The sequence below is a fragment of the Phoenix dactylifera genome, chromosome 13 (assembly GCF_009389715.1).
Source record: "Phoenix dactylifera cultivar Barhee BC4 chromosome 13, palm_55x_up_171113_PBpolish2nd_filt_p, whole genome shotgun sequence".
NCBI lineage: Eukaryota > Viridiplantae > Streptophyta > Magnoliopsida > Arecales > Arecaceae > Phoenix > Phoenix dactylifera.
Window position 1 is genome coordinate 8,846,007 of NC_052404.1, and position 141,641 is coordinate 8,987,647.

At 39.1% G+C, this 141,641-nt stretch overlaps 11 protein-coding genes across 21 annotated transcripts; 6 read left to right on the forward strand and 5 right to left on the reverse strand.

Annotated features, from left to right (window-relative positions):
- The first annotated feature begins 449 nt into the window (after window positions 1–449).
- On the forward strand, window positions 450–17,057 carry LOC103720400 (B3 domain-containing protein Os07g0679700). The gene is made up of 14 exons (XM_039132980.1): window positions 450–860; window positions 1,000–1,141; window positions 2,334–2,415; window positions 2,509–2,610; window positions 3,291–3,913; window positions 4,061–4,157; window positions 4,826–5,000; window positions 6,764–6,840; window positions 7,128–7,208; window positions 7,315–7,530; window positions 10,081–10,130; window positions 14,097–14,213; window positions 15,172–15,239; window positions 15,998–17,057. Exons 2-14 carry the CDS (start codon window positions 1,026–1,028, stop codon window positions 16,774–16,776), a joined length of 2,583 nt encoding a protein of 860 aa, XP_038988908.1. The 5' UTR covers window positions 450–860; window positions 1,000–1,025; the 3' UTR covers window positions 16,777–17,057.
- An 8,223-nt stretch (window positions 17,058–25,280) lies between these two features.
- On the reverse strand, window positions 25,281–31,259 carry LOC103720401 (probable serine/threonine-protein kinase PBL1). 5 transcript variants are annotated; one of them, XM_026809735.2, is made up of 6 exons: window positions 31,074–31,259; window positions 30,740–30,818; window positions 29,468–30,138; window positions 27,927–28,184; window positions 27,146–27,274; window positions 25,281–26,151 (listed from the first exon to the last, which is right to left on the reverse strand). In XM_026809735.2, the coding sequence occupies exons 3-6, from the start codon at window positions 30,092–30,094 to the stop codon at window positions 25,531–25,533; spliced, it is 1,635 nt and encodes a 544-aa protein (XP_026665536.1). In that variant the 5' UTR covers window positions 30,095–30,138; window positions 30,740–30,818; window positions 31,074–31,259; the 3' UTR covers window positions 25,281–25,530. The 5 variants fall into 5 exon arrangements, with proteins under 5 accessions (XP_026665536.1, XP_008808302.1, XP_008808307.1 ...); XM_008810080.4 differs by lacking the exon at window positions 30,740–30,818; XM_008810085.4 differs by lacking the exons at window positions 30,740–30,818; window positions 31,074–31,259 and adding an exon at window positions 30,552–30,731.
- Window positions 31,260–37,928: 6,669 nt separating this feature from the next.
- Window positions 37,929–44,107, forward strand: LOC103720402 (transcription factor RF2b-like). Its single transcript, XM_008810086.3, has 4 exons — window positions 37,929–38,602; window positions 41,838–41,970; window positions 42,621–42,705; window positions 43,435–44,107. Exons 1-4 carry the CDS (start codon window positions 37,989–37,991, stop codon window positions 43,788–43,790), a joined length of 1,188 nt encoding a protein of 395 aa, XP_008808308.3. The 5' UTR covers window positions 37,929–37,988; the 3' UTR covers window positions 43,791–44,107.
- An 8,137-nt stretch (window positions 44,108–52,244) lies between these two features.
- Window positions 52,245–53,685, forward strand: LOC103720403 (expansin-A2-like). Its single transcript, XM_008810087.4, has 3 exons — window positions 52,245–52,476; window positions 52,582–52,894; window positions 53,006–53,685. The coding sequence occupies exons 1-3, from the start codon at window positions 52,317–52,319 to the stop codon at window positions 53,307–53,309; spliced, it is 777 nt and encodes a 258-aa protein (XP_008808309.2). The 5' UTR covers window positions 52,245–52,316; the 3' UTR covers window positions 53,310–53,685.
- Window positions 53,686–55,748: 2,063 nt separating this feature from the next.
- LOC103720404 (macro domain-containing protein VPA0103-like) lies at window positions 55,749–61,950 on the forward strand. Its single transcript, XM_008810088.3, has 7 exons — window positions 55,749–56,174; window positions 57,506–57,554; window positions 57,627–57,729; window positions 57,837–57,932; window positions 58,082–58,156; window positions 58,275–58,344; window positions 61,585–61,950. The coding sequence occupies exons 1-7, from the start codon at window positions 55,824–55,826 to the stop codon at window positions 61,651–61,653; spliced, it is 813 nt and encodes a 270-aa protein (XP_008808310.1). The 5' UTR covers window positions 55,749–55,823; the 3' UTR covers window positions 61,654–61,950.
- Window positions 61,951–63,178: 1,228 nt separating this feature from the next.
- Window positions 63,179–69,801, forward strand: LOC103720405 (UDP-xylose transporter 3). Of its 3 annotated transcripts, none has more exons than XM_008810090.4 (8): window positions 63,179–63,447; window positions 63,555–63,710; window positions 66,090–66,274; window positions 66,843–66,910; window positions 67,526–67,658; window positions 67,808–67,969; window positions 68,059–68,331; window positions 69,394–69,801. In XM_008810090.4, exons 2-8 carry the CDS (start codon window positions 63,590–63,592, stop codon window positions 69,508–69,510), a joined length of 1,059 nt encoding a protein of 352 aa, XP_008808312.1. In that variant the 5' UTR covers window positions 63,179–63,447; window positions 63,555–63,589; the 3' UTR covers window positions 69,511–69,801. The 3 variants fall into 3 exon arrangements, with proteins under 3 accessions (XP_008808312.1, XP_008808311.1, XP_038988909.1); XM_008810089.4 differs by having other exon boundaries at window positions 63,180–63,461; XM_039132981.1 differs by lacking the exon at window positions 63,179–63,447 and having other exon boundaries at window positions 63,537–63,710.
- Window positions 69,802–71,770: 1,969 nt separating this feature from the next.
- Window positions 71,771–77,391, forward strand: LOC103720416 (superoxide dismutase [Mn], mitochondrial). The gene is made up of 6 exons (XM_039132982.1): window positions 71,771–72,239; window positions 72,871–72,917; window positions 73,019–73,144; window positions 73,258–73,314; window positions 74,266–74,343; window positions 77,074–77,391. Exons 1-6 carry the CDS (start codon window positions 71,906–71,908, stop codon window positions 77,164–77,166), a joined length of 735 nt encoding a protein of 244 aa, XP_038988910.1. The 5' UTR covers window positions 71,771–71,905; the 3' UTR covers window positions 77,167–77,391.
- A 651-nt stretch (window positions 77,392–78,042) lies between these two features.
- Window positions 78,043–82,847, reverse strand: LOC103720406 (tRNA (guanine(26)-N(2))-dimethyltransferase). Of its 2 annotated transcripts, none has more exons than XM_008810092.3 (6): window positions 81,843–82,847; window positions 80,224–80,424; window positions 79,921–80,137; window positions 79,084–79,287; window positions 78,903–78,965; window positions 78,043–78,582 (listed from the first exon to the last, which is right to left on the reverse strand). In XM_008810092.3, exons 1-6 carry the CDS (start codon window positions 82,451–82,453, stop codon window positions 78,475–78,477), a joined length of 1,404 nt encoding a protein of 467 aa, XP_008808314.1. In that variant the 5' UTR covers window positions 82,454–82,847; the 3' UTR covers window positions 78,043–78,474. The 2 variants fall into 2 exon arrangements, with proteins under 2 accessions (XP_008808314.1, XP_008808315.1); XM_008810093.3 differs by having other exon boundaries at window positions 80,038–80,137; window positions 81,843–82,844.
- Window positions 82,848–83,636: 789 nt separating this feature from the next.
- Window positions 83,637–94,790, reverse strand: LOC103720417. 2 transcript variants are annotated; one of them, XM_039132983.1, is made up of 10 exons: window positions 94,547–94,790; window positions 94,398–94,460; window positions 94,256–94,311; window positions 91,767–91,860; window positions 91,521–91,581; window positions 89,021–89,102; window positions 85,630–85,685; window positions 84,287–84,350; window positions 84,023–84,074; window positions 83,637–83,918 (listed from the first exon to the last, which is right to left on the reverse strand). In XM_039132983.1, exons 1-10 carry the CDS (start codon window positions 94,676–94,678, stop codon window positions 83,754–83,756), a joined length of 825 nt encoding a protein of 274 aa, XP_038988911.1. In that variant the 5' UTR covers window positions 94,679–94,790; the 3' UTR covers window positions 83,637–83,753. The 2 variants fall into 2 exon arrangements, with proteins under 2 accessions (XP_038988911.1, XP_038988912.1); XM_039132984.1 differs by having other exon boundaries at window positions 83,639–84,074; window positions 94,547–94,782.
- Window positions 94,791–98,283: 3,493 nt separating this feature from the next.
- LOC103720407 (alpha-galactosidase 3) lies at window positions 98,284–111,406 on the reverse strand. Of its 3 annotated transcripts, none has more exons than XM_039132985.1 (15): window positions 111,055–111,405; window positions 110,603–110,661; window positions 109,450–109,506; window positions 109,316–109,350; window positions 108,395–108,498; window positions 108,143–108,215; window positions 107,897–107,955; window positions 107,749–107,814; window positions 107,567–107,650; window positions 107,416–107,480; window positions 107,199–107,281; window positions 105,601–105,691; window positions 104,487–104,545; window positions 99,326–99,489; window positions 98,284–98,545 (listed from the first exon to the last, which is right to left on the reverse strand). In XM_039132985.1, exons 1-14 carry the CDS (start codon window positions 111,237–111,239, stop codon window positions 99,370–99,372), a joined length of 1,140 nt encoding a protein of 379 aa, XP_038988913.1. In that variant the 5' UTR covers window positions 111,240–111,405; the 3' UTR covers window positions 98,284–98,545; window positions 99,326–99,369. The 3 variants fall into 3 exon arrangements, with proteins under 3 accessions (XP_038988913.1, XP_008808316.1, XP_038988914.1); XM_008810094.4 differs by having other exon boundaries at window positions 99,326–99,466; window positions 111,055–111,403; XM_039132986.1 differs by lacking the exon at window positions 99,326–99,489 and having other exon boundaries at window positions 111,055–111,406.
- An 11,794-nt stretch (window positions 111,407–123,200) lies between these two features.
- LOC103720408 (transcription repressor OFP2-like) lies at window positions 123,201–124,754 on the reverse strand. The gene has a single exon (XM_008810095.3). It carries the CDS (start codon window positions 124,419–124,421, stop codon window positions 123,315–123,317), a length of 1,107 nt encoding a protein of 368 aa, XP_008808317.2. The 5' UTR covers window positions 124,422–124,754; the 3' UTR covers window positions 123,201–123,314.
- Window positions 124,755–141,641: the final 16,887 nt, after the last annotated feature.

Genomic DNA, 141,641 nt, shown 5'->3' on the forward strand with positions numbered 1-141,641 from the left:
GCTCGCGATGGTGCGACGTCCCATCACCAGCCGTCCATCACGGGTCCCTGCTCATACGCTGTGCCGCTGGCACACCCACCTCGCAAAACACCCAATGGACCCCAAACACCTCGATCGTCGAATCGATGGCTCGGATCGGGCCGAGCTCCCCCGTCCCGTTACCACCTGGTGACGTTACACCGCGGAGGGTGGGGCGCGTGAGGCCGCAGCTGTCGCCTGGCTTGCGCAGTTGCGCTGCTTTATGCTTGCAGGCGGTTTGACGTCAGTTTACCGAGCGCATTGATACACTCCCCGATGGCCCACCCCCCACCACTGGGGGTGACCTCACCGGGGAGCCGTATCAACGCGGGTCCATCGATCGCACGGCTGAGGGCAGCGGGGTCCAAAGAATTCCACCGAACCAAAATTAATTGAAGTATTAATTGTTGTTTCATTTGTTTTCAGGACAGCAGGTGGAGAGAGAGAGAGAGAGAGAGTGGCAGCGGGGCTGTCGTGAAGCGTCGTGGTGCATGAATTAAAAGTTTCGCCTTTTTTTTTTTTAATCCTCACCCCGTTCTGATATCATTTGGAGGCGTATTTCTCCTCCTCGGAGGTGTATCTCCTATTCACTGCATGCAGTGTCTCCTTTCCTCCTCTTGGTCTCCTTTTAGTCCTCTCTCCGTCCATCTCCAGCAAATCTCTACCCGTGGAGCCCGTAAATCTACTCTCTCGTCGCCGGATCGATCTGTCTCTCGAGTTCTCGCTGCCTTTTCGAGCTCGCCGGAGAGGTTGATTTCTGTGGAGGAGTTCGGTTGTGAGATCGGAACGAGCTGCTGACGTGATCCCGCTTGTCGGCAAAAGAAGCAAGGAAAAGGAGAAAGGTGAGAAAAAGATGAAGTTTGTTTTTTCCCCTCTGATTCCATCTTAACGTGTACGCGTCAGTAGTTTTGCGGGTTTTCTTGGGTTGATTGTTACGTAATAGTGGGTATAGTGGTGAAGGAGGGGTTTGTGGATCAGCAGGTTGGTGGAATTAGACGGGATTCGGGATGGAGACGAAGCGGTGCATAAACGTTGCTTGTGGAGCCACCACACTGGAGGGCGAGTGGAAGAAGGGATGGAGGCTGAAATCGGGCGGATTCGCGAACCTCTGCAGCAAGTGCGGGTATAAAGTTATCTCTTTTCTCTTCTCGCTGTTTGTGATTTGAATCTACATCACTATGCTTTGTTTGATTTTTTTTTTTTCTTTTCAGTATTGGGGATTTTGGACAATTTGGTATTTCCTTGAAGTAGTTTTTGGAGGTTTTTTTGTTTTTTGTTTAATTTTCTTTTTTTGGATTTGATGAAAAGTTTGGATTTGGGATGTGTGGGGCCTTGGGTTTCTGGTTTTGTGGTTCTGAGGTACATGATCTTGTGGTCTGCGCTTGTTCTGTTGTTACGTTTACTGGCCCTGAGATTACGTGGAGATAGTGATAGTGTTATTGGTTTCTTGGTGTACTGGACTATCTCAATTTCTGACTTTTGTAGTTGGGTATGCTTTATTTTATTATAAATTTCTAATCTTTTTTTTAACCTGGTTACTCTTTTTTCGTTGGGTTTAGGGCCATTATCTAGGCTTAAATGATTATTTTTTGCCTCTTCCAAACTTTCAAATGCGCGAGCATTTTCTGAAATTATCATCACATCGGTGTTTGATTTTGTGAGTTGGAAGGTTCTATTTCCGTGTGTGCTCTCTGTTTGGTTATTTTTTGAGCAGAGCATCCAGTTCTTGCTTAAATGGGATTTACTCTTTTCTTTTCATTTGCTTTTTTAGGATATTTTCAAAGACAAGGGTTCTATGTTACTATAGGTTACTGCAGTATTTGTCAAGGAAAACTAAAAACCAACTAGTTTGGAATCAAGAATTGTGGTTATGTGTTGCAGTTGCAAACCAACATGAATTATGTGATGCTTCTTGTTTGAACCATACAATTTGCATGAAACTTGTTGTTTACTTCATATCTTTATTACAGATCATGGGTAAACTCTAATTTTGAGTCCTACTCTCTGAATTTGCAGCGAATATTTTATTAAATTTAATCTTCAGCATAATACAAAAAAGCAGCAAAAATATATCAGTTACACTCAGGTTTAGGAAATCAATTTATGAATTTGGCACTTTCTATTTCCACATATGTATATGGTATATTGGCCTTAATTTTATAGATATTCTAGCATTTGTTGTGTGCCAATAATCCTAATCCTCTTCCTTTTAAAGCAGGTCAATTAACAATTGATCCAATTTACTTATTTTCCAAATAATATAATGACATGCAACATGCTAACTATATTCTTGTCATGTCTGTCCTTGGATCTAGGATGGCATTTGAGCAGTTAATTTTTTGTGACATATTTCACCAAAATGAATCTGGGTGGAGGGAGTGTCTTTTTTGTGGCAAGGTAAGTGAATTTTTTGAAGACATTTTATAATTTTAATTTCCATCTATCCTTGCTCTGAAATATAGTATATCTTACTGAATCTGATTTTTTCAGCGCCTACATTGTGGATGTATTGCTTCAAAGTTTTCATTTGATCTGCTTGACAATGGAGGAGTTCAGTGTATTAGCTGCATGAGGAATTCAGAAATTGCCTTCGTAAGATTTTATCCAATTTCATCCATCTGCTTACAAAATGTATGTATGCATACGTTTATGTCCGCTTAAGTACTTAAACGTTTGAGTATCTATGCATGTATAATCTCTGCTATTGTCTTCTCATGCACAAACAATAAATCGTACCTCTGCCTTGTCAATACATTGTAAGATAGATACCTTCCAGCATATCAAATGCACCACAGTTTATATAACCATAGAAAGATGCAACGAATATTAACTTCCAGCGAAAAAATCGACCATTTTACCTAGCTAATCTATCCACCATGTCCATTATAATTTGTGACTGTGAGATGGTTGAAAATGGTCAGTTATTAACCTGATGTGCTCTAAGACTCAGCTAATATAATTATTTGAATCTGAAATCCAATTGAGTGGTCCTTCAGTCCAATTCCTGATTTAAGATTGCCTATCAAACAACTCATATGAGCCCTTGAATTGTTGCAGGAGTGTCCCAAGTCTAAATTCTGTCGAGTTAATTTTGACCCCCACTTACCATAAGAAAATGCACCTTATTCTCAAGTTTAGTGCCCTTTTGACACTGACCTGGTTACTGGTTAAATAGTTGATTATGCTCATCGACTACTGATGTTCGTTATAAGAAACAAGAGTTTTTTTGAACATCATGTCAGTCTGAGTCATCTGAAACTTCTCTTTTTCAGGTTTCAAGGGAAGTCATGCAAACTTTTTTGCCTCAACACAATCAAAGGCTTTTTGCTCTCTCAGCTAGAACCGTAAAAGATGAGAAGGTGAATAATGTTGATCAAACAATTGCAGGTAGTGCCTCTGGGTTGCCAACCATTTCTGCTGATGGTAGAATGGATGTTAGTGCTGTTGGTAAGGGAAAGGTGGTTATGCGGTTGGGCAAAAATATTGACTCTAATCAACAGAGAATTGTAGATATAGAGCAGAGAAAGAGTGTAAATGGATCATTTCGGCATATCAGGTGGAACCACTTGGCCCCTAATGCAGGGGAGGTAGGGAGGTTGACCTTGGGGACTTCAAGTGCAGAAAGGCCTCTTGTCATGCTGCCCCCGCCTAATGCACTTACTGAAGGAGGGGACCAAAATATAGCTTCCTCTGCATTTCAGCAAATACAAAGGTCTCACCAGTTTCTGCCACAGCTTCCAAAGGAAGCTAGTGGAGCTACTCCAGATGCATCAAAAGATGGAGTTTCACATATACGTGTGGCAAGGCCACCTGCTGAGGGAAGGGGCCGGAATCAACTACTTCCACGCTATTGGCCAAGGATCACAGATGAAGAACTACAACAAATATCGGGAGAGTATCCTCATAACTCTGTCTCAGGATAATAACAGCATGTCTTTACATCAATTGGGTGCTGTAGTTCGTTCTTGAGCTTATATTGTTACTTGTTGCCTTTTCATATTTCCTTGTTATTTCAGTTTCCTTAATTCTTCTTCTATAAAAGCTCAAATTCTACAATTGTGCCATTATTTGAGAAGGTCTTGAGTGCAAGTGATGCAGGTCGTATTGGACGTTTAGTTCTTCCCAAAGCTTGCGCGGAGGTAATGCCATATTTGCTCAATTTTTTTTCTTTTGTTTTCTCTTCTAACGCCTTCAATTCCTTTCTAGAAAATTCATTTTGTATATTTTGATGAAACAATTATTATTATCAGCTTAGATCCCATAACCGATGCAGGGACTGGAATCAGGTTTTTGATTGTGGTATGTGATGTCTTACTATGCTACATCATATTAATATGCTTTGAAGGCATTTCTATGAACCACCATGAAGGTGGTCAAAGCGACTTTGATTGCCTAGAGAGCCAGACATCTAGAGTTTTGATCACCTAGTAATTCATTTATCGTCTACTATAAGAATTTATCTTTCATGGTGGGTGAGTACTGAGTACATATGTAATTAGAAAAAGCTTATGCAAAATATGAAAATATGCATATAGAATTATGGATGAGCTTATATAAATTTTTCCTTTCATAAATTCTTCACAATTAGCTTATTTATGACCATGAAATTTGATTGACCCAAATCAAAATTGAGTTTCATAAATTCTTCATGCATGCATACATACATGAGTACATACATATACATAAAACTATCAGCTATTTTGATTTCTCACTATCAGGGAATCCAGTTTGATCTTTCCCCTTCTTCATGACTCTTGATTGTTCTCATATCTTGAATATCTCTCATTTCAACATGATTCTTCTACAGGCTTATTTTCCTCCAATTTCTCAACCAGAAGGCCTTCCACTAACTGTTCAAGATGCAAAGGGTAAAGAATGGCATTTCCAGTTCAGGTTTTGGCCAAATAACAACAGCAGAATGTATGTCTTAGAGGGTGTTACTCCATGCATACAGTCACTTCAATTGCAAGCTGGTGATACAGGTAATTTCTAAGGTTCCATTGATGGATATGAAATTAGAAAGCTACCCAGTGCATGCATATGCTGTAGACCATCTTTTACTATTGCTACCAGCATTAGCAAGCAATCCAGACTGGAATATTTGAAGGAACCTTGCTTATCATCCCATGAAAGTATGCATGACACATCTAAACATCTCAACTACTTTGCTAGAAATTACACCTTTGATATAATAACAATCTGTCCTTTTTAAAAATCTGAGATTGTTAGGAAGGAGTACCCGAGTTTGTTAATTATTTCCAACAATTGATCTCTTCTTGCCAAGTCATTGGAAAGTGTCTAGTTTTCACAAGTCTGTGGGTTGTAGAGTGCTTTTCTACTGAGCTTGAAAAATGCTTTGAATCTAATGGCATTTATTAAAGACTGCTTGCTCCTACACTTAGAAGCAACATGATGTTGCTGCGAACTATTGATTCATTGTTTGTATTTAGTTAGATAACTAGGTTTATCATATTCTTGTTTGCACGTGTTCTTTTGATATAGTTATGGTAGGTTTCTCTATCTTGATTTTTTGTTATTTTTAAATGCATTATTTTTTTGTTTTCTAGTGAATGCTATTTTGTGCCACTATATTACCTTGAACAATACATTTCTAACTGTCATTTGCCCATGCAACAAAACCAAACATATAAACATGATCCTAAAATCCTGCGACCTTAGAATTTGTCTTACAATTTTACTAGCATTTGCTTAACTAATTATTCTGTTGCTCCAGACACTCCTTTGGGAACCCAAGGCATTATTTCCACCAGGTGAGAATTAGTGGAAAACATAGTGAATATATGCAAGGATCGTTGAATCAGTATTGTTACCCATGCTGGTCGGCTACCAATATGGTACAGTATAGGCCCATACCATACCATGCTGGAATGTACTGACATAGGGAGGGGGAGAGGGAGAAGGAGAGGGAGGGAGAGAGATAGGGAGGGAGGGGGAGAAAGAAAGAGAGGGAGGGAGGGAAAGAGAGAGAGGAAAGGTGGAGGCAGAGCTACCACGGCATTGCCGCCGTTGGCGGAGGTGAAGTGGGGTTAGTGAGAGAGGGGGAGGGAGAGAGAGAAGAAGAGGAAGAGATGGAGTGAGGGAATCCTGCAAGGTTCAGTTGCCACCTGACTCTCGCGAGCAAAGAGAGTGTTGGGTTCTAGTAGTCTAGGCGGTGGTAGAGAGAGATGAGAGATAAGGGGGAGAGAGGGATAAGGGAAGGGAAGCTTTACCATGAGACTTGTGAGCAGAGAGAGTGGGTGAGAGAAAGTAGGTGAGAGATGGATTGATCGAGTGCTTGCAAGCCAAACTGACTCGTACGGCCGAAATGTCTTGGGTCGACATCGGTTCAGTTTGGTCTTGGCTGACCCATCCTATTTGGATCGGTTCAGCAAACCATGAATATATGAGACATTTTGTGCTATAAGTGGAATGATTGTCTATCAAAAACTGGGCAGTATATAAAGGCTATTCTCCAGGTTTAGGTGTTGAGATATAATTGGAAGATCTTTTTTGTTTCTATAATATGCTTTTATCTTAATTAGTTTAGGTGTTTGTGCTTATTTATCTAATGATGCTGCATGTCCTTCATATTGTGTCCTTTTCATGAGTCCTCAATTTATTCTTTTTTGCTATCACTTCCTGGACTAGTTTTCTCCACTTATTTATATAGTTTAACTTAATAGTGTAATTTAATTGATAACATTGCTGCTTCATGGCCCTCTTCTTCTTCCTTTCTTCTTCTCAGTGACTTTCAGCCGGATAGATCCTGAAGGAAAACTCGTGATGGGCTTTAGAAAGGCAACAAATACTGCACCTTTGCAGGTAAGAAGCCTCTAGGCATCTTTTTTCTCCTGACAAGTTATAGTCTACACAGAATGTGTTTTTCTTTAGCTATTGGACAAACCGATGTTTTATATTTGTAATCTAGCTTCTGCCCCCTTCATCTTTAGAGTCTAACATAGTTCATATGATTTGCTATATGTATTCTTGGGGATTGTTATATGATTTGCTATAATCTGCATAATGCTTTTTTTTTTTTTTTTTGCCGGGGGGGGGGGGGGGGTGGTGTTGAACTTTGATTTTTGTGCTTACTCCAAAACTTGAAGCAGGATTCTCAGATTTCTGCCATTGCCAATGGTGCCCTTGGCAATGAAACATTCTTCCCTGGTGTAAATGAGAACCTACCTACAGTAAGTGGTTATTCTGAACTTCTTTGGTCGCTAAAGAGAGCTGCAAATATACACTCGATCTCTCAATCTGAATATCTAAGCTCACGGGGATATTAGTTATCATCAGACAGATAAGCATGAAGATAGGCCAAATGAGGGACTGCAATTCATTCAAAGCCAAAGTCGCAATATTGGTGCCAAATGTAGGAGGCTGCATATGGACGCTGAAGATGCTTTGGAGCTTTTGCTGACCTGGGAGGAGTTTCAAGACTTGCTGCGTCCAGCTCCAAATGCCAGACCAAGCATTGTCATGATTGAAGATCATGAAATTGAAGAATATGATGTAAGTCAAACCTGTTAAAATTCTGGGGTAACCTTTGCTCTATGTTTCTTTTAGTTTTACTTATTTTAACATGCCAAGTTCTCTATTACCTGCTTGCTTTATCCTTTGTATTACTTTTTTTTTTGCCTCAGTTCTTGATTTCCATTTTGCTTAATGGCATATTACCTGTAACAATTTCATGTTTCCAGGGATTCATATTGTTGAAATCACCACTTGTCCTAAAAGCTTAGGCTGATAGGATGAGGTAGATTTATTTATATATTTTATATTTTCTAACACTCCCTTACATGTGTGGGCTAGACTTTTCTTTAATGGGTGAGACCAACATGTGAAATTTTTTGATAATGGGGTTTAAAGAGTGCAGAGACAAGGTTCGAACTCAGGATCTCTGCTCTGATACCATGTTGAAATCACCTCTTGTCTTAAAAGCTTAAACTGATTTGAAACCTTGTGGCTCACACAAAAAGAGGACAATGATAAAAGTGTGTATCTGGAAGAAAACAGTGGTAAGTTTTTGGTTTGAACACACCGGCCTTTCTCCGAGTAACCATGGGATGTGTATTAAGTGGCATGGAACTAGTAGGAGCATGCTCTAACCCAAGGCTGGAAGGTTCCAACTCGGGATGTGGAGGCATAACATGATTGTCTTCATTGTAGGTTGGCTCAGGATTGAATGAAGGAACTTGCTCAATGGCACATGGAACACATACCGATGACTTGGTGACTGAAGGCTTTGGAGCATTGGTTTGAGAAGATGGAGATGGTAGAGAGAGGACCATAGAAGGTTTGAAGAATGTGACAATGTTGTCAAGCTTTGAAGGAGCTGATGGTGAATTCCCAGCATAAGGAAAAAAAGATTCATCAAATGCCACATGGTGAGAGATGAATACACGATGGAATGCGTGATCAAGACAATGAAAACCTTTATGGAGTGAGCTATAGCCAAGACGAAGAAGAAAGGCACTAAAGCGATGAAACCAAGTGCGAGGAGCTTGCTTCAGACCATAGAGTGCCTTTTGAAGCCGACACACATGATGAGGATAGACATCATTAACATAATCGGGTGGTTGTTCCATATAGACTTCCTCTAGAAGATGTCCATGGAGAAAAGCATTCTTGACATCGAGTTGACGAAGAGACCATCCATTAGTCACACCAATAGTGAGAACAATGCGAACGGTGGTGGTCTTAACAACAGGACTGAAGGTCTCTTTAAAGTCAATCCCATGAAGTGGTGATTTATATATCTACCTCATCCTATCAGCTTAAGCTTTTGGGACAAGTGGTGATTTCAACACATATATTAATAAAAAGTATGTAGTTAAGCAAAATATACCATCTTTTTTGTTTTAAGCTTTTACATCTTGGTATCGGGTCTCATACTGATATTGGTACCTCACCAATATGGTATAGCATGGCACAGTACGCCCCCATACTGACACATGGTAAAGTGCCAAATCAGAAAAGCACATATGATATGTGACTGCGTGATATCATACCAGTTCCCTTCCAATTTGGCATGGAACACGAACACCCATATGGATCGATATAGTCTCGTACATAAGAACTTGGTTTTGATTTATCTACCTGACTTTTACTCAATCTATTCAGGTACCATTAATTTTATGAGATCGGCAGCAATTTCCTTCACGTTAACTCATAAATGTCTTAGCTGTAATCCTGGCCTTTTATATTGGAATCGTCAAATTTTGGGCAATCAATTTAAAATTAACATCACATCAATGTGTTTTTCTTGATTACATCATACTTCCTATATCCATCTGCCTTCGAATATTTTTCAGCTCTACTGTCCGCAATGATTTTTTGCCTAGTCATATCAATTGGTCCACTGCATGAGCCTACTATCATTCATCTTCCAAAGCATCCATGTGGTGACCTCGTTGAACCATTTGCTCTCAGTTGTCTTTTCTGCTGTTGTTATTTCTTGCAAAGTACTAATACACTCTGCAATGGTCCAACCAAGAGGACCAGTTGCATGTAACAAGGTTATATATTATGCTACTTCATAATAGAAGTGATTGTGGCAATTGGACTTCCTTTATTTGTTGTTTACTGGTCAATTCCACTTCATGTATATGAATCTAACAAATTTAATCAGTTGAATACTTTAACATTGTAAAACAAATGGTCATACTTGAACTATTTAAATTAATGAGCAAAAATTGATAAGTAGCAATTTTCTGATGGCATTTGCTCCAAGGAGTCTCATCTAGCTGACTTTGTTACTAGCACGGTGTCCTCTTCTCAGATTTTTTTTTGGACTTTTCCACACTTTTCGCTGCCACTAACTTTCTAATATCTCGAAGCAACCATTTGTTGGACATTTACGGCCACTGATCTTCTGCTTTCAATTTTCACTTTGTGAAATGCACTTTTTTTTTTCCTTTTTTTTGGTAATGCATTTATATTCACATCAGGGAACTTTTGGCTGAGAGAGAATTTTGCATTTGCCTTCAGTTTTAGTTTAAGAATCCACTTCGGTATGCAAATGGGTTTCTGCAACTGATCCATTTTACTGCTTTGGTGCAGGAACCCCCAGTTCTTGGGAAGAAAACCATTTACACAGCACGACTTACGGGGTAAGGATGATTATGCTATACAATTGTTTGTTTTATTTCAGAAAAGTTTTCCTAAGAAGTAACTGAGGAGCACAAATATTGATGCATATGTATATTGGCAGGGTCGCATGCTTGTAAACAGCATATAAGCATGTGCAGTTTTGATGAAGTTTATACTTAGATATCAGTAGCATAGAGTAGTTTTTATATTTGTACTCTTTATTTAATTGGCGTTGTGAACTTGTTTTTGGAAAGATCAATCCAGTTATTTATCTAGATAAAATTTCAGCGACCTGTGCATAGGTTTGACATAAGACAATCTGGACTTTCTAAGGATTGAGCCTTTGAGGTGCAAAATAGGCATTTATTCTAATATGATTGTTACTTGACCATCTTTAGTCATGTCAGCTTGTTTAGTAAAAAGTGTGATCACTTACAACAAGATTGCTCTGGTTATATGCATGACTTATGGTAAATAACCCCATGTTCAGTATTCTTCTAATTTAAAATCTTACATGAAACATGCGCAACCCCAAGACCTCATGGACACTCATATCTATCAAGAAAATTCTCCCGGGGGGTGGGGGGAGGTCTGCCTGTATTCATTAATTGTGCATCTCTTGGAAGAGCTAACTCAGACCCCTTTCAATTAGTTTGTTAGCTCAAACACTTTAATACTATCTATCTGGCACTAGAGATATTAAGTGCAGAGCCACTACCCATCGCTTGTTGAAATGACATAGTTTACTCGGATACCCAAAGGTTTTCGTCCAGCTGATCAAATTTCATTTGCAGGCTCATTAGACCAGTTTTTGGTAATTATTTTCTAAAAATTCTCTCTTGTATTATTTAAACAACGTGCTAGAAAAGTTATCATTGGCCAAACAGTTTCAGGTTATACTCAACAAGGTTAACTTATTGGACGTGAGTTTGTAGTTGTGATTCTCCATTTTCTGATTTGAAATTATTCATAGTTTATACTGCCACAGGCTGTCAGGCAACAGAGAATTTGTAAGCCATGTGATGGATTTTGAATTTGTTCTTAGCAAGTATGGAAAAGCATTTCTCCAACAACTCGTGGCTCCTTAAGTCAAAAGTTTAAAATTTGCTTGATCAGGACTCCTAGATGTTTATTCTATAAGGTCATTGTTTCTACCAAGATTCATTGTACTAGTCGGTACCATACCATACCGGGAATACTATACCAATATTGAACTAATATGCAGTCTCGTACCATACTGACAGTCTGTACATCTTACCATCTTGTACCGTATCATATTCTGACATTATAATTGGATGGTACCGGTATGGGGTCCAGTACTGAGACAGCAATTTTCTACCTTATTCGACACAGAAGTGCATAATAAGTTTTGGTTTAATTCATATTACAATCCTTTGTCTCACAGCTGCTGTAACCTGTGGGTAAGAATAAAGCATGCTAATGCATGTGAGCTTTTCAATGTCAATCTAATTTTGAGTCACGTTTTTTAATTAGCGTAGTAATTCTGAATTTGGAACTTTCTGCTTGAAGGATACAACCCAGTTTCCCTAATCTCAACCTGAAACTTGGATGAGAAAGAAATACCGGAACCTGTTCGTGTCCGTAGCCAATAGATTAAAGCTTTAGACAGGCTGCCTTCTTTTCATTTGGAAGAGTCGGTTTTGCAGGACTACTTGGGGAACAGCCTGCCATGCATGAGCAAACCAAAGACAAAATTACTGTTGTAAGTGATTTTGCTGCTTCCTCTCCATGAGTACTTGACAGCCAATAACAGAACTGAAAACTGGGGCAATACATGATATGGAAAAAATTGTTTAGCGTTTCCTAAGTGTAGGATGGCAGTATAAACTAGAATCAAACTTCATTAGGTTTTTAGCAATGAGCTAGTTCTTTATTCAAAATCCGGCCAAAGTTGATGTAGGATTATCAAATTAACTGTAGGATAAGATGATGGCAAGCAAATATTTAGGACTCAAGATGAAAAAATGCAGCTATCGAACACAAAAGATTGTAACAAGAATCAAATTTAATAAACTTATGTAACATGTAATATAATATCCTTAGATAATTAAAAAAGATGATCAAGCCGCTGTTGGATTCAGTCGATAGCAGCATAGATTGATAGAATAGGAAGATAGGTAACGATACTTAGAGGAGAAGAAAAGAAGGGAAATGAGAGAAGAACCAAAGAGAATTTTTGGATCGGATAGTAAAGGAAATGGAAAAAACTCTTGAAACAGAGGAAAGAAGAGAAGAGAAGGGGAGTTTCTCTTCTCTCCGAATACTCCACTTTCAGTTAGATTTAAGAAAGGAGTTTGGATAGAAACAAATTTTCTCCAATTCTCCTCTCTTCACTCCCTGTTCGTCCGTCCGAATGGAAGATTTTAACTTTCTTCCTACTAATTTCCTAAACAAATGAGAGGAACTCATCTCTCCTAACCAAAGGGAAAACTAGAGAAACCAACTTTATTTTCTCTCCTAACGAAAATAGGGTCTTTTACTTTCTCTCATCTTTTTCTCTCTTCTCCAATTCTCTCGATCCAAATAGGCCGTAGAGGAGAAAAGGAAAGAGAAGGGAAAGGATTGTGTTTTGGGGGGGGGGGGGGGGGGGGGAAGAGAGAGAGATCATTTAGGGCTTATTTGGATATTCTTACAAGATTAAGCTGAAAATCCTGTAGGATGTTAATGGGACCATCTATTTAAGCGTGACCTTGTATCAACCAAATACCACCTAGCCCAAATCCTCTTTCTTCCTGCAGCCCAAAAGCTAGAACTTAGGTTGGGTATGGACAGGCTTTCAGAAAATGCAGCTCAATGGGCCAATCGGCTCGATTTCTATTGGATTTTCAGCCCATTCCTATAGAAATATCCTAACCGTCCTTTATACCCTTTTTTTCCCTGGTTGGCCAACTAGATCCCTTTTCTATGAGTCTAGCCGAACCAGATTATTTCCTAATTGCAATCCTTAAAATGCTCCTGCAAAGTTGGTCTGAACCCGTGGAAACTAGGACTCAAGGGGAGAAAAAAACTATTTGAGATATCAAACTACATTTCATGTACTGTAGCTTGAAGAGTGCCAGCTGTGCTGCACCGTAATGTTGCCCAAGTATACCTCTATTACTCGATGGCAAAGGCATTACAACTCAAAGCTTATTAGAATCAAAACCTTCTTTATTGCTCTGCAATGATCAGCTAGATGAAATCATGTGTTTGAGTGGGGCACAACATACCTGCCCTCATCCCAATCAAGCAGTTGTAATCCTTCATCATGTAAAAATTTGATCTACATGCATCTTGAGTTGATTATTTGAACTGTTGTTAAGACGCCTAGATGGTTCTAAAGGGTGACCCCTCGAATTGCCCCTACAGTTTAAAAAATCTCCAGAATTAATAAAAATTATATTACGATCTTGTATAGTCAAATTATTTTAGGTACATATATTTGGTTCCCAAAGATCACATGAAAAACATCATATTCATTAAATATACCACAATTTACTAGGTAGTAAATAAATTTCATAGCACATATCAAAAAACATGGATAGAATATAAAGTGATAAATAATATCATAAATAGACACCCATCTCAAAAAAAAATGGTCAAAAAGCAATGAGGCGCCTGGCTTGGTCCAACTTGGGCGCTTGAGTGGCCACCCTGCTTGGTAGCCAGGAAAGTGCGAGGTGCCTATGACAACATTGAGCTGCATATTGCTGCTGCATCACAAAACCGTAAACTAAAATAAAAGAGAAATACAAGACTATAAACTAAAACAAAGAATTTAATTTGGCCATGTTTGCCTGCTCAATTTTACATAAAATGAAGTTTGTTTAGAAAGCATGTGCTGAACCATTAAATACTTAGCTGGTTTATTATTTTTAGCAAGTCTTTTATCTGCTTTCTGTTTTCCTCATCAGCTTCACATTGTTGGGAAAAGATCTATTCTAAAGTATACATTCATATATGGATTATTGCCTTGATACTTTTAGGGAACGAGATCAATGGATTCAATGTGATGATTGCTCTAAATGGCGTCGGTTGCCTGACAATGATGTTCTTCTTCCTTCAATGTGGACATGCGCTGACAACACATTAGACCCAAAGAGGTTGGTAGTAATGTTTGCAAAATGTTCTAAATAAATTGTGAACACCATGTTAAAACTTCTGATGATCGGTTGTCAATGCTTAATTGCATAATACTAGATCACAAACATGTTTCATTGTCCTTTCTGTAGTTAGGCATTGGATTTCCTGGGGATGGATGGGTTGTTCATTCTATGTAAGCCAGTTCTCTCTTTATAAGATCATAATATTACATTAAATACCCTGGTTTAAATTATGTTTGCTAATTTGACGGTCAAACATAAGAAATCTTCTTATAATATTTATATGTCATTATTCAACAGTTGGAAGTTTCAATGGTAGGGTATTTTGAAAATCTGCTTATATAGATGCATGAAAATCAAGCACCAGAGTGAATATATCTGAATCAAGGAAGCAGTGTGTCTTAAGAATTATGGGAGGTGCAAGTATGCAATGTGTTTACATAAACTTAATTGTACCAAATGCATTACAGGTTTTCCCGAAATTGTACTAGTTCTGCATTCACTTGAGCTGTAACATAAAGTAGCATTGCATGAAGAGAAGCAAGTTCAAAAAGGATATCGTAGAGATCAAGATGGCGACGGTTTCCATTATCACTAAATTTTAGGGATAAAGTAGATCACTTCTTTTAATGGAAACAATTATTGGAGACCTTTAGTGTGTCCATATTGAAGGTGATCAATTTTCTGATGTTTCAGTGACATAACCTTGGCCTCACCATAAGGGCTGATTTTGGAAGGATTGCCATCATGAAGAGAGATCACATCTTTTGTTTTCTTTGATTTGTTGCTCGTTTTTTCCATAATGGAAGCTGTCGTGATGTAGCTTTTGATTTTGTCTGATTACATGCGTCTCACTTTTGTGATAGCATTGTGCCCTAGATGCCTCTTCAACATTAGTGATTACTCAATATCTTGTTGTTGTCAGCTTCTTTTTTACTCATTTATGACGTTTCTGCAGATCTTCATGCTCTGCGGCAGAAGAATTGAGCCAGAAAGACCTGCAAAGTCTTCTCCGACAGTATGCAGGTATGTGAATTGGGGGTAATGCAAACGAGTACTAAGTAGAAGGATTTAATATGCCACAGATCATGGTGTTGGTGCTAGGAAAGTTCTTGTGATGTTTAAGCACTTAAAAGAGAGACCTGGTTAGATTCTTGTATTTGCCAGTCTTAGGGAAGCACCTGAGCAGCTCTAAGGGGCTGCCCTTGCATCAGCCACCACATGGGATGATCCTTGGCTCCAGTGATGCAGTTTTCTTTAATATCGATATGTGCTTTGCAAAAAGACTCGGTTTAATTTGAGGACAAGAATAGGTTTCTTATATATCGGGATGTTAAGGCTGTAACTTTTGGTGATATTCAAAATTCAACTTTTCTTTTGCACTATATAAAGTCAATATACATATGGTTAACCTTGCTACTGTAAACATATTTTTTTTCTTAACAAGTACTTTGATGGCATGATACTTACTCCATTATCAACCTTACAGTAGTTTTTTTTTTTTTTTTCTGTTTCGTATTTGGCACACATTCTGTTGTTTATTGCAATATCATTTTTTTTTCATTCATTTTTAATTTGCTACACTTTCATGGCCCTGGGCTAGGTTTGTGGGATTTGTCCATGTCGACATGTTCTACTTTTCTTTTTTGTTGTGGTTTATTGCCAACATTTCACAAAATTTAGACTATGTATATCCATGCACATCTTTGCTATAGAGTACAAGTTTTTGCTAGTTGTCCATCTCTAGAGCGTAGGGCTTCTCATATATCATATTCTTTATGCAGATCACAAGAGGCAGCAAAATAATGCTACTTGCAAACAGCACTTCGCAGTGTTGGATGCATCATCTGGTCTGGATGCCTTGGCCAATGCTGCAGCTCTGGGGGATGTTTGTAATCAAACCACATCCTCAGTTGCAACGACAACCAAACATCCACGGCATCGCCCTGGGTGCACATGCATTGTGTGCATCCAGCCTCCAAGCGGAAAGGGCCCAAAGCATAGCCCTACATGCACCTGCAACGTTTGTCTGACGGTCAAAAGGCGTTTCAAAACACTAATGATGAGGAAAAAGAAACGCCAGTCCGAGCGTGAGGAGGCCGAGGCTCAGAAGAGGGACGCTTGGGGCAGCAAGAAAGAACCTGAGGGAGGTAGCTTGTCAAGAAGTGTGCAGCATCTTGATGTCCATCAGGAGAGTGATCAGTTGAGTCCGGGATACAGTCGAACCGTCATTGAGAAGCTGGACATGAGCAAGAGGCAGATAAACTTGAATTGCCATCCTGGGAGTGATGAGGTTCCACAGGCAGGGCCACCCAGGCTGAGCATGATGAGCCTTCTCCAGGAGGCAAACCTCCCCTTGGAGACGTATCTGAAACAGAATGGGCTCACCAGCTTGGTGGGTGAGCAAGGGAGCTCAAGCTCACCTACAGTTCCACAAGGGCCTGAGGAGAGTGAGGGAAGAACGCCCGATGAGAGTTATTTTGCTTCTGTGGTGCAGGAGAAGGATGGTGGCGCCGAAGAAGGGCATGGTGGTCCAGACAAGGCAAGAGGTGATGCTGCTTGAAAAAAATTTTCTTCCTGCAAAAGCTGTATCAAATTTTGATGAGAATCAGATGGTGCGATGTGTGCATGTCTGTTGGCAGTTTGCAGACATGTCCTTTTTTCTTTCTTTTACAGTGTTCTCTTCATTCATTTGAGTTGGTGAGAGGTACTTACATCAGGAGATGAAACTGGTGAGCATTTTGCTATAGGTAATGCCATGTTTATAATTGAGGGTTGTTCTTTCCAAAATGAATGAATCTAGTATATAACCTTTACATTTCTTAAGACTTGAGCTTTGGTTTATCCTTATGTTGCAAGAATGATTACTGGCAATTTAGATTGTAGAGCTTGAGAAGCTTTGCAGTCCTTGAGGGCCTTAAACATTGCACCCACTGGAATGCTGTGATTCCTTGTTTGTTTTAGCCCTCATAACTTATGAGATGTTATTGCATATGTTTATGTGATGTGGGTGACATTCAAATCTTGACAGGTAAGAAAAACCTTTATATCGTTTTCCTTTTCCTCTGCATCAAGGGATCCTGAGCTAATAAATGGTGCGCTTTTTTTTTTAAAAGAAAACTATGATTAATTTCAAATGAATTAATTGTCTTAGAGGACTCCTAAAGAAATTTTGAAGTGTTAAAAACTAAAAAGAATGTGTCTCTCTGCTTAATTAGCTTATACATATTCTCTCTCACCAAACTATCTTTTTTCCAAACTCCATCCCATCTAATTGTTGATCAATTTGAAATGTTTTTTTGCTCTAAATATGCATTTGTACATGGCCGGGTAAAGATTTTATAAAAATTTTAGTAATGATGTACACAACTTTTTATAAAAAATGCAAGACCAGAAAATCCTTCGAAACAGATATTGCGGGGAAGGATTTCTTCTGACGGACTTCAAGATCTAGAGGCAAGTCTCGCACAAGTTTATGTTGCGTCCTCTTTAACATATGATGAGCACAGGACTCAACATCCATCATTTGTGAGGTAGGCCTGAAGCAAAAACTAAGCTTCAACCTATTGGAGGTCATAAACCGCATCTGAAGAACGTCAGTTCATATAGCTTGAACTCTTCCATGGTCATCACATAAGCAAGAGTCAAAAAAAAAAAAAAAAAGCAGCAGCAAAGAAGCTCGAAAAAGAGGCGAAAATATTATTATATTATGGATTACATGGTTTAGGTTGCATAAACTGGTTCCTCAAGTAGTTTCCTATGCCTAGAAGGTGAGAGAGGATGAGTCTTCCCAACCACTGCAGCAAAGGGGCCACATAAAGCAGCTGAAAAGCTTTGATGGTTGCAAGGTTCTGAGGGGAATCTAAATCTAAAGCTACATAATCCCATAATCCCATTGTATTGGATGAGTTTGGTGGATTCCATGGCCGGAAAGCCAGGTGTCAACTCCTTGCTTCTTCTTGCACTGAGACATTGTCGAAATCGACAAGCAGATTAGATATCAGGTATCTCTAGTTTATTCATGCATTGTTATCTCCTCCACCATCCATGGATGGCCTTTTCGCTGCTGTTATATTTATCATCGCCTGCTCCTGTTGGCTTTCCTTTGGTTTGACGAGAACAAACGCGTGAAGTTGTCATGTTATATTAGCTATATTATCGCTCTCTTCTTTTCCTATCTATTGATGACAACAGCTAAATCGTAGAACTTATAAGATCAGAAGTCGTTCCCTTATGTAAAAAAATAATAATATGATGTAGCCGTGTCTCCCTCCTTGTAATGTGATAGGTTGGTGCAGTATGAAAGCGATAAGAAGGCGTATATACGTGATACATTTAATGCAGACTTGAAAACTTGCTTAAGCCGTCCAAAACTTCTCGACCACTCCATCAAATGTCTCGGGAACCGCATGGTGTTCGGTGATGTATTTATGATACCTCATCATTGGATGATCTCTGCTTAAACTGAGAAAAATGTTAAGAATTTGCCTTCAAAACAGAAAAAGCCATATTAGTCCAAAATATAAATATTTCTAAATACTCTACAAGTATATCGACGAAGCAATTATGAAAAAACAAAAATAAAATATATTACTGAAAAATTCATGATCAGGTCTTGCAGATATTGTCGCAATTTAAGCAAATGTATGGGGAATGAGTACTTTGTGAATAAATAGAGAAATTTCACTAATTCAGAGAATATTATGGCTGTAACATCAAATTTACAATCTACTCATCCCATAAAATCGATTGCTTAAATTGCCAAATTGAGGATTGTGTGAACCCTAGTGTTGGCTCAGGTCAGAATTGCTTTTAACTTTCAAATTATGTTTTAGGAATATAGCTCGCATGAGTACTGTTTTTTTTGAAGGCAAAACAACATCAAAGTACTCTTCTTTTTTTTTTTTTGGATACATAACACCGAAGTACTTTCAAACTACTGCTACGTACGTATTTGATAAGATTAAAAGAAATTTTAGCCTCTATAATAATGCTCTATATACTACATTTGTATATATTCGTATTGAATAATTGCTGTTTCATATTTGTCTCAATTGATTCTGTAGGACAAGACTATATGATTAAGAGCCAACTGCATGGAGGCATATATACGTTAGAGTCCGGCCTTTCATTTGTCTTGAGCAAGGCCGGTGGAGACTGGAGACTCCAAGTGGACGGCCTCTTGAATGCTACGCCGCAGAACTGCAGAAGTCAAAAAAAACTCATCCAACGCGTCCTGAAACAGCAATGTCAAGTGTTAAGGCCTGCTACTCGCTTGAATAACTAATATGCCCTTTCCATACTCAAAACTTAAAAAATATTTACTATACTTCTTTGGAGAAAAAAAAAACAGAGGACGTCATCAATTCAGCTCATATATTCATTCTGAAAAAGAAAGGAAAAAAAAAAAACATCCAGTAAGCTAGGTGAGGTCTACATGGTTGAGTCTAAAATTTCGCGCTAACAGAGTTAATGGAATGGGTTGGACGGTGCTAGGCCTTGTGGAGATCTTTAATCAAGAAATGTTTGTGCCCTATAAGCCTACTTGTAGGAATCAACATTTCACAAGTTAGAATGGAAATTGTTGTTTAGCGGATCTAATCAATTTGTACTATGTTAAATTAAAAGTCTTCTCTCTTTTTACGCGAAAAGAATGCTTTCAGGATTAGTTTAAGTTAGAAACTCAAACCATCTCGAGCCTAAAATTCGAGTAGTATAGCCCAAACAGGATTTATGGTAATGCTATTCAAACCGGAAGGATTGATTCTTTCTATTAAATTGGGTTATAACCTAGTGGTGGCACACATTATCTGTGTAGGAATAGGTTCTGAATTCAAATCTTGGTCTCATTGTTTTTCAAATATTTCACTTGGATATTTAGTAGGTGTTGCTTCCACAATTATTTACCAAAAAAAAATTTACTCTGCTTAATAATGTCCAAGGGCATGATGATGGATCTCATAGAACTAGAGGGGCTATAACTGTATTTCTCTAAGTTTCTATTTTCAGATTATTTTTTGAAGAAGTCTATGTCCATTTTATCATGGTAATCCCTCCCACTTTATGTTTCCTTCATGCCAGACCGAACTTCTTGTTTTGGAACCTCGTAGCTCCTCGTACTTCAGAGCCCTCTCTCTCTTTCTGTCTCTCTCTCTCACACACACATAGAATGGGGGACAAGGCAACCCTTACGAAGGCAAGGCAAGAGCTCGAAGATCTTTACCTCGGAGTCCCAGATGATTCCGTCGACCTTACCTTCAAGGACCTCGCGAGCTTTCAACAGAATGAAGCAGCAGAAAGAAAGACAAGCAACATGGAGCCTGTCCATGTGAAATTCAAGGAGGATGCAAAGGTAGACGCAGCCTTGAGTAAATCATCGAGCCAATCCTTTGGTAAATCACCGAGCCTAGATTTTTCCAAGGCCCTGCAAGGAGCAAAAGACCGGCACCACCGCATGGAAGCTGAGCTATATCGAGAGCATGTGGTGAGGAACAGCTTCAGAAGGAATTCTCAGGGCTTGAATTCAACTAGCCAACTTCACGATGATGACAATGTAAGCGCCTTGAGCATGGCCAGTCCGTTTGAGGAGCGAGGGGGCAGAAGGCGGCCAGGGATCCCTCACTCGAACATCTGTGCCCTCTGCAGCGTCTATATCTACTTTTTCCGGCATCGGTGCCTGGTGAGATATCAATAGAATCCTCTGTGTTCTGTTCCTTTGTAGGTATTCGTAGCATCAACACAATCACTTTCTATTATAAAAGTTGCATCTTTGATCAATCATTGTAATGATATTTTGTCGTCGCATTTGACTTTGGTGAAAATTTTGTGTAGCTGTGTGCATGAATTTAATGCCTGTGCATGGGTAATATATGCATATATCAGTCATACATGTTGGGATTCCATGTCATAATTCAACTAATGAAATCCCATGTCATAGGAATACTAGTATATGCGTATAAATATGTTTATGTGCTAATAATCCATTTTATAGTTGGTCTATTCAAATTTTGAACTATTTTGCCCTCTATTCAACTCTCCATGTAAAGAATTTTCAAATCTTTAAGGAATATGAGCAATATGGTGCTAAGACATAAAATTTATATTAGCTTGCTGTGTTCGGAATGCATTTGTTGTACATACATGATGGACTAAATTAGTACTCTTTATGCATAAAAAAATGAGCTAAGTTATAAAAAAAAAGTTCATGAAGACTGAATTATTTCTTATATAATGTAAAATGACATGCATGAGTCGTTTGTTTATACTTTTATATTGATTGCAGGTGTGTGGAAGAGTATATTGCAGGAATTGTGTAGGCAAGGGCATGGGTGAAATGACTGAAGGAAGGAAATGCATAGAATGTTTAGGGAGAAGATTCAGCCAAAGGTGACTGAACCCAGCTTTTGATTTTGAAACTATCTAATATTGGACTTAAATCCAGTTTTATTGCATAGAATGTTTAGGAAATCCACTTTCGCATAAAGAAATCAATAACATAGATTCCAAGTATTTCACTTCGTTTTTCTGTTAGCGTTAATACTTTTCTAATTAGCTAGATATTTCTTTTTTTTCTTTCTGATTACAAGGTGGCTATGTTTTATCCTAGACGCATATTGCATCATCTTAGCTTTGGCTTCTGAACTTGATTGGAGAGATCCTATAATCCAAGGCTTGCATCCATATAACTTGTGACTGAGGTTGGTGGCGTTGAGTTGTTTTAGGTATATACAGAGGGCAGGGCATACAGGTTGCTGCTGGAGATATCCAAGCATGGTGAAGCAGCAAGAGCTCATATGGGCAGAGAAGGGACCAAGAAGGAGCGGAGAGAGGCGATATAGGAGCGGAGTTGCATCAAGATCCCGAAGTCCAGTGATGCCGGCGACGCACACTAGATCCCATGCATCGAGATCGAGAAGCCCGGTGATGCCAAGAACCCCAACCAGATCCCATTTTAGCAACAGCACTGCATCTTTTGTTGCAAGCTCGATATTCTCTCCCAGTCCCCATGCATATCCTTTGTAATAGCAGAAGAGTATATGCTGGTGGTTATATTATTTTAGATGCATGAACTCTTCTAGTCTCCATGGATTTCCTTTATGAAGTCAAAAGCATAGAAATCAGTTGTCTTAATTATTTTTTTTCCTTCGTTTTTCCCGATTTATTTCATTGTTAGAATGGTTGATATGAGTGTTTCTGTTTAACCTGTTTCATTGGTCATATAAAATGAGACATTATTGTCTGATCACGTATCACTGCAGCAAACCTTCTACCATTTGAAAACATCTGCAGAGACTGGGGAACCAAAATACTTTCTGTTTTCTTCCCCCACTCCCCCCACCCAGATAGAGGACAAAGAAAAGGGAATACTTTGTTGTTTGTAATCTTGCCTTGTGGTGGTGTTCTACTTCGGAAGAAGATGACTTTGTATAACATGTGTACTTACTTACCTTGTTAATGTAGATGCCTCTTGGGAATCTTACTAATCCTTGACTTTACTCTTGTTAGATGAGGTCAGATTCCTTACTGAAATTAGCAGCTATGCTGCCATAGGCTTCATCAGCTCGACTTGTAAATGTTCAAAAAATTGCCATGGGCTTCTCTGACTGCTTGTATCTTTTTAATCCTTGTCCTGGACAAGCTAAGAACCTCAAAAGATTTGGCTAATTCTATTTCAGTTGCCAAACATTCTGTAAAAATAACTGAAACCGAATCAGATAAAAAGGGGTGGATACGAGAAACAGGCACCTAGAAATTTCTAAAGAAAAAAAAACAGTTTCATGTCCTAATAGTTTGGATGTCAAAACCAGGTCATATTGCTGGAAACTCCTTATTTGCCAAAGTAATCATTCCACGCATCTTGCCAGAAGTTTGTTAGTTAAATTGGATTAACGTAGCTGTCCATGAATAGTAATCAGAGCATGCAAAATTATTTATACCTTTATTTCATGGCAATAGAGCTAGGGAGTCTAGCTGGTCCCAAAATCCCTTGAGCTTGAAAGTACTTGTCACGCCCCGGACCCAACACCCAAGTTTCTCTAGGGCTTTGTCCTAGGGCATGTGCGGCTGTGTCACGTAACCGACCTTGGTTCCGGGTGTAACCAATATAGCGGGCCCAACTTATTCATGACCTGCAGTTATGATATAACATCAAATATAGGAGCTTAACGGGTAAGACATGAAAAATCCCTTGCCCCATTTTGTTGTTTATGATAGTTATCTAATATCGCTTGCATGCTCTTGGCTTTTCCAAAGAACTCTTCTCTGTTTGTCTTCCTGCCAGTTTCCATGCTGCTGTCAGACGTCACTGAATCAGTTCCCCGGATGGCAGATGAGAAGATATCTCCAATGCATTGGACCTAATTTAGTTCCACAGGGAACAGGACTCATCACTTCTAATGAAACCCACGGTTCCTGTGGTTTTTAGATTTAAATATCTATTTTTCTGTTCTTAATGTTGACAGAAGAAACTTGAATTGAAACGATGCAAGGCATAAAAATGTTCTGCAAATAAGGAAATAAATTCTAGCACATCTTTAAAATCCACTTAAACTTTCAGCTTACAACCCAGCATAGTATTATTAGAACACCTGCAAATCTAAATCAATGATAATGATATTATTTAGTGTCCCTCGCGTAAAAAAGATGATATAATTTAATTTATTCTAAAATAAGATTATATTACATGATTACATCTATCCTAGTAGTATTTAACTGCATCTCTTAATTAAATAGAAAGATCGCTGTGGCCTGTTTCAATCATCTGTCCACAAATATTTTGTCCTTTCGGACATGATCACAAGCTAATCAGAAGTGCCATGCATGGCCAGCTTCCTGAAGCCAGAGAGCCTCCAGAGGTACGTCGGGGATATGGACTCTCTTCTAAAGCAGGAGATATTCCAGGTATCATCTCCAACTCCCAATCAACTTCCCCAACATAGTTCTTTTTCCAGTTTTCATTGAATTCTACACTTTTTATACATGAGTTCGATGTAGGTGTTCGACGGCAAGGTGTCTGTGAGGGCTGTACCATTTATGAAGAGGATCGCCTTCACCATGACGAACGCTCTGCTATTTAGACCACCGTCTGGGAAGGAGCAGAAGACTTCACAACAGCTCTAGAAAGGATGTGGTCTTTAACTCCGAACTTTCACACCACCTCCTTCCATCGAGCCATGGCAGCTCGTAGACGAATCTTCGAACACCTTTCAACGCTAATTGAGGAAACGAGAAAGGAGTTGTCGGAAGGAGATGGCAGCTCTGAGAGTGATGTGATCTCCTCGTTTATTACCTTGAGAGATGAAAGAATGAAACTTTCAAAAGATATGATAGTGGACAACGTTATGGCTTGTTATTGACAACCATGTACGACTAACACCCTTCTGACTCAAAACTTGTGAGGCAGCTTGCCAGGGACAAAATGGTTTATAAATGCATATTGGAAGATAAGTAAAGTTCCTAAATGAAATTTTGAAGACACCAGCTTTATATACTCTTTGGGCCAAAGACTTTATACTTCTTTTTTCTTCTAGAAAAAAGACGTAGACTTGATACTGACCGATACTATAACTTCTAGCTCGTCCTTAAATTTGATGTCAAGGAAAATCGATTTTTAAGATTCTCGATTGTTTATATGGCAAAGTTTTTAGGTTTTTGTGTAACTTGGATTGGATTGCCTTCAGTATATTAATGTGAAAGTTCTAAACAGTACTGAAGGGGCACGATGAAATTAATATACCAAAGATTTGGCATGAGTTTGATGATTGATCCTAACAAGCTTGTGAAATTTGACCGAGGAAAAGAAAAATTCTTCGAGAGAAGGCAGGCAGTGATGGAAAATTCGCGTGGGACGACATATAGAAGATGATGCATATATACATGGAGAGTAGCCTGAGAGCTGAAAAGATTTACTCCTCCAATCTTTGCAATTTCAAGAGAGCAAAGACTAATGCAACTTATTGGAAGCTTTCGAGACATATACAAGTGTACTTCATGGTTCATACTAGGAATGGTTGGTTGTAGAGGAACTACTTGAGTGCAGGGAATCAAGCAAGCATGGAATCTTTAAAATGGAGCAGCTGAACAACGACCAACTAAAATTTCATTTTCACAGTCAGAAAACTGATGATTCCAAAATACAAGACTTGCACTCTAATCTACAAATTTTCAACCAACAGCTTCCTGATACCGGGAGGTCCCTGCATGGTGGATCGCAGACTGATAAATCACAGCTTAAACTCTATATTACACCAAACTATGATACAGAGGCACAAAAGCATGGAGTAAAATAATAATAAACAATATAAAGAAGTATCATCAACTAAAACCCTTCCAACCCAGGTCTCCGCAATGATGGCAATTTCTTGAGAGTGTGTAAGCTAGCATCTTCTACTGAGAGGCTGGAAGAACAACTTCGAGGAAGAGGTAAGGTGACCGACGGCCTAGATGGTGAATCTGATGATCGGGTCCTTGAAGGTGGTGAAGGTGAAAAGCTCAACCAGGGTGATGGAGTAATTATACCATTAAGACTTGGGGATCTCAACATCTGTTTTCCTGCAACAGCTGCTGGTTCTTGAAGAGGGAAGCGACAAGGGTACTTCATCTCTTGTACATTTTTGAGGCATTCCACAATGGTCCTCATAGTAGGCCTTTCTGAAGGATCTTTCTGGAGACATTTTAAAGCAATATCAGCAACAGCTCGGGCAGCCTTGGGAGGGAACCGTCCTTTGAGGCGAGGATCCATGATCAGGGATAGACGGCAATCATCAGCAAGATAAGGCCTGCTCCATTTGACGATGTTGCGCTCTTCCTTCATATGGCGGGAATCATTGTTCTTCCTACCAGTGAGCAGTTCAAGAAGAACGATACCGAAACTCCATACATTGCTCTTAGGAGTGAGCAACCCTCTCTCCAGTGTTTCGTCAGGAAGATTCGCAACAGCCTGCATGGAACAAGTGACTCTTAGCACACATCAGGGACCAATTAATGCTCAAGGAATACTAATGTCATCAATAATTTTACATTTCACCCAAAAAAAAAACCAATTCTCCTGCAGATATAGAACCACATGTTTATGATTTCTTAATCTCTGTTAAGTTGCCATAACTCATTAACCTCACATCTCACTATATTTTTTAATGGAGATTTTGGAAGCAGTAACTTCTCCGAGGTAATATTTTTATTTCAAGAGTGGTCAACCAGGAAGCCATGTGTGACCAAGAAAACAGGACTAAGTTCCAGGATTCACATATCTAGATGACATTATTTTCCCAGGAGGGAAAATCTTTCTGAAGTCACCAAGGAATACAACTAGACTGGAAATCATAAGGTACATATGGAGTTGCATTTGGTAAAACTGTAAGAGTGCAGCAAGAGATCCATTATTTTTCAAGATTAGGTGTTTGTGTAGGCTGATTACCACTAAAGTGGAATTTTTGGATGGAATCATTCAATTTCTTATGTTATTCTACTGTATGTGCAGCATTAGTATGTAACTCTCTCAGTTTTACAATGAAACCATGACAATGATAGTAGCAAATGAGGAAGAGTCTACATACTTAACTGGCAAATCATACTGTTTTAATTTCATTAGATGAGTCATCAAATGACAAAGGAAAGAATATTCATCATAGTAAGAGATACAATTGCTGATTTGCAGAGTCAAAAGCAAGGATTCAAATCCTGTGCAACAAGGTCCTCCTAGTTTTTTCATGGAACGGGATGTGCCACATCCAGGACGGTGGATGTTCTGTCCGGTCCCGGTCCTCATCCCGAATCAATCCTGTCTCAACACTCGGGATAGTGGGACCCCGCCGTCCCACCAGAACATAAATCCTCGATCTTAAGGATGAAATAGTATGGCATTTGCACATGCAGAGTCCCACCAATATGCAACATGTTAGATGAGATTACTTTGTTTAAGAATGTTAACTTACAGCTTTTCCTGCAGAGATATTTGAGATCTCTGTTTCTGGATTGTAGCTCGCACAGCCATAACCTGATAACTTCGCACTAAAATCTTTGTCGATTTGTATATTTGCAGTTGAGAACTCGTTGTACATGGCCTACAAAAGTAGAAGAAAGACAACATCAGAATTCTCAGATGAGTAAAATGCTAGTGAAACATAATTATTGGCACAGCTGCTACTCATAGCATCCTCACCTACAACAGACATGAAAAAGACTGTTGGTTCTCAGTTTTCTTTGAAAAGTCACAAGTCTTTTAGGTGCTCAAAGAGACGACAACTTATTATGAGAAAATAGATGACGACTCTGGACTATATCACCAAAGCTATCAACAACGTAAACAGAGATTTATAATTCGATTAAGCTTATGGACAAGAAAATATTTACCAAAGATTATTTACTGAAAAGAACCTGATATTATTCAAGCAACATAGAGAATTTATTTTCAGCATTTTGTTTTTAAGAGGAGATTAATAAACAAACTACCCGACAGCCACATTTTATATAGAGTTTCTCCAAGAGTACCAATAAATCATAGACAAAAAAACCAGTGCAACAAAGTGTTGATCTTCTAACATGTAAGACATCTTCACAAAAATATAAATTGAAATGGACCACATTTTTTCAAAAAAATTAAGACCTATGCAAAAAATAGCCATGACCCAGCATAGTTAAGCTCTATGTCTAGAAGCATTATAATCAGGCTGGTTAATTAAATGATAAATTATAACCAGGATGAAGTCCAAACACCTGGAAAGGCCCTTCTTCATGCAGAAATGCAAGACCTTGTGCAGCACAGAGAGCCACTTTCATCCTTGCACACCAGTCAATCAAAGGCCCATCAAATCTCGCATAAAGTAGTTGATCCAAGCTTCCATGATAGAGCCTCTCATAAACTAACATGCGCTCATCAGAGCCCTCACGTGCATAGAAACCAAGGATTCTACACAGTTGAGCATGTTGTAGTGATGCTAATCTGTTAGCTTCAGTCATGAATTCTTTTAACCCCTGCAAGTTATGAAAACATGTCAAACAACAAAAAAGAGCAAGAAAATACAGCTACCTTATTACATATCATCACGGAATTCATCGATGAAGGCAATAAAGCTGCTAAATCACATATGCTTACAATAGTTAAAACTTGTTCTCATGTACTTTCTAATCTTTTCCAAACTTATGAAATTTATAACATGTCAGAAAACAAGTAGATCATCACATGGGTGTCCAAATCTAGATAGCACTTCCATCTTGCAAAAACATGAATATTGTGTTTGAATGCAAGCAAAATACATAGATAATTTATTAAACTGGACATCGTGCAAATCAGTAATTTATTGGCAAGATAGATGCAGACATATCTGAACATGTAAGTGTATTAGAAATATAATTAATTCTTATTTGGGAGAAATGCAAATAAAAGGATAACAAGGAAAAACCAGGGTAAGGATGGGGTTGCCTAGGATTAATTGTGCAAGGCGTATGGGTCTCCCGCAGAAGCCTTTGTCAAGGGAAGAGACTGTATCTGCTCGGTACCGACTTAAGTCAGGAATAAGCTGCATCACACAGATGCAGCAATTGGACTGTTTACAGGTGGTTACATGGGCATCAAACGTGTGGCACGAAAAATGTTTCAATTTTCAAAAAGGTGAGAAACTATCAGAAAAAAGAAAAAGGGCTGATTGTTAAATTTAGCTCCTGGTGGTCAATTGTTTTCACGGTTAATTCTGCAATTCAATTTTCAAAAAGCGACAAACTGATTATCAGAAAAAAAGGCTGATTGTTGTATTTAGATCCTGGTGGTCAATGGTTTTGACAGTTAAGTCTGCAATTCAATTTTCAAAAAGCGAGAAACTGATTATCAGAAAAAAAGGGCTGATTGTTATATTTAGATCCTGGTGGTCAATGGTTTTCACCGTTAATTCTGCAACGATTTTCGGAAGCTAGATTCTATTTTGGTGGACTATATAAAGGCTTGACTTCATCCTGTTGGGGCAGAAATCAGTTCATGAATAGGTTTGACATACAGAGACATACTTATGACCATAATTTTTTTTTTCTTTGATCAAAGTCTCCATATATATTGTCCAAAAGAAAAGGAAGATTCAATCTCCAAAGAAGATATATTTCTTGCTTTTTTCCTAAAAATATCCTGTGGGCAACCACTGGTAGATTTCAGTATTGATTTTAAAAACAGCGAGATACAAACATTTGGTGTAGCAATCAAAAGTTAAATTGAATAAAGAGGAAAAAACACCTAAATGCCTAAACATGCGCAAGAACCAACAGCACACCTGACTGGAAGGAAGGAGGCGACTGACTGTGGCTTCAAGTTTCCTGGAACTCGATGTATCATCTCCAAAGGTTGCTGTGTAGACTGTCGAGGAGATGCCTTCTGAAACACATCGATCGACCGAGAAATGAAGGCAAGCAGCTGAAATCTCTTCAAGCGAGAAGTTCCTCAGTCCCATTGCTAGTGGTGGCAGAGGCAGAGGGCCAGAAGTTAAGGTAAGGTTGCCGGCATTGCTTGACTTGCAACTTCCCAGGCTTTTCAGAACAGAAGAACCTTCTGCTGAAGGAAGAGGGAGAGGCAGGGGATTTGCAGACCGCTGTTCCTTCGCCAGACAGCCATTGATCTTAGATTCTCCATGATCATCAAATTCCACTGCAACTCCTTCAGCCACATCTAGTCTAGAAGGCGCAGACAAAGCTCGGTGTCTACTACCGGTAACCCTGTTGACTGGATATATGGGTTTCGACCTCGTTCTGAAACTTGGAGGAGCAGACTGGAGAGAGAGTCCATGGGTTTCTGGCTCGGGAAGTGCGGTAGAAGTATACTCTTTGATAGTGTTAGGTCTCCGGTTGACAAATTGCTCGTGTTTCTTTCCCTTCTTACATCTCAAGACAGGGAAGCAGCCCATCTTTCCTAGCACAGGCTTCTTCCGCCAACTACGTCATTCAGGTCCTGAAAGAAGAAAGAGAAAAAAAACTTCACCATTAGAAGATAAAGCATATGAATAAGAGAAAAGCGAGAAGACATCAAAACAAACATAAAGAAATTTCGGATATTCTGAAGAACCAATTCAATCAAGTGGCTAATTTCCGGCTGTTAGATTATTGTTCATTTTCAGTATAAAGTTTCTACAAACTACAGCTACAACTGAGCAACAACCTTTTTATTTTTTTCCAAGCAAAAGAATCTATACATAGATTTTTCCTCTCATTTCAGCACCCTAAGTCCTACTATCTCCGATCAAAAAGAAAATTTAACTACGCGACCGAAATAGCAAGATGCTTGCTGTTTCAAAAAGTGGTTTTGGAATTCAAAGTTGAAGATTTTGCGAAGAATTGTAATTTTACCAGATAAACTACACCTACAAATGAACAGGAAATTTCTTCTCATATGATAAGCTTCCAAAATTCCATAAAAGAAAACCAAGATGGTCATAAGAAAACGATTCAGAGTGAATAACAAATGATTCAAGACAACTACGACGAAGCCAAGCGAGTTATCGTCAGAAATTCCAGCTAAGATCCCGCATAAAGATCAAGATAGACTTCCATACCGGACGAAATCATTCAAAGGAGGAGACGGACCCACCAGCTCAGGTACTCTGTGAAAAACGCCAAAGCCCAGAGATTTACCTGTCGGTGAATTTGAACTGAGCTATTTTCAAAATTCGCCAAAATTCTAGAACTAAATTTCCACCTCACAGTTGCAAGCAAGCCAATAAAACCTAAAAAATCTACCAAAAGAAACTAGGCGTTCTATTAAAAGCTATGGCCTCTCCCGTTTAAAATCAAAAGTGACAAACCCAACTTCCACAATGACCCAAAATCTACAAATTTCCATCAAAATTTCATGAAAAATCCCACCCCCAAGAGAGAGAGGGGTCCCACCTCGACGCTCGAGTTCGATCGATGAAAAAAAGTAGAACCGGAGAGAGAAAGGGATCGCAGAGCAAAGAAGAGAGGCGGAGAAGATTACAATTTAAAGGAAACGAAGGAATCAAATACGGGGTGAGGAGAGAAGGGAAAAGAAGGGAGAAGAAAAGTAGATGACGACGACAGAAGTATTAGTCAGAAAAAAAAAAAATGATGCGAAACCGACGACGGAGAAGAGGTTTTAATATTCCGGCCCACCTTTTCATCTAAAATGCCCCTGCATCTGCCCTTAAACATCCAATTCACCATTTCCTCATTCTAATTTATGTTTTTAATGTGGAATTATCTTGTCCAAGTTTTATATTTCAACTTAAATATTTTTGAAATTTTTGGAGAAAATTATAAGACTGTTCCCAACTTATCAATCTTCTAGATTTGATATTAATAAGCTTTATACTTTTATTATTATCTTAATTACAACTAATTTCACCAAGCTAATGTCATATTGACCTATCCAAATCTGCTTGAATTAAAATTATATTTTAATCAAACTTGGACAGAGAAAAAAAAGAAGAATAGCAGGTATCTTTCGCTCCTCCCAAGTATTTTAGAATCAGATTTCGATTTTAATAATTTTTACTTAATTATTTTACTTTAGTTAATTTTTAGAAATTGCTTTTATAACTTAAAAAGATTGTTCATAATTACAATTTAATTCTCTACTAATTGATCAATTTTCTAAATTTTACTTTAGCAAAATTTTAACATTATTTTAATTAAAAAAATTATCTTAAGTCTTTTAACAGGTCAATGTCAAACTGATAGCCAAACGTTTGAAATCAGTCAAAATCTGTAATTTTTTTTGAAAAAAAAAACATTCTACAGGATAAGCACGGACACGAGGATAATTCTGTAAATAACTGATAATGCATGGGCTATGAGTATTTTGGCATAGAAACTGCCCGAGGGCATCTGATGTGACAATCCAGTCAAAGACGGGGAAAGGCTTTTCTTTTGACAATATATCAGCCGTTCGATGGACCTTTTCCAACGACATCAACGGTCTATGCCTCTTGAAGCTTCGTGGTGGGGCCCAGACACTTACACACCTTCGTCAGCCGGAGGAAAACCTTTATGGCTCGCACAAACTAAATGCGTGATGATTAAACTCTACCAGTTTGCTATTAATGGATCACCACGCTGACGATCCATCAATGGTGATGAGGATCGATCATGGCCGTCGATTCCGTCAGCCGGTGTTATAACAGTCGCCTGCTGGCGATAAGCATAGAAAGATTTGGCGGTTTAGAAAATATCTTTGATTCTTTACCGTTCTAGAAGATCTTTCGTAACATGACGATTCTTCTAATAATTTCTTCAATGCTCTGCAAAACGGTCTATAAGCATGAGGTTTTAGCAAATACCTGGGACGCTACCTTTCAAACAACTGCTAATGTCGTAACGCCCGTTTGACAGAGTTTTTGATAGACCAAAAAATATTTTTGATGGATCAAAAATCCAACATCCCATGCCATAATGCCCGACTATATCTACATGCTCGTTGTAATGTTCGGCTTCATCCGCTTCTTTATTTATCCATGTCCAAAAAAATTATACACACATTTTGGTATACAATAAAGTTTTTAGCGGAAGGCATACTTTTTATTTTTTAATATTATTTTTAGATAAAATAAAAATATTTGATAAAAAAAGTGAAAGTAATTTTAAACTTTGGCAGAAAGTTAAAAACATTTACTTGGAAGAAGCTCTAAACTTTAAAAAAGTACTTAGAGCATGGGTCAAAAAGCTGTTTTAGATTTATAGATTTTTTTTAGACCAAAATACCAATGAGAAAATCATATAAATATAATAATTATATAACGTGTCCCTTTATATCATAATGAACGAAAAAAAAAATCTGCAGGAGCCCTAACAAAACAAAAAACCTCAATTAACCTTGGCTTTCTCCCTTGCCACGTGATCAAGGCATCATTTCTTTTCTCTATTTATTTATTCATAGTTTTGATTTTTGTTTGAAGGAAGATTTTTTTGGCTTCGTTCTTCATTTTTCCAAAAATTAGTTCCTAAAAATATTATATTTAATAAAATATTAATATATAATGTTAATAATTATAATATTTTATATCAAATATATTGTATTATACTGTAAAGATAATATAATATTATATTATAATATTATATTATATTATGCTATAGTATACAATATTTTATTATTATATAAAATTATGTTATATTATTATATAAAATTATATGTTATATTATTATATAAAATTATGTTATATTATTATACTATAGTATACAATATTTTATTAACTATATTAAAATAATATTATATTATATTATGGTAATATTATACTATATTATATATTTATTTATTAATATATATTATATTTTATTATATTCTACTGTATAATACTATGCAATATCTTTTATGGTCATTTTATCGTACAAAAAGTACTTTCTTTATTTGTTTGCTAAACATATATTAAAATTCTACATCATTTTAAAAATATAGTTACCAAACATTAAATAGTTTTTTATAAAAACTTTACTTTAAAAAGCTCTATTTCAAAAAGTTCTACTTCTTAAAGCTTTACTAGCAACAGCTCTACCAAACGGGATCTTAGACTCTTAGTAGATAAAGCTTTCAAAACTTTTATTTTAACAGTAAGCCTACATAACATTGTAATGCTAAATACCGGTTTTATGCCATGAAGAAATGCAACCAGAGCTCCATTCAAAGTATGGAAGGTCCACCGTTTTCATCACATTGAAGAAAATCCATGCACATCGAGAACTTGAGTTTCATCATGATTGTATTTTAGTGGTAACGCAGAGCTTATGCCACGTCAAAGTGATATTCTTCCTTATCCGTTAAATCAAAAACTTGTCCACTGCACAGCAATTTTTAAGGATTTGCCGTTCATAAGGTTTGAAGCTGCGATTTCAATTTTTGTAATGATGCAAGCTTCCCATGTACCAATTCAGCCTTCGCAAGCAGTTCTTGCCACCTTAAGCAAAGTTCCAAGCAACTCCATGACCCGATACCTCGATTCCTTGTATTCATCTTGTTGGGGGGCGAAGGAGAGCTCGGAACTTTAGTCCTATATCGGAAGAGTAGCGACAAGGATTGTGCCTTATAAAGAGGGGTCATCCCTTCTCTTGTAAGGCGCCTTTTGGACAAAACTGTGATGGTAACGCACGATGCGCCCAAGGGGCTAGCACCTACGCAGACCCCCAAGGGTAGTGCACGACGCGTCCAAAGCGGACAATACCTTGCGTTGGAATGCAGTCACTTTTCTGCTCTAACAAATTGTGCTAAAGGAAGAGCTCCCCCGAAACTTTTCCGCATGAATCTTTCATGCTAGGGGGGCTAGTGTTGGGGGCGAAGGAGAGCTCGGAACTTTAGTCCCACATCGGAAGAGTAATGGAAATGATTGTGCCTTATAAGGAGAAGCCACCCCTTCTCTTGCAATGTACCTTTTGGACAAAACTGTAAGAGTAGCGCACGACGCGCCCAAGGGGCTAACACCTACGCGGACCCCCATGGATAGCACGCAGTCACTTTTTCGCTCTAACACATCTCATCATTCCCATATGAGATGGTCCTATTGCAGTGTTCAGCACCAAAATTTTGCATGACTCCCACTGCATCTAGGTATTTAGGCTGAACAAGCTGGGATCATCAGAAAGCATGATGTATATAACTAGATCATCGGGAGTAATGTCAATTTGATTAAAGTCTAAATTATTCGATGTAATTACTTTGCTATTCCTTCTATATGCGAACGTTGGTTTCCATCATTGACTTGGATAAGCTGAGTTAAATGAGTTGTCTGCCCTCTGAGCTAAATCAAGCCATGCTTTAATTGTGTTAAGTCCAATTTCGTACCACAGGTGATAGGTCGAATCATGTTCGCATGACTATAATTCAACTGAACCAATTTAGAGACAGCTGCATTCCATCTATATATATTCCACTGATTGGTATTGTTGGAAAAAAAAAAAAAAAGCAAAGAAGCAAATACGACACTAGTTATAAAGGCCACATTAACTATCACTTGCAGTGTCACTTCCAATGTGGGAGAAGGCTTGGCAAGAAGGTCAGGGTTTTAAACTGAGACCCTATCCATCAAAACCTTCATGCCTCTCCATCAAACTAACTCTGCTCAACTGCATACAGGAGCATGTCAGAAATCTCTCTCTCTCTCTGTGGGTGGGTGGGTGGGTGGGTGGGTGTGGATTTTTTATAGGTGTGTTCGTATGTCTGCATCTGTGACTGTATGTGTCTGCGTGTAAGTTCAGTGCAAGTATTTACTATTGGATAGACTCCTAGATCATTAATCTAGAAAAAAGGCCGACCCTGTTCTACTATGCCTCATATATGGCAAAAGGAAATCCGTGGGCTTTACTTAGACCCAAGTTTATTATATCCAAATTCTAAGGTGTTTCTCAATTGTGGAATAGGTGTTGAGAGGGATAGCCTTCCATTATATCTGCGGAATAGATTTTTTTTTATATATATTTAATTGAGAAATAAGTCCAGGAAATAGTGGAGAGAATAAGCTGTATTTTAATGTGCATTCAACTTGGTGATAGCTTGGATGTTATGGTAAAGACAAAATTACTTTCTTATTTTTTAAAAAATATTTATAGGATGGATAAAGACAAAATAATAATTGAAGAGAATATTGACCAGCATATTTCGGAGAATAATTGCACTAGTTTAGTGGAATAGCCCTGGGAATGTCCCTGTCACAGAGACTCCTTGTTTCACGAGATTTTTTTTTTTACTAAAATATTTTTTAAAAAAAGATAATTCTTGAAAATACGATGCTTCGAAAAATAATTTTGATATGCTTGATTGAATTATAGAAAATGGCATATTTCAAAATAGTTTATGTTTGGTTAAGCATTTACTTTCCTAATAAAGTTATATGAAATATCTATTATATTTTTAATAAAAAAAATTATTCATGAATTTTGATGGTTTAAGAGTACTTTTAGAAAAAAAAATGTCTCTAATTTCCAACCAGTCAGAAAGTAGCTTTTCTATGTCCTTTATGAATTTTTCTTTTCTACGAAATATGAAAATTTTATTCTTATATAAATGCTATTTTTTTATCTTTCTTCTTTGAAAATTCTAACCAAACGAAAGATATTTTTTTATTTTTTTGTTGACCATATTTTTCTTTTTTTTTGGGTTGATTGTGTCAGACTAGCCTGCTAAAGACTGGCCTCCAGTCTGAGGAAAAGATAATCAACATTCAAAGCATAAGGAATCCTCCAAATGTCTGGAGGTATGCACAATTAGAAGCCATGGAGATGATAGCAAGATGATTAAATTTAGGAAAATTTCGAATAAAGTCCTAGATTTGAACCCTTGAACGAGATTAGAAGCTTTGTCATTAAATTTTACTTCCAGCTATCAACCGGCCCTTCTCCCATCTCCTAGATTTATTTGAACAGTCAACAATGGGAATTCTCTCTCTTGGGATCTGTTTGAATAATTAGGTTAAAAATTCTATAGAATTCATGGATTGAGCCAATACAACCAACAAGATCACAGAATTGTAGGCTAGACGGGGCTTATATTCATAACTACCCATAAATAGTTTTAGAATTTATGGATTAAGCTAATACAATTAATAAGATTACAGAATTGCAGGCTGGGCTAGGCTTATATTCGTAACTATTCAGAAATAGTTTTAGAGTGGGCCACCTCGAATCCCATAAGGAAAAAAAAAAACTTAACATGTCTTTTTTTTCTTCTCTCTATAAGATTCGGACCGGTCTACTCCAAAACTATTCTTGGGTATTTATGAATATGGGCTAACCCAGCAATTTGTACTGACCTAACAAGCAACTGCAACATAGGCTCAAATGCAAGAAATCACCCTAGGCAATTTCATGTGCTAATTCATCAGTCCGAGAACTCTACTATTGAAATTCTTATTTAGGTAAGAACCATGCAATTGGTCAATTTCGCTTCTCTTTCAAAAACATGATTTCTTGTTTCCTATGATTTATATGTTGATTTAGAACACAACAAAAGGCACCCATCATAAATCTAGGATGGAAGCTTCCATAACTTTATTAATAGCACAGCTTGTCACAAAAAACTCAAAGAAAGCCACAATAGAGAATGTTATTCGGTTGATGAAAATGCATGCATCGTATAATTAGTTTCATAACAATAACATAAGAAATGGTCCATCATAGGAGGCTTCCATCATTAAAGAAAACAAAAATGAAAGCATTAGAAGCAAATGGAAGGATCAACATAGATAAGAAAAGAAGACCAGAGACAACACTCCCAACGGGCAAAGAATGCATCCTTGACATTCCAATGAAATGTCTAATATATTAATTATGCTTTAGATTTTTTCTGAATTCTGTCACCATTTTAGGGCACCCAAATAGGAGGCGAATCATTTCATGTGTCTGAAAGAAGAGAACCAACCGCACGGCGAATTTTGTCCGAAATCTCCCTACGTGCGCGGCCACTTTTCCAACTTGGGTATCCACGTGCACCACACGTGACTTTTCGATGGATTCGTTCACGTGGCCTACAGGCCCAGCATCCAGTACTCTCGGCCCCTATCACGTGGCCATATATATTTTTTTTATATAAAAAAAATGCGTCCCCGCTGCCGCCTGAACTCACAAATCGCGTCCCCTTGCCGTTGGCTACACCAGTCACCAACTTGGGTTCCGATTTGGGGCTTTTCCAGCTGGTCTCCCTAATCGCCCGCCCGGATCTAAATCACGACTCCACTTATGGCAACTGGCACAAAATGGGCCTTTCTAGAGGGCCCACAGTGTTCCCTCCCGGCCCTTGCCTTCTTCCTCCCTCTCTCTCTCTCTCTCTCTCTCTCTCTCTCTCCCCCCCTCCTTCTCGCCTTATGAATGCCCGCAAGAAGGCGCGAGATGCTGCCCAAATCCCAAGATCCGCCTCATCTCCCTAAGCCTAACCCTAGTCCTAATCTCAACCTCCCCTCCACCTTCCCTCCCAATGCGCCTGCGGTGGCCGCAGGGGCGGTGGCGATGTTCCAGAGCCCGGGCCCGGCGGCGTCGCCTCGCGGAGTGCACCACCGGCGGGCCCGATCTGAGCTGGCGTTCCGGATCCCGGAAGACCTCGACCTGAGCTCCGGGGACCCCCTGGTGGGCGGGAGCTTCGACGACATTGGGTCGGTGGACGACCTCTTCTGCACGTTCATGGACATCGAGAAGATTGGGTGCAGGCTGGAGGGGAGCGGATCCGGGTCGGAGGGCGGGGTGTGCCGGGATCGGGCTACGGAGAGCTCCGAAGGAGGGGAGGATCGGAAGATCGGCAATGCCGCCGGAGCGGCGGCCGTGAGGTCCAAGCATCGGCACAGCAGCTCGATCGACGGGTCATCGATGATGTCATCGGGGACCACGAGGGGGGAGGGAGCGTTTGGGGAGGTGGTGGAGGCGAAGAAGGCCATGACGGCCGAGCAGCTGGCGGAGCTATCTGCCCTCGATCCGAAGCGGGCTAAAAGGTGCGTCCTTTTCTCAGTTTGTTTGCTAAAGTTCGAATTTTTCTCCTTCTGCAGTTGCAGATTATCAATTTGACTTTTGAGTGGTAATTGCTGTCCCAAAGATGAACGCAATTCCATATATCAGAGCCGGAATATGTGTTTTCCTGGCTACTTCAGTTTTTCAAATTCGGCCATAGTCTAACCACAAATCAGTTCATTTTGTTGTTTATTCATTTATTTATTATTTCTTTCGTATTTAGTTCATTCACCAGCTCCATTTGGCAAGCCATATGTACATTGTAAATTGATAGATCCATATAAAAAATAAGAAACCAAGATTGTGCAAAAGAAATACTTAAGATTAACATAAAAAATGCAGCTACTTTGCTGAACTAGATTACAAAATCATAATAGCTGGTTTTGCTTAGAAAGTTTAGATTATGAATGCGTATTTTAATTAAGCTAAAACAAATTAGTGCTCTAGTAGTAACAATTAGTACTTCTTTAGGAAAGTGGGCAATTTATGTCCCTGTCCTTTTCAATTAGCGGTTGGCGTTTAAGCTTACTAACTGGGCATGCACCTTTTATGGACTGCTCAACATCTGTTTAGATGGAAACCGAATTTTCTAAATGAATGACAAGATTGACTGGTTCCGGAACCAGTTTAAATGTTTAACCAGTGAGGTGGTACTCTGTGTGAAATTTAGTTTCAGTGAACTACAACCTGCCACTAGTCTCTGGTTCTGGTTGGAGCAGTCCAATTGATCCATTTCATCTAGTTTTTATAGCATTTTGTGTTGGATGAGCTTAAACTATGTAGCTATAAGATAAGCTTCTCGACCTTCCAACTAGCCTTTTACATTTCAGTGTTGTCCTCGCATCTCAAAGATGCCTTGGCCATGATTTGGCACTGGTTGCCAATAGGTTGACATCATCTCAAGAGCCGAGCATAAGATCTCCAATAACTTGGTAAGTTTTTACCTTCATCCATATTGACCAACCTGATATAAATAAATTAAAGGACACCGTACATTTACCCAAGAAACTTCCCTGAATGGATATGAACTCAGTTTTTTAGTGCCATGCAGGGGGCATTGATGGTCAATTAGGGGCAAAGGTGCCAATTTTACCCTTGATGGCTTAGAAAAATCTGTGAGTTGAACATATTTTGGGAAGGTTTTGGGGGAGAGGAAGTATTTTTCTAATCTAAAACTTTTTTTTTGAAGCTATGGCTGAAATGTTAGTTCTTATACCTTTTTTTGGAAACTTTCTTAGGACTACACTGGAGATATGTCTGCATGAAAACATAGAAACTGTCCAAAGAAGATACGATTATGACCACCCATTCGAAGCTAGACATTGACACTGCTTATTTTATGTTCATCTCGGAAGATATTATTAGTATTCATACTATTTTGGACCACTTTGAGTAAGAACCAACATCTAGGTATCCTATCTATATGAAGCATAACAGCCAAAACTGACATGTATTTAGTAAATGCATAGATGCATGTACTAATGCATTTATGTGTGTGTATGCATGTGCCTATGTCTGCAGCATTCATGCTCACATCCATGAAGTACCTTTTAGTTTCTTCCTAGTGGTGAAGTTTAGCCCTTTTTCTAATAATACATGGTCTGGAGGTGCCTTCATGAAAACTCATAGTTTTATATTGGCCAGCTATATAGGACTATCCTTCTTACAAGGTAATAAAAACAAATATGATGGGCTGTTTCTGGCATTAAATAGTGAAGTCTGTTTTTTTGTATAAGGATAATTCTAGCCTTTATATCTATAGTCTTTTAATGTTTGGTTTTTTCTTATAGTTCGATGTAATAGATATTTTTGTGGACTCATGCTCGGAGACTCTAGGAGTATTATTTACAGAAGTCATGCGTAGCTATGTTTTGCAAGAGGCCACCTGACTAATTTTGTCTGTTTGCTTGAAGCTATGACTTGAGAGGAAGACTTATTGTTAGCTGCTTGGTGAGCCAAGGTTCTTGCAATTATAACACTTTCAGCTCCTTTTCCTTCATGACTTAAAGGTTCCCCCACTGCATGTGGAAGAGTTTAGGGCTTCTTGCAGGTTATTTTGTTTCCTTTTTTTTTTTGTTTTGCATTTTTTATTTTTTTTACTTCAATACACCCATGGCCTCCTCATTCTGTTCCTTATCTTGTATATTATTTCTGTAACCCACCCTCCTCTCCGCACCCCCCTTCCCTTTTTTTTTCCTTTGGGTCTAAGAGCTTCATTTTCGCAGTTTGTTGCTTCCACCTGATTCAATGATATATAAATCCTTGATCATGTGCTCCAATCTTTAGCAAAAATCGTCACAGCCTTTATTGGTCAAGAAATTTGGTTTCTTTTTTTGCTTGCAAACATATACTTTCTCATTCAAATCTTCCTAGCTTTGCTCGTAAGCCTTCTTTATTTTCTGCACTGGAGCTGTATCATATCATCATGTATGAGGAAGTATAGAACTGCACGGTACCTTTTTCCGGGATTTTCATCTTTCTTGATCTTGATGTGCTCATTTTATAGTATTCCCTTGTTTCAAGTGATGAGATTTCATGGAGACTTAGGAATCCATAGCAAGAAATGACTCTTAAGGAGTTCTCTTATTGGATCATATGTGATGGTACAATTATGGTCATTCATGGCAGCATAGATACATGTTTATCATCTGACAGGTTTTCAAAGTTCATTTTGGTAATATAGAGGGGGCTGGAAATGGGGGAGTGTGATATACCTATATACATATGTATGTATGTAAACATGTAATTACTATATCTTTGTATACATTTCCTGGTTTCATGCATGTACATATGTGTTTAAGCTGTGAGAACAGAGTAACAGATGGTCCATCACATCATATCTGTGGAGACTGAAAGAAAGAGAATAAAATAATGTGATAAACTTATTAAAAATAAGCTGCTGAGGCATATTTTCAAATTGAGCACATCAATGTAACACATCTAAAATAAAAGGAAATTATATCATCGCTGTATTCTTGCCATAAGACATCACAATCGCTGGTTTTACCATGTGAAATTTCTATCATGTTGTGCTCTTAAAGATCTTTTATTTTGTGGCATCAATTTTTTTGACTCTGGAGTTTTGTATACCAAACATTCTATGCATTTCAAACTTAGATCAATGTTTGATTCCTGTACGTGTGATGGTAATTTTTATGATCGCGTATTTTAAATGGTTTTGAAGCTTTGACTGAATAATTTGGATATCATTATATGCAGAATTCTTGCTAACCGACAGTCAGCAGCTCGCTCAAAAGAACGAAAAGCTCGTTATATTTCAGAACTTGAGCGGAAAGTTCAGACCCTTCAAACTGAAGCTACGACTCTCTCTGCACAGCTCACTTTATTCCAGGTCCGTATCGTCCAATTTCTCATGGCAAATAATTGTTTAGGTTTAACTAGGTATTCTATGGATTTTGGTCTGCCGGATATGTATTTGATCTTGTTCTATAACTCATTGACATTTTAAGCAACTAATATTTTTTTTCACACAACCAGGATGTTTGAGAGTGTCATTCAGAGTTTTCCATGATTGGAGCTTGTATAGAGCATTTATGTATAGTGCATGATACATTTCCTACTGCCTCTCATTTATTTAGTCCAGTCTATCATCTGTCTAGCATTTACTATCATGATTTATACGCCAAAGTCATTTCTTCTGATCATGATGCGCATTTTATTATTTGGTTGGAACATAATTCATGTCCGGCACAATTTATTTTGTGATGATACACAATTATTCACAAAAAGTACTAATAATCATTTTGTAATTGTCATCCACAAGTTCTAAGCCTTGCTGATAAGTCCATCTCGGTAATCTGACATTCTTACACTACTGGCATAGATCAAAGTATCAATTTTTTTGCTGACATCAGCTTCCGAAAGGGACCTTTCCTTTGTCTCTGCTAAACTGATGCTTATTTGTTATTTTCAATTCTTCATATTCATTAGCATGATATTTAAAAAGCTAAGTATCCTCTCTGTGTTGCCTTTTCTTTCCAGAGAGACACAACAGGGTTGTCTGCAGAGAATGCAGAGCTTAAGATACGATTACAAGCTATGGAACAACAAGCTCAACTGCGTGATGGTTAGTATTGTTTGTTGATTTGGTTTTATTCAGGTAGTCTTGTTATAATACATTTCTTCATTTTACTAGCACTTTGCTTGTTATCTTTTCTATGTGATCAGGGAGGTAGCCATGCTACTTGCAGAGTCATGGTTATCTCTTCCCAACAGGAGTCAGAGAGATTAGAGAGTAACACTCACCACTGACTGCTGTATTTTACTCACATCCGATCAACGAGTCAAAGCCAGCTGTAAATTTTCTCTGGCAAAAAATCAGGGGCTTCCACGCACCCTACCTGAGGCTAATCTATGTTGGTCGGATTGACATCTTGTTAGATGTAATTAAGCCTGGGCCTAAAAAATGTGGCTTTACGTGAATTTGGATCAAGCTTGGCTGGCTATTTGCGGCAAAGGTCTCTTAGCTGCACGTGACCTTGAAATAATATGTAAGGAAGAACTGCAGAAGAGGATAGTAATTTTAAGCTGCATGATGACCTCCTATAAGGTAGCCCGATTTAGTGTAAGCCTATCCTGTGTTCAAGTTAATCATCTTAAGAGTTTATGAAGACAGTAAAGCTTGTTTTAGCATCCTTCAGCATCATGGAGTAGAATGTCTCTGCATTTTTTTATGGTTGTTGCTTCTGGTATGCTGGAAATGGATGAATTCCTTGTCTTATTTCAACGATAACACTTCTCCCTGGGCCTTTCTCTCAACAAAGCCCATTGATGACTATTTTTGATCTCTCTGCAGCACTGAATGAGGCACTAAAGCAGGAAGTTGAGAGACTCAAGATAGCAACAGGTGAAATATCAAATCTTGGTGAGACATATAAGATGGGACCACAACATGTGAGCTATAGCACTCCATTTTACATGCTTCCCCAACAACAAGAAGTCCACCACGATGGCATTCAATTTCAACCCCAATTCCAGCAATCTCAGCCCAATGTCTCAAATCACCAGTTTGCCCACCCCGCAGCCCTTCCAGATATGATGCAGCAAGATCCCCTCGGAAGACTACAGGGATTGGATATCAGTAAGGGTTCTCTTATCGTGAAATCAGAGAGTTTTTCGATTTCTGCTAGCGAAAGCAGCAGCACCTTCTAAGCAGGCCTACCCAACAAGCAACACATTTATTAGATTTTGGTCCATAGAGCTTTGCTGGCTCTATTTTTCATTACATTTTTTCAATTAATTGGAAATTGTTTGTTTTAAATCCAGGATTGTAAGCTTTCTTCCCCTTCTTAGTCCAACTCGCAAAATTTTTTTGGTGTGTTATTGATGAGTTCTGACATGTTCTGTTTGTTCGACATCATGTTATGCGCAAATGAGCATTGTATTTGTGCGAACGAGAGGGTTTGAGAGTTGTCCCCACAAATCATGTATCTCTTTTTTTTAAAAAAAACATTATTTTGGTTCCTATTCTCTATAGTTTTTGCTGCACCCTGCTTGTTATGTTCCTTTTCTGCCATCTTTTTCCCCCTTATTTTTAGGATGAAGGACCAAAGTTCCAATACTTATATGACAAGCGTACAGCTGAGCTCCAAAATGTTCTTCAAATTCTGCTTGCATTCCTTGTTTTAGCTGCACAAGGCTGTTCTCTGTCCTGCTTCTGTTGGAACTTTAATTGAAAGCTTTTTCATTCTTTGCGGCTACACAGCTTGAAAAATCTCTTGATGATGCTCATTAACAATCGTTACTGTTGGATTTGTTATTTGTTTTACCATGAATGGAAAAGATTGATTCGTTGATTTAGACGATGGGCATGTAGAGTTAGGATGGAAGTTAATGCTTCTGAAAGGTGGGTTGCTCTTTTATCCCCAACAATGGAGTGGGGAAAGCTGTGGTAATGTTCACAAGCTCACATCAACTCCTTCAAGCTTGCTTCTTTCCAGATACCCAGACATACACTTGCTTACCGGAAACCTCAGAAAGCCAATGATTAAAGAGGAAGTTGATATTTGACCAGAAAAGAAAATTAATTTGATCATTTTCTAACCCTCCACCATCCAGTATGCCCCTTGCACGTAAATGAGGTAGTTTGTAAAAGCTTGTATTGTTATTCAATATTTGGTATGTGTCCTGCTGCTGTATCAGCTGTTTTTGTTGTAAGCATGGATCCTCTGCGGTGCACCATAGAGTTTGGTACGGTGCTCGATGGTTGCTATCAAAAGATAAAAAATTATCAAATAATATGCACCATATACGATACATAAGGACATCTTCTTTGATAGTCATCCATTTTTTAATGGTGGCCATTGAATGCTTCTCACATGCCGGGCAATATGGTATTGGACTATTTGTTCGTTGCTGACTATTTTTCTATAATCAATTTTAGAAATAAATTTTCTTTCTATAAATAAACTTAAAAATTCAATATCATAGAAAGAAAAAAATTCAGCTCTTTATGCATGCCTTCTGTCCCGTGTATGAAATTTTAATGACCCTAGAAGACTTCTCTTCCTCTTGGAGCTTTTAAATGCGGAGAGAATGGGTTGGTCCGCAAGCATACTGCCGCCTATTTAGGGGTGGCAATCGTGTTGGGTCGGATCACATGCAGGTCAGGTCAGAAAATCATAAACCTGAACGCGATCTGTTTATTAAACATGTCAGAAATTACAACCTGAACCTGTCATGTTTAATAAACATGTAACCCGACCTGACCCGACCTGTTTAACCTGTTTAATAAACAGGTAACCTGTTTGCCCAATCCAACCCGACCTGTTTAACCTGTTTGCCCAACCCGATCCGACCCGTTTAACCTGTTTAGACCTGTTTAACCTTCTCAACCCATCCTGTTTAACCTGTCCAACTCGACATGTTTAGATCTGTTTAGTCCCGTTTAATCTGTTTAGACCTGTTTAACCCGTTTAGACCTGTTTAACCTGCCCAACAGTTAAACGGGTTAAACGGTTTAAACGGATCAGACACCTAAAATCCGTATCCAACCCAATTAATAAACAGGTTAAACAGATCGACCTGTTTACGATTCAAACCTGTTTAGGCCAAACTCAAATCTGTTTATGGCGGGTCGAACACGGGTCCGGTTGACAGATCGGGTCATATTTTGCCATCCCTACACCTATAACATATAGAGTCTCGGTAATGTTTGATGTTAAGTAGATAAATGGCTTTTTGTAGAGATACGTTTTTAGATTCCCAACTAGTCAGTATCGAGTGCTCTTAATTACTATCATCATCTTATCCATTTATAATATTTTTAAAATCCTTTCTTCTAAAATGCACAAATTTTGTCCACTAGGGCTTAATTTCCCTAACAGCATGATGTACATTTTTCGGTCATAATAATGTTGTTAAAAGACCTGAATAAATGACTCATCTTAGCAAACCAAGATAGTCTTAATATAAATTTACGTGGATGCATTTTGAGGCTGATGATTCTATTTCCTCTGAAGAATTGTAACATCTAGCATGGATAATTTACCAACTTGCTTACTATATAACAAATCTATGTGTTTTGTGCATCTGCCAAACATTTTAAGCATCCTACATTCCTACCCTTCACTTGGGTACATTTGCTAGCTAGTTGTTGCATTAAGAGGGAGTTTTCAATGCACAGGGCTCTCGCCTTCTGGAGTTCTAGAGAGAATCAAGTATATACAGCCTTATTTTTTATGTATAGAAGTTATTTCTATCTTTTAAATTTATAATATTTATGTCATAATGGCGCAATCTTATTGTGATACCAAATCCTGCCCTTAATAAGTAGTAGCTTGAGTTTACATAATTTTTTTTTATCATCTCATACCCCAAGCTACCTAACCTTCTTCTGCTATTATTTTAGGCCCTTGCTTTTAAAATAAGGTAAAAGTTCATTGCTTCAGCTTTTATACTTACTTGCATTTGTACGAAAGCCCCATTATCTTACAATACAACTGAGAAAAGATCGAAAGAGATTGACTCTCTCAAACTTAGTTTCACTGGATTCCTGTTCCAATCTCCCAAACTGAAGATCATCATCTACCAATCAAATGGGCACATATCTATATCACTATATGTACGTTAGGTAATTAAATAAGATATGCCTTCTTGCGAGCTTCACTTGTTTTGCATGATAATACATTTGACACATGAAAGCGGCTCGCTTTGTTAATGAAACAATATTTAAAAGACATTCTAAGTCGGCATATCCATCATGAGATCCATGAAATTCCAAAAACAAAAATACCAGAGATCACCCTGCTACTGCGGTTCGTAATTTGGTGATTGATTGAGTGGTACTTGAGATCTAAATTAACTGACATCATTTATTCCTTCCTCTCGTGCACTGCAAAACCCGTGACTGCGCTATGAAACCAGTAAATTGAGCAGCGAACACCAAAGAGGGAGGGAGAGCGAGAATCGAGCAATGAATGAATGGATGAGCCCATCTCAACTCGTAACTACGAGAAAAGCCAGCTTGATAATGTGGACCCACACCACTTTTTTAATATATATATATATATATATATATATATATATATATATATATATATATATATAATATCTAATCTTCTTTTCTCCTTTTCATACAAGGTCCGGATCTACCTTCACCATCGGCTAGCTCTACCCTCTAAGTGAAAACTCACTAGGGTTACTCGATCAACCCGTAGAACTTCATACACATCAAAGTATTGATCTGTCTTATCTAGCCACTCATACGGTCTCCTTCACTGGACTTTGGAAAACTAACCTTGAAAATCCGCTGCTCATGCTCCTCAACAAACCTCCTCCCTTGGAATTTTTTTGATTTTTTTTTGGATATGTCCGTCTTAGAACTATATAAATCATTCGCTTAAAAAAAAAAAAAAAAAAGTTAGGCAGGGTTGAATCAAGCATAGAAATGGAGGAGAGAAAGAAAGGAAAAGCCATTTTTAAGGCACAACCACCTATTTAATGGGGGCAGAGTACATAACTGTAGGATATCTCAAATTGCCAAATTGGGTGACATCCCAACGGCTATGCTCCCACCCCCCCCCCCCCCCCCCCCCAAAACGTTTCTTGCATGATTCCAAGCCAGGATCATTGCAACGGGCCCCCACCACATGGGTGCTTGGGCCCGCCACCGGCTTCCAAGGTTTGAATGCCATCGCAAGGTGAAGAGAGGAAGTAGAGCGCATGTGGCCTGTCCCTCTCGCACTTGCCGTCTCCTGTTGCTTAGCTTCCTCTCATGGAAAGCAACCTCCTCTCATCCATAGGCTTCGGTCCGCCGGACTAGGAGACAGCCCCTTGCTGGGCCATTTTCCTCGGCGCCTAACCGACAGCCCAACGGGACAAAGCTCACATGTCCTGCGGGCTGTTCTTAAGTTTGAGTTGGGTCTAAGATATTGATCTCTTGGGCATTGAGGATCGCTAGTCTTGATCTTGGTATCCCACGTACGAAAAAAAAGGTTGCAGCGTTATTGTACAATTTGGCTAAATGATAGCGCAAAAAAGATAAGGAAAAGTGAAAAGATGTGGGCCACTATATGAAGAATGTGGGAGGAAGAAAGGGAAAATTCGAGTCTAACTGAGAAAAGATCTTGATGGTCAAATTGGAACGCAATTCAACTTAAAAGCTTATGCTGGTAAATTTTGCATGTAATTATCTATATCACTACATCTTACTGATTATTTCATATGAGTCTTGTTAATATTACCACTTGTCCTATAAGCTTAACTTTATAGGATGATGTAGATTTATTTATATGTTTTATATTTTTTTACACTTTTCCTCACATATGGGCCGGACTTTTTTTTAATGGGTGAGCCTAACATGTGAAATTTTTAATAATGGGGCTAAAAAGTGCGGAGACATAAATCAAACTCAGAACCTCTGCTCTGATACTATGTTAAAATTACAACTGATTCTATAAGTTTAAATTTATAAAATGAGGTAGATTTAATTATATATTTTATATTTTCTTAAGTCAATCTCAATACATAATCCTTAACAAGAGCCACACTGTACTTCGACTAGCGTGTCTCCTTTCCAATCCAAGAGTTTCACTTTATCCTTATAAGAGTCTACTTTTTATCAGCACACCTTAGCTATCACAACTCAAGCTCTGTCAGCTCATATGCTATTATTATTCACAAAAGCCACCAATTCGAGCAATGTTGCAGCTTCGAAATTTTGCCCAAGATTGTCCATCTTAGGCTCTGTAGCACTTGTTGGGAAGAAAAATTCTTGGCATGCAAGTTGGAACCTTATTCAACCTAAAAGTTTAAACCATTAAATTTTTGGTTTAATGATCTATATCAATCCATCTACCTTCTATCAATTATTTTATATAAGACTAAACCTCACATGTGATCCTCAACAAAATATCGCTACTCAGTTTGAATGTATGGCATATTTATCTTAAATGCTCCTAGCATATGTTGTCATCTTGTTTGGGGAAAATAAAGGGGACATGTATCATGAATTCCATTTGTCTAATATCAATAGATCTAGTTTTAATGAGAACTTTAGTGATCACGTTTCCCTTGCAGTCAATTTGGTAGGAACACATCTAGGTCAACAAGCACGACTAGATTTCTCTAAACCCTAGAAGCACATGCATGATCTGAAAAAGATCATTAGGTAATGTCAAACAAGATATTTCTACATTCTAAAGGAAAACTAGCAATTTCCTCCAAAAAAAAATTAGTTCTTCAGTAATTCTGATCTTCATACTATTTATTGTGGCTTGCATCGGAGCAAATTTTAATATTAATACCAACCTATTAACCCTCTCTCTCTCTCTCTCTCTCTCTCTCTCTCTCTCTCTCTCTCTCTCTCTCAAATGATCCAAAATCCTAAAGTTTTGTAGCTCACGTGGCATGGTTTGCAAGCCTACAAAAGAACGATAGGCAGGCCGCAAGGCCCGGGATTTCATGTACTCGTAACGTGGTGGGTCATGCTTGCATTGGCTTTTCACGTGTATGTATGCAATATCCTATGCCAAAATATAGGAGAATAATTGAAACTAGAAATCGAACCTTCCTTGATAAGAATATCAATATAGTTACTCCTTAACCAATGATTTGTATACTTTAAATAACACATCTAATGATAACTCCCCAGACAATATTTGATATAATGTAGCAACCCCAACCTCAGTGCCCAATTAAGTATCCTAAAGTTACGTCTCATGATAATGGGAAGATTCGCTCGAGGAACACGTATGGCTAATTTCAGTACTTCAACCATAAGATTTCCAACATGGTGTGCTCAATATACTGATTGGCCGACAATGGAATTACCCTCATGCGTTTTGCACTTTGGTTCAAAAATTCTATGTTGACATATAGTACAACATTTTGGAAGTACTAAAATAAAGAACAAGCTCAAACGAATTTAAGTGTGAATTTTGATGGGAGCCTGCCAAATGGCAGCGACAGGGCGACACTCTTTTGAGGCATTAGCTATTGGGGCGGTGCTCAGAACAGTGTGGAAGAATATTTTCTATGCAAGATAGGTGTTAGGGGCTGGATGCATCATCCTTAAGGGAGACTCAGGTGTGGTGATTGAGTGGATACTAAATGAGAAGAGGAGGAGATCAGAACATCCACTCCTAGGCAACATACAATGGTTGGTGAGGGAGTGTGATGCCTTTTAGGCCGTGCATGTTTACCAAAAGGTGAACGGAGCTGCTGACTAGGTCGCCTCCTATGCTGCACATCATTTCGGTAAGTTTCTCTGGACTCAGAGTTCTACTGTTTCTTCTTCACTGAGCTGTCTTCTCTCTCTTGACACTGCTGATTAGGCTCACGCTAGATTAGTGTGAGCAGCCGATGTACCAAAAAAAGTATGAAATCCCAAGAGTGGAGATAGTTCCTGTCATAGAAAACTAAGAGGGGGGAAGATAAGGTAATGCATCATAAACATAGGCATTTAATAGATAATCTCGGTTTAACTTTTAGGGAGGCTATTGATAACAAAAATAAACTGGCTAGTTGATGATCCAATGAGTGGTCAGCCAAGTTGAGCAGGAATTTCACATAGATTAGAAAGCTATGCAGGTGGAGGCAATTAGAAAATTTTAGAAGAATATCCCTTGACTTTATTTTGGATGGCCCACTTACCTTGATTGCCAAAGTAACAAGCGGAGCGCAGAAGGTGTGAATAAAGTTACACGTCATGAAGCTACTTGTCACGGTTAACCGGCGCAGGAGCAACTGCCCTCTATTTATTGTGCCAACGTACCACGTCAGCTGCCAATTAAAAAAATAGTGCCTATGTGAACGAACCGTGCGTGCCACCTATTATGATGACTCATGGGCTTCATTCATAGGCATACATAAATGAGCGATTGATAGCACATGCACGACTACATGGTACATACCTAATTAGTTAGCGTTATCTTTATGAATATTTTTCTATCCACGAAAACTCCTTATTTTTTTTTTCTTTGCTAACACGAAAAATAAATATTAGAAACCACAAAACTATGGTGGCCTATCGAAAGAATGACGCGATAAAAATATCACCAAAATTCAGAAGTAATTTAAAAAGATATGTATATTACAAATAAATTGAGGCTACATTTTAGAGTGATGGATTCCTTCGTGGCTTGTGCATAGGTGAACATGCAACACTAGAGGCAGTAACAGTAGCAATACATAATATAAATAATTCATGAAAGATTTGAAAAACTTATTAATGAATGATTTGTCAAATCCTTACATCTTTCAAATGATGATTCGATCATTTAAGAGTAATCTAAAGGATCGTTGAAGCAACACAAAAAACATGGCTAACTAGAGAATGCCTCAACAATTCTAAGAACACAATTACTGCTTAAATTGATAGAATTATAGAATATACATCTTGCTTGAAGAAAGAGATAAGACCATAGATCGATGCTAATCATTAGATAAGACTCATTAATCTGCCCCATTCCTCGTTATCTAGCATTCTATGCAAAAAAAGTTATTGCTCTTGTGCCATTATTTAGGATGTTCGAATAACATAGTTCAAAATGCATTTTGTGACCTTTCTTTTTTTTTTTTTTTGATAAGTCCATAATATTTATAAAATGATAGACTGTCCCAACATATATAGTAATTATAATTTTATCTTTCCCACCTCAAATTAAATACGATCGTATGCTTCCTCAACGTAATACATCCGATGTGCAGGCCTCTACCAACTATTTGGTAAGCACAAATTTCATTTAATTGTGCAGTTGCATAAAGTTCGCTTGATAGCTTATGTTATATTATTGTTTGCAACATGTGTGTATATATATATATATATATATATCCAAGCCTCCCCTGTATCCATATATTTAGGGAGATTTGTGCATATTTATCAATATCACATTTTTTTTATGGCGGTGGAAAATTGGACCGAGACACGGAGTGGAGATTCCTTGGAAGGAGGTGCATGTGCGTGAGGGGCCCGAACTGGGCTCAGCGGTTGGTACTTCGCCCGGAACATTTGCATGTGCGCTTGATTTCTATAATCGCTGCAATCCGTTCCAAGCCTTTGCCCGGGCCCAAGCGTGACACCAACCTACTTCGTCCCTTTATACGAAGAGCGAGAAGCAACCGACCCCACCCACCTCCTCTCCTCTATATATAGGCCTGAACTCCCTCCCCTTCGTCTTCACCAACCAGGCAGCAAACACCTCCCATTCCTCCCCCATTCCTTGGTAGTCCTCTCAAATGGCGTCCCCAAGGTGCTTGCTCTCGAATTCCGTCCTCTCCTCCTCCTTCTTATTCTTCTCTTCCTTGTGTTTCTTTGCATCGCAAGCCTCGGGGGACTCCGGATGGCAGAACGCACACGCCACGTTCTACGGCGGTGGCGATGCCTCCGGCACAATGGGTGAGTTGATCCGACGTTCTCTGGGATAACCAGACTTACTTGTCTCGCTGTTTTAGCTGCTCGCCAACTTCTCCTCATCGGTACGGTTTGGTGTTGTGGCTGCAGGGGGGGCTTGTGGATATGGCAACCTCTACAGCCAGGGCTACGGGACCAACACCGCGGCCCTCAGCACCGCGCTCTTCAACGACGGGCTCAGCTGCGGCGCGTGCTACGAGATGCGGTGCGCCGACGACCCCAAGTGGTGCCGCCCGGGCTCCATCATCGTCACCGCCACCAACTTCTGTCCCCCGAACTACGCCCTCTCCAACGACAACGGCGGCTGGTGCAACCCTCCCCTCCAGCATTTTGACCTCGCCGAGCCTGCCTTCCTCCAAATTGCCCAGTACCGGGCCGGCATCGTCCCCATCTCCTTCCGCAGGTGAGCATTAAATACGGAACCGATCTCTTAATCAAGCAGTAACTCGGAAGTGTTTGTAGTACTTTATAAGTGATCGACTTTATGAACAGCTACTGTATATATATACCGTAGGGTCCCCTGCGCGAAGAAGGGAGGGATCAGGTTCACCATCAATGGCCACTCCTACTTCAACTTGGTTCTCATCAGCAATGTCGCCGGGGCCGGTGACGTGCATGCGGTGTCGATCAAGGGGTCGAAGACCGGGTGGCAGGCCATGTCGCGAAACTGGGGCCAGAATTGGCAGAGCAACGCCTACCTCGACGGCCAGAGCCTCTCCTTCCAGGTCACCACCAGCGACGGGAGGACCGACACCAGCTCCGACGTCGTGCCGGCCGGTTGGCAGTTCGGCCAGACCTTTGAGGGAGGCCAATTCTAGGCCTCGCATTGCTAAGGGTCTCAAGAGTTTGGGGTTAGGGAGGGAGGCCTCTCTCTCTTTGAGAGAGAGGTTTGGGCCTGGTTGAATGCTGAGGTGGCTTTATTAGCACCCGCTGAGAAGGCCTAAATAGTAAACGTATTAGAGATAGACGTTTGTCATTGTTTCTTGTTGCAAATTTAGATTGAATGCCTTGTGGCGATTAAGAAATATAGGCCTTGGGGGTATAGAATGGGAATCCTCAACGTAGAATATGATTGTGTGGAGGATGTTATATCAATTGCAGGCAAGCATGATGCTTGCCTTGTCTATTTCAAGCATCATATTTGTAACCGATAATTATTCTCTAATAAGAATAAGCAATTTGTTTATTGCAGCAGTAGATTGTTTAGTTGTTATTATATTATTTCTTTTTTCTAAGGATCTTCTGACAAGGCCCAGAAGCCGTGCTTCAGGAATAACATGTCGGCCTTAACCTGACCCGTTTGCACAACAGGTTTGTTCAAATTTGGTTTTCTGGTCGGGCGCTAGTTGGACCTGAATTTTATTATGAGATATGTGGGATGATACACAGCGCGTCGATGCCCATGCTCAATTGATGATAACATATTTGTGCATGCCATACATCTCAGTGTGTCATGGATGGTTGGCATCCCAAGACTAATCAACCCCGACAAGGCGACCTAGGCAAGATTTATGAAATCCAAAAGAGTATAAATTTCAGATTGGTGTTGGTTCCAAATATGGAAGATCTGAGTTGGATATGAATCTAGAAGCCTTTTGCCATCCTAGCAACGTGCAAGCATAGGGTTTAGGGAGAGTAGCAGGTCACCTTTAATTTACCTATATGTCCAAACATGATTGGTCACGAATGGCTTGGTGATTAGGTTTTTTCAACTTCGAAGAAATGAGTCCTTTTTTCTTTTTTTTGGGAGAGGTATACAATTTGAAGCCTTTTGCCATCCTAGCAAAGTGCAAGCATATGGTTCATAAGGACTAGCAGGTCACTTTTAATTTATCTATATATCCAGACATGACTAGCCACGAATAGCTTGGTGGTCCCGTTTTTTTAACATTAAAGGAATGATTTTTTTATTATTTATTTTAGGGGGGAGGGGGAGAAATAAGTCATCCGACCAGTAACATGGACATGTTTGGACTCAAATTGACAACTTTGGTTAAGAGCTTATGAGATACCCACAATATAAATTTTGATTGAAGGAGTCATCCGACCAGTAACATGGGCATGTTCGAATTCAAATTGGCAACTTTGGTTAAGAGCTCATGAGATACCCACAACATATATTTTGATTGAGGCGGCTTTTCATTCCATTATGCTCCTAATTGACTTAAGATAAAAGCAACTTAATATAGAAAATCTAGAAGGTAACTTGTGAAAAAATTGAGAGAAATCTCATTTGAAGAGTTCTAATTTACGCCATACACCTCACTGAGTCATGGATGGTTGGCATCCGAAGACTAATCAACCCCGACAAGACGACCTAGGCAAGATTTATGAAATCCAAAAAAGTATAAATTTCAGATTCGTGTTGGTTCCAAATCTGGAAGATCTGAGTTGGATATGAATCTAGAAGCCTTTTGCCATCCTAGCAAAGTGCAAGCATAAGGTTCATGGAGACAAGCAGGTCACTTTTAAATTATCAATATATCCAAACATGACTAGCCACGGATGGCTTGGTGATTAGGTTTTTTCAACTTTGAAGAAATGAGTCTTTTTTTTTTGTTTTTTGGGAGAAATAAGTCATCCTACCAGCAACATGGGCATGTTTGGACTCAAATTGACAACTTTCATTAAGAGCTTATGAGATACCCACAATTATAGATTTTGATTGAAGGTGTCATCCGACCAGGAACATGGGCATGTTCGAATTCAAATTGACAACTTTGGTTAAGAGCTCATGAGATATCCACAACATAGATTTTGATGGAAGGCGGCTTTTCATTCCATTATGCTCCTAATTGACTTAAGATAAAAGCAACTTAATATAGAGAAATCTAGAAGGTCACCTGTGAAAAAATTGAGAGAAATCTTATTTGAAGAGTTCTAATTTATGCTTTCTTTTCGAATCATGCCAAATAATTATGATCAAATAAATGGTTCATCTACACAAAGGATGTATTTTATCCTCAAATAGACTGAATCTTTTCTATTTTTGAGTTTTTTTTAGGAGATAGAGACATTTTTGAGTTCATTGATACTTATTTAAGATCATATAGTTTTGCCTTATGAAATTTATGGTAGTTCTTTTCTTGAGAAAAAACATTTCAATTTTGGATAATAAAGACTAACTTGCTATATAATGGGACGTTACTCTCCGTCAAATACCCCATCCTCCCAAATTATCCAAGCAAAAAAACAATAGGCTACACCTATTGGACGCTAGCGATGGCTCCTGATATGAGTGATCATAATCCAACTGTGATCAGCGACGTTAAGCCGTCAAAACTGCGCCGGATTCACTCGACTACTGCGCTTCTAATTTAACGTCCTCGAAAATGATGGGCTCTGCTTCTCTGTACCTATCGACGAAGGTCGCTCGAGTCCTCGGAGCCGTCCCGGGCCGAAGCCTTCGAAGCCTCCCGAAACCCCGCGGTCTGGAGAGCTATCGATCCCTCAGAAACCTAAGGACGCCTCCGATCGCCGCCGGGATGGAAGACGAGGCCGGTCGAAAGCCGGCTCCTCCGGCCTTGGCCGCCTTCGCCGGAGTGACTAGGTCTAGGGTTTCGACCTCCGCGGGTGGAGGGCCGGGAGCGGGTGATTGGTTCGAGCTTTCTCCGTCGAGTGTCCTCAAGCTCCAGAAAGGGGACATCACCAAGTGGTTCGTGGACGGATCGACTGACGCGATCGTGAGCTCGCGAATCCCTTCTCTTTTCGTTTTGTAGTCGTTGAAATTGGAATTTTTGGTAAATTTCTCGTATCGAGTAGGAAATTGTTCTTGATCTAGTAATGACTATCCGAGCTCTCTAAACTTTCGCTAAATCCCTTCCATTTCTTTTCTAAAATCAAGAATCAGCTGTTTGAATTATTAAAGCGCCCGATTTGTCTTGCTGAACGTGGTTCAAGCTGGTTGATTGATGGTTAGGTTTTTTTCCCTCTGTCCACTTTAAGGTAGGTAGCGGATCAGTGTGTCGAGGCATCTAACTGGAGATTTATGTTTTTTTTTTTTTTTTTTAATAATTTGGTCCTTTCAGTTTTTCAGTGAAATTAGAAGTGGATTAGAAGCTGGTGGTGGCAAAAGAATGCGTGCTATTCACTTTGAGTCATCATATTAAGATCTGACAATGAAGAAACAGAATAATTGATAGTCACATTTGCCTCATAGGATTGATTCTTAACGTACATTATGTCCCAAACCTAAAAGATTGTAGGCCAAAACTGGAATAGTGCTCTTAATACCACATGCATTGATGTTGACTTAGTCCAAACCTACAAGATTATAGGCCAACAATGGTGCTGCTAAGTCAGTTGAATGATGACGCATTGATGAATTCTGGCCGAGACATGCATGTTATTTAGTAGAGTTGATTGATGAGTCGAGGAGACAATCTAGGTCGCTCTTAAAGCTAATCAACCTAATGAATATACAGCTGGGATTACATTTGTAAGTAGTTGCCAGTCATAAAATCTTATCTGACGACTTAACATTCTGCGATCTATATAGCATCCCAGTTTGGATATAACTGTGCATGTTCCTCGAAGCTAGGTATCGTATTTGAACTCCTTTAGGTATATCCAAGCTGGCTAAAATTTGTAAAGGCAGATGGTTTGCACAGAATTCATATATTGTCATGGAAATTATTGCGGTCTACTGAGAACTAGCGATAGAGGTCGATATATGCTGCTATTAGTCAGATGGATAAGTTAAAACATTCAGAAGAAGTTTGAGTCCATTGAAGTAAGTTGGTTCCAGCTATCTAAATTTCGCCTCAGAAAGATGAAGTAAGATGCAGAGGCACATAATAGATTTACCTGGTTCCCTTGCCCGACATAAAATGTCAAAATCCACCTTACTTTAACAATGCTTGAATTGATAAATGTTGGCTGTTAAAGAATTTCTGTTCACTTGGTTAGTGGGGGAAACTAGATTAACAGTTACTTAATTAATTTCTCATTTATTGCCTCCCCTGTCTTCTGAGCATGTTGCAATGACTAGGTGGTAATGGACTTTCTTTTGCAGGTAAATGCAGCTAATGAACGAATGCTTGGAGGTGGTGGTGTTGATGGAGGTAACAGATCAGAATGTTTTCTTAATAAGATTATTAAGTTAATTTTTCTGAGCTACCAATCCCCTGTCTCAGCCATACATAGAGCTGCTGGTCCAGAACTTCGAGAGGCATGTTCAAAAGTTCCAGAGGTCCGACCTGGAGTTCGCTGCCCCACTGGAGAAGCTAGGATTACTCCGTAAGCATCTCTAATAAGACTTTAACTATTTTATTGGGGCATTCTAATCCTTTTAAGGTACTCGTTGCAAAGTACACCGCGTATACTAAGTCATTAGAATTGTGCAGAGCTTTTCAGTTGCCTGTGTCTCATGTAATACACACTGTTGGCCCCATTTATGATGTTGATAAGCAGCCTGATGTTTCCTTGGGGAATGCATATAGGTAAACCCCCTGAAACCCAAGCCCCCTTCCTCTCTTTTCACCTTTTCGTAGGTGCAAACACAAGATGGTATGTGGTATGTTTAACATATTTGCAAACAGTACATTATAGTACAGTTCTAAGAATTTTGGCTCTTTTTTTCTGATTACAGAAACAGCTTGAGGCTTGCTAAAGAGAACAATATTCAGTATATTGCTTTTCCAGCCATATCATGCGGTGTTTATGGGTACACAATGACTAAGCTTCATATACGGCTTTGGAGATTGTGTTTGATCATGTCCAAGATCATATTTTCATTTCTTCAAACTTTGTGGCTTCAGTTTCTCTAACATGCCTTTTCACAGATATCCTTACAAGGAAGCTTCCAGAATAGCTATATCTAAAGCAAAAGAGTTTTCAGATGACTTTAAGGAGGTAACATATGTTTGTAACCTTTTTTTGAGTATAGGACCACAGTTGTTTGTATTTTAAAAAAAAATTGATATTTTTTTCCATCTCTGATAGTCATTTTGACATCCGTATGTCCAAAGTTCATCAATTAACATTTTCACCACATGATCAGAAAGAGTATAATCTTCCAGTCAATGACCTGGGGTCTGATATTTATATGCTCGTACTTAATAGAAGTGGGTACATCTCATAATGCATTTGTGGGATTGATACAATCCGTAAGTGTGGTCTACAAAGTCAACTAAAGAGAAATAGACGGCAAGCCTCAGCAAGAAAACTTTCGTAGATTTCATTGGATAATGGCATTTGGGGCCCTATGTATGCATCCTTTTATTTTGTTTCATAACAATAATAACAATATCTTCCTGTTCAGATTTATTGAATAATTACTAGCGTGAACTGATATCATATGCAACAGTTGTAGATTAAGGGTTAATTTGGTTGCAACATTTAGGTTAGTAGAAAGACAATTTTGGTGAGTTCTTAAGTTGGATATTAGCTAGCAGATCTGGTCCAAGAGTTTCTCAAGAACATTTTACATGTCCCAACTCAAAGCAACAACCCCCACCCCCACCCCCACCCCCCCTAACAACAAAAACACCAACACCATGGCAATAGCCATGACTATTATAATCCCACAGCAATTACCAAGCTACCACCATGAGGGACCCCTCTTTTTCCATCTATTTGAGTTTGCACATGCTTGCATCATAAGCTCCACCCTTGTACCACTGCCATATGAGCCTCAATCAGCTTTCATCCTTGACATAATGGGCACCTCTATTGCAACATCTATATGTTCCGTTGGCCTCTTATCCTAAGAGGCTAGCCAAAATGTATTATTTGGATTCGTTAACCCTGTATAAGTAACCAAGATCTTCCAAATGCACAACTGATATGGGACTAAACATACACCAGCACGGGCTCTCACATACTTTCCCTATTTAAGCCTTGGTTTTTTCGCTAGACTAAAGATCTAAATTCAATCACAAACACCACAATTAGCCTAGATCATCCCCACAAGGGCCCGTGCTATAGTTTCTCCTAATCCATATGAGCCATGGGCCAGGTCTGCTTTGATACTATTTGTAATGACCCAGAAGCTCACCCAAAAAAACTAATCGAAAGGTATTATTTAGATTCCTTGGTTCCAAGATCTCATAAACGCCCAAGCGATGTAGGACTAAACACACACCAACATGGGTTCTCCCAATTACAAGAGCTATTCTCACCAAAGTAACCTCGTGGCATTTGTATAGGTGATAGTTCTCTTGTATAAACCTTAATTCTGATGGCTGCTATTAAGTAAAAACTAAAGTATGTATCGAAGCTAGAACAAAAGATTCATGAAAAATCTCCTTTTCCACATTAGTTATTTTTCTGAATATGCATTTATGTGCAACTAAACATATTCAAAGAATCTGAAATATGGGAATTTTCCAGTAACAATTTTCACAATCGATATTTGATCAAGCCATTTTATTCCAAATATCATCTATTTATGAGATTATTTTTTATGCTGGCAGTATTTTTTTTTTTATTTTGCACTTCTGTGGGGGTGGAGGGAGTTAAATATGTAGACAGCTGAATTATTGTTGAGTGCTCTATAGATTCCATGTTTTCTAGGTTGCTTAGGTGTTCTTTTTTTTTTCTTTTGCTCCATCCCATATAATAGTATAAAATATTACACTTTTATGATAACAGATCAAAAGGTCGAAGATGAGACTAATTTCAATAGGTTTGTCCATAACTTTGAGATCTAATCATATGATTCACCATTGCACACCTTATGGTTGACCAGATATGCTGCAATAGCTAGAATACAACTGCAAATGTTGGAAATCTTAAGATCTTCTTTTTCCCAAAAAAAAAGACTATTAGCTGTCTCAAACATGCATAAAAGCCCCTGCTAACATGATTGGATAGCCTCTATATATAGGATATTCAGGAATGAAGGACAAAGTTATCAAGAATTAATTGGATTTGATCGATCGTGAATAGCATAAGCGAAGCAAATTGGATGCTTTAATTTGGGTCGAAGAATCTGAAACGAGAAGAGTAAAACATTGGTAAAAATGAATGAGGATTTGAGAAGTTGCAAATGTAGAGAGAACAGTCAGGAGATTTCTCTTGTGCTTAATGGCTCCAGAGGTGGTGAAAAAGGTTCATGTCACTTAAAGAGTAGATTGAGTTCCAACTCTCTTGTCTTTATTCCAAACTCGACCATGAGAAACCTGGAGAGGATTTAGAGCAGAAAGGGTTATGTTTCCTCTATGGCCTTCTTGCTATTGTTCAAGGAGCAGAGCAAATAAAATCTCAAAAGACCCCTCATAGTTCTTAATGATCTAGATGATGACCTTTCTCATTCTGGCCTTGTGATGGTTAGAATTAGATGTCCCTTTACTAGTATCTCCACTTTTCCTACGTGGATTAAGCAGAAAAGAAATCTTATTCAGGTTTATGCACTAGAATATCACCAAAGCTCAAGTTCTTAAACCTTAACATGTACTTATTGAAGAGATTCTGAAATTTACGAAAAAAGTTTTTAAATTTCCCAAGGACAGAAGGCTGATTTATGGTCAGCAATCTCAAACTAAGGTATAACAATAGGAAGTGACCTACAAGAAGGAAGTACAGTTAGTCGGGGAACTTGAACTATGATTTTTATCAGCAATAAATAATTGGTATTGATTACCAGCTTTCTATTGATTTTTTCTAGTGCTGATAAATTTCATGCTTGCTAGCTGCTCATGAATTAAGCTAGAATGGAAGATGAACTCACTGGTACTTGTGCAAGTGATCTAGCATACAATTCTTTCGGACCAATGAGGAACTGATACCTTCATTTTTCCAACATCAAGCATTTTAGATGGCATTCTTGTTGCCTGATATGACCTGAAATGATTTCAAAGTTCACGGATTGTGAAAAGGTTGAGCTAAATCTTTCTGCCGGTTGTAAAACTCTGTCATCCTTTTCTGTTTGTAATACCCTTCTCCTGACCGAGTTTTTTTTTTATCCTCCATTCCTGACCTCCTTTTGATGGAAAAGGGCCGATTGTTATTGTTGATCTTAATAAATTGACAGTCATGACAAATAAGGTGCATTGATATGATCCTGCTTGCTAGTCCTACCTCCTGACAATTAATTCTATACACCAATGCAGTTGGTTGAATGTGAACATAACTTACATCATTTTGCTGCAGGTATGTTTTGTTTTATTTTCAGATGATCTTTACAGGGTTTGGCTTGAGAGTGCTCTGGAGCTACTTTAGGAGTTTTGGTGCAACGGCCACTTCTCCATGACGTTTCTCCCACCTGTAAACCTTCAAGGTTTAAGATCTAAAGCAGCAGTAAATTGAGGTTAAGCCATGAGTACCAATATGATCTGTTTATCTGTCTTCTTCCTCTCTTTTTTTTTTTCTTTCCAAAAAACTGTTGTCTTTCTATTTGACTATATAGTACACCAAGTCCTGTACAAATTGAAATAAAAGCCGCCGGGCATGGACAAGAATTTGGAAGATAATTTTGTTTTATATATATTTGCTGGGAGCATGACACCAGCTGCTCGAGTCTTGGATTACTGGGCAAAAGATTCCAATAGTTGTGTGCGGAAAGGCTGGAGTCGTGGAAGCATTTTATCAGTAACCTAGTACCAGGGTATTTTGTGGTCTAGTACTTCAATAGACCTTCAAAAATGCCACAATAAGTTTGGGGTTGGACGTTTTCCAAACATGACCAGATGTTGAACTGAAGAACGTACGAGACAGCAGGAAGAAGTCTAGTCACCGGAAAGGAATACAAAATACAGTCTCTCATGGGATTTAGAAATACAGTTCCATTAGAGACGAAGAGTGGATTAGCATCCATGTACAACCTTCCACACTGGATTGTACTCCATGCTCAATAGAAATAAAATTAAAATCTTATAAGGCCCTTGGCTTTTATAAGATCTACGACATCACTGCATGCAAGCAAGAAACGAAAGCCAAACTATGATTTATAATGGTCCATGAAAGTTTCAATAGCTATCACCTCGCGATTGAGGTACGTCAATTGGGATCTTTCGCTGATTGATCTTCTTTCGTGATAGACAGCCATTTGATCGAACAATAACCACTTCAAAATTTGTGCCGATGCAATGGCCTCTTTCTTCCATCCATGCATAGATTTTGAAGCTGTTATTGCGGAATCCAACGGTTGCCGTCGCGAAAGAAGATGGACCATTCTTCTAAAGAGACAACCCAAATCATTTCCAAATACAATTACTGTGCGTGCAAATTAAAATATCATAATCCCGCCAGCTTAGCATTAGCAGAAAAAAGGAATTCAAATTAACAAAAAGAAAGAAAAAAAGGGTAAACCAACTGCAGCCGCGTGAAACCACTGATCAAAAAAACTCCAATCGTCAGCCTCCTACCGGCCCTTTGATGATGGTGGGTGCACCTAATATTGGTACTCTCCCTTCCCCACCGTCGGGTGACCTAGATTCCCCTTCGGCACCCACCGCCACCACACCATAAAATGACCTCCCAAGCATGCCGGGCCCCACCTCTCATCCTAGGAGTGGTAACTCTGTGGGTTCTTTTTGTCTACGTGAAATATCATATATTACTTAAAAAATCCGCCACGTCTCTACCTAATTTCCTTTCTTTATTTTTAAATTTCCTTTTTTTTTCTCTCACGTCATCGGAGCCCCGCTGTTGGCGGCGAGACATAAAAAAAAAAAAGAAAGATATTATTGGAAAAGGACAAAGAAAAAGGACGAAGATTCTTCTTTCCACGGATCATTCGAACTGCTTGCTACTCGCCCAGGCTTTCTTCGAAGCACGCAAACAAACACACACGGAGAGAGAGAGAGAGAGAGGATCCATATAAATTGAAGCCTTTTCTCCAATCCGAAGAAGAAAAGGGGCAATTGTGGTCCTCCTCGTCCTCTCTCCCTTTCTCCATTTCTACCTCTTATTAGATCTCAAGTTCCGAAATTCCTGAGATTTATTTATAGTTGATTCAGTTAATCTTTACTTGAATTACCCTTCGAATCTCGCGGGTGACTTCGAATCTCGCGGGTGAGCTGAATGAGGTGAAGTTTGCTGTTAACTGTCATCGATTTTTGTTTCTATTTTTGGATTAAATTTGATTGTAGGAAGTTTGATCTGATGGTGGGGACGTCCAGATCTTGGAACTGAGAGGGGATTCGTCGGAGTGGAGATGGGCGAGGGAGAGCGGTTCCAGCTGGGGACCGTTGGCGCGCTGGGCCTGTCGGTGGTCTCGTCGGTGTCCATTGTGATCTGTAACAAAGCGCTCATCAGCTCCCTCGGCTTCACATTCGGTGAGAGATCTCATGATTTGTAGTTCAGTTTTGCACTTCATGTTTTCTCCGGGAGAAATTTGATGGCTTTTAATTCGGCTTGACCGTAGCTTTTGTTTGTAAAGAACGTGAGATTGTACACTTGTGCATTGATTAGTATAGCGTTTTGGTAGTTCGGCGGAATGGATTAGGTTCTAATTGTTTCTTGTACTTTTTGTCCGATGCTATGTGGACATCTGTAGAGACCAATTGGTGGCTACTTGGGTTCGTTTGTTGCATTTTAGTTCTAGTTGTCTCCTAAAAGATCAGTTTTAGTCTAAAAGGTCTTTTTTCGGATTCACTAGAAGAATGCTTTTCCAACGCTTGACATCTATCGAGGGTCTTATTTGGTTTGAAATTTAAGGAACTTGATAGATCTGAACATATGCAAAGTTGGAAAGTTCCGGCCATTGGTCGGTGGTCAAGTCAACCAGAGGTAGTTATGGGATCAAATGTTTTTATTTAAGTTTATGAAGTTGAAAAACTATCAGCTGCAAAAAAAAAAATAAAAAAATAAAAAAATCAAGATGATAAAAGTACTCGATACATACAGAGATGGTTGGTTTTAGGTTCTGAACAACAGATGAAACAGCCCAAGTCACACTATAGATTGAAAAGCTTCAAAGGTTTGCTAAAACCCATTCAATATCTTGAGAAACCATAATTTTATCAAAATACTGAAGACAACAAAGACAACGATGTATGACACCAAAAAGAGAATGTAGGATGTTTCAAGATGAGATATTTTCTACATGGATGGGTGGGAGTCTGGGACACTGTCACTACTCATTCTACTTGTCAAGTAACTACTATTATGGCTGTGTAGAAGGAAACATAGGATGAGAGAGAGGAAGTACAGGAGGTCTTGAATGCAAATACAGAAGGAGATGAAGATAAGAAGCTGACTTATCCATTGGACTTAAAAATGGCATTGAACAAGAGGTGAATCATGGAAATCCAAGGTTATTTTTTTAACACTGTCGTTTGCTATGTATAGCACCACATGTTATCCCTTGACAATTGAGAGTTCTAAAGATCTTGTTTCGTTATTTCATAAGATGGATCCTATGGGGACTAAGGAAGCCATACACCATAGGTCTGTTTTGGAAGGAAATTTGCAGTAAAGATACTGGCATGTGGTGCTTAGATTTTCAATAATCTCATTAAAAATATGCAGAAATGAGTACATTTGCACTTGTGTGCTTATTACTTTCAAACACAAGCACAAGTAATAAGATATAGACTAAACTTTTCCTCTCCTTGTAATGAGAACAAGCATGAAGCTGGAGCATAAGATCAAAGAACTGGATACAATGTAGTACGCAAGCAGTTGACTGATTTCAATTTGCAAATTCCCATACTGCAAGAATAAAAGAGATTTCTATGTCATCGTAAACTAGCACAAAATTATTGACAAAAGGGATATGCTTGTATGGATAATATTGTATTAGTTCATTGGCCACTTGCAGTTGTTTGAAGTTTGAACAGAATTCATTTATATTTACAAGTTGAAAGCATATATTTGTGAAAATGGATGGCACTTGCATGGAAGGCGGAATTATTCAACCTAGTTTCAAGATGTCGGTGTTTGTTTACATGCATAGACAATTTAAACATGTTTGCTCTTCAAGGACAATGCAAAGAAACATTTCTCGTTCTTGCTTGAATGTAGTATTTCATTTCTTAAACTTTAACAAGATGATGGTAATTTTGGTTTGATATTGTGAGGATCCGTGCGGGCGTGTGTTTAGTCCCACATTGGTTATTCGCCGAGAAGATTTTGGATACTTATACAGGACCAAGAAATCCAAAAATACGTTTCAGCTAGCCTTTTTAGATTATCAGAGTGAACTCGGCCCATAGCCTATGTGGACTAGGAAACACTGAAGTATGGGTTCATGGAGGCTGACCACGGGCTGATCGTGGTGCTTGTGATTAGATTTGAATATATTTGAACTCTTAGCTTGACGAGAATGTCATGGCTTGAATGAGAGGAGTATGTGGGACCCGTACGGGCGTGTGTTTAGTCCCACATCAGTTATTCGCCGAGGAGATCTTGGGTACTTATATAGGAGCAAGAAACCCAAAAAATACCTTCCGGCTTGCATTTTGGGGTGAGGTTCTACGTTGTTATAGATATACAAAACCAACTCCTCTCACCTGCTTTGTTACCTTGTAGTAGCACTCTGAGAGTGACCAAAAGAATTAAAGTCTGCACAATATGGGTGTTCTTTTTTGTAATATTTTTCCTTTAAGTAGTTTTGGAGACATGAATTTGTCTTTTTTGTGTATAGTTACAACATTGAAGGTTCTACAGTTCGGAAAGCTTGCATTTTTATCATTTTTATCTTTGATTTGCAGCCACCACTCTGACAAGTTGGCATCTCCTGGTCACTTTCTGTTCTCTTCATGTGGCACTGTGGATGAAACTATTTGAACATAAACCTTTTGATGCAAGGTTGGTAATGGGCTTTGGAGTACTTAATGGAATCTCTATTGGGCTTTTAAACTTAAGCCTGGGTTTCAACTCTGTCGGTTTTTATCAGGTAGACTTTATCTTCTTATTCTTCTTTTACTGAATAATATATTTTCAAACCATCTTGCTTTGAACATTCCATGGCTAAATGCTTGTTGCATAAGATGATGCGTCAGCAGCAATCTCTGGATTTCATGCAATTTATTCTGACAAAAAGACAATATTAACCTTGCTACTTTTTTCATCTATTATGTTTGATATTTGAATTTTACAAATGTTATTGAGGGCACAATATTTATATTCCATATTGGGAAGATGCCATTATGGAATAACTTACGTTCCTTGTTAACTAGTAGAACTACTTCCTTAATTTATTCATGCGATATTACTGCTTGTCAAGGGATGGAGGGAAATGGAGCCTTAATATATTTCCTCTTGATGTAAAGGATAAAATTTTATGCTGACCTCTTGATTGATGCTGTAACTACTTTTTTTCTTTCTTTCTTTCTAATCTAATGTGAATCATTGTGCTACTTCTGGCTATAACCCTTGCTATGTCTGCAAAATAATACTGCTGAAATTTTTATATTGTTTTTTAATTTGTTGGATGGCTTTCTTACATATCCTTCTCACTTCAGATGACTAAGCTGGCAATCATTCCGTGCACTGTTTTATTGGAGACTCTTTTTTTCAAGAAGAAATTCAGGTCTGTATTCCATACCTATTGAAACCAAAATATTTTTTTACTGATAATCAGTATGTTATTTCATTCCACATTATTACAAATTCTCTTCTTACACCAAAGTGGTACAGGATCAGACAGTAAATGCTACTAAACTGAACCCAATAAATTAACAGAATCATGTGTCTATTTCAAGCTAATGGATTATGTCCTCTTTCAAATCTGTAAACCAAACAAACCTACACGCTGATTTGTATTTGACTATACAAGTAGGGAAAAATAAGCTGAAAGAGCATATGCAGTCGCTGAGCACTAAAAACCTCTAACCTTTGGTCTTTATGGGAATGACTAGATAGTACATTCGGGTTGCTAGTTATGGATCATTTGAAACAAATGTACATCTAACTGTGCCAAATATGTATTGAGTGAGTAAAAGCTTTGCCAGATTGTTCAGGGATTTCTTTTGCAATGAACCACATAAATTTTTCCCTGCTGTTTGTCTAACTATAACCAGCCTCACAATATTTACTTGCTGGCACCTTTTAACATACCACTTATGTTGTCTGATACATGTTTGATCTTGAATCTTATGAGATGTTTGTGATTTATTTGATTAATATATTATCTTCGTTATTGCAGTAGGAGTATCCAGCTCTCACTTGTCTTCCTTCTTTTGGGTGTTGGAATTGCAACTGTGACAGATCTGCAGCTCAATGTCCTGGGATCTATATTATCTCTGCTTGCAGTTGTTTCTACTTGCATTGCTCAGATTGTATCCTTAAGTAATAACCTTGACAAGACTATTTGCAGTATTATCAGCAGTTCCAATTTGATCATCTTAAACTGAAATCTTGATGTTATCGTATCACCAGTGAATCGTGGTCTTGATTTTTGTTATAGACCTTAACCCGTTCTTCTCAGATGACCAACACTATTCAGAAGAAGTTTAAGGTGTCTTCGACCCAACTTTTGTATCAATCTTGTCCTTATCAAGCACTGACCCTATTTGTCGTCGGTCCATTTCTTGATGGGCTTTTGACGAACCAAAACGTTTTTGCTTTCAAGTACACACCTCAAGTTCTGGTAAGTAATTACAAAACCATGTGGTGAAGTATCTGTATCTCCTTTTGCATAATATTGTTTTCTATCTTTATATTTCTTTTCTGTTGCAGATTTTCATTGTGCTATCATGCCTAATATCGGTCTCCGTCAACTTCAGTACATTTCTTGTAATTGGAAAAACATCACCCGTCACCTATCAAGTCTTGGGTCATCTGAAAACTTGCCTTGTCTTGGCTTTTGGCTATGTTTTACTTCATGATCCATTTAGCTGGAGAAACATATTTGGAATTCTAATTGCATTAGTTGGGATGATCTTGTATTCTTATTTCTGCACAATTGAGAGCCAGCAAAAAGCTAGTGAAGCATCTGCTCAGATATCACAGGTACCACAGGCCTTATCTATCCTGTATGCTGCATCGCTTTTCAGATTTTGACCCCTTGAATATGTCCTTGATCATGAGAGGTCATTTTAGAATCTGGCTTTGTTCACACATTACATGATCACTAATGCTTACTAAGGAGCTAGCTAATATTTAGATATATTGTGGCTGCAATCTGGACTGTTTTCCCAATTTTATGCAGTTGGAAAGTAAAATAAGCCACAATTTCTTGTGCTGCTGAAAGATCTTTACAAGTATAGATATTTACAAGCATAAATATCCTGATAAGACATGCATGTATGGAGAACGGGGACCTTTGATATCTGCCTGTGCTGTAGTAATAATTTGGAGCAGATAAAAACATGGCAGTATGCAATTTATATCAATCAGCACTAATATAGGGAAACATGACAGGCCAATTGTAATGGTGTAATATCCATCAACAGGGTCAGACATTTTTGAATGTTAAATTCACCTCCATCATCAGTGGCTGTGTAGTTGCCATAGACATATGTTGTGATGGTCTAGCTTTATCAATAGCAACATTTTGTTGTCAAGCGCAACCAGTAATTGATGATTCAGACAATATCTGTAGACTTGATTTTCTTACTAAATATGAAACTAAACTCGCTTTTTGCTCATTTGATTAAATTCAATACCCACTTTCCCCCGAAGGTAACTTCTTTGATTGCCTTCAGCTGCTGCCTGTAGTGTATAAATGAATTTACAAGGTGGGTGATGCTTCTAAAGGTGGTTTTTGGGGTTCAAGGTTTTGATCTATATATTCTTGATTAGCTTTCTAAGTTGAGATTGTTGCAAGACTTCTGCTTTTTTTTTTCTTCTTTTTCTCATTGTCCTTTAATGCTTTAGTTGTATGAAGAGTGTTTGTTCAATTAAAGTCAGACTATCAGAATATTACTTCATACTTGATGATTTGAACAGACTGTCTTCAACTAAATTTTTCTATTTCTCTAACCTTTATCAATTTGAAACTTGATATTTCATCACATTTGTTGAATACTTATGTGCTCTCTTTTCCTTTGCCAATTTACGTAAATATTTCAGGTAAAAGAAAGTGAGTCTGATCCTTTACTCAATGTTGAACATGGACCTGCTGTAGCAACTGATGGTGCTGCTCCAAAAGCCCCAGTATGGAGCTCAAATAAAGATTTGCATGCATGAAAAAAATATGCCTTGATCTACACCATCATACATGGATCTAAATTTACTCGGATGCTGTTATATTATAGGGGTTAGAAGAGGTGACCCCACCTGCTTTGTACAATCATATCAAATTTGACAAATTCAGTACCCAGAGAGCTGGAACAACCAAATGTGTTTTCCTATGCATTTTTTGCTACGTTTGCAAGTCAACAGTAAAGAATTTAATTCTTGTTCATGGGGTACTGCCCCAAATTATGATTTTAAATCCAGTCATTGCACTTGCTCAATAAAAGCAAAAGCTTTTCTTCCCGCCTCTGATTCACAATCAAATCATTTTTTACAAATCCAGTACCTGAGGGCTGAAAGGACTCATACATTTTTTCTATGCTCTTGTAAGTAGCAGCAAAATGTCTTTTATTCTCATTCCTGAGGAATTGCCCCAAATCATGAGACTTTTGTCCTGTACTATAATAGCCAAAGTTCTTGGTCTCTTTGCCTTCTCATTTTCTATAACAGGCCCAGCTGAAAGTCTCTTATTTCTTAAAAATAGTCCTGTTTACTGCTGACTTATAATCTGTAGAGGTAAACATTCTTCTAATTGACGAATTCTGAGAATTATGTTTTACAACAAATCAGATGAAACTATTTATGCCTGAAAGTTCCTGATTATCAGTACAAAAAGAAAGAAAAATCAATATTTTTTTTCACTCTGTAAAACTGTAAAGTTTGATTTCTTCTCTCTCTTTTTTTATTATTTTTCTTGGTAGAAGATATCTTCTCTTATTTGAGCAGCCATATGTAAAGGCCAGGCAGTGGAGTGGCGAGGTTATATGCTAAGTATGCAGCTCAAGCGGCAGATTGGAGGTATTGTCTCTGCATGAATCCAAGCTTTCCTTGCATCAGCTTTGTGAACAGCGGACCAATTTGCAATCGAATACAGAAGAAAGCTAGCTGCATTAATTGGCCTACCAGTATGTGTACTCTGATGCCACTGTGTGGATCTATAGCAGGGCCACGTAATCATGCCATCTTACAAATTTTGGCTAGTGACACATCTTTCAAGGCCCAAGATAAGGTGTCCATATCCTAAGGAGACATTCAAATCTCGTTCGCTGACAGGATAGAGATTGAACTGGTTAACTTTATTCTCACTTTTGTTCGATATTTACAGCTGGGATGACCGTCGTCCAAACAACCCAGCAGGAGACTCCCAGTTACCGGCTTATTAAACGAATGTTGAGATCCTCCCTATTCCCTTCATCTCCTAGGTTAGGGGCGCGATCGACGAAAGCCAAGTTGAATAGCTAAAAGCTCAAGCTCAACTCGACTAAAAGTCTTTTGGGGTTAAAATTCAATTCGAGATCGATCGAGCCTTCCGATTCAAGTTTGAACTCGACTCGAAAGAAAAAGAGCAAAACTCAAAATCGATGCGGCTTGATTCGAATATCAACCGAGCCATATTCGAACTTGAGATCGAAATCGAATTCGAGCCCATAAGCGTTAGATACTAGGCTTAGAAACTTTGTGTTGCAGCATGGCTAGATAAAGGATTATAAGAAATAGAAACAAAAATAAAATAAATAGTAAGGTTGTAAGTTTTAATCGAACCGTGGGTGTTCTAGCCATCCAGTTTTGTTTCTCTAAAAAAATGGGATTGTGATCTTATTCGGAACCTTTGAAATCTATCCACATGATGGGAGAAGAAGACAAAGAAAAAACAATGAAGAAAAAAAAAGTGCAAAAAAAAAAAAAGAGAAAAAAAAGAAGGGGAGAAGGAAAAAAAAGAAAGAAAGAAAAAAAAAATTAGAGGAAAGAGAAAAAGAAAAAAAAATAGAAACAAGAGGATAAGAGAAAGAAAGAAAAAAATAGAAAAGCAAGCAATGTAGAATAAATAAAGAAAGAAATAAAATAAAGTTAGAAGGAAGAAAAGGAAGTAAAAGAAGTAGGAAAAATAGAAAAAAATAAAAAAATAAAAAATAAATAAATAAAGGAAGGAGGATGGAGGGTACCAATCTGGATGCCATAACGAACTTGATAGTGGTGTGTCCCATTTCAGAAAAATTTGGAAGACTTTTAATTCATAGGATTTAAAACTTTGATAGATAGTACTTTACTACTCTGACAATATATCTAATTGTTTTAGCACCATGAATCTAGATTTGTAGTTAGATTTTTTTTTTCAATGATATATAAGCAAAATTTAACTATCAAACCTAGGCTTCCGATTGTCCAAGGCCGGTAGAACGAAGTCGTATCTCAAAAAGCTCAATTCGACCGACCACAAACCAACCTAACCAGTTCGTATCTCCACTATTATGATACTCGGCACTATAAATTGCCCGCGGCTGCCTCCCATCTTCCACGGTACCGCAGCTGCTCTCTCCTTCCAAAACTTCCCATCGAACGATCCGCTATGGCTCTCCGCGCCATCGCCGGTAAGAAAACCCTAACACTAGGGCTAGGGTTTGGGCCCAGCGGCGCCGCCGCCGCCGCCTCCTTCCCAGGGCTGGGTTCGGGGCTCCACGCCCGGGGCCTCGTGACCTTCTCGCTGCCGGACCTCCCCTACGACTACGGTGCCCTCGAACCCGCCATCAGCGGCGAGATCATGCAGCTTCACCACCAGAAGCACCACCAGACGTACATCACCAACTACAACAAGGCCCTCGAGCAGCTCGAGGAGGCCATGACCAAGGGAGACTCCTCCAAAGTCGTCCACCTCCAGAGCGCCATTAAGTTCAATGGCGGAGGTCCGTAATCTTCCCGTGTTCTCGTCATTCTCTCTTAGTTTCTTCGTTTTGGATTGGAATATGGGTTGAATGGGAAATCTTTGTATCATCATTTTTGACTGGGCTTTAGGGTTTCTTGATTTAGTTCTTCTGGGTTCCCAGCTCAGATTTGCTTTCTTAGTTATAAATTGAGAATTCGTTGCTCAATTTTATAAGATGCTTTGGGATTCTTCCACGATTTGAGGTTTTATCTTCTTTTTCTGCAAAATAAGTTCTTTATTTACTAGGTTAAATATACTAATCTAATTAAAGCTTCCTATGTCTTGAGCGCAAATGACGGGAACGATAAGCTGGTCTGTGTAGAAAAGAATGTGTGTTTATGACTTAGGACGAATCTCTAGTTGTATCAAAGCCAGTTTGGCTCTATTGCTTTGTGTGTCATGATTTCTATTATTATACCTCATGATGTATCTGTTTCGGAGCAGGGGTGGGTTAATAAGTTCTAGAAGTAATATTGGATCTTCATTTTTTGAGCAGGAAGTTACCAATTGACATGGTTTACTTTATTACCTTTTAATTGTTGGAAATCTGCTTTAGATTCACAGTTTGTATGTCTTAGTCTGAGCTATTTTAACAAATTTATATTTTTCAGGTCATATCAACCACTCAATCTTCTGGCAAAATCTCAAGCCTGCCAATGTATGTGTTTTCTCCACCATCCACGAGTTCTGCAATTTCCCCATTTTGTGAAGCATCCTGGTCTCTGTGATCATGTTCCATTCTCGCAAAAATTCTTACAGGAAGGTGGAGGTGAGCCTCCACATGGCTCACTTGGGTGGGCCATCGATACGGACTTCGGTTCATTAGAGGCTTTGGTGAAAACGATGAATGCAGAAGGCACAGCTTTGCAGGGATCTGGATGGGTGGTGAGTTTGTCTAGCTTATGAGAGTACTACTTGTTTTACTTCATGGACATACCAGGTCCACCTTTTTGTGTATGCTGGATGCCTTACTGTTTTTTTCCTTGCTCTCTCAACAGTGGCTTGCTCTGGATAGGGAGGTGAAAAAACTTAAGGTTGAAACAACTGCAAATCAGGTAAACTTTATGAGGTTTGTTAACTCATGATTTTTCTGAACTGAAATTAATTGTAGTGCAGAGTTTATTGTTTATTATGACCATGGAGTTTTATATGTACTGCTAAATTTGTTTCACACTGATTATAGGAAAGTGCTTTCTGAATATATGCCAAAAAAGTAGTAGTCTGAGATGATTGTTAGAATGAAAATGAGTAGAGAAGAAAGACAAAAGACACTTTGATGTAGGTCCGAAATAATGCAAATGAATAGAATGGATATTTTGTGTGATATTTCCATTTTTTATATTGTGCCGACACTATTCCATCATTTTGACGTTTCTGTGCCAAAACTTTTGCTTCTGCCATTGTATAATTCTTGGATTGATGCCATGACAACCCCTCCCCCAACCACTACCAGAGACACAGACACAAGAAGAAAGTGAACTTGAGTTCCTGGGCCACAGATTTCGGCAAAAGTTTTCTTGGAATATCCCACGAGTGATACATATAATCGGTTCTCTGTTGATTTTTCCTTTCTTTTCTTTTTTTTGAGAAAAGTTGTGTCTGACATATAAATAATTGTTTCATTAAAAATGTGCCGCTTAATTTCTGATTTGCTTGTCTGGGTGTAATGCACTTACATTTTTCCGTTCTAATGTAAAATTCATGTGAAATCAGTTTTTTGTGATGTGGTTTATCTCATTGAGATCCCAAAATCAATAACTTCATTGGCTGATTGTTACAACTAGTTAAACTTTTTGGTTTATATATCTGGAATCACCTATTCATTTGCTTTATAATTGCTTGCTCGTGTGAAATGCATTTCGACATGCACAAGCATGCATGTTTGTCGAACTCTTGCTTTTGTCCTAATTTTAAGTCACTTGACATTCTTTTCTATCTAGTTTGTTGATATCCTATTATTTCATCACTACATGCAAAAATCGGTGGCTGACTAATGCATTACACAGGATCCACTAGTGACTAAGGGAGCAAATTTGGTTCCTCTACTTGGTATAGATGTGTGGGAACATGCATACTACCTGCAGGTAAATGATGTGCCTTCTGAATCTTTGCTTGTAAATGGCATTAGTGTTTGGATTTTTTTATGAATGTTTGTGTGGTGAATGGGTGCATGTGCCATGCATACACTCATTACTATGTTACAAACTGGAGAACTAGCAGAAAACAAAAGCCTAGGAGGAGTTGGAAAGTAATCTATATCGTAAGAATACAGGACTCTAATAACTAATAGTTGGTGGAAGGAAATGGTAGTAGAACGTAGCTGCTGGATGAACCAAATTATTTTACCCGTATTTTTGTCCTACCTTCTTTTTTCAAAAGGCAAGGAAAGCCTCAACCTTATCCAACTTGGAGCCTCTTCGTGCCTTACTTCTCTATTGATCTGACCCTAAAGGGCTCGATTAATACAGAGAGTCAAGGTGCGAATTGGCAGTTGAAAAGGCTTATTCCTCCACATCACTTCTAGTTCTATTGTAAGAAAGATTCCTTTTTTATGTGGAAAAGACCCGTATCAATAGTATCTTGAATTGGCATTAGATCAAAGCGATTATGGAATATAATTTGCTGCGTAACAAGTTGGTTTGTAGTCATGCCCCTGATTTAGTCTTGGTTAGAACAGAACTACTCAACTTTCAGTCCAGTTTCCTAAAGCTAATCCTGATCTTCAGACTGAGTTAGCTGTGGGCTTGAAGCTGAACCCAACCAGAAGACTTGATCAGACCTGAGTGAAAATAGTTAAGAAGTTTGGCTCCACCATGTACCTCATCATAAATCTGATACAGTCCTATTAGCAGAAAAGGTTGGGTACAAGTCCATACTTTTGCCTTGAATATATGTCTTATGCTGTTTCTGACAGTGTCTATTCTTCTTCTTGATGGACCTAAGCACCTAACAATATAAACAATGATATGTGTGAGTCGTTTTGAAAACTCGATTTTAGTTTTGGTCAAGCCAAATGATTGTTGATATTGGTAGTTTTAGCAGTTTCTCTTGAGTTTTAGAGTTTTTTTGTCCAACCACCCCCATCCCCTCCCCCCACAAAAAAAGGAAGTTAAAAAAGGAGTCGAGCAAATGCTATAGGGTTCGGTATTGCATTATTCGTAACCTTTGGGCATTATGTACAGTTCGAGTGATTGAAACTTTTAAATACTGTTAAAACTATTAAACATATAGAACTTTGAAAATAAAGAAAAATATTGCAAAAACAACAGAAGTTTTAGTACATTTTACGAAAATAATCTGAGACTTGCTATGTATACTTGCACATGTAGGCGAGAAAAGCCTGCATGCATGCACAAGAGGCCACCTAGTCTGTAAGATTTGCTAAAGTTCTTTGATTGCCTAAACCAGTTAATTATAATTGGCTAAATTAATGGATGTTGAAGATCTCACCTTGGCCATCAGTTGGTATGCTCACTAGCCCATACACCTTCACCTTCTCATTCGCAGCCAATCCGGCCATGATGCCCTTACCAACGGACTGCTTACAGCTGACTTGGCATTGCCCCTTTGTCGCCTCTAGGTGCTGCTTCCACCATGATGGCATCACCGACCCAAGCTACTTTGACTCATTGGCGATGCCGGATGAGGGAGTAGGAGCCTCAAGGGTGGGTTGCATGGAATGGCATCAGTATTATGTTTAGCAAATGAGGGCTGCGAACCTGTCAGCGGCGGCAGAGAAGCCTGTTACGAATTGTAGAGGAGAAGGTTGTAGAGGTTGCTGATGATGGGAAGCCTGCTTGATTATGGAAGTTCAAGGGATAGTTGGAGGTAGCTGATACATTGTAGGCCATCCATGCTAGTTGATTGGGACCATGACAGGAGCAGCAGTCAACGAAGGCGGCGAAGGGGCTACACAATGTCAACTGGAAGGCATACAGAACCAGTGGTATGGGCATCGTGGGTGAAGCAGCTGTGAATGGATATGGAGGTGGATGGAATAGCGAGCATAGCAGCTGATGGCTGAGGAGAGCTTCGTTGTCCATTCACTAGTGTGCCTCTCATGCATGAGGAAACTGTTTAGTCAGTCATCATTGACAGGTCAGGGCAGTCCCCAACAACTTCAGCCAATTTTGAAGACTGTAGCCTCCTATGCACACACGTACACTTCCCTCTCCTACATGTGCGAATACAACCAGCAAGCCTTAAATATATCCCATTCTCTATGCTTCGGTTATTTTCTAACTCTTAATGGAATCTAAGCAAGGTTTACTGGATCTCGGTAGTATAAATTTAAAACATTAATATACTTTGAAACACATCTTCATGATTTGACATGGGCTAACAATTGATATGATTTGTACCCTGCATTGGGAAATATTGTTCCTAAATGCTTAAAAAAGGGAAATATTCTTCCTGCATTCTTGATTTTATAACTTGGGAGCAAGCAAAGTTTGTAGCAAAGCTGCAATAATCCGGAATGCCTGCACTTTGGCTAAAACCTGGAAGAAACATTAAGCCTTGGTATGGGTGGATCAAGCCTACAATATTCTCAGGGATTCCTATGATTGTGAAGATGCATTTGCTTGTTGACTGAGTATTCATTATCCTGCTTGCCTTGCTGGGATGCCATGCAGATGCATGATGGATGTCCGGATTTTGTGTCATGACTTGTTGGTGTGTTTATCAACAAATTAGCTGCATATGAAGTTTTTCTTCCAGCAGTTTGATAAATCTTATAATTCAAGTTTTGCCAGCATGCTCCTCCCTAGGCTTTGTATGATGTGCTGAACTTTTTATCTCTTCATTTGGTGCAGTACAAAAATGTGAGACCAGACTATTTGAAGAACATATGGAAGGTCATGAACTGGAAATATGCCAGTGGAGTCTACGAGAAAGAGGTTGCTTAATGTGAGCTTTCGTGTGAAGTTCCCACCTTTCGTGTTTACCATGAGCACACTTTTGTATTAAATAAGATGGGCCTCTCCTGGAATAGATGCTTGTTTAATTTTTATACCACCTGAAAGAAACAGCATCGGCTGCTAACGCCATTGGCCTCGCACACGATCGACTGTTTGTAGCTCCTAAAAGAGCTGTTCGCATGTCAAGCTAGCAGCTGATATGTCATGTTAATATTAAGAGTGCAATCTTTTTGAGCGGTAAGTGTTTCGTGTGTGAACCTATAGCATATTAGATGACAAAAGAGCAATCGGCGATCTAGGGCCCTATCGCATGGATGCGACATAGGATTGTGACGCCATTAATCAGAAAAACTATGCCTACCGCCTGTAAAGGTTGGCATCACTAATTAGGCATATGCTGGCAATTCCCTCTGCACAAATCATGCCCACTTCAAACCGAACTCTGTATAGGGTCCAGAACCGGTTTTCCTGCTGGTCGTACCCAATGTACCCCACTGCTGCAGCTAATATCATTCATCATTCGATCCCCAATAGCCTATCCAGCCAGATCATTCCAGAATCCAGTGTGCAGCTTTACACTCCTTCATAAGCCAAAATCTAGAGTTCGCATCATTGCAAAATAAGACCTAGTGGGTGCAGGCTGATGCGCACCTGTTTTACCTGTTAATAAACTATAATCCTTGAAAAACATACTACAGCCTGGCCTGATCTATTGGAACAAGCAGGTTTAGCAAGCTTGAGCCCAGCCCAGGATATAAGAAACTCAACTGGACTGGACTGGAATGGTATAAGCCTCATCTTGAAGCCAGGAACTCAGGATTGTGCCCTGTTACTTTCAAGGACATCAAAGTTTCAATGCAGTTCTTGAATCAAAACTCATAGGCTTGGAACTTTAGCACCCCAAACTTCAATTACTCTTCTTTTTTTTTTTTTTTTGAAGACCTCCATTTGGCATATTACAACAAAATTGAAGTTCACGCGATGACTTCCCATTTCTACAGTTGGAAACACTACATACACCTCTTTAGATGCAACCAACAACAAATACGGAGGCCAAAACCGATGATGGCAACAACGGTGAAAAAGCATAGGACACCTTATTCCAACATCTTCGTGTTGTTCCATGGTTCGCGATGCTGACCTTGGTATGGAAAGGATGGGGTACAACGTTCAACCTATTGACCTCTCACATATGCTCTTGGTACTGTCAGAAAATAGAATTTTTACCTCCGTTGGCGGTTTGAGCAGCAAAAAACTCCGGAAGCTGAATCCATGTTAATGAGTTAACCTCAATAGTCATCTTACATGTCTAAGTTCCCTAGCAATATGAATACAGTCCGCCATTGGACAATTTGTCTTGACTGCATTGGGGACAATATGTGACCTGGAAGCAACATATCCTTCCTGCAAGCAATTTACAATAGGAAGATGCAAAACACCATCAGTAAAATGAACAACTTAATTGACAATAATGGGTTATCTCCCGGTTCGCAAGAAGCCAGATGTTAGGACAGCGAGGATGTTACATAGCAGTAAAAAGGGTCATCCTAAGACATGCTTAAATCTGCAGTTAACATAATCAGAGCTGGGCAAGGCTGGTATGTGATACTCGAAGCAAAGCATCTATGTCTTGAAAAAAATTAATATCCACAATATATCCCCAAATGACAATTCATCAAGTCATATATAGGCACCCAACCAAACAAAAAGAGAAAAAGAGGTACCTTCTCTAAAGTACTGATCAGGGTGCTGATGGGAGGAGAATTTATTTTTGCTCGGCGAGCAATCTGTAAATAAGGAAAAAAGAGATGTATCAATTGAAGATATTTAAGAATCAGGGCATCAACAGAAACAAAGAAATCTACAGCCAGAAAAGGGGATTAAAGGTATCGCGTTGTGAATGACCTCATCAAGTTTGATGTATCCAGGAGGAAGTTGAGGATCACTTTCATCAATCATTTGATTTAGAAGCTTCTCTAAATCAACATCTTTCTGTTTAGTACATGCCCATCCCCACTCTCTAGCTAATTTTAACATTTCAGTTAAATAAGCAGCATCATGAAGAGGACCAGTCCAGAGGGGGCCAGAGACAACCACAGACCTGGAAACCTGGTGAAGAAAACAAGCAACAACTAGTCAAGGGCAATCTGGCAAAACAGCATCAGCTTTGTAAAACTGGAGAAGCCTGCTAATGCACATCATAATTTTGCAACTCTTACAGATAACAGACCAATAGATGAAAAGAAAACATACAGACATGCATATCAAGGGGAAATTCTCAAGGTAGCTTAACTAACACATAAGAGTATATAATCAAGAAAAAAAGCTTCTAAGAAGCATCTGTGTTGATGGTTTTCGAAAACTTACAATTCACATCTGATGATTTCATCTGATAAGATCATAGAATGAATTTCAAATCTCGTCTAACGGATTTTCAAGAATGTAGAGTTATGCCAAATGAGGACATTAAGTAATTGTTAATTGTCAATTCTACAATGATGTATACTTAACACACTGTGTGAATTTGGTCATTATCTGAGGTGCATGCATTAAGTTTTTATTTTCTTTTTTTTATTTTTTCCCAAAAAGAGAGAAGATAGTTAGTAAAGCAGCCATAATGTGCTGCTTTCATTTCCTGCATCAGCCATGAAATATTCATTTCATTTTATTTCATAGCTTACAAAGACATGGAAGATGAATTAGAGTAGGAAATTCACCAAAATTACAAGAATGAGATATGACCATTTTTTTTGTAATATATTGGCATATATAGATTTCATCATTCATGATCGCATACAATGTTTCAATTTCCAATCCCCTGAAGACTTCAAGTTGTTGCTTGGTTTTCAGAAAAAGTACCCCTCCATTTCTGCAAGGGCAAGAAATCTGCCCAAGCTCTTCCCAAGGAAAAGTTTCAGAATTTCCACATTGATTGCAGTAGCTAATGAAACTATACTGGCTGCAAAGAAAAATGCATATGACATAATGTTACTTTGAAGAACGGGAGAACTCATGGTTAAAGAAAAATCATGTATGATGCCTCACCTGTTCTCATGGAGCTTTCCACGAGCCACTTGTAGCATGACTCTGAATATGGGTCCGTGGTATGAATAGTATGAGAAAAGTGGTGATAAATGAAACCCTGAAGCAGCTGCTTCTCGATAAGCACCACCTATAAGCATTCGTAAACCAATCTCATTCGAATAAGGCATCGGGCGAACATATGCTCCATATGAATCCAAAGAACTAGAAAGGAAGACAAGGTTACAATGATAATGGGAGATACAAAAGAACCAGATCTAGGAGGCCATCAGTTATACATCAAACTAGCATACTGTAAAGCATATACAAAGATGGTAGACAAACAATCCTATGCCACCAGAGAAAAAAAAAGAGATAAGAGTTGTGAATGACTTGCAAAGAAATGGAAGATGGTTTTTGTTTTAGTTGGCATGGCATGAATGAAACATATCAGAAAAGTTGTTGATATACTAACATATGATCCTACCTTCTCTTTTCATTCAGACAACATACTTTTCATTAATGACTGAGTATACTAACATATGATGTTACCAACTTTTGGGCTTTCAATGTGCACTAGGATTGGTGCACCTTTGATTTAACAGCAGTGCATGTTCCAAAACCTCCATGCCCCAATCACAATGCATTTCAATGTTTACAAAGTTATTAACTCCACTAGCAAAAATCTACAAAAATGTGAAGTCCATCTCTTTTTTTTCTTTTGATTAGTAGTAAAGTGCTTCCTGCAGCAGTTTAGACCACTAATGTCTCTAGAAGCCTTAACATGAGTTTTAACATTTACAATGTCTTAAGTTCGGCGATAGGTTGGATTATGAAAGTTTATCATTAAGATTTGATTTTCTATGTTGCGTTCAAGTCCTAATTTATTGTCTGAAAGCTAAACTATCTTTTGTTTGAAAGTATCTCTTTTCATTTTCTTATCTATTTATGTTACAAACTTGATATCTATTTCCATCTTCTCTATCAAGTAACTTCCTCTCTCTTGATTGACGCAGACTCATCTATCTTTTATGTATTTATTTATTTGATAATTGCTACCTAGTCCTCCTTGCTTTTCTCCCTCGACAAAGCCAATATATGCCAAATAAATCATCTAATTTTACTACTTAAGTCACATAATCTTTTAAAAGAAATTAACCAAACATGACTCAATGCATCAATTAAAAGTATCAGATAACTAAAGAAGAATATCAATGAAAGCAATATCTATCACAAGCAGCATAAGGTACACAAAGTGACCTCTCATCACACAGCAACAAATCCAAACCATTTCCACTTTCAGCAAATTCAAACCATGACAGCATGTTACTGAATAGTGTATGGCACATTTTATTACACATTCAAAGGCTTAGCATCAGGTTCGAGGCAATGCCAAAATCAACTAAATATTTTTGCATCCACAATTACATATTATACAAATCCATGGCATTGGACACAATCAAACATAGTAACCAATGGAATGATTCCGGACACGACAAACACATGAAAACAAGAATAAAACCAAAGAGAAAACTCATAAGGGGCACCAAAATTTTGACAAAATGTCACACAATTTCAGATAATATCTACCAAAATTCTAGCTTCAGAATTACTCTACATTTATCCAAACGTCCTGTACTTACTGATGAGGCCGATGCCCGCCCGACGAATACCCATCAGTCGACGTGATGTAAAGCAAGCCTCCGATCTTGACTGCAGCAATGGCCAACCTCATGAACGACGAATCGCTCCCAAAGGAGTCGATATCCACCAAATCAAAGAAGTCCCTTTGGAGATAACGGTCCGCCAGGACCTTATTCGCAACCAGATGCGTGACCACCCACCTCCTATCCCCTCCGGGGGAAACCCTAGCCTCTCCGGAGAGGTTGGAGAGGATGAGGCCCCGGTACCCCTCGAAGGCGTCGTTGGCCCACACGAAGGACGCGCCGGCCTGGGAGAGGTAGCGGAGTGAGCGGACGCCGCACCCGCACATGGCATCGAGGACGCGGAGGCCGCGGCCAAGGGACTTCCGGTGGAGGACGGCAGCGAGGACGCCGAGGTCGCGGCCGACGGCACTCTCGCGGCGGAAGAATGAGTCGCCTGTCTCGAACTCGACGCCCCGCTCCACCTCCTTGGAGCCAGTTAGGGTCAGGGGCTTTCGCCGGGGTCCGGTCCCGGTTCTAGGGCTAGGGTTTCGCAGACGGGGGAAGAGAGGAAGAGGGAACAGAGTTTGAGGGGGAAAGAGGGCGGTCATGGCGGGAGGGAGTGAAGGATTTCAGGACTACTTTTACGCAGGGGTTTTTAGTATTCCGACGGCGAACAGTTTCCGTATTTAAGCGAAACAACCGAGTACTACGCCCTGCTTCATAATGCCTTCATTATGATTTAAAGAAAAATAAAAACGCCATTTCCATTGCATCGCAAGGGATGCTCCGGAACATTGTGTGCGCGATTCAGGGATCCCCTTGAACATTTACAAAGCGTCGTGAAAAGTACCATGGCGGATTGAGACGCCAAGAGCAGCATCTTAGCTGGTCCGGGACCACTCGACCTTATAATTGTAGAACATCACATGTGGGTTGTAACTAAAAATGTGCACGGATCGTATTGGCTTGGTTCGAAACTAAACTCAAAAACTAAATTGATTTAAACTAATTTTTTAAAATCTAAATTGGACCAATTATCTATAAAAAAATATTTGAAATCAATGCAAAAAATTATATTTATATAATCTAATTCAATCTATATATATTTATATATAAATTTTAGTTTTATATATATATATATATATATATATATATATATATATATATATATATATATATATATATATATATATATGCTTATATATTCATGGATCAGAATAGTTTAAATCGGGTTTCTAAAAACTCAAACTAAAACCCAAAAAAAAATTTCAATTTAAGATTTTCTCAAACAGAAAGCATATAGAATTTAATAAATACTAATATAAACCAAATCAAAACGATCAGTTTGGATCCAGTTGGTGGTTCTGCCAACTTTTTTGCACATACTTGATTGTAACCCCACAATTATTCTTACTCGGTGGGAAGGTTATATCGACCTTTTTATCAGGTAGTTTGCAGTGTCATTCTACCCGCTTCAAAAATTTGTAAGCATTTTTATTTTTCGCTAGCTCCCTTATCTTCCTCGATACCTAGATGATGATTAAAATCCAGTAAAGTATATGATGCAATTTACTATGTTTGGATGTGCATAATTTGTGCTGTTTAATTATGAAATGGACAGTTCGGATGGTTAATCAGAAAACCCAAAATTGAAGTAAAAAGTGACAGATTTCTTGTAATTAATGGAGGTTTCATAAACCTCTTCCTTTGGCTTCCCTGTCTCCTTGTCTTCAATCTTCAGCTAAACACTATTTTAGGTTGGTCATGTTAAGCAATACATTCTTTTTAATATGTTTTGACCTGATAGTTCTTCCCTTGGTTGCATTTATTTAAAGAGAATATCCATTCTTGATCAAAAGAAAATCAGAAAAAAAAATTGACCCTCCAATCCACAAGCTTGAGTCTTTGTTAGCAACTCAGCATTGGTATTGACCTATGGTACAACATCACATTGTTGTTCAGAAAACTGTTTGGTACATGGCTGGTCTTTGAAAATGTCACCGTAATAGATGCGATCATTGAATTGTCTGATAATGGCTGTGCTGCTATTCTGATTGTCCTGTCTTCTAAGTTCTGCAACGTGATTCCAAGCATTCAACAATCAAGAGGTTTTCGAGATTTGCAGAAAAGATTGATCAACATCCACAGTTTTTCTCAGAAACAGAAGATCATTCAACCTTTGCCACTCCTCCAGGGATACTGCCTTCTGCAACAGTCTCCCTCACAAACCTGGAAAGATGGTTTACTGTTTAGATATATTCTTTTGCTGGAAATAGAATAATTCAAGTTAATGTTAGTAAGCCCTGGATAATCTGCAGTTAAGTGAGTACTCATGAAATTCAGCTATACTCGGTTCTCCAAAGATATATGAGGAGAGCATGTCTAAGTCATTAGTTAAAACAACCACAAACTTGTAATAAATAACAGGGAAAAAACAATACCTTGCAAGCTTGTCTTGAGATGATTGCAAGACATAAACTGCAAGAATGAAGGAAAGAAGGAGACCTACTTCCAAATTGCACAAAGAAATCCAAAAGAAAAAAGGTTAGACCACAAATTTATATGATATAACAAGGTACTTCTAAATCTCTCTGTGCTATTTAACGATACTGATCCATAATTCATGATTTATCCTCCCACGTTTCCCACTCCCAATATATCCCTTAGCACAATATAAATGCTTTAGGAAAGGCAAAATATTTATATACAGTCAGAGAATTTTTACATAAACCAAATTTCTGCTAAAGGACATCAAAGCATTTGGTTGACTTCTCCAAAAAATGAGAGACATATCTTTGAATAGGCCTAATATGACTCACGTCACCCAACTATTTGACCTCATAATTTGGACTCTAGTTTTGAGATGCTATTTGGATGGTAATTTGAATGAACAAAGAAGCTGATGTGCTTTAAAATTTGAGAATTTACTTTCCATCTGTAAATTGTCATGTGCAGCACACTTCAGTTTCATAATAGCCTTAAATTTCCTTCACTGACATGAACTCTGCAGGTATAAGCAAATCCTAGATAAGGTTGAAAGCCCGATTTGCAAAATCTGCACCAACAAAGTTGTAGCATGATGCATCTCTAACAAAGATATCCTTTAGTTGAGAACAATTGAGATCAATGTTTTCACTTTGACATCACTAATGGAGAAATACCAGAAAATCAATGTTGGTCCAAGATCCTCCATAACAATGCAAATATATAAGCATGCACATGCCGATTCTATGTGTGTAAAATCACTGACTGGTATTCCAAGTCAACCACATGACTGCACAAAAATATATTTTCGGAGTCTTTTAGCTATGTTCAGGTGGACAAAAAATGGATAGTACCAACAAATTTGGATGTTTGTAAACCATAAATTAAATCAAGACATTGTAGACACCATTGAATTTGGTCATTTTGAGGCCACTCGATGCATAAAAAAAATAAAATAAAACCTTTCCTTTGGGTCTCTAAGCATTTTAGGTGATGTAAATCATGTTCAAGCCGTGTGAATTTCAAAAACATGGATCTTTCAGCAGTGTGAATTTTAAAATTAAGATCTCTCATCAATGATTTTTCATTGATAGGGGATTAAGGCTTCGATCCTATTGGTAACAACCTCCAACCACCCCCCCCCCCCCCCCCCAAAAAAAAAGAAAAAAAGGAAAGTACATAGATACATATGCTACACACATAATATAGATACAATATACATGCATGTGTATACATAATTGCAACATGGAAAATAACTCACTACAAGGTAAAATTGAGAAGACATTAGAATACATATTACCTGATCCAAACATTACATAAAATCCCCCTGAGACATCTATCTCTGAGCGCTCCTCCCTGTCATCAAATATGTAGCTTGATATTAATCAACATCGAGATAAAATCTATGTGGATACATTTTCCAAAATTGCATGCACACTATACTTTGAACATAACCTAATGGATTTCACATATGCATGATGGACAGTTCAGAGCACTTTATTCCATGGTGGATTAGACCGGTTTCCAGATAGATCACTCAAGCAATTATATATCAAATCAGCCAGTCCAGTGGTTTGTTTAAAACAAGGCCAGTCTCCCACACCCCCCCCCCCCCCCCCAAAAAAAAAAAAAAAAAATCCACAAAGAGTGCACCAAAACTTTGACCTTACAGTTGATGTCAGGTTATTGTGAACATCTATATATGATTACGTTTTTATGTTTGGTCGAAGATCTTTAAATTATATCGACATTGACATGAGTAGGGTCTTATTGTGTTTGGTAGACGATGTTTTAAAGTTTTGTTTTTGATTTTTTAACTTTTTCCTGCATGAAGTTGAAAAAAGTATTAATTTTTGATACTTAGTAAGAAAAAAAAATTGATTTGTTTTAGCAGCTCACCTTGGGTTCATGGCATCTGTTATAGCACCCATTATTCGCTATCTGCCATGAAACATCCTAGTCGCTACATGCCCACCATCCGCATTTTGATGCCTTGGCCATGAGCATCGAGAGGCTCAATAGAAGTAAGACTATTGAATAGAAGTAAGACTTTTGAATAAAATTAGTCATAGACGCAATTAGGACAAGGAGTGGCACAGGTGAGAACCTTTTTTAACCACAGAAACTGAAGAACAGCAGTAAAGGCAGTGGCATAATACCCATGAAAGTTGCCTGTGGTACTACTGTACTAGTGCTGACCACTGACAAACAAGTAAAACATTGATTTCTGACATAGGAAGCATTGGAATACATGCTAACAGAGCCAGCTAGATAGCCAGAAACAGGGCAAGATTGAGCAGCAAAACAAATGACACCATGGATATGCAAGTGTGCGATACAAACGGGAAGTAGGCCACCTATATAGGCCATGAGTAATGAAAGTGGCGACTGTGGTTAGCTCGAATGACCTCAAGATGATGACAGGTGAATTCTGGAGATAAAGCAGTAGAAGATAATTTTGCAAAACATGTAACTCGCTCGTCAAATAGTTATCATTCTCAGAGCCAGAGCCTGAAAATATAGGATATTGAGGATGAAATGGATGTATGACGATTAAATAAATTGCAATGCTCTAGTGCTTCCATAGAATCCATACCTCTATATGAGGTAGGAGAAATTCATTGTTGTAAAGTCCTCAGATAATAAAACTACGAAGATGACCGATTATGAAGAAGATATGTTTAAACAAAAAGAACTCATATATATCCACCCAAGAGGCATATTAAGCGCAACAGAAAAAACAATCACCAATGCACCAAGGCAATTATGGAACAGAAAAATTTTAAGGAAAAAAAAAACCTTACAAGCGCTTTTGGTTCGTGATCAGAATCGGAATCAAAATCGGAAAAGATTGGAATGGGAATCGGAATGGCTATATCCCCCAACATATTTGGTTCATAACCGAAATCGGAATCAGAAAGAGATTTGAATACTAGGGAGAAGTAGGGATTGGATTTTGGGGACTCCCTCCAACCAAACGGCTGGAATGGGAGTCAAGAAATTCATGGAGGTCCAAGAACAGATAAAAATTATTAGCATCCACCAACTGAATCAGCAAATAATCCTTGTTAAGATGTGTGTCAAGGAAATAATATAAGGAACATGAGAGGCAAGTGTACAACAAATTGCTGGTATCAAGAAACAAGAGTATGAAATGCCTAGACAGAGAAAAAGGACAAAAACAAAAGCATGCAAAAACCTGTGTGATAAATAAAACAGGAAATATGCATATAGAATAAGTCAAGAAAAGCTATATGTCAGGAAATTGGATTTGAGTTTCAGGAAACTGGATTTGAGTTTCATTATAAGGATAGCAGCTAATCAAAGATTGGTAAAAGATAGAAAATAAAATTAAAAAAAAAATTAATTAATTCAAGCTTACAAAGGGCCAGAAAGTTCCACTCTTACAAAAAACATTTAGGTTTTGAAATATGACCCAGAAACTTTTCAGAAAGTCAACCCCTAGAAGTAGCCCCACATGCATGAGAAGGGAGACAACAAGCCGAAAAGGCCTAAAACTAATTAACAAGTGTTGCTCAATATCGTGGGCTACAAATATCATTATTTATGAAAATTAATTACGTTTGGTCTAAATATTAAAGCAAACTCTAGGGAAAAACTTTATGGATTCTCAATATCTAAAAATTAAACTAGACAGGAAAAAGTGCCTGAATAGGGTACAAACAGGTCCTTTTCAAACTAAAAGACCAACTTAAATCCAAATACATCCCATTTGGAAGGATTACATAGTATAACTGACCAAACCAAAATGGAAGTTAAAGCTAAATAAACCTACCTATATATCATTCAAACAACTATTAAATCCCATCAAATTTTGGGGATGGAAGCAAAAGCTAAAATGGAACATCTTCCAACTAAGGGAGGAGGAGGGAGGGGGAAGAGCAAAGAAAGGTTCCATGTTCACAACCATTTCGAGGCAATGCATCTCTCCAAATGAAGGCATATAGTCTTGCCAAGGTATGGCAAAATGATTAAGATGATAATTTCTCATTACTACTGAGAGCAGGTAGAAAAACTAAAACTGGCATATTCCAGTTGTGATCAATAATATGTTTCAATAGACTGTCCTCAACAGAAGCTTCAAAAAGAATACTAATAGTCCAGTCAAACTTCAAAAAGATTATTCCAACAGAACAACTGTTCATGTCAGATTTGAGACAGCCGATAACAGCGAACAAATTTGAAGGCAGAACAGAGTTCTGAATGTAATGATGGCTCTGAATTCTGTCATACAAGCGAGGTTACATTAGTTCTGCTTATCTTTGAGATCAAAGTCAAAGATTAAATCTTCCAGCTCTGGCATTGATACATTTTTGGAATCAGTAACTAGCATTTGGAACTCTGAGGTAAATATACAATGATTATGATAGATTCATACATAGTGTAACCAAACAATGGTGACAAAGGATAGAACTTGTATAAACTCCATGTAATATAATTGCACACAAACTTATAATTAAAGGAAGGAGACAAAACACAGTGAATCACATATATCCTGTTAACAGTTTATGATATTAAATCAACTTACCAAACACCTACTATATGACATAAAAGTAACTCTGAAATAACCCCAATTCACAAATATTTTGTGATACTATATCAACAATTATGTTGACAATGCAAACAGCTTAATAATGATCAATCTCCTTTGACGAGCTCATCATACTAACCATGTATATCTGACAAGTACATGCTTGGGCCAATGATTTGGATCCCAAAAGTTCTTGCGAATGTCTTCATGAACCTCAACATCTGATCAGGCAACAAAGGAATGCTTTCAAATCCAAAAGGCAATCTTCACCGAATTAAAAAAAGCAGACAATACAGACACCTTTTTAAAACATATTTTGGTCTTCAAAGGGTTCAGCTGAAAGAAATAGATTAGCAAAGAAAATGAATTATTCATCATTTGAATGTGGTTTAAAAGTTCATAAAACCAAACTGTGCTTTGGTTCTCAAGCAAGACACATGTAAGAAACAACCTAAAGGACAATAACTGAATGAGCTCAATCATCTTAAAAAAATTAGGTGCAAGCTTTTAACTAGAAGAAGTCAGTCCATCATATTCAGTTTTCAATTGCATCTAAATGCTATTGGCAAAAGACTTGTAAAAGAATGAATGTTCTGTTATATAAAACTTGTTGTATGGATTATCTTGTTTAATTTTTCTTGTACAAAGCCCTATGTTAGATCTTCAATATCCAATATCAAGATCGACTCCAAAAACCCCTATCTAATGAAAATTTATCACCATAAGCCCAATCTGCCACTTGAAGATCCCAAATCCTTCACAAAAGCCATTAAAAGGTACAATAATCACCCCAAGACACCACTTCAAGACCCAAAAGTCTTTACAAGAAACCATTAGGAGGTATAATATTCCACAACAGAATCAACTATCCACCTAACTAATCAGGTCTTTGCTAAGCAGATAGATAACATGTAATTCTTCAGCCAGAACTAACCGAAACAAACAAATAACTTTGGCAACTTCCATGTTTTTTAATCTTCATTATTGGTACTCAAACATGCCTCCCTGATATGCACTAACATCTGCAATCATGAAGGTGGACACATCCATTTTTGGATGGTTCATCAGCCAGATTTGATACTAGATAGTGTTATGAAACCTCCTTCTCTCAAGTAATCACATCCTCTCTCTCTCTCTCTCTCTCTCTCTCTCTCTCTCTCTCTCAACATATGTTTTTCCAGTTGTCCACTTAACTTACCGGAGATTAATTATGTATGCCATTAGGATAGCAAGCCAAGTGGATATCACATATTAATTTGCATGCCCACAGTCAGGCCTAAACCCTAGCTAACCTAACTCAGCCAACAAACTCTTGGCATTTGCAATAGATCAGCTAAGAATTTGACATAAGCAGGGCAGCATTAAGATGATGAGAACTGAGATATGACATTCAATCTATTAAATGAAAGTATCTACAAATATTAAGAATTTAAGATCATATGCAGTCAAACTCTACGTATCACCAGTATATATCAAATGTATCCTAATGTTAGAAGAGACAACATAAACTATCAGAGATTAATTACGTATGCCACTCAGATAGCATAACAAGCGGATATCACATATTAATTTGCATGCTCAAAGTCAGGCCTAAGCCCTAACAAACCCAACTCAGCCAACGAACTCTAGGCATTTTCAATAGATCAACTATGAATCTGACATGAGGAGGGCAGCGAGATGATGAGAACAACTGAGACATGATATTCAACCTATGAAATGAAAGTATTTACAAACACTAAGATCATTCAGTCATACTCTGCATCAGCAACACTCTACTCAACCATTCTTCGCCACCCCTCCATTCTCAAAGTCGAGGCAATAATTATGAATAAAGTACAAGTATGGATCACAATGACAATGAAGAGTTTAATGACAAACACTATGAAGTGACACCACAAGTAGCGTGGTGCCTTGTTTACTAAATCAAGAGCAAGGAAAGCACTGGAAAGGTGGAGCTCTAGAAAAAATTACCACAAGTGCCTAAGAAGCTTATGCACAAGCTAATATATAATTGTTAGAACAGAAATATGCACATTTGAGCATTATACTTTTCTTCAAAAGCATGGCATAATGCTTTAGAGAAAGTGAAAAAAAATCAAAAAGACTGTCAATATCCATAATATTGAAGGTTGATTCTGATAAAATAGTTGCAGCAAAGAAAATGTACTTCATCTAAGTTATCCAGAAGTGTCAGGAAGCAGTTGTGGAACTCGGTATAAGATTCCTAAATTGAACACTTTAGAGCAACTGAAAATGGGCAAAAATGGATTCACAACACGAAGACCAAATGGTTAGATCAAGGTTTAAAGGTTATAAATTTTATGAGTATGTATAGTTTGTTGTAAAGGAACTATTTTTTTTTGGTCAGCTGTAAAGGAACTATTTAATCATCTCTCTCATTTGAGAATAAGGTGCTCTTTAACCATCTTGTTTGCAAATCTTGACATTAACGCATGCTTATCCTTTGAGTCAACAATTTTGCAAAATTACAGAGGCATATAATAAGTGGTCAGTATTTTTGAAGTCCCACCAGTATTTCAAACTTATTAAGAAATCAAGCATTAGAAGGTCCTTGATCCCAAATGTTTAAAGCATGAAATGGCAAGAGAAAAATAAGAGAAGGAGATGGTATTGCATACAATGATGAGGCATATCCACAACTTTAGCCATGACACCATGCAAATCATTCCCAGAGTACCTCTGTAGTATATCAGATTGCAAAAGTTAATCCTTTCATCCCACATAAAACAATTCAAGATTTGATGTCTGTATCTATTGACTTCTTAACGATAATGGAAATAATCAAGTGAAAAAACGGAAATAATATGAAGGGTAGTCAACTTATAGCTGAAAAAACAAATGCTTAGTGCAAGTCAGACTCTTACCAAATGGAAATCAATCATTGGAACTTCGGAGCTTTTTCGGTTTATAACAAAAAGCCATGGAACATAAAATTTCTCATGACCAACTTGAAAAGATCTGCAGATTGTTCATCTCGTGTAAAAAACTTTGATCTAAATGGAACTAAGATTAACTAGTAAATCAGAAAAGATCAATCAGAGCTCAAACACTTCACTAAAAATAACAAGTAAATATATGTGTGCTAGTTTGTCCTTTTCGAGGAGAGAAAAAAAGGTGCTACAACAACAGTTCATTAAAGGCAACATGTTTTCCACATCAAAAGTATAAAAAAAGATGATTGGAAAAGTGTAACGCACTATGCAATGTACTACACAAAAGAAAACAAACAAAAGGATAAATATTTTGCAAACAAGGACATGTTGAAAAATGACAGAATAAATAAATTGTAATACTGACAAATGTGAGATTGACCCATCTAAGTAAGCAGAGGACAGCTTGGATTTAAGTGACCTCCTTGCAAAAAAAATATACAAACACATCATTTGATCCTTGCACTAAAAATCCAATTAGATTTCTTTCTTAAAATTTAAATTTTCATATGCCAGTTCACATAACTTCATTTTATCGTCACCGACATAATCGAATAACTCGATCAATTTGTCATTGCTTTTCCCTTGTAATCTAGTCAAAGAAAGGGAAGAGTGATTAAGAAAGGATAGCAACCACATTTTTTTAGCAATTATTTTTTTGGCATTATTTATTATATATTTAATTATTTATTGTATGTTTAATTATTTTTCCATCCATTATTTATCGGAAAAAGAATTTAAATATATGATAATCTAATCCGATCAAATCAATAAATTATTGTCACCAACAAACCCTATCCCATCCACCATCCGCAGTTCCAAGGAAGTTGCTAAAAAGTGCTTGCAAAATGCAATTGACAACACGTAATTCCATATCTCTAGATGATGAAGTCATCCTAAACTTTTGGATTAAAATTATGCAACATATGGGACTAAGTATTTCCAAGTAAATCCAATTGTAAGATCCAATAAGTAAACCTGATTGGCCATGGTAAATTTAGATGGAGGAAAGTTCATGGTCAAAGGAAGCTAATAGCAACTATTCCTTAACTGGAAGAACATATTCATGTTACCTATGCACTATGGTAAATAGGCAACAATTGGTTGAGTTGAAGTAAGATAGCTGCAAATTCCTAAGATAAGAAGTTATATGATGTCGGTGATATTACACTATATTACAACAAACATAAAAAATCATAGATAATCATATAATTTCAAAAATTAGTTTGAAGGCCAGTATTAGAATCATGATTTTGAAGGGATTAAAATAAAAAAATCCGAATACTTTATCATATAGAATGTCTAGACTAATTCACCTCATTGGAGATCCAATCAGTAGAACACATGGATAATGATAATTTGTCAAGCCATGGGTGGTTTATAGAAGCACTAAATAGAGTCGACAACTATTAACATCCCCATGGTGATTGTACTAGGATACAGAAAAAGAAAAGGAGAATATACTCTTGAAAGGGCACTAGACAGGGGGTTGAGTTGCTATCTGCGCTAAGAGATTCACACAAAAGGGCATGCTTTGCAGGCTTTAAACTGTGAAATCTAGGCATTTCTATTGATTCATGAAATGGCAATAACATTGCATGGCTGTATAATACTAATGCAATAATCTATTGCCTATTTCTCATTTATAATGCGACAAGGCAAAGTTTGAATATAGATCATTCAAGGCCAAAATGTTCTCCTTGTAATAAGGCAAGGCATTAGCAAATGAAAGCATATTGTCATGAAAAGAAGGCTCGATTCAAATAGATATCTTTCTTCAAAACACAATTCTCTGTTGCTCATACATTTGGCCCTTCTTAAACTAGAAGACCGTTAAGTGTGTTGTCTTGTCCAGGCAATGTGATAGCCCATTGTGTTTTGGAGATGAATTTTTTATGTTTGCACGAAAATCTATAGCTGGGAACCAGAAGTTTCCAATTATTCAAAACTTAGGAATAGTCTATATCTAGACACCTCCATTTTTCATCTCTGGATAATTTCAGGAAAAAAGGATAATTTTACTTCCTGGTTTATATATGAGAGGTATATATCTTTAAAGGAAAACCACCCAGGATCCTCCAATTCGCCCCATCCGAAGAAAATGGAAAAGCTTACCCTCTCACTTGCTAGGGGAAGATTTCCAGAGTCTTGGGAGTAACGTTACTATCAAAACTAAGTACAGTCCAAACTTGATGAAGTTTGAGCATGGCAAAGAGGGAATGCATTCACATGCTTGTTTTTGATTCAATCCTACTCAGAAGCTTTTACCTCTTTCATGTTTAATGTGTGCTACATTAAGTTCAACAAATCACATAGAAATTTAAATGGCTGATCAGTTCTTGCACAGAAACCCTAAAATTAACTAAAAGGAGAAAATGACTCTTTGATAAATAAGAAAAGCACAAAAATTAAATGAAACTTACATCTTGTAAGGATCGGCACCAGTGAAACCATCAGGTTTTGGTATAGGAATCAACGCCTATGCATAAAAGAGAAGGAAAAATAAAACAAATAAAGAACAAAATCAAGAGCGAGAAAAACCGAAAACAAAACCAAAGACCCTACCTCCCGATTGACGGCAAAAATAGGGCAGTGGCGGCCAATGACATCGTGCCAGACGGTTCTTGACTGAGATTTCCCAAAGTACATCATATCGAAGCGGATCAAGAACTGTTTCATATAAAACTAGGGTTTGTTTTGGTTCGAGTTCTTACCCCATGGTACTGTCCCGCCTTGCCCATCGGAACGATATCTCCTGGCCTGTAAGCAAGCGAAATCGAGGGTAGAGTCAAGATCCAGAAAAAGAAGAGGCAAAGAACGGGAAAACCACGGTGATCTCCCGCCATGGCCGCGACCCCAAGCTTTGTGGGTGACGTAAATTAGAGCGAGCGGGATCAAAACGAACAGCGCCCCAAACTCGAGCACATACGACCAGAGGCTACGATCACCGACAGTAAGAACACGTACCCGCCTTAAACGCGAATCCTAAAGCACGGCTTTGTGCTTTGTGCCAATACGCGTGGCGTAATGTGAGTGGTGGGAAGATCCTCGGGGAAGTCGCGATAGCTGCTGACTCGGAGTAGAAAGGGTCGAACGGATATTGGAACGTACGTCCTCCTTTTTCTTTTTTCTTTTTTTTGCTGAAATCACGTACGTCCTCCTTCGCACCCCATTAGATGGGCACAAACAACAAGGTTGTGTTCGACACGATAAGGTTGGAGTTACTTCGCGGTGCTTGATGCGTCCCTCCTCTCCCAACTTGCTTCCCGTCAGGGGCGGCCCAATACATTTGGGGGCCTAATGCGAATCCAATGAATGAGGCCTTTTTTTTTTAATAATAAATTTTTTTAATAAATATAAAATATTAAAAAAATGATATGAAAATGGATAGCTATCAAGTACACTATTTCAACAAAGGTACATGAATCTAACAAAGATAGGCCAGAAATCTTTTTAATTTAATATTATTTTTGAATGGAAATGCAGAAAAGTAATTATCCTAAAAGAAGGGTCATAAAACTGATTAAATAACTGAGATAATGCTTGGCAATTTTGTTTATCATGTCAAGCAAGAGCGGAATAGGAAAAGGTCATCCCATGGCACTTCATGGTCAAGGTAAAGAAAAGAATTTGTCCAGGAGCTTCTCTATAAGAGAAAGTAGGGGCCTTATGGAAAATTGACTCCATCTAATTAATAAAAGTCCCATCCCTCCATCTCCCCTTCAAGTGAGTACCCAAGCAGCAACCGCAACATCACAGCACAGCAGCCATTCAACCCCCTCCCTCCTTCTCTCTCTACCACCCAAGAGGGGAGAAGAAACCGAGAGGAGAAAATTAAAAGAATCTCCACCCTCCAAGAAGTCCATTTCCAATCCCCCTTTCTTCCTGATGGCCCAGCTGGATCAGGAGTAATGTGAGGGAAGGAAAACCAAGACCAAAACCAAACAAGAGAAGGGATGAAAGGTAAGAGTGGCTTCAGGCGTGTATCAAGCCAACCAAATCCCTCCTCTCTCTCTCTCTCTCTCCATCCAAAACAAAACTACCGTCCCCAACTTCCTAAATTTCCCCTCTGCAGGCCAAGAAACTCTCCACCTCCCTTCCATCAAGGGGGAAGACTCGTAGCCGGCTCATCCCGTTTTATATGGGGCCTTTGCTTCCTTTTGGTCACGGTCCCTCCCTCCCTCCCTCCCTCTCTCTCTCTCTCTCTCTCTCTTCACCTTCCGGGGGCCTTCCGTTGGCCCGGGGCTCGGGCCGGCCCTGCTTCCCGTAACGAGTGGTTGATACAGTAACGAGGGACACGTATGTTCTTGTTTCTTGGATGCCGCCTCCTCTATTCTGAAGAGATTTTTTTAGGCTCGGCATGCTTTCATTCCTTCGCTACCGTGTAATCTTCTTTCTAGTGATTCAGCTGGTTATACTTATATGAGATTAGTGTGAGTAGCTAAGGTATTAAAAAAAAAAGAAAAAAAAAAGATGAGCCTGAGTGAGTGGTGGGTGAGTGGGGGAGAGAGAGAGAGAGAGAAAGAAGGCAATCCTTTTTGAAAGTGGGCCTCTGAGTAACCTTTGTTTGTTTATACCTCACTGATCAGGGGGACAAGATGATATGTCAATTTACTCTCCTCACTCATCCAAGTTTTGTGAAGCTATATCTGAAGGACCGACACTCTCTTGGCACCTGAGAGCAGCCAAATACTTGCCGAACCTCACGAGCAAGCATATATTAGCATGGAACCAACCTCATGGTCCTGCATATATGATTGCTCATCCTTTGTCCCCATTTTGGCACTTCTTCTGGCGAGAATTATTCTGGAGGACCGGAGACAGTCTGAGCATAAACAGATAGAGGCTTTACGGCATGATGTTTTATTTCACGTACGGTATAAATCAATAGAAATCTTGTTTTTGAGTTGTTGCCTGATGCGCATGTCCTGAAGTGGTAACGATCTGCTGGCTGGCTCGAGTCCAGCGTTTGCCACGACACTAAAACCAACCGAACCACGTTTAGATTGGAAATACGGTCTCCATTCCCCAGTCCTCACTCCTCCACAGGGTGCATATCCAGTAATCAGCTCAGCAGGCACTTGGGTCACGGTGGACCTCGAACGGGAGTTCATGGATTTGTTTACCCATTCTCTTGAGAAATGATACTTGTCCCATTATCGAACATACAGTTCGCTCTGACCAAAAATGGTAGGCAAGAGCTTTTCGAGAAGGATGGGAGAAGTGGGAGATCGAGCCATTGCATTGCTCATCCGAAGTTTATAATGGATACTAGAATCCATCTCAAAGAAGATTTTTGATATCCCAAATATCCTTGGATCGTGAGATCTTTGAATTCTAGCAACTCCTTCAGCCTCATTTTCTTTCCACCTTGTGTTGTACCTGTTTCCTGCACAAGCGATATAACGTGGATATCTGGTGGCATTTCCAAAACAGGCCTTCAGGTGAAGTATCAGGCAACGTTTCACGAAGCTACCGGGAATAAAAGAACTAGGAAATCAGAAGAAGATAACAGAACACCATCCTCAACAATCAGCTATGAACCAGTACTTAGCCAGAAAATGTTGAATTTACATTGGGGTCAGTTAATGTTTATTAACCAGAACAATCCCAAGTTGTTCAAGCTTGCCAGAACCTCATGAATATTTTGACATGAATTTATTGTTTGTGATTTTAAAGGTTCTCTAGTATAAAGCATTAGATATGAGCAAATTTTGACATTAAAAAAAAAAAAAGCAACCACACTCTCACAGTTAAATGACAAAATCAAGAAGATGAGATATACTGCAGACAGACCCACTTTTTGCAGGGAGGAGGGGTTTGGTGGTCGCCTTCCAACCAGATCACAGACGGGTAACTTGGTATGAGTGGAAATGATTTATTGACAAAATGAAAAGCAGAAAAAGCTTTCTTATCCAGAAAGAAAGCCAGAGAAAAACTTGCTTGTCGAGAGCAACTTTATCCAGTGAAACTTTGCAAGGAATCGAAGGATCTGTCCTCATGAATTGACACTCCCAAACCTAGTTGGAGGAGGTTAAATATTTCATTTAATACACTGCTCTAATTGTGGGCCTTTTCATCGCATAGAAATTATTATGGTAATGGACTTGGGATGTTTACACTAATCTCCGTAGGTTGTGTTAGAAGGGGGCGGGGACTCACCATGTTGGGGTACAGTTTTCTCAGTAAGGTAAATCCCGAAATCCACCATTTATGCAGAAAGGTCCATAGAAGACTTGCAAATTAAGGAGTGTCACCAAAAAAAAAAACAGCAGATGCGAAGCAAGAAGGGAGTGGCATAAGGTAAATGTGTCTTGACATCATGACATATACCTTGTAATTTCAGCCCTCTTTTTATCAGGAAGTTTTCTGCATAACCTTTTTATATATAAAAAAAATTAAATAAATTGAAATAAATTAAAACATGGAACTTCGACTTGCATCCACAAAGGATAAGCAAAAACAATTAAGGTGCAATTAATTCAGTCTCCATCTGATTGTTTGTAAAAGAATTTGAAAGTCATCAAGTACAGTAAGGCGTGGACTCTTCAATATTTTCAATAAATAGAAATATACAAGGACAATGAAAATACAAACTGTAATAATTAACTTACAGAAAGGGAGCTTGTAGGAGAAAAGATGTACATTTTGCAGTCATGAGCATCGACCTCAGCTCCATAACTACCAGCTACATTCTCTTGTAGAGTTTCATGCTGAAAATTGAAGAATGCCAGATTTATATCATTTTCATAGTAAAGCCAATTGAAAGATATTGAAAGTATAAAAGCAAAGTATTTTACAAAATCTCATTTATACATTCTTGTGCTGGATATATGGATCTTCAGGATGAAAAACAGAACAAGGAAGCTTTATAATGAAAGTGAACCATCTTTATTAAGCACTTGCAATGCCAGCTAAATCATCCAGTTTCTTTTGTCTTGAGCAGCAGGCTATAAATAATTCATTCGCCAGATGATTGATATTATGCCACCAGGGCCTTTGGCTTGTTGCTTTGCAATTGCGTGTTTGGTTAATTCATTCTTGTAAAGTTTTTGTATCTGCACTAAGCAAACTATCAAGATTCTTCACTTTCATATTACACTCTTGTACAATGAAATTTTATTTGATCCTACATATCTAACTTCCATGCAATACTGTATAACAGCACCAAAGAGTGAAAAGAATTAAATACGGATGCATGACTGCCCAATTCAGACTATTAGAACCATGGAGGGGTATTTGGACCCTCCAGCATGCTATCCTTGAATGGCAGAACAATACAAATCACCGCACTCATATGAAAGCATGTTGTGCAAACGGGAAGCTCTACAACTTATTGCCATTTATCAGATCAAAAGTCCAATATGCTTTGGCTGTGGCTGAGGCTACAGCCATAATTCCTCTCACAAACGACAAGTTGTGATTGTTGTCATTCAAGTATGCTCAGCACATCCATAAAACCATACATTTGTAAGTTCATCGATCATACTCACCTTCCAGAGGTCTCTTATAGAAACACTAGTGGTTGAGTCAAGGCCTAGCATTTCCCATTTGGCTGTAATCGTGACAGCTTCAGAACAACGGTTCCATAAAGCAACAACAAGCCGGTTTTCAGAGAGAGGACCAGCCCAAACCTAAAATTTCCAAGCATATGAAACTGAGTGCATTTTAGGAGGAATTATATGCTTCAATCAAATGTATTCTGAGCCAATATCTAGTTTGAATGATATGTGATAAGTAGAAATACCCAATGAAATAGACAAAGTGATAATTGAAGTCATAAACCAATAGGCATGCGACAAAAGTGACTTCTAAGACAAGTTAAGATCCATAATTTCATGCCAGCAGATCACATGGTTGATTATCATGTATTGACTCAAAAACTTGGTTAAATCTAGCATGTAAGCATGTGTTTACATCACATGCATGCACACATTCAAGCAAGATTGTACTTAAGCATGCATGAATGCATGCATGTGCAGAATCTCATTTATGCCCCCACAGTGTAATTATGCATCATTATTCCAGTGCTTGAAACATGGAAGAGAGCAAGACAGCATCACCCAATAAAATTTACAAACAATTGGCTGAACGCATCAGCTAGAGAGGTTCTTTGGCTGCCTAATGGTGTGCATCCACTAGGAAATTTAGCAATGAAAAAGCAGAGGCCGAGGAGGCTATCAATGAGGGGAAGCAGGGGGGTCCATGTCCTCATAATGGCAAAATAATGCTATAACAGACATTAGGAAGTCTTTGGAAGGCAAAATACTACTGTAGTACACACTAGGAAGCCTTCAGAAGGCATAAAGGCATAATCATTTTTAAGAAGTTCAAGCTTTATCTTGAAAGAGGGTGAGAACCATAACAATAGGGCAGCAAAAGCAAGCATAAAATATGAAGATAGTGAAGTTCTTCTGAGAGAGAGCACATAGAAGCATTGTGTTCTAAGGAGTTTCATGCATCAGGTGATAGGAATCGGAGAATTTCTGGCATTTAAAGTTAAATACAGGTAGCTATAGGCAACATTGAGAAGGGGAGCATATGACTTATTTATGGTTTTAGGAAAATAGTGGAACGGATTGGTAGCTTCGATAACCAATTGATTTTATAAGTTTCTTAAGTTTTCGAGGAATTCTCAGTAAAGCACAGCGATGCAAATCTGTGAGAATGATAAGAACTAAACAGAATTACAGAAATTACACAAATTACTGCAAAATCAAAATTAATGAACAGAAGAAAGCAACAAGGTACTCAAAATACCAAATTTGCTCTGTGCCAGGAATACCAATTTCAAGATCTGAATTTCACTTTGAAATGATTTCTTTCCTACATAATGCACAACTTCAGTGCCAACAGGAAGAAATATGCACAGATTTCACTGATTTCAAAAGAACCTAAGATCGAATACCAAGAAAACATTTATGAAGGCCAAACAGAAAGAAAGGCACACAGAATAGGTATATTAATATTACAAAAACATGGAAGCGGGATAACTGTCAGTGTACATTTTACTTATGGGGAGATTACAATTTTTTTAACTTAAAAAGCCTTCCTTGGGAAACACCTTTAACCTCTAGCCTATCTATATCCGTCAATAATTAATTGGTATTAGTATCCAAGTGATCACACTATTAATATCCAAAAGGCCCCTTGCTGCGTGTTTTTCACAGATTGTAGTAGTTTTAGGTGATAAGAATTGTAAAAGATTTAAATTTTAAACAGAACTTTGAAAAGAAATCCTAAGTAGTAGACAGTAACTTAATTTCCGGTGCCTATTGGGCCGTCAAATGAACAAGCAGTATAAGAATAGCTCATTTTCGACTAGAAATTCAGCTCATAGTTAGTTCATTCAACTAGCAAACAAGCTGAACATGAACTTAGAGGTGGGCATTGGGCCGGGCCGTCCATGGCCCGGCACGGCCCGGCACGAAGCGGGCCGTGCCATTGCTACAGTAACAGATAGCACGGCTCATAAAAGGGGGCCGGGCTGGGTTAAGGATTTCTGGCCCGCAGGCCAAGCCCCGCACGGCCCATAAGGGCCTGAGCTGGCACGATTCATGGGCCAAGCACGGCACGGCCCGTGGGCCAGCCCGGAAATACCCCAAAATATCCCTCAAATTAGCCGTTTTATGGCTGTTGGGAGGGGCAAAATGGGTAAAAAGCCACAAATAGCCGTTATGGGCCAAAAAATAGCCGTTATAGACCACCCATAACGGCTTTTTTTTTTGGACAGGCACGGCCCGTCTCGTGCCTGGCACGGCCCGTGCTGGGCCCGGCATGGCCCGCCACCCCACGGGCCTAGGGCCGTGTCGGACTTAGCCTTTAGGTTAAGCGGGCCGTGCCAGGCACGGCCCGATGCCCATCTCTACATGAACTGAATCTTTGGGCTTGAACAATAAACAAGTTGATACAAACTAGCTGTTAAAACTCGAAATATATGTTGGACTAGTGAATTTTATCATGTTGACCTCGCCCTACTTTCTCGGATACCATCATTAGATTTGTTCCTCTCAAATCTAGGATTTTTGGGAACAAAATTTAAGAGGGTAAAACTTGAAGCTTGAAATGTCTCAGCAGTTAGATCAAAGATCCAAGACCAATATTTTAAAAGGAAAAGTGATGGGAGGAAGCCACAGCTGGCCCTAACCCTCTCAATCTCATCTAGTCCAAGTTAGATATCTCTCTGCACACATTACCTCCCATGTGGCCATCTCTGTTCAGGTCATCAACCTCATCACCTCCCATGTGGTGAGCTGATCTCATCATCTCCAGCCCTTCATCACCACCTCCTCTCCATCTTCACTGCCTCTATTCCCATACAATTTCGAAGCCTTTCCATAGGAAAAGTGCTACCCTCGGGTGGAGACCCAAGTGCCAGACCCAAGCACAGTTTGGCCCCGGCTCATGCGCTCGCCGAAGCAAACGGGAAAGGTCTCTCACCCTGACGCCAGCCCTACTCGAGGAGCTCCAAACCCGGTTATTAGGACCTGCTCAAACTTGACTTGCTAGATATTGAGCCATCTCCATCCCTTCATCACCACCTCCTCTCCATCTTCTTCCCTTTTCTAAATTTGGAGCCGAGCTCAAGATGGCTCAATATTTAGCAAGTCAAGTTTGAGCAGGTCCTGATATCCAGGTTTGGAGCTACTCGAGTAGGGCTGGTGTCAGGGTGAGAGACCTTTTCCGCTTGCTTTGGTGGGCGCATGAGCCGAAGCCAGACTGTGCTTGGATCTGGCGCTTGGATCTCCACCTAAGGGTAGCACTGTTCCTATGGAAAGTAGTCTGGGATTGTCTTCCAACGAGAGCTGTTCTCGGTTGAGGATTCCCTCGGAGTGCAGGGAGTGCGGTGTGGATGAGACAATGGACCATGTGTTGTTTCAGTGCGTATGGGCGTTGGTGTCTTGGTAGTTGGCAGGGATCCCTAGGAGGCCTGAAGTGGGCGGGATCACTTCCTTTAGGCTATACGACGATGGTTGGAGTCTCCTTTGCGCCGCCAAGTGGCAGTTAGAGCCGCGTGCACGGCCCACCAGATCTGGCTGGCAAGGAGCGCCTGAACTTTTGGCGAGCGTGGGATGTCGCCGAGGTTCGTCGTGGAGAGCGCTCGCTCGCTAGTGGAGGAGCTCAGTCACATCATACCCAATGAAGGAACCTTGACAGTTCGGGATATCTGGAGTTTCTATTTTGCTTCGGCAACTCTCCGTACGTTGTTTTTCACCTGGAAGCCCCCACCCCTGAGTTTTCTCAAGATCAACTTTGATGGGTCTGTATTGGATGAAGGCATGAGGGGTTGGTGCGGGTTTTGTTTTTCAGGATCCAAACGCCTGGATTGTGGCCGCTGGGGGCTGTCAGTTATTTGACACCTCGGTTTCCGGTGCAGAGCTGAGAGCTGCGTGGGCGGGCCTTCGTTATGCCCAGTGCAGCGTACAAGTCAGTTCTATCATTCTAGAGGGGGACTCGACCACGGTTATCAGTTGGATTCAGGAGGGCCCTAGGGTGACGGCAGTGACCACCCACTGCTCCCTGACATCTAGGCTATGGCGAGGGAGGGGGGCCTTCTAGGCCAAGCATGTCTTCCGAGAAGCCAATGGGGCTGCAGATTGGGTGGCTGCTTATGTAGCCAGTCACTCCGTAGGTACCCTGTGGGCTGAAGACGGTGAGGTACCCCGAGTACTTTGGGGCATTTTGTTTTCTGACTTTATTGGGTGCATTTATACTCGTCAAGTATGAATCCACCCGCTCTAGCAAAAAAGAAAAAAAAAAAGTTGAGCAAGACTTTTTTTCTAGCTTGACTCGAGCTCGAGCAAGGCATAATTAATTCTGAGCCGAGCTTGAGCATAGCCAAGCTTGCAAATGTTCAGCCCATTTACACCCATAGGTGCCCAGTTTTGCTAGAAACGTGACAATTAGGGTCCATTGACCAAGAATTTATCTAGAACTTGGTTTAATGTCAGCTTAACTTTTAATCCTTGGGCTGTGTCTCAAGACAAGAACGTGTATAAAATAGGAATACATACATGTAAAACAAGGCACAACTATCTACAAAATCAAACCAAGAGCTAGAATAAGACATGGATGAGAGCTAAATGTTAAATGACAACCAGATGGGGGGCTGCGAACCCAATCACAAAAGTTCAAAATATAGTCAAATCACTAATATCATAATGCAAATTACTTTGTGCCATTGTCCATGAGATCATGAACCCCAGTGAACCAACAATCCGTGAATCCTAGTACAACCACACTCTTCTTTTAGTAAATACACCCCTCCACTTCACTGAATAAATAGCTTCACAGTGAAACCACGAGACTGTCAATCAATACTCATATGCATTAAGAATCATTGACAAAATGAATTTCCGGTATATGGTGTGTCATCATGTGCATGATCATCATTAAATTACCCTAAAGACACCTACTATTATGGGCAATTATATACATATGACTACAAATTTAAAAACATATTACTCAACAATTGTCTCAAAGAATTTGGTTTTCTCAGGGGTAAGCATAATTTTGGGTGCACACTAGTAGTACATGAATTAAAATTTCTTCAGCATCCAGTAGACAAAAAGAGAAATGAAAATACAATTAGTATAAGGAAAAGCAAAACTACATAAACTGCATGACAATTAATGGAAATGCATGATCAGAAACCTGGCTGCAATCGTTGTTTCCCCCAACAGAAACCTTCCTTCCTTGAACACCGAGAGGGTCTGCAGGGAAAGCAAAATTCATCTCAGTTAAATGTCAAGACACTATGTTTCCATAGAACTAATAAAACAAACTCATTGGCAAATTTAACAATGGGCTCAAGGAAAATAGGATCATGAATATTAAAAAACACTTTGCTGCATACAAAATATATGAAAGTCCTTATTTACTGTTATTGTCACTTTAATATACATAAAACAATTATGCATATTGCAGAATTCTTGTCAACAGAATCATTATTCCACTTGAGTCATGAAACTGGCATGCAAGTCCCAGCAGCATGCACTACTTGGAATCATATTTGCACAGAACCTACAGATTGATATCCAAAAAGGTGATCTTCGACTTGTCTGTCCAGTCTTCAAACCTACAGAGCATCTACTACAATGCTGATGCTGAAGCTTTTAATTTTAACAGGTGTAACTACAAACATGCCCAGCCAGGCCAAGTTCTTCACAAATGGGACGCACATCATTGAAATCAAATATCAGGTTCCCCCAGTGCATATCTACCTAAAGGGGCAGCAAAACAGTTTTCTGCCTAATATGGATTTTCCAATGTCTTGGTCTAAGCAAAAAGCATATGGTAGCTTAACACTTCTAGATGAGGCAGGGCCAGGCTACTAGATTAATATCAATTATGTAGGTTCTTGACTACTATTGACATCCAAGATTTTAATTACACAAATTAATTTTCAGCGGGCTATTTAAGCCCCACTGCATTTATATAGCTACTGTATTAATGTAAGGGTATAGCATGGAGAGACCCAATCCGGACAATCAGATTGTCAGTCAAAAAGAAACTTCAGCGCTTGACTGGTCTTAAGTCCCATTCAAGAGGCCCATGATAACACCCTATAGGAATGCAGCCCCAAGCTTCATGGACGTTTTCAAAACTTAGGCCCACATTTGCATCTATTATTCACATACAGGGAACCATGAGTATAGTCACTCTGATGTACAGCTAAAACAAAAACTGAGGACATCAAATGGGAAAGGGTAACATGATCAAATAGAAAGATCACTATGAACCAGGAGCAAGATTAAAAATTTCTTACCTTGGTTTACAGCAATGACTTCCTCATTGCTTAAGATCTCAAATGTTTTAGCAGTCATTTTTCTCACATCACAACCCATCAAAAGAGGAGCCTGCAAACATATGTAAAATGTCGAGATTTCAAAATAGATGCATGATGAATATTATATAGTTGTCTATGTTTATATGATAACTACAGTCCCCACAAGGGTATAGTATGAAAATTTTGTATCATTGCCAATATCATCGCATTCATCCAATAAACCATTTTCTTAAATATCAATGCAGGATACATGCTTTTGCACGCAAACTTCCATCCATGTAAACTACCGAACAAATGTTGAATATTTCAAATATGAACCATCACTGACTTGGAGCATGAATTTCCAGTCCGTTATAGCAAGAATTATCCATCTTTCATGGGAAAGGATAAAAAGAGAGTACTGCTACATATGCACTATCTGAAGAATATTCATTCTCTCTTCAGCCTGTGTAGCTGATGTGATTGCAGCATAGAATACTTTATTACAGTCAGCTCTATATGTATTGAACACAAACAAAACCAAATCTGTATCTGCTTCTGTTCAATAGAATGCACTGTCCCTAATACTAATAGATAGACACTGTGAAAGACAACCTTTTGAATTAAAAGATGAGTCTCCTAATTGTTCAAGAACTAGACTTCTAACAAACTAGGGGTTGTTTCCTTTTTAATCTGAAATATGACTTCATAGCACCTTCACAAATAAACTTTGATCATACTATGAACTTAAATTAAGTCTCTCTTCACAGCCTCTTCCAAATCATGATGAACTGCTCTTCCACTTGATCTACCTATGTCAAGATAGAAGTTATTATAGTATTCTAAGTGACTTTAAAATTACAAAACAATATGCTTCTGCAAAATAGATGGTGAGCCTAAAACAGAGAAGATAAACCCAAATTTCCAAACAAGGACATTCTTGTCAATTAACTTCCCTTAGAGGGAAGCAAGTCAATTAGTATTTCAAAAGTAATAAAAACTTGAAAAGGATTCTGAAAGGTAAGGCATCCAGGAGATGCTCAATGTGAATAGTCTAATCCAGGTGAAACTTCGGGGTCTAAGTCTGCAATATCTCATACCTACAAATTGTTTATTCTCATTTTATCTTTATTATCCAATCCAAAAGATTGTTTCAATCTATCTAACTATAAAAATGAAATTCACAAGAATTCAGATAAAGGATAAATTTTTCTGACTTCCTTATGGTGAGGTCGCCATTTTGGCCCAACAGACAGGCCCGCCTAAAGGCAACAAGCCTATCTTGACATTATTGATGCCACTATTCAGCAATCATATTCCCTGATCAGTAAAGAAGATAGGAAGAAATTGAAGTACTTCACTGCATAGCATATGTTTTAGTCAGATGGCCTGCAGCAGTACAAAATTTAGACCAATCACAATACTGCCAACGAAGAAGTCACTTTTAAACATTTAATATTATGTTAGTGAAGGTTCAAGAATGCAGCGAGTAATATCTATGCTCAGCAGAAAGCACAAATATGTACTGGTGTCTAACAGGTTAATCAACTGATGCTAAAAAGAGAGAATAAATATTCAGGATTAAGTTAAAAAGGGACCTTCATCAAAGCCCATATGCTAAAATGGCCACGATACTCCATGTAAGTCATACCCCCATTGCCAACCTCTAACATATCCGGGTCTACCAAGAGAATCAGTTATGTATTCACATGTCAGTTAATAGTGGAAAAACTTAAGACTATAATTAAATTAAACAAATCAGTTAGTTAGGGATCTCTGCCACAAGAAAAAGAGCTTTTGATTCGATCACATTACCATTCCATCCACCAGGCCCAGCATATGATGCCCACTTATCATTGAGATCAGCAATAGTGGTCATGCTTAAATTAACAGAGGTAAATCAGTAGCACAAATAAAAATTGCTAAGTTCTTTTTTCTTAATGGATAAATATGGAGGTAAACTTACCTTTCCCATGAATCAGTAATATCGTCTGTTGTCCGCCAACTATTTCCAACTTTACCAGCCCATAAGGCTGGATCATCTACACCCCTGTAAAAGAATTCAAAAAGGAAGCTTTCAAGACCTGTTAGCATATCTAGACATATGCAACTAAGAACAGATGTAAGCAACTAAGAGAAAAAGATTACCATTCACATAAAGAATAGAAAATGGTGCGCCCAGTTGAATTGAGTGCATCACGCATTGGAGGATAACTAAAAATGAAGGTAACAACCAAAGTTCATACAAAAAGCTATAAAATATATAGCATGACTGTAAATGCAGATGAGTTCACACCGTTCCTCCGGTTTTATACCCAAGTTGAAACAATTGTCATACTTTAAATAGTCAACACCCTGAATGAAATCAGGCAAAAGCATATATTAAAAAAATTGGCAAAAACTATAAATATATTCAACGATCAGCATAAAGCAAATAGAGTATTCAACTAATGTGCAGGTGCTCCTCATTACCAAATGTGAACTAAGTTAAAGGGTAAGGCCGGTATTTGCAAATTAAGAATTTCTAATTCGTAATCCTCACCCATAATGCAAAAAGCTGTGCATCATCATTTTCATGGTAGAGAGATCCAGGTCGAACTTGACATGTAAAAGCCCTGAAATTTCATTTCATTTAGAGATTAGAGAGAGGAGGGGGGGGGGGGGCAAGGTAGTAGCAGAATGATGTTCGAGAAGCATCAATTCAAGGTTATTTATGTTATTAACTATATAAAATCATTTAAAAAAAAGGCAATAACTTGTTCACTTGAGGTCAAGATTACACGAGATATCCTACCCTGCATCAGAGTAGATACCAAGCTTAAGGCCTTTTTCATGTACATAGTCTGCAAGTGCTTTAATGCCTGAAGGAAAGGTCTTCGGATCAGGTTCCAATTCACCCTATACACCAGAGAGAGCTATTATCATATATTCTTATGAGTCCATGTGAACTGCAGAGGACATATACAATATAATTGAAAAAAAAAAGAGTGACTTTACAAGCATGCTTTCAATTAGAAACCTCAATACATATAGATTCTGATTCCTTCTTTCCAAAATAAAATAATGTTTTGATTGTGGGGTCTAGACTTTTCTAGTTAGCATACAGGTGTTTGTTAATTTGATATTGATGTAAGAGTTAATAATAAATCTGTCTGTGAAGCTTCACCAATTTACCAGTTAGAAAGCAGAATCACATCTATCTTTTATCATATATTCTACTATGACAATAACTAGATGTGAGATCAAATTCATGATTATGATTTGCAAATTCACATCCTCCAACTAATGGGCATGCCACAAGAATTCAAATGCTCCATTTTTATAGTTTGACATGGTCAGAACACAGAAAGTACTTATATTATTTGTCATATATGTGTTAAGTGTTTCTTGTATGTTTTTGTATTAATCTCCATTATCCCTATCAAAGAGACATGATTTTGAGCACACTTCATCATTTCAACAGTAATGAATGATTTACGACTAATAGTGTTCAGCAGGAAAAGGAGGTAATCATGACCAAAAGGCATCAAGAGAGACGACATTGCAAACATCAAGCATATGAAAAATTCCAGTTTCTTCATTACCCGCATGATCAAAACTAGCACTTATTTTCATCTTTTCCCCCAAAAAGCGAGCTCCACATAAACAGGACAAGGCATGATGGTTATCAAAGACAGCAAAACCAGTAATCGAGACGGACTGAAAGCCTACAAACCTTTGTATTTCGTGTCAAAGAAGACCAACAATCATCTGCATGATAGATGAGGATGAGACAAATAAGCAACAAATGAATGTGCAATTGTGCATAGACCATAGTCGACGATAGACATAGCCCAATTCAGGCTTTACCTATATTAACATACTTGTATCCCAAATCAGCCAGCCCAGTCGAGATGAGTGCATCAGCTGACATCAACAAGGACAAATGTTACAATTTAAAGCTAAGCCCATCTTTTATATCAAATTTACATGAATTCACTAACAGAGAAATAGTCTCAACAAGAAGATATACACTTTGGTTTCTGTGAATATCTACATACCACCAGACATTTTTTTTTGGGAAAAAAGTTGAATACTACATATCCCACAGTGATATAACATTCATAAATTTCCCCACAAGTTGAAAAGAGGAAGAAAGAAAGCTATATGCAGGTTAACAGCTGCCTATCCAAAAGAACTTAGAAGAAGCTTAGGCTATAGCCTACTTAGCATACTCAGCATTGTGCTTGATCGTTGGAAAGGTGCCTGCAGCATATATATTTACAAACGTTTAATACATATACATAAATACATATATATATATATATATATATATATATATATATATATATATATATATAACCATTTTCGAGATGGACATACGATGGTAAAAAAAGTATTTTCTACTTCTATATTTAATTCTTCAATGCATGCACAAAAAACTATGTACTATGGACATGATGTAACCAACCCTCTCTGTTTTTTTTTTTAATTTCTTTTTGTGTCCTTAAACAAAGATGTACCCAAGCCAAAGCATACATGGGACTAAATCAACTCATGCTACGCTATTCCATAGCCTGATTTGACTAAAGACTAAAACAGCAACACAGCACTATCAGGGGCCCCAACTTCAGGCACAAAAATACACCTTAAATTTCCAGCCAAATCAAACGCAAATCCTTTTTCCAATGCTACCACGACAATACTAAAAGTTCACCAAAAAAAAATGAAATGGCGAAAAGAACAAACATAACTTTGCAATGGTTTCTTTGAACTCAGGAACAAAGACTACAAACAAGACACGTTAGAATTCAAACCTACACGCTAAGAATTCTGTACACTTTATTTTAGATTACACGCTACAAACAGAATATACAAATTCCTATAGTTAAGTCCATGTTTCAGTTATACATGTGCATAAAAGGAAGTAAATTTGCAACTAATTGGTACCAGAAAGAGCCAAGAACTTAGGAAAACGAATAATGGTGATTATAGAAATGAGATTATACAGATAGTACCAAACCTGTTTCCTTAATCACTTTTTCATTAATATTACAGCCAAAGAAATTCCAGCTATTCCATCTGCGACCACAATTATTTTCATCAATAAATTAATATTAATCAACCGATGCTTGAATCTCAACTACAATTACCCATAAAGAGAACACAAAACAAAAAGAAAGAATACCCATCAAAAAGAAATTTCGCTAGCACAAAAGGACAAATACTAAAAGGAACAAAAGAAGGACCAAATCAAGAACTCCACAAAAACCCATCAAGATTAGAAACAGAAGGGGTAAAGATTTTAAAAAACTCAAAATCTATCCCACGATCGCCCATTTCTGACGCTTATATGATCCCAATGATCATTAGAAAACCGCTAATTTGCTCCATTACGCTCTTTTGGAGAAAAACAGAACCAAAATCCAAGAAACCAAGAATCGGCATCAACGGTGGAAACAGAAGAGAACAGACCCCATCTGAGGAGTGAGGGCCAATCCATTGTTGAGCTGAAGCTTCCCGTAGTTGGAAGTGTCGAAGGGGGTGCGAAGCCACGAGGCCGGCCTCTCGAGGTCTAGGAACAGAGGCGATATCCTCGCCGCCATGGCGGCATAGAGGGCGTAGAGGGAGAGGAGAAGAATGAGGGGAATGGAGGCCATCGATATCCTTCCCTTTCTCCCCTGTTCTTTCTTGGTACCTTTTGAGAGTGAGGGGGAGAGAGGAGGGGGACTGCGTGAGAGGGGTGGAATAGGAAGAAGGGCGGTGCGCTGACCGCGGCCCTCTCTTCCGGTGAGGAAGCAGTCGTCGTTTATTGGATTGTTTATTGCCGTCACAGGCTGGTGGATTTAAGACTCGTCACCGATGGCAGAGTTTAAGACTTACAGAGTCTTGGTTCGCGATACCACGTGGCTAAAGGGACCATCGCTTCTCGAGATTAGGTTAGTTCTGATCCGGCGTAGATCCACGTGGATCTGACGGGGAGAGTTGGAGGTAGCTTTCAAAAGAAGTGCAGGGATGTTGAATCATGCTAAGGACTTAAGAATTTGGAACGAGTTATGCTTTGGATATTCGATAGCATGGATGGTTGTAATTTTTTTTGGCTGGCCATATCTCAATTTGTGTCGTAGATAGACGAGTTTAGATTGAGGACGTCATCTTTGCTTTTGCATTTACTTGCTACATCGCTATGAAATGCTTTTGATTTGTTACCATACACATTGTAAAAGCAACCATGCAATTGATTATTTGAGCACTTTTTTTTTCTTATTAGTACAATGGTAACTCACACTAAACGCGCATGAGCACATCCAGAAAGATCAAAAAAAAAAATGTTGATGGAAGAAGAAAGAAACAGACTCGAGACTCTTCGAAAAAAACTCTTCTGAATGATGCACAACATATAAAGCAACCTAGACAACAACATTATTCATCTTATGATAAAATAGGTGGCTCGGAAGGAAGCAACTCGAAACAGTAGGTATTAGCTGGGCCTTGGCCCGGACCCATGTGAACTCGAACGTCAAATGCTGTGTTGCTGGGCCTCTTTGAATTTAGCAAGAATTGTCACAATGGAGAGTGAGTGAGTGCTTGACCTGCACAAACTGGAGGGGTGAGGACCCAAATGCTTCCCGTTGACAGAAAGAAGTACTTCTTCTCAAGATAAAATTAGATTCAACTCAAAGTAGGCCGTCTCTCGTTGCATGGGTTGGTGGCATCTAGAGGATATGATCCCATGAAACAATGTGCAATTTTCAAAATATCTATGATAATTACCAAGTAATTGTCTAATATTTCTAATAAAAACTCTGATTTTCAAGGGACACTTTTCACAAATACCAATATATCCTGCTACCCATTAAACTATATTAATGATAACAAAAATCAGGAGGAGCCTCTGTTATGGGCTTCTTCTTGGGCCTGGTTTCGGACACAGCGGCAAATTTCTCCCTCTGCCTTTCTCCTCTCCATGACTGATGGCACGCCCATCCGTCTCCTGTGTTTGGATTGAGGAGAATCGGTTCAAAAGAAAATCGAAGACTTGGTTTTAAATCAAGGCGAGTCCCAAAACGATTTTCTTATTCTTCTTTTATTAACCCTGAAATCATATTTTTTGGTACTCCCAATGCAAATACTCATCCTCTTCCCAGGCCTTCCATTGGCATGTACCCATAGACAAAAAGATTGCAGCAGTTTTGATGATGGCTACGATAACAAAGATCTTGAACACGAGAAATTATTAATTGGCCAGATCTACCATAGATCGATTCAAGCAAAAAGCAACACATATAATATTAATTATTTTTTTCTTTTTTTATGTATAATAGCAAGGTTGATTGTTTTTTTTTAACTTTCTTTTTTTTATGTGTAATAGTAAAACATGCTAGAATAAATATATTAGTAATATGCGGTGGATCTGATCCAACTAATAATTTTTTTTAGAATATAGGGTAGATGAGGTAGAGATATTCTTATCGGAGAAAAATCCACCCACAAAAGTTGTTGTGATGGAACGTAGGAAAAGTAGTGTTGGAGGGTTGTAGAGCAACATGGAGCGTTACCTCCTTTTTCGTCGAGACTCACAAGAGGAGTCACAGAAGATGACGAAGTGGGCTCGATATGCTTTTTGAGAACTTGGAACGATCTATATATCTATCTATATATATAAAAGATCTATGAGGATTTTTTTTTTTTTTTTCTGCTAACGCGGGCGTATCATACTACACGAATACAAAAATACTCAATAAAATCTAAAAACAAAACATTACTGAGTGTTTTATATAGTTCTGCCTCTCGAATTTATAGAGTACCGTCCGAATGGTTACCATATAAGTAGGCCACTCAATCCGCGGGTTTATGAAGGGGCATTCATCCGAGATGGATCCACACTCCCGTTCCCGGCCTTCATATCGCCTCCAGTCACGAGCTGGCCTGTCAACACTATGGGAAACAACCAAAAGGACGTGCCATTGATGAGGTATTTTGCCTTCTACATTGGCTTGAGGCCAAACCTGTCAGAAGTTTGGATATGCTAAACCAGGACGGTAGACCATGGACAACCAACTTGTTTGTCTTGTTCCTAAAATGGTGCCAACTTGAGATGTGTACATGCACAGTTATTCCTGCCCTTCTTTACTTCCTTCATGCAGTGAATTACTTTACTCCTAGGTTAAGTAGTGTAGTAAATATGTCTGAAAGGTAAAAAGCTATGATCAACTTTTCGAGACTACCTGCTGTGCCCTTCTGAAAAATGATTCGATCCAAGTGCTCCAACGAGTGTTTACTGCACTCTTACTCTCCCTCTCTCTCTTATTCTGCTTCCAAAGTTAGCCATTGCATGCATTGTTCCTCCATCATAATTCGATGCCATCCTTGTAGCCACGAAGCCAGACATGCACTTACCAAGTAAAGTAGGCTAATTTGGATTGGAAGCATCAAGCCATGCAGCTCGATGGAAGCATGCAAGTTGCATGGGGACGAAGCTGGTTCTCGGACATCCTCTGCTGCAAACCAAGGGAATTCCATGTGAAATAGCAAGCCATCAATCACCTTTCGAAAAATTGGTCCACCTATGAGATGGCGACAAGCCATGATGAGGACCACCAGTCTATCCTCATAGCTCATATGTGTATCTGAATGCTGCTACGTATGCTAGAGCCAAATGTGCAGGCTTTTGGGTGGTGGTCGTCAGTATCTACGTTGAAGGATTGCTCGTTGACAGCCTAACATTGCAGCTTTGGGCTTCAGGGATTTCATGTCGGGTGGAAAAAATAAACGAACGACTGCGAGCAGTTCGAAGTTCGACGAAAGCATGTCCATGGATGTTTAATGACACATGGGATACTACTTGGAAGACGCTGGAAAACCGTTGGGAGTCGGTCGGAAGACGGGACCATATTGCATACTACTTGACTTGGATTTTTGTTGTTTTCCGAAACGGATGCATCGTGCGTGCATATATATATATATATATATATATATATATATATATATATATATATATATATATATATATATATATATATATATATATATATATATATATATAATAAGTCCTGGAGCGCACCGGATAGTCCCTTCTTTTCCAACCATAGGATCTTCCCAGAATGATTAGCTATATATATATAGGAGGCCACCCAATCTGTTGCCCTGTTGGCCTCTCGATACACATGCTTAGCCTGCAAGGCCATCCCATCCCTCACCGTCACCCGAATATCTCTAAGGAGATGATGGTAATCACCCACCCTTCCCACACTTTGCTAGATCTAGCCAATAACAGTAGTCGAGTCGCCCACGAGGACTAAGGTATTAGTTTGCAACACGCGCCAAGCATACCTCAGGCCGATCCAAGCTGTCCTCAACTCTGCCTCTGGAACAGAGGTATCAAAGATCTGGCAACCACCGGCCGCAACCATTCTAGAGTCCGGACCTCTAATGATGAAGCCCGCTCCTCCCCTGCTGCCGTCATCCAGTACATATTCGTCAAAATTAACCTTGAGGAAGCTCGGAGATGGGAGCTTCCAAATACTACAACTTGGTTAAAAAAAAATAAATATAGGATTGAGAAAATATCTTATTAATTTATAACAAATAACAAAATAAAGGTATTAATGTATATTTGAATAAATTTTAGAAATATCACTGAAAAAAAATGATTCTATAAGCCATAAAGTTAAAAAAAAAATATTGGATCGATTACGGCATGTTGGATCAAATGCTCATCAGTAAATCTGTTAAATATATGGTGTTTCTTCATAATACTATAGTAGCTTGAGGACAAATGTAGTTAATCCTATTCCTGCTGAAATGTATGTACCGTACAAGGTATTCAAGCCTTGGCTTCGGAAGAAGGTGTTCTATCGTTGTCATATATCATTGCATGTCATTTATAACGGTCGATAACAGATACCATGGCATCGGCTTACTGTTTTGTTTGGAAATATATTGCAGGGAATTACTATCACTGAGTCCCTTGTGCACGTTACTGATGCTTTGTTTTAAAATATGGTATTGCTGGGTGGCAAAATAATAACTATTTGCACTGACTGTTAGCTGATCATAATTATGCTTGATAATATCTATGTTGTTACGTGTAACCAACGAAGTGTTGCGTGATTGAAACAAAATTACACAAGCAGGGAGGCCTTGAATTTGCCAACCGTCAAATTAGTAGCTGACACATAATTATTATTTTTGTTTTTTGAAGGCAAAAAGAGTCAGATGCCACCAAATATTATTCAGAAGAAGAGCATACAAATGAAGAAGACTGTACACAGAGAGAGAGAGAGAGAGAAGGGTCACTGTGGGTTATAGAAGCCCTCTGAACCTCAGAAGTTTCAGCTACAGCAAACAGACAGAGATGACGTGGGTGACACTGTTGAATCCATAATATTTGAAACCGGTCTTGAAATGTGACTTAACACCGTCCTTAAGCAAATTTTGCCCTCACCATGTTGCTGTTGGTGATTTAGCAAATTCGCTCCAGGATATGACAAAACCAAAATATAATCCTGGCCAGCAAAATTAAGATTTTCCAGAACAACTGAATGAAAAGTTTAGAAGAAGTTGACGAAAATCTGTAAAATACATTAATTGGTTATTTATAATCCTGAACTAAACCCTGAACCAACACAACTATTGAGACAATGTCCATTTAAAAAATAACTACTCATGCAGTTATTTTTGTACAAAATCGATAAAAATTGCCTTTGGCGGTTTATGTTGTACAAAAACAATTATATTAGTGTAATAAAAATAAATAAATGTATAGCCAATCTGAATTTTACACGTGGCACGTGCCACATGTTTAAGTGTCAATCTTTGATTAATATTATATTGACTTTTTCTCCACAAATTTTCACCAAAATCTTACTTGAACATGTGTAGGGTATGAATGCTTATAAAGCTGGTCAAATTTGACCCCTCTCAACACAAGCAATGTGGGACTAAAACCTCTTTAAAAAACTTTACACAAGCAATGTGGGACTAAAACCCCTCTCCACATTACAAACTATCCAAAAGAAAGGAGACTTCTAACAGAAACCTCAGGTCAGATAACAAAGTAAAAAAATCCAACAAAAGCAAACCCCAACAAACTTATAACTAAAGTTAGCCCTTCGTTATATGAACATTTACAAAGGAAAAAAAATGGCACAAAAAATTAAACTATGTACAATCGTAGACTAATGCATGCTAAAAAGAAAGAGACAAGCAACATCAACAAAATAGTAGAAAGATCGCAAGCACTTTGTATAGAAACAAATAAGAAAGAAAATTAGGAATCGTGGGACAAGTTGTGGTAGACTTGACTAAATATTTGGCCACAGTTTGGAAAAGCATGCACATTTGACGAACGAAAGATTCATAAATAACATTGATGCGCATTCAAGTGAGGCAGGCCCTCAGGATAACCATTCCACTGTCTGGTCTTGCTTTGCCTGAAGGGCTGTCTGCTGCCTTCTTTTGGATTAGCTGAGCTGCACCTTCCAATAGGAACTAGCTGCCGGTGCTCCATGCTCTAAGAAAGCATACTTAGAGCCCCCTTATGGTGTTGCACCACACAAAGGTGAGCCAATTAACCATCCAATGGCTGGGAGCCAAGCAATAATTTCTTACAGAGTTTTTTCTGTGCTTCTTAATTTAATAATGGCTGGGAGCCAAGTTCTTCGGTGCATATTAAATAGTGCATAATTTAATAATGGTGGTGTGATTTGGCAATTGTCATTTGTAATATTTGCAGATCTTCTGGCAGCAAACTTATGATGCTGGAAATGCAGACTTCAAGAAAACAAATAAAGAAGCTGGAGCTGCAACTCTGCTTGCAATTCATTAAAAGGATTCTCTTGAGAAATGGAATTTTGGTTCCTTAATTTTACAAGTCCTAGTTGGTTGTAATGTCTCATTCCAGATGAAAATTATGCAATCTCATATGACCAAAATCTCTGCATAATTCTCTCGGCAGATCATGCAGCCAAATTCGGCAGATATGACCAGCTATGTAATCCCATTTGATGAACATGACTCTTTGCTTCTCTCGGCAAATCATCTAACTAGATTTGGCAGATATGACCAGCTATGATATGGTCAGATATGCAATCAAGATGTATTCCATTTCTTAATCAAGTTTCATGACATGCTTCATGCCAAGATGGTACATATTTATACAGATTTTTTTTATATGTATCATATCATCGACCAAATCTTGTACAGCCCCTTTGACGCAGGGATATTGATCCCCCATGAAGTGTATATAAACCTATTGTCATAGCAAACAAAAATGGAGCCTTTTAGCCACAATGTTCCACCTTAACAATCCCATAACCTTTTTTCAAACGCGGAGTTATGATTTTCTGACTCAAGAACATGTGGCCCATATCTAATTTTAGAGCCAAGATTTTCAATTAAGAATTCAAAACATATGCCTGCGTTAATGGATGACAAGTGAGGCCCTTGCACAGTGAATCAGATTCCAGACAAAGTTCAGGCCTTCTTACAATGATGCCGTTCTGGTCGGCAGCTCTGGTCAATAATTGATATTTTTTCCTATTTCCATGGTGCTCAGAGCTTCAGACATTTTTTTTTGTCTTGGAATTACTGTTTAGGTTCTAAAACTAGCGTCTCTCTACTACTCACAGATTCATGGAAGGACTAGGTTTTGTGCATCTTTTCTTCAAGTGGGAGGTTCTTACAAAGCTTCTTTTACGATGTATGGTCAATGTGGGTTGAGAGGGAAAGGAAAAACTCCTTCGGTCTTTGGACTTCAGCTTTGAAGCCTTCTGAAAGCATCCTACTTACTATTGTTCAGTGCGCTTCGTAACTGCTGTTAGATTTGTACCCGAAACTGTCCCCCCTATCTTACATGTCGGATGTTCCTCAAATCTCTTCATTTTGTATGTTTATATATGGGAAAGATGACAAGAATATGATGGAATAGATCGAGGAAACAGTGTCTGATTTGGAATCCTTAGGGTACCAGAGACAGTGGGACTGGAGGGCTCCTGCTTGTACTGTTTGCAGCATTCCATGTTATCTTGAGAAAATTTCGTCAGAAAAAAAAAACTCGCGAGTAAAGGTGAAAGGTATGTTTCTGATATTTTGGAAGTAATTGGAATGGACCACTAACTGTTTCTTTCTTCTTTTTTTTTTTCTTTTTTTTCTTCTAAAATGGACATTTCATACATCTACTGACCGTTTCTTTGTTGTGTTATTTTCGAACGATGACAATCTTGATTTGAGAGATGTGATGCCTTTTTTTTTTTTAACAAAATGGTTTTGGAAGTAAATGAACTATACTGTTAAACTTGGTGCACCTGTTGAATTCTAGTGCACAGAACTTTTCCGAACTTTTTCTTGTTAAACAACAGAAACGTGTCATGTGTGGACTTTGGCCCATACAGATTAGCCGAAACCTTTTTCATCAGAAAAGAATATATGCGGAGAAAGAAAGGAATAGATTCTTAATTCTTTGAGAAAATCTCTTCCGAATGACTAATGATGTGCGGCATAAAAGATGATCCAGTCTGCCGTACTATTCGCCTTTCGATAGACGTGAGAGGCTTAGAAGGAGCCAAACTCTCTCGCGAACTCGTATATGTCCCGAAGTAGCGGGTGCAGGTCATTATAGTTGTGTTGGTCTCGAATCCATTAGATCACTGTAACTGAGTCTCCTTCTAGGTAGATGTTGTCCGCACCTAGAACCAGCCTCACGTAAGTGATGAACTTCCATGCCGCCCTTAACTTTGCTCCGAACGCCGACTCATCGAAAATGTGTTGCCCCGGTTGCGACGAGTCTGGTGTCATAATCTCTGATCATAAAGTCACCACCTCCTCTGCCTTCGCCCTAAGAAATACTGCCATCAAAATTAACCTTAAGAGTACAAGGGGGAGGGGGCTCCCAAGAGACTAAAATCACCTTAGTCGTTGTAAAAACTGAGTGGGAGCCTAGATATCCCTAGCCACCCTAGAAAAAACTACCACAGTAGTGATGGTAACATCTACAACTTGAAGTAATGCCTTGTCCGCGACAATCCTCAAGTGTACCTTTCTATCCTCGAAGATCTGGGCATTTCTATCCAACCAAATGTGATATGCCATATAAGCACATCTGATGGCCCACTCCACAGTATTGGGCCTCCATAAGGACTCCTTCAGATGGCTTAAAAAGTCCTTAGTCAAGCCCATAGCCTACAATGTGCTGGGCGAAGCAATGGTGCACCCCAATATTTGAGCTGCCTGAACATTGCTAATAGTCCCCACCTTTGGGCACCCCATGCACACCAAGGGGACTCTCACTCCCCTCTTGGCTAGCACGCCCTTGGTTGGCAAACATCCCTATGTCACCTTCCACACGAACAAGTCGTCATGCAGATAGATGCGTAACCTCCAGATCCAGCCCCCGTCAATCAGACGAGCCGTTCTCTCCCTGCCAAGATCTATAGGTCTCGGGCACTAACCTTCGATCTCTCAGTCCCTCTCCATACCCTCCTATCCGCGATCTCCCCTATGGGTATTGGCAGATCCAAAACCCTCTCGGCCAACTACTTCCCAAAGACACGACGAACTAGGTCCACATTCTATCTCCTCTCCCTCGGGACGATCAAATCACAGACTCTAGATCCGGCCAGGCGCCCTGAGTCGATCATGGTAGGCCACCAACCAAGTGGCTGCTCAGTCAGCCATATGTTCTCCAAGACATCAATAGCCTGCCCATCCCCAATCGCCTAATTGGTCAAGGGGAGCACCCTCGATGCACGGGCACAAATCTCCCTCCAGATAGCCTATGTTGCATGTCACATCAATCAAGCGAGTAGCAAGAAATCATCAGCAAATAAGAGATGTAAGATCTGGAAGGAGCCCGCCATCGGCCTATAGGCCTCCACCGCCTGAGTCTCAGAGGCATATCGAAGCGATTTAGATAGCACATCCGCATAGATGATGAACAAGAGAGGCGAGAGTGGATATCCCTATCATAGACCGACGGCGGACTCAAAAAATTGGGTGGGCGTGCCATCCACTAGAATGGCAAAAGGAGCCCGGATACATCCAAAAATCCATTTGATCCACACCTGATGGAATCCAAAGCTCTCTAAGGAGTGAGTCAAGAAGCTCCAACTCATTTTGTCGTAAACTCTCTCCATATCAAACTTGATGCCTATCAGACTCCTCCGACGAGAAGCTTTATGGAGCTCCAACATGAACCCATGGGCAATAAGAACATTGTCGGTATGCTGCGACCGCCCACAAATGCCCCTTACTCAAGACTGATGAGCCTGGGTAGGATGCCCTTCAACCTTCTCACCATAATTTTTGCGATAGCTTTATACAGAGTGGTACATGAGCTGATTGGTCAGAAATGGCTCGGCCTCGACGTGCTTACCTCTTCGGAATCAGAGTGATGTAAGTCTATTTCTACTCCCGAGGCATCCTTGCAGAAGCAAAGAATTGCGGAATAGTCGCAGTCACATCATACTTGATAATGTGCTTGTATCTCTCGAAGAAGAGGAGGAAAATCATCTGGTCTCAGGACCTTGTCCTCGGCCAAGGACTAGAGAGCCTCTTGAATCTCCAAGGTAGAGAACGGGCTGACAAACCCTGCATTCTTCTCCTCCGAGATCCTCACCAGCGGTGCTGGTCCGCTAGGCAGCCTCCTATTGCTTGACTGATCCGTCCACTTAGACTTGAAGAATTGTTCCAACACCCCTCTGATTGCATCAAAGTTATCTATCAACTACCCACCGCCATCCTTGATGTTGTTGATCCTGTTTCTTTATCTTCGGATGATAGTCGCTTGGTGGAAGAATCTAGTATTTTGATCTCTCTCCATAATCTACTGTATCCTCGATTTCTATCCAGGATCTTTTGCTATCAAAGGAGGGAGTGGTGCATGGAAAGCCACGCCCTGAGCTCCCCCTGTTCTACTTCAAACAAGCCCCCTTCTGTTGTTCTCACGACTGGAGGTCGGCTATAGAGGCTTCTGCCTTCTCCATTTTTCTAAAAATGTTCTCCACCTCTTCTCGATTCCACTTACGTAGTCGGCATTTGGTCAACTCCAATTTGTGGGTTATCCTGTACATTGCATCCCCTTGCACTGACACCCACCATGCCTCCCGCACAACATCCCATGACCAGGAATAGGAGAGTCAGATCTTCTCAAAACAAAACAAACTGCAATAAGGGGTACATGCCAGGGTACTACCAGGATAGGCCAATGATTGGAAGCAATCTGGGGCAAGTGGCCCACTCAATAGTCCAGACATCTTTGAATCCAGTCGAGTATGCAAAAGTTTTTGTCAATCCGCTCCCATACTCTTGCTTGGCTTGACCTATTGTTGCACTAGGTGAATCTCAGCCTAGTGAACCCAAAGTCAACCAGACCATTGGTCATGATAAAATCATGTAACTCCCTAACTTAAATCTTGTTGGTGAAGGCCTTGCCCTCTCGCTTCTCCTTAGGGCCATCAATGTTGTTGAAGTCCCCCGCGACCACCTTTGGAAGTCCCTTTTGAATCAGATTGGCTACCTTACTCCATAGCACCCTCCTCTTCTTGTAGTCAGTGCTAACATAAACTGTAGAAAGGACCCAAGGAAACCTGTTTTCTTCTGAAATTACCATTATAACCTGTTGGTTACATTTATGAAAGATATCCGGGTTATAACTCTCCGACCTCTAAGTAACAATGATCCCACCCGACAACCCTTAGGATTCCGCAGCATAAAATCCCTAGGATCTAGGTAGGGCTCGCCTCGCACACTAAAGACTCCTCGCCGCCAGACTGGTTTCGAAAAAATTGTGCACCTCTGGGTCATACAAATGCATAAGTCCGTAGAAAGTCGGACTAAAGGAAAGCTTCCCGGCTCTCCGACAATCCCACAACAAAATCTTCATTCAGCGTGTTAGGGGAGGGCTCGCGCTCTTAGGCCCCACAACAAAATTTTTAATTCTAAAAATGAATCATTTTCTGTATTGGCATGGTTTCTACCATGCCGAGTCTTGCATTGGACGTCTTGAAACATTAATCTAGAATTTTTCCTTTATGAGCAAAAGTATATAGACCACCCTTGCTTCTGTTCCTTTTGCTGTAAATTTTTAGTTATTTCAAAACTAAAGAGGGCCCAACATCATGGTTTAGGCACTTTAAAGATAAAAGGAGCATGATGATCTTAAATATGAAGAGTAGAGAAAAGTCCTCAATCCTCATGCAGAAGTATACAGAAAATTTTCTGCGCATGGATAGTAAAGGCCACTTGACATAATACTGGACCACGTCGAGTTGTGAGGATGTGTATGCAATGAGCATTAATAATGAACCCTCATTTGCAAGCAATTAAGACCCCCGACAAGTTGAAAGCAAGCTACATGGGGGTTTTCCTGTAGAAAATTTTGCCATCCACAACAAACTCATAAATGATGCGGTAGTCCCGCACCTCAACCTGAAGAAATGGGTGCGCAGAGGACCCTCCATCTTTGGTTCGTGCTCTTTTACCAAAGGGAGCAGGGTGTGGGTCTTAATGTCTACCTCAAAGGAGAATAAACCTAAGGACGGTGTGCTTGGAAAGAGCTTCCAACTGCCCCTACCAAAGGTCATACTGAAGAGAAGACGAAACCTGGAAGGAAAGGAGGAGAATTGAAGAGAAGATGAACGAAGTTCCACAGCCAGCTTTATATAGAGATATATAGATAGACTTAACAAGCATATATATATATATCCTTACAAACCTCAATTCTAGTACACACTTCTTTACAATCTAATGTGAGGGAGATCAAACCAGATTTGCTCGAACACCTCGATGATGACATCGTGATACTCCTTGGAATTCAGGGACAGGTAGCAAGCCAATAGCTCCTCCAAGTCCTTCGATGCCCGGAGGTTATTCTCGACGATCATTTCCACCATAGACTCCCTGAAGTCCCTTCGGGGGTCCAAGGACGACTTCACCACCACAGAGCTCTCCACGAGTCCCCTCCTCTGCTGAATTGTCTTCTTCAACCCTGCCGTCTTCTGGTTCCGATAAGCCTGCAGTCTCTTGGTAACAAGCCTTGGAGAGCCGGCGCGCACCTTAATAAGCGGAACGGATCGCTTTGCCGGGCTGTTGCCGGTCTTCTTCATATTTCTAGTATGATGGTGACTCCCCTGCTTTCCACTCGCAGTTCTGCCATCCACTTCGGTCTCTTCGACCACCTTCTTCATGGGTTTTGTAGTAATTGGCGGGAGTTTGAGCTCTGGGACTGATTCCATGCCCTCAAAACTTTTGAACCGATCGAAAGAGCCCTTCTCGCTACCGACGTTGATTGTGAAATCGCTGGCAGAGGCAACCTGACAGCCCTTGAATTCCAATTTCTCAGCAACGATGGGCTTACGGAGATCGTCTTGGTCGTCGTCGTCGTCATCGTAGTCATCATGGCGATAGAGAAGGCTCTCGTGAATGGACTCGGGTCTGCAAGCAGAGGGGAAGGTGGCGCGGCAGTTGCAGCTGGCAGAAACAGAGGACGCGACCGGCTCGGAAGAAGGTTTCGTGGGATCTCTTCTCCTGGTTCTTGGCTTGGATTTCCTTGGTGGGACTACTGGGAAATGGGTCTCCGAGGCCCTCTGGTGGATGGGCGAGTGAGGGAAACTTCCTATTCTCTCTCTGCTAGGGAAGTAGTAGGATGCTCTGTTGGGAAGGTAGGCCGGGTTGGGTGGTGGGAGTGGTTTTGGTGTGGTGGAAGGTATGGTTCTGCTTGTTGGTGGGGTTCTCTTCATGGACTGTGTGGTCCTTTGGCTTCTACCAGCTCTTCCCATGTCCTTGAGCTTGTAGAACCAGGAGTTTGGCAGCATATCAGATAGTCTAAACCTATGGTTGCCCATCTCAGAGAACCAAATTCTCTTGAAGAAGAAGAAGAAGAAGGAAACCTATCTCTCTCTCTCTCTCTCTCTCTCTCTCTCTCTCTCTGCCTCTCTCACTAAGGCACTACACTAATAAGAAAGAAGCTGTAAAGGCTAGGTTGCAACGCCCACCTATTTTTGTATGGAAAAATTTAGTTGCAGAGCCACATGAAGGATGTGAATTCTCGTACACTTAGACACACATACGAAGAAGAGAACTCCAGAGTTCTCTCTCTCGCAGACACTGTATATTGTTTAGTGTGTAAAGGCTCTGTAGGAGGAGGGTGGGATGGAGGGAGGTGGGGGATAACTGTAAGAAAAAGAGAGGGATGTAGTGAGGGGAAAGAGATGTTGGGGTTACGTCTTGAAGCTGTTGGTGGGGTCAAAATAAAAAGAAGATAGAATGGAGGATTAAAATATAGAGCTACAGAGCAAACGGCAGAAAGCTCAGAGGTTTTTTTTTTTTTAAGAGAGAGGGTTCGGTAATCACAGTTCCACTTCTCTGCAATGTTACAGATTGGCCAGTATCTTGTTAATATAAGAGCCTCATTATTAAGCACCTAGGTCTGAAGATGAGCTAAATAAAAGGACAGATGGTAGCCCAAAATATATCATTGAATTGAAAGTGCTGTCGGAGGAGGGATTTTGTAATACACTTCCATAGCCTTACGTTCCATGAGCATAATGAAGCTATAATTATGTTAACCATTAGTTATAGGTTACTTAGGCTAAGAAACATGCTTTAATGTCTTTTTTTTTTTTAAAAAAAAAGAAAAGCAATTCCTTTTATTACTTTAAGGACATATGTTGTCACTAAAGAGGAGCACTTGGTTTTAACTACTGAAGATCTTGGGGAGAGAAATGAACCACAATCTACTAAAGGTTTGAGCTTCAATTGTTTTGAGAATAACAGTGGAAGAGCCACCTTTTTAGATCGAACATGTAACATTTTCCTAGTGCAACCACCAAAGACGTACGGGTGCCAATTAAATAACCAAAGGCTTGTTGGCTACTGAAAATTAGCACCATAATTCTGTTTTGGCATATATTTAATCTTACTAACAAATCTAATTTCACTGGGATCAATCATCCTTTCCCTTGGAAACCTTTACTTACTCGTGTGAGCCATAGACATTTAGAGGCTGCTTCCATGCCCAACTATTATATCCGTTGAAGAGCTCAAGCTCAGACTACTGCTTTCAGAGTGGTCCAATGGAGAGGGTGGCAATCTTGTTATTGAATCGAACCCGGGTACCCGGATTCATTGCTGTTTCTTATATTACTTGCATCAGAACATTAAATAACTTTAAACTGATGATGCAAGGTACTATAATGCCTCCTAGAGTCTGAAATCTGACCGAGATGCTACCATACACTTGATTCGATACAAGGATGTGACATAATTTAACATTAAATTTGTTTGAATCAAGAGAACAAATGTGCTTGATTGGACTTCAGCTTTTCAAGGAGCAATAGCTAAGACCATTTCAAGTATTCTGCAAGCTCGCCATCTCAGTAACCCTTCATGTTTTCATCTTATAGACTACACAAACCTTGGATAGTCTTCCATATCTCCAAACCTTTGTAATCAGTTAGTTAACGTGGATTTGCGAGTTAAGAAAGACCTAGCCGATTGCTTCCACAGTGGTTTCCCTCAAGAGAAAATACTTTCCTACATCTATGGAATTATATGCAAATTGGAAAATGGAAAAAAAGATGTAAGCACCGAGAAATTATTTGCATAAGTCTCTTAACTGGGATCCAATCTAGAGAAGTAACTAGACCATTCTAATAAGGCTTTCTGATGTTTTTAAAATGCCAATTAAAGATATATACGACCAAGTTTTGAATTTTTTTACCAGACTTAGCCAGGCATGCATGCTTATGTTTGATGCATGAGTGATTTAAGATTTGAGATAGATACTGGAAACTTTTGTCTTTTAGTTCCTTTAATAAATTCTGGGTGGACTTTTTCTCCCTTGCAATCAAACAAACGAAAAAAAAAAAGAGAGATCTGAGACAGATATCATGCAACGTCTCTTACAACTAGAAAGATTCTGGGTGTTCTCCCTTATGGATACACGCCCTTCGGGGATCTCTCTCTCCAAACGAAGAGCGTGTTCGGAGGAAAAAGATGAGTTTATGAACCCAAACCGAATGCAAATGTTAGTCCAACGATGCAAGAAGTTACTGTAGATTCCAATAATCCTTGAGCTGCAAGTGGGCGAGGTCTGAGTCCATATTTGTTCTAACCTTATACGGCTGGACTGTAATTTTTTTATCCGATCTTTTCGAATGTCAAATCAGATTGGATTGAGTTTGGCTGGGTTAGCACAATTTTACAAGATTCTTGTTTGAAAGTTGCACTCCTAATTGGAGCCCATGCTTGCCCTAAGGATCTTAGGTATTGTCCCATCTAAGTTAGGTTTGGTTTCAATCTTCCCAAGATCTATCTTAGAGCTAAAATCAAATTAGATGCTAGCATATGTATATCTATACTTATTTTATTTGACGAATACAGATACAGATACAGATATTAGCTAGATGCAAAAATTTATATTCATATTTATTTTAAACGGGTACAGATACAAATCGAATACCAAAAATATAAATATAAATACAGATAAAAATTAGATAATTAAATTAATGACCATATAATCAAAGATATTACTAAGTGAATGATAAATCAAGTTAATAGCATATTAATATGGTCATTTATTTTTCTTAAAAATTAATGAGTGCTATATGGAATTAAATATGGAATCGCATATTCGAATACGGATCGGATAGTTGCTGATTTATATCTATATCTATTTTTTCTTTGACGAATATGGATATTAGTCGGATGCTAAAATTTCTATGCATATCTGAATAGACTCGGATACGAATACAGGTCCAGATAGATATTATCCGATTCACTTTCACTTTCATGGCTCTATCCAGCCCACTTGCGCCCCAGTTTAGTCATCGCTAGCATCAAGTATGCCGATCGATCTTCCAAGCGGTATTATAGTTTCTGTGGAGCTAACACAGCTTTGAATAAATACTTTCAAGCTAAACTTACAGCCTAGAAGAAATCTGGTGGTGTCCCCAGTCCCCATCCTGGGAGCACTTAGCCTTCACATCGTACCAAGCCATCAGAATGAGTGCTGAATATGAGAACACGAAGGCCCCGATCCTACATACTTAGGCTTCCGCTAATTTATATGCGAAGGCATAGGCTTTTTTCCCAGGTACGGGCCTTAGAAACCTTGCAACCTTTCAGCAGCTGCACCGACTCTAGGGTAGAAATAGAAGATATCCCAACCGAAAAAGAGTGGCCTCCATTTCGTACTCTTTTCCGCTGGCGATAAAATTTGAAGCTAGCGTATCTCTTTTTCAGAGAGCTGGGTTCTTCTCAGTGGCCCTTCTTTTTTTATCGAAAGCCTGCAGCTTTACAGCCGAAAACGTGCAGATTAGACCTCTGTCCGAGCACTCGATTTTGAGTCCTCGCCCCCTCTGCGACCACCGACGCTGGCTGAAAAAACTGAACGCTTTGCATGTTGGCAGCGGACCACGAACACATGTCTCCTCTCATTGCTCTCTTCACTTTAGCCATGCATTGCGACCAATGATGAGACCAGCACACGCTTGGCCAGCCAGGCATTTTTAAATTTCATGCAGCTCCAGGTTAGCCCGAGCTGATGGATTAGGTCTGATCAAATTCATGCTAGATCACCAATCTCCAAGTCGATGGTCAAAATTAAGTGCAATTGCTCGGTCATTTTTTGAGCAACTGATCTGAGGTTCTTCTTCTTAGCCATACATTGCAACCAATGATGAGACCAACACACGCTCAGTCAAGCAGGCATTTTTAAATTTCATGCAGCTCGAGGTCAGCCCGAGCTAATAGATTAGGACTGATCAAATTCATGCTAGATCACCAATCTCCAAGTCGATAGTCAAAATTAAGTGTGCGTTGTTCTGACAAACTTGGGTTGAGATGGGCCCAGCTGTTCAGGCCAGCCCAAGTGCATGCTCGTCCAATCCATTATGTCATAGCACTCCTACGGTGGACTTCTGAAACTATTTGGCCCAGTCATACTCTTCTCACCACTGATGAAGGTCTCGTTCGTGGGCGGGTTTTGGTCTTAGCCCGGTCGCAAGCAAGCCGATGCCTGGCTGAGTTTGGCCTGATTCTGCCAGGGTGGGATTTGTTATCCGGAATAAGATGAGACGAGTTTTATATGCTGCATCTATTCCAGTTAATATAAATTCTTTTGCAATGGCTGAAGTGATGGCTGCATGGTATGGGCTTAAAATGGCAGTTTCTATGTTTCAGATGTTTCAGAATGATAAAATTTATTTATAATTTGGAAGGAGATTAGAAGATATATAGTAGTTACTAGGATTAATGGTGAGAAGTTTTCTCAAAACATCCTGTGTAAGAATAATTTTAGAGAGGGATTAGGTAACAATCTGTATCAGCTCTTTTTTTTTTTGTTAGCGTAATTCTGTATCAATTAATATTATTTTCTTTTGTTAGAGTGATTTTAGGGATCACATATTAACTTGTATGAGTGAGCAGCCTATATTATTTTTCTTGCATGAGTTTTTATATGAGTGTATATAACCCCTAAGATATACCGAATATGATAGATAGAGAAATAAAATACTTTCTCTCCCTTTTTTTCTGTTGTTTTTCTCTTCTGCAAATATTTTAACATTCTGCATTGAGGAATACCTAGCTTCTTTATTCTACCATATCTAAGTTCTCATGCATTAATGCTCTTCAGGAAGCTCATTATCTAGCGGATTGGCTGGCCAATATTGCAACCATTGAACGCGCTGAGAGGATTTGGATGGAAAGGATTTTCGCCCATTTAGGCTTTCTTCAATAACACGGACACTGAGGGCACCCTTTCATCCGCCTATATTGAGCTCTCCTCACAGCTCTATTACCTTAAAAAAGAACGAAGCGTGGTTGGAGTTGGACCATTCACTTTCCTAAAGGTAAAAATTACATTTTAAATTTGAGCTGTCCGGATTTTCGTGCATACTAGCGGCTGTACCAATTTTTCTCAAATTTTAGTATAAAAAGCCCTGATTGGAGTGGCAAATCGGCGTTGTTCTCCACCTTTAATTTGCTGCCTAGCCTATTAGTATAGCTCCGATCTGATCCCAACCACCATGTAAGCTGACCCATATGAACTAACTCGACTTGACCAAATAACCAAAAATTGATGGCCCAACGGGTAAGCAGCGAGTGAACATTAAATCATATAAAGAGTCAGGAAGAACAATTCAACTTCTCTACTGCTATTATATTTCCAATCAATCTCAGCTTATTTACTTTATATATATATAGAATGGCTGAAAAAATTATCTTATATTTTATTAGAAATGAAATGAAAAAAAGGAAAAAAGAGAGAGAGAGAAAAAAAGAGAAGAGACCGCCATACTGTTATCTTTCATAACTATAATATTGTCCAGTTTACTCTTTCTAACAAGCAGAAGCATGATATAAATTTTTGGCATAGAGACGAGAATTACAACCAGCTAAGCTTCCCATCACGTACCGAACCATAGTATGAACTTGTATGAACCTGAAATATCAAGTCTAGATGGGTTCGATCAATGGTTCCACGTTTTCTGAAACGAATCAAATGGTTCCACGTAAAAATAAACAGGGACGTACGTGAAGATGGTGCCCGCATGGAAATTTCTATACGAGAGCCCAGTCCGCTTGGCTAAGTCGATCTCCTGATTCCAACCACGTACCCCACGTAGGTGTGGGTTCCAATTAAGCATGGAAGAACCTGGGTCGGAATTGCTTCTTCCCAACCAACTGCTCTTATTACTGCCTACTATTCTAAGAATGACCCTGCGAGTTAGCACTAGATTTTGCTCCACTGTTCTGAACCATCTCTAATATTTTCTTCACTCAATAAGAACGTCATTTATACCACCCAACAGCGGGGGAAAAAAAAGAGAGCGGAAGTACTTGCATGTTAAACTTAACTATTAGCAATAGAAAATGTATGACAACTGGTGCTTTATTTTATTGTCCTTGAATAATTCGAAAACAGACATGCTATAAAAGAAATACAAAAGTTTATCATGAGAAGAGATTAACCCATCCAATCTTCTTGTAATCCTAATATCAACACGTTTTCGAGAGGGAAACAAAGAAAAAAAAAGAAATGAAGTGTGTGTATGTGTGTATGTATGCAAATCATCCTAAGCAAATACCATCGAAAGCTACTAATAGTCCTTCCCCTTAATTCTTGTTCCCGTTGGTTCCCCCACCCGGACCGGAGGGAGGTACGGGTCCTCTAGGAAGAACATTGAACAACAGCGGACCGTACCCCTCCACAGGCTTCTGCTTCGGTCCTGAGCTCTTGGTCGTCACCTTTGATGCCATGTCGCATGGCCGGGCTCGGGGAGGATTATGCCCAAAAGGCCTCTCCAGTGGCAACGCAAGGATGGTTTCCTTCGGAGACGGGAAACCGCTTATAGGCCTTGCAGTGGATCGTTGGAATATAATTAGAAGGAACAAGATGAAGGTGATCATATAGCGAGCTTGGTGTTGGACAGCCATTGTTGGAGAGCAAGAGGGGTGTTCAAGGACTACTAATTGATCGAGGACGTTGCCAAAAGGTTTATGGACAGTAGCTAGAAGGAAGGGAAAAGAGAGAGATTATGCGATGATGAAGAAGAAGAGGCCGGTTGGTTGTGGTTTTAATAAGGTGGGAGGAGGTGGCATCGACGGTTGGCTTATGTTGAAGCTGTGAAACAGTCACGAAAAGAAGAGACACGGAACGTTCGGCTTTTGACTTTTAGAGTGTAGATTTGTTTACCGAGGCGGTGCTTTGCTGTGCGAGTGAAGCTCGCACAACGTGGTGCTCCACAAGTGCTGTGGATGGATTACATCATTTTACAGCTCATGTTCAAAGAAAAACAAGTACATGATTAGCCGGTGTGCAAGTCGTCGTTTCATTTAGTTTCTGCGGGCCGTCCAAGAAGTGGAAAACTGAGACTAACATCATATATAGGATCAAACTATATTAGTAATTCTCTTAGTCTTATATTAATCTAAGGCCTTCTGGGGTTATTCCAAATGGCGTTATTTGTGCTCCCAGGTACGTGAGACCTGGGAAATACTGCATAAAAGAAGTGTCCCTTTTCTCCTCGGTAGCGAGAAACCACCAATTCCCATCATCTATGGCTACATTTGGGTGTGAGCCTGGGAGGAAGAAAAGGTCTGGGCCCAGGCGGCTTTGGCGTGGTTTTGACTCGAGTTTATTTTTATCTCCCGAAGTCGCCGGGAGCCGGGAGGGGATGTCTTTCCTCGCTGTACCCGGAAATCAAAGAACGCGTTTGCTATTTTGCCGCTTTGACACGCAACGGAGAGGAATAGGATCTGGCCTTATTTTGGGAGCCACCATGCATGTCTTGGCGAGCACTTTTTAGTTTTTGAGTAAGAGTCCAGTATTATATTAATAATTAAAAAATCCATGCTAGTTCCACCTCTACTTCTTTCTTCTAGGGCTACACCTGGTGATTAATTAACCGAGGAAAGATTTTAGATAGATTGGAATTAATAGCATCCTCATGGGATTAGTTACCGGATTTTGGTTGATACTTAGGTTAATGTGCTGATGATCACCCGAAAAGGATTGGAAATATGATTTGGTCGAGTTTCAGAGTTAGATACATGATCACTTTCGCAATGGAAAATGTTTTACCTATCTGAATTTCTGTTTAGACTTTTAATAATAATTGCATGACATCAGTTTCTATATGATTTATGTTAATCTTGAACAAAGAACGCGGTTTACATCCTATTCAAATATTAACATCATTATCGTTGGGCCGGCGAGCTTGTTGATTTTCCAATGATTAAAATTAGCGCAGGTCATATATTACATAATTTGATATAACAAGTTAATATTTTTAGTTCTGCCCCATGCCTAAATCACTAGCATTGTGAAGATGAAACACCCAACACCAGTTAGGAGAGTAAAACCCAATAGGTTTCGAACGCATGAAAGAATGATTGATCTTTTTTCACACCAACCATTGGATCATGCTTCTCACAAATCTCAAAGCATTCCAAACTTTTTCTTTCATATGCCTACACAGATCTCATCATGGCTGTTGCATGATCCAACAATGCACGTCGCGAAAAGAAGTGGATCATTCTTTCGAGCGAAAGATACAACCCTAACCCAAACCTAACAGATCCAAAGCCAAAATTAGGTGTGCAACTAACCTAGAATGAAGGAATTTTGGAAGAACCAGAGGATGAAGACAGTAAAATATGTATCGTGTCAGATTGCATTCTATTTACATCAGATTGCACTAACAGTAAAAACCAGCTCTTTAAGCAAATTAGGTCTGGTCCATTTGACCGACCTAGTTGAATTTGGCCCAAAACACATAAAAAAAGAAATCGACACATACTGTGCACGTGCTTGGAGAGAAGAGGACTCCGGATGGGAGTCTTCTTCCTCCTGATTTCATCAGATGGAATCCGACTCTATGTCGGATTCTAGTCACGGCTGAGGCCTATATAGAGGCCTTTCGGTTCTTCTTTTCAGCCGTGATTGGAGTTCTTCACCGGAGATTTTCTCATTTTTCTCTCTGAACGCCTGTTGCCATCACGCCACCGCCGCGATCAATCGCCGCCGGAAAAACCGGTAAAGACCCTGCCACCATCGAGCTACTCCTCTCCTCTTCCTTTTGAACTATTTGGAGCTTGAATTTCGGCCAGTGATCACCGAAATTTGGCGGAGAAGATGATACCATTGTTTCTCATGTTTTCATAAACGAATCCATTTCTTTTTGTTTTTTGCTGGTTCAGCCGCCAGTGCTTGTCACCGGGGGGCTCTCTCTGGTGCCCCAAAGTGGCTTACGGCCATGACCGAGGTTCCAGCCGCTGGGATGCTCTATTCACGATCTAAGTGGTCATAATTTCTATTTTTTTGTTGAAATTGGTACTATCGGCCACCCGTTGGTCGGCCGCCTGTGGGCCCCTTGACCTCAAGCACCACCACGAGCACCACTTTCCCTTTGAATCCGATCGGCAAGTCGCCAAATTGCTGGTAACAGGGTCTCTCCTATTTTGATACATCTTTTCTTTTGTTTTGCCGGTCGTCGTTGGGCATGGCATGTTGCTAACACCATCGTGGGTCTTCGGCTGCTGGAGGTCACCAATCGCGAGCGTCGTCATGGGCCTTCTTTTTTTTTTCGAGAAAGAGAGAGAGAGAGGAAAGGAGACAGGGTCCCATAGCTATCTTCTTCTTTTCTTATTTTCTCTCTCCTCTCTTTAGATTTTCTCTCTCTTAGTGTCTTTCGCTAGTTGACCATGGGCTTAAGCATAGTATAATGACCATGGGCTGATGCATAAAGCTTCCACAAGTTTATACGTAGGATATCGACCACGTTCTGACGCGTGAGATTGTATCAGTTTTGGACTGAGTCATGATCTTGGTTAGTCTATAGTCGAAAGATGATTAAAGAGAAAAATAGAAATCAAGTTTAATGAGAAATAGATGAAACGGCATAATAATTTATTATTGAACAATTAGATACATTGAGATATATGTGTGTGTGAGTCTATGTGTCTGTGTGTGTACATAAAAATGATAATATGCCTGTAATTATTTATATGAGCTCTCCAAGTATTGATACAATATTTATTATATCTGATATTGCTAACTGATTATTTTTTTATTACTTATAGTGTAGCGATTTGGGATTCCTACTGGGTTGTAAAGCTTACAAACCCCCTTTCTTTTTTTTTTTTAAGTTGTAGGTTGCATAGTACTTGGCTATGGTTGAGATCACGAGTGGAAGGGATGATTAGATAGAGCACCACTGATACTGGTTAGATGATCAAATTTTGTAATTGAACTAATTTTGTTATTTGAAATGAATTGAGATCATTGTTGATTACGGATATTGAAGTTGCATTAAATTTTCCAATCTAGCATATTCTATAGGGCTTTGCCCTAGAGAGTATGCGGTTGTGTTGACCCAGATATTGGGTTTGGGGCGTAACACTAACTAAACAATAAGTAGATAATAGATAGCCATGGTCAAAGATAGTATGCAAGTGTGAACCTCATATGTAGCCAAGCCCGTCGTTTACATGGGTTGATCATTATTGTCCCCACCCGACTTTACTCTCCTCGCAAGCTAGGTCAACAGGTCTACCCCTTGGATCTCTTGTTTCGAAAGTTTTTTTTGGTCTTGTTTCAAATTAAAGTTTGAGTTGATGTAGGTGGAGCCATATCTGGGTCATGTTTCAAAGTCCAAGAACAGCTGGTCAATTGGTAAACAGATGCTTTTGGACCGCACTTCCCATTCCCGTCGCTCAAGTTGGCTTTTTTCGACGTAGCAAATACGGTTTCTGAATCGGTCTTCATGCATCCTACCTCTGACGGGTGACGGGTGACGGGTGACGGGTGACGGGAATAAGCGTCGACTTCACACTCGTTCGCATGACTTGATCCATTTAGAATTGTGCAATATGAATGATAGTAGTAGGAGCGTCTTGGTACGCAAAGACATGCATGACTCACAGAGCCACTCGTCTCGCTGTAGTTCCTGAAATTGATGATCAGGCTCATACAAGCAAAGCCTGAAAAGCAGGACAAAATCGAATTATAAAACATCCATGCATCTACGGTTCCTCTTTCAGACTGGAACAGCCACAATTGATAACAAATTCATCGCGACAACACGATGCAGAGTTGCGAAGATTGTGAGACTGAGAGCATTACCTTGGCAAAGTGTTTTAAGTACACAAATGAGGAGGTCCGCTGGGTTGGAAGCTCACCTAGCTACAGCGAAGTCAGCTACTTTCAGAGCTCATCTCAAGGTTCAGAATTTTGACATTGGGTCTGAAATGGGACTAGTAGATTCAAATAGTCAGCCATGTGATCTTCAAAGCCTAACCTGCGAACTTGTTTGGAAACAGGTTCATAATCAAGACAGCCATGCGGTCTATATATTAAGCCCGTCCGGCCCACAGTTTGCATCCTTAGGCTCGAGTATTCTTCTTCCTTTTTTTTATTTTTTAAAGCAATTCTTAGGATTTTGAGCCCTCCACGGCTTCACCTCCTCCTCCTCCTTCTTCTTCTTTTGCTAAAAACGGAAGTATCATACCAATCGTGTACGAATACAATCAAGAGAGTCAAAATACAAAACATCCCGGAGAACTCGGCAACTCCGCGTTACCCATCCATAGGTGTCCCTCCGAATGGTCAGCAACAAACGAAGCCACCTAATCGACCGCCCCGTTAGCTTCCCGGTAGACATGCGTCGTCTGAATGGTCATCCCATCTCAAACTATGGCCCAAATATCTCTCAGTAATGGATGGTAGTCGCCGATCCTCTCGGAAGTCTGTAGAATCCACCCAATGATCGTCACAGAGTTGCCCTCCAAAAAGACCATCCTCGCCTGCAGGGCATGCCGCACAAAGCACAGACCAGACCAAACTGCTCTCAGCTCTGTTGTGGGCACCGAAATATCAAACAATTAACAACCCCCAGCAGCAATCATCCTGGAATCCGGGCCTCTGACCACAAGGCCTGTACCTCCCCTCACGCCGCCTTGCAGGACGCAACCATCGAAATTACCTTGAGGAAACTCAGAGGTAGAAGCTCTCAGGTGAAAAACACCGTACAGAGCGTTCTACAAGTAGAAGTAGAATTCCAGATGTCCCGAGCTATCAATGATCTATCCAAATGGTCCACCAGAGATGTCAACCAAGGACGGGGCGCTTCTACATGGCTTCACCTTCTCCCAAGACGAAGCTTTAAGAGATGTCAACCAACTGAGCAAAAGGCCAGTCTCCATGAGGGCCTTTAGGTACGTATACCGGTACCTTTGCAAGGTTGGCGAGAAGAAGAGCCATCCGAGACCGAGATTTCGATTGCTCCAGTGGGTGCTCTGGCCATCGAGGCAGTCGGAAGACATTGCTAAAATAAGTCATGAACTAAAGAGAATGATTGAGAGGATTCGAGCACTCTGCCCGTCGCCAATAACGCCAGCTTCTATTAAGGTGGCGACGCTTCGAAGGGCCAGCGTACGTCGAGGAGGGACCAAAGGAGGTAGAGGAGGCAGGCATGTCGGAGCTTCGAGAATTATTTGATGGAGATGATTGTGAAGGAAAAGAATTTGAGGGATTTGATGGATGTCAAGGAGCTCCTCTATTGCTGGAATAGTTTGAAGTCTCCTGTGTTTGTTGAACTGGTTGGTATTTAGGTTTTATGGAGAGCTATGCAAGGACTTGTTCTCAGGCAGTGAACATGATGAGACTCGTGATAGTGTTAATTCATGAAGGAGTTAGCTTTGTAGTTGAAACTAAAATATTATGATTCATTTTATTGCTATTCGTGGTTTGGACTCAGAAGATTATGTTTACTATCCTGATGCTGACTGTATTAAATTCTTTTTCAGCGAAAACATATATGCTATTCATTCTCCTTACCTTTTATACTACAGCCATTCTTTAAACGACGTTGAGATGCGAAATTCTTGATGCTAACTGTTTATGATTTTATATATGATATGCATCATTGCTCTTTATTTAGGTGATGATAACTATTATAGTGGTGATTATCTTGCCTTGGTACCATAAAATTCTTTAGGTGCTCTTTTACAGAATATATTAGTTTACAGCCTTGAGAGTTATCACAGTTTCGAACAAATGTTTATCAACGGAAATGGAGACTAAAATTACGTGAACTAGCAGTGATTAAGATAAAAAGTGTGCGGCAGTCATGTAATTAAGATAAAAACCATTTGATCGATCTTTGGGCTTCATAGTCCTTATCGATTAACTTGGTTAGCTATCACCTTAAATTTCTCTGAGGATTTTTTATCCTTTCCATCGTTCCCTGAGTAAACACAGGGACAAGCTCAGAGCTAACTTGGGTTGACCATCGAAGTTGGCTGCTTGGACGTCAATAAGATGGATCTGGTCAAGCATATCTATTGTACTGATTGAACGGCCCACATAGCCCAGCCCAAAACAGACAAATATCAGGCCCGCATGCTGTCTCATGGACATTTTAAATTGGTTGTTGAAGTATGAATCAATTCCATGAGATGAACCTTGCACCATAGTCACCCTGCGTCAGCCCCACCGAATTTTGTACATAGCCTTTCTCTAAATCTGCCTCCCACTTTTGCCTAGACAAACGAAGGACCATGCATTAGATTCGTTCCCCACTAAATAGCATGATTGAAAGTTGAATGGCCAAAATTTTTTTTGGGAGAAATGGATGGCAGAGGTAGGGGACTTTGCTAGGGTCAAAGAAAGGAGAAATTATACCCTGCATGGCATACACCATATGGTGGTGCAGCATACTAATCACCTCGTCTTATTTCTATGGGTTTTATTCATTATGCACTCGTTATTTTCTATAGCCTATAAAATTATAACAATGTGACTGACATGCTACACTGCCATGTGATGTAGGGTATTATATGATTTCTTGAGAAATATGCGTGTGTGTCGACAGAAATCCTTGAATACCTAGAATTTTTATTTTTCATTTTATTTGTGTTGCTGCGGAATCCGAACCAAGGTTGGAGCGCAGCTCAGACGACCCTGAGGTCGGCTGGAATGGCTCGTTAAGGTGTCGAGTGCTGGCTTCCTCCAAAGATGGCCTGTAAAAAGTCCACTCGTCGAAGAGTTTCCAATAAATAACCCTCCAATGCCTACATCAGAATAGAGTCGCAACAGTATAGAAGGAAGAAAGCTTCAGCAAAGGGTGGTTCTCTATGAATAACATTGCATGTGGGTTCTTGCATTTTTGTTGCATACTCGTGGTCCTTCGGGCTGCCATTTTATATATAAGAGTCGAATTTGTCGTTGTTTGGGTCAACGTGATGCGCACTAGGTGCCAGACAGCGGCTAGTCATACGGCTACATGTGTGGATACTCGTCTGCATGGGTATTATAGAGTACTAATCGCATGCCGAAAAGAGAGCTGCCACAACGACTAGTCGCTGTCATGACAACTAATTGCTAGGACTATCAATCGTCAACATGCTCTTCGATTGGAGGTGAAATTGTTTATCTTGGTTGGTTGGCTCTTCAAATAGTGCCAAAGTTGTCTGAGGTCGACTTATGCTGAGGTTATGAAGAGGTTGGCCTTGTTGGAGGTAAGTCTACAATATTTCCCCCATCAATATGTATAGTATACTATTAACTAGAGTTTGTGCAACGCACGTGAGTAGGAGCGTACATAGGTGCAATCTGCTGGTTCGGATCGTCGGAACAGCGCAAGGGACTGTGCGACGATGACGCGTGCCACCTCGGATATTTAGATCGGACGGTCTGCAAATCTGGGAATAAGCCGATGACGAGGGAGTTCGGAATATCACGGGACGGCTCCTCTTTTTTTTTTTTCTTAAAAGAGAGAGAGAGAGCGAGAGCGAGAGACGACTCGCGTCCCTCGTTGCGTCGCCATCCTGCTCTCTTCGCTCCTATCCTCGGTCCCTCGCTCTTTATCTCTATCCCGTGCTTTCATATTTTTCATCTAATTTCTTTTGGAGGGGCAACTTAATTTGGATTCAGAACTATGGGAGTTTACTTATTTTCTATTTCTTTTTTTTTGATAAAAATTAGGTGTTTGTCTTTCTACAGTTTTTTGATTGGGTTTTTTGAGTTTTTCCTCTTTTTTTTTTCTTCTATTCAACCTTGGGATAAGAGAACCAGGTATTAAACTTCGTTGTCTATATTCTGGTGCTTATAATGGCTTGTTGAGGTAAGTTTTATATCATGCAACTAGGAAATTGTTCCTTTAAATTAATCCTGGGAATATCTTTTGGTGCCGAGAACAATCGCCAAGCTCAGGGAGCACTTTATTCAAGCCGCTGCATTGGAATTTCAAAGATTATTTAGGGATGGGTTTAATTCTCGAGGAGGAGAAGGTGGCTGGTGAGAATGCTCCAAAAAGATGAAAAAAAATCGTAGTCCTCTTCAATGTATTCTCTTATTCTTTCTAATTTATGGGCTGCATCCATAAAAAATAAAAAAACTTTCGCAACATTGCAATCCCATCAAGTATACTATTCAAAGTTGGAAAAGAAACGCTGGATTCACATGGCACAATATAAACAAGGACAAGCATAGGGGGTACGAAAGCATGCTTTCTCGCAACCTTGTTTTGACTAAATAACAATATGATCCAAGCCCACCACACAATTGATAAGCCAATAAACTTTGAAATTATAGTGAACGGACTGGTATCTTTAGTTGCACCATCTACTAAAATTAAAATATGAAAACTCTCCCCCATTACCAGGTGCCAATGAAGATGGACAACTCGGACCAAAACCCCGTCGAGCGGAGGTAGAGCTTGAACTTATGCACGTTTTGCAGAAGTTAGAACCGACAACTCTCCAAGGTCAGTCTCTCTCTGTTCCAAAACTTGAGTGCTTCTTTCACGGCTTTCCACTTTTTTCTAGCGACAACAAAGATGTTCATCCCTTGGACTTACGTATTCCAAGCATTCTGGACAGTAGCTTTGAATGTCGTGACCAAAAATATAAGATTTAGATTAAAAAATAAATCCTATTTTACCATTAGATTGGGTTTGAATTATGAAATTAAACCCAAATCTTTCTGGATAGGGTTTAAATTTAGATAAATCCATACCTAAAAACCTAAAATCCGACTCAAATCTATACACAAGCATGTATTTACATATTTGCATGTATAACTATAAATGCATGTGTATATTCGTTTATGTGTGTAATTTTTTTTATTTTAATTGTAAATGAAAGTAATCAACTAGAAAGTAGTGAAATCGAAACCATCTTGCTCCGCCAAATTCATATCCATGTTATTTACAATAGTTTCTTTATAATATGTGTCATGATTAAATATATATGTCGGACTTGATTATGTAGTATCTTTTTTATTTTTTATGTCTTCTAATTGCGGAGATGCTTATATAATAATAGTAATAATTGAATTAATATCCTTTAATAATTTTTTTATCTTATTTTATATCAATATTTTTATGTTCATGCTTCATAATTTAGTATTATATGTGCCATTATAAAATATGAAAAAATAGTCCAGAAGTATATCAAATAATTTGTTAAATATCTGGTTTCCACCTAAAACCTGACCAAACTAATTCCTCTTTTTCATCTAAACATTATATCCTATCTCATCTATTTTTCACTTAATTATATATAAATATTCATATTTTATTATTTGTTTTGACAAATCCTCCTTTACAATACCATCAAGTATAATAATATATATTTTAAAAATTATAATTTTTAAATTTAAGAATGGTTAATTACTTGAATGAAGTTAAATTTTTTTATATGAAAATTCAAGTTAGTTGGCTCCCTTTTAGTTTAATTTAAAATTTTTAGTACTTTTAAATCTAATTATCAATTATTATATTTTAGCTTAAAAATAGCTAGAAGCTTGATTTAAATTGCAAACACAATCTGATCCTGCTTGACAGATCATAGTTGACCCTGACCAAATCTAAATGACTTGCCTAGTCTAAAATCTTTTCTAAGGATTTGACCCGATCTGATCTAATCAGTTAATAGGTTAGGTCCCGGCTGAAAATCATAAATCAAATATAAAATCAAATTGGATCGGGGTCAAGCATGCCTCCACCCGACTTGTTCAGTTTGCACTCCTACCTCCACCTATGTCGAAGGAAAAGAAGGCACACTCATATTTTAATTGTTTATGTCCAAAACGGACATTAAGTTTTAAATGCAAAATGGAAGAAGGAAGACACACTCCTATTTTAATTGCTCATGTCCAGAACGGACATTCCAAGATTTGAATGCAAAATCTTAAGTTGCCGAGAAGAGGGTGCAACTATTTTGAGGAACCCCAGTTCATCACTTGCACTGAATCATTAAAAATATATATATTTTATTTTGTTCAAAAACTTTGCAAAATCAAATCTGAATACGAAGGAAAGGAACTACATGGTTCCTCGCCAAATATAGACGGATTTTGGCGTGAGATGCGAGTCCACATGGTACCGTTATTAGCTAATTAATTACTCGGTTGGCTTTTAAGAAAGAAATCCTTCCCTTCTTCGTCCCCGGGGCATTCGTCCCGACAGCCTGGATTCGGCGAAACGCGGAATATTTAAAAATAAAAAACAGTTAAAGAAAATGAAATAAAGATCAAAATAATATTTTAAAATGTC

Bases quoted from the DNA above. Each gene is read 5' to 3' on its own strand.
- LOC103720400 (XM_039132980.1), top strand. From the start codon at position 1,026: ATGGAGACGAAGCGGTGCATAAACGTTGCTTGTGGAGCCACCACACTG. The intron at 1,142-2,333 runs GTATAAAGTTAT...CCTTGGATCTAG, and splicing joins AACCTCTGCAGCAAGTGCGG to GATGGCATTTGAGCAGTTAA. The intron at 3,914-4,060 runs GTATCCTCATAA...CTTCTATAAAAG, and splicing joins CTACAACAAATATCGGGAGA to CTCAAATTCTACAATTGTGC.
- LOC103720401 (XM_008810080.4), bottom strand. From the start codon at position 30,094: ATGGGCTGCTTCCCTGTCTTGAGATGTAAGAAGGGAAAGAAACACGAG. The intron at 27,275-27,926 runs GTGTTTGGACTT...CTACTTTTGTAG, and splicing joins ATGAAGAAGGGCCTTTCCAG to GCCATGTACAACGAGTTCTC. The intron at 26,152-27,145 runs GTAAGTTAACAT...TGTTCCATGCAG, and splicing joins ATATCTCTGCAGGAAAAGCT to GCTGTTGCGAATCTTCCTGA.
- LOC103720402 (XM_008810086.3), top strand. From the start codon at position 37,989: ATGCCCGCAAGAAGGCGCGAGATGCTGCCCAAATCCCAAGATCCGCCT. The intron at 41,971-42,620 runs GTCCGTATCGTC...TTTTCTTTCCAG, and splicing joins CACAGCTCACTTTATTCCAG to AGAGACACAACAGGGTTGTC. The intron at 42,706-43,434 runs GTTAGTATTGTT...ATCTCTCTGCAG, and splicing joins ACAAGCTCAACTGCGTGATG to CACTGAATGAGGCACTAAAG.
- LOC103720403 (XM_008810087.4), top strand. From the start codon at position 52,317: ATGGCGTCCCCAAGGTGCTTGCTCTCGAATTCCGTCCTCTCCTCCTCC. The intron at 52,477-52,581 runs GTGAGTTGATCC...TTGTGGCTGCAG, and splicing joins CGATGCCTCCGGCACAATGG to GGGGGGCTTGTGGATATGGC. The intron at 52,895-53,005 runs GTGAGCATTAAA...TATATACCGTAG, and splicing joins GTCCCCATCTCCTTCCGCAG to GGTCCCCTGCGCGAAGAAGG.
- LOC103720404 (XM_008810088.3), top strand. From the start codon at position 55,824: ATGATGGGCTCTGCTTCTCTGTACCTATCGACGAAGGTCGCTCGAGTC. The intron at 57,730-57,836 runs GTAAGCATCTCT...AGAATTGTGCAG, and splicing joins GGAGAAGCTAGGATTACTCC to AGCTTTTCAGTTGCCTGTGT. The intron at 58,345-61,584 runs GTAACATATGTT...ATTTTGCTGCAG, and splicing joins TTTCAGATGACTTTAAGGAG to GTATGTTTTGTTTTATTTTC.
- LOC103720405 (XM_008810090.4), top strand. From the start codon at position 63,590: ATGGGCGAGGGAGAGCGGTTCCAGCTGGGGACCGTTGGCGCGCTGGGC. The intron at 66,275-66,842 runs GTAGACTTTATC...TTCTCACTTCAG, and splicing joins ACTCTGTCGGTTTTTATCAG to ATGACTAAGCTGGCAATCAT. The intron at 68,332-69,393 runs GTACCACAGGCC...TAAATATTTCAG, and splicing joins CATCTGCTCAGATATCACAG to GTAAAAGAAAGTGAGTCTGA.
- LOC103720416 (XM_039132982.1), top strand. From the start codon at position 71,906: ATGGCTCTCCGCGCCATCGCCGGTAAGAAAACCCTAACACTAGGGCTA. The intron at 72,240-72,870 runs GTCCGTAATCTT...TATATTTTTCAG, and splicing joins CATTAAGTTCAATGGCGGAG to GTCATATCAACCACTCAATC. The intron at 74,344-77,073 runs GTAAATGATGTG...CATTTGGTGCAG, and splicing joins AACATGCATACTACCTGCAG to TACAAAAATGTGAGACCAGA.
- LOC103720406 (XM_008810092.3), bottom strand. From the start codon at position 82,453: ATGACCGCCCTCTTTCCCCCTCAAACTCTGTTCCCTCTTCCTCTCTTC. The intron at 80,138-80,223 runs GTGAGGCATCAT...TTTTCTTTGCAG, and splicing joins GGAAAGCTCCATGAGAACAG to CCAGTATAGTTTCATTAGCT. The intron at 79,288-79,920 runs GTCATATCTCAT...TTTCTTCACCAG, and splicing joins AATATATTACAAAAAAAATG to GTTTCCAGGTCTGTGGTTGT.
- LOC103720417 (XM_039132983.1), bottom strand. From the start codon at position 94,678: ATGGCGGGAGATCACCGTGGTTTTCCCGTTCTTTGCCTCTTCTTTTTC. The intron at 89,103-91,520 runs GTATGCAATACC...TTGCCTGATCAG, and splicing joins TGTGGATATGCCTCATCATT to ATGTTGAGGTTCATGAAGAC. The intron at 83,919-84,022 runs GTTGAATGATCT...ATCACGTTGCAG, and splicing joins TCCCTGGAGGAGTGGCAAAG to AACTTAGAAGACAGGACAAT.
- LOC103720407 (XM_008810094.4), bottom strand. From the start codon at position 111,239: ATGGCCTCCATTCCCCTCATTCTTCTCCTCTCCCTCTACGCCCTCTAT. The intron at 109,351-109,449 runs GTAAAGCCTGAA...TCTATCATGCAG, and splicing joins ATACAAGTATGTTAATATAG to ATGATTGTTGGTCTTCTTTG. The intron at 107,282-107,415 runs GTAATGTGATCG...TTCTCTTGGTAG, and splicing joins TGGGCCTGGTGGATGGAATG to ACCCGGATATGTTAGAGGTT.
- LOC103720408 (XM_008810095.3), bottom strand. From the start codon at position 124,421: ATGGGCAACCATAGGTTTAGACTATCTGATATGCTGCCAAACTCCTGG.